The sequence below is a fragment of the Ziziphus jujuba genome, chromosome 5 (genome assembly GCF_031755915.1).
Source record: "Ziziphus jujuba cultivar Dongzao chromosome 5, ASM3175591v1".
Lineage (NCBI taxonomy): Eukaryota > Viridiplantae > Streptophyta > Magnoliopsida > Rosales > Rhamnaceae > Ziziphus > Ziziphus jujuba.
In genome coordinates, this window is record NC_083383.1 from 4,010,751 (window position 1) to 4,150,454 (window position 139,704).

The 139,704-nt window shown below is 33.6% G+C and overlaps 16 protein-coding genes and 2 long non-coding RNA genes across 37 annotated transcripts in view; 7 read left to right on the plus strand and 11 right to left on the minus strand.

Moving 5' to 3' along the window:
- The first annotated feature begins 518 nt into the window (after window positions 1-518).
- Window positions 519-5,148, plus strand: LOC107420624 (AP2-like ethylene-responsive transcription factor CRL5). Its single transcript, XM_016029619.4, has 9 exons — window positions 519-1,812; window positions 1,930-2,617; window positions 2,751-2,833; window positions 3,003-3,011; window positions 3,119-3,207; window positions 3,305-3,378; window positions 3,466-3,516; window positions 3,620-3,696; window positions 4,136-5,148. The coding sequence occupies exons 1-9, from the start codon at window positions 1,482-1,484 to the stop codon at window positions 4,810-4,812; spliced, it is 2,079 nt and encodes a 692-aa protein (XP_015885105.3). The 5' UTR covers window positions 519-1,481; the 3' UTR covers window positions 4,813-5,148.
- Window positions 5,149-14,421: 9,273 nt separating this feature from the next.
- Window positions 14,422-15,726, plus strand: LOC132803896 (uncharacterized). The gene is made up of 4 exons (XM_060817701.1): window positions 14,422-14,876; window positions 14,988-15,083; window positions 15,164-15,292; window positions 15,373-15,726. Exons 1-4 carry the CDS (start codon window positions 14,814-14,816, stop codon window positions 15,724-15,726), a joined length of 642 nt encoding a protein of 213 aa, XP_060673684.1. The 5' UTR covers window positions 14,422-14,813.
- Window positions 15,727-18,843: 3,117 nt separating this feature from the next.
- Window positions 18,844-21,063, minus strand: LOC107420612 (chaperone protein dnaJ 15-like). 2 transcript variants are annotated; one of them, XR_009639099.1, is made up of 5 exons: window positions 20,770-21,063; window positions 20,556-20,650; window positions 20,376-20,480; window positions 20,172-20,222; window positions 18,845-19,429 (listed from the first exon to the last, which is right to left on the minus strand). XR_009639099.1 is itself a non-coding variant. In XM_060817626.1 (4 exons), the coding sequence occupies exons 2-4, from the start codon at window positions 20,607-20,609 to the stop codon at window positions 19,418-19,420; spliced, it is 297 nt and encodes a 98-aa protein (XP_060673609.1). In that variant the 5' UTR covers window positions 20,610-20,650; window positions 20,770-21,062; the 3' UTR covers window positions 18,844-19,417. The 2 variants fall into 2 exon arrangements, 1 of the variants encoding a protein (XP_060673609.1); XM_060817626.1 differs by having other exon boundaries at window positions 18,844-19,429; window positions 20,376-20,650; window positions 20,770-21,062.
- Window positions 21,064-26,141: 5,078 nt separating this feature from the next.
- On the plus strand, window positions 26,142-30,409 carry LOC107420637 (transcription factor bHLH74). Of its 7 annotated transcripts, none has more exons than XM_048476268.2 (10): window positions 26,142-26,529; window positions 26,656-27,066; window positions 27,651-28,262; window positions 28,360-28,593; window positions 28,681-28,746; window positions 28,838-28,906; window positions 29,451-29,522; window positions 29,619-29,762; window positions 29,859-29,940; window positions 30,028-30,409. In XM_048476268.2, the coding sequence occupies exons 2-10, from the start codon at window positions 27,064-27,066 to the stop codon at window positions 30,051-30,053; spliced, it is 1,308 nt and encodes a 435-aa protein (XP_048332225.2). In that variant the 5' UTR covers window positions 26,142-26,529; window positions 26,656-27,063; the 3' UTR covers window positions 30,054-30,409. The 7 variants fall into 7 exon arrangements, with proteins under 7 accessions (XP_048332225.2, XP_048332226.2, XP_024930783.3 ...); XM_048476269.2 differs by having other exon boundaries at window positions 26,776-27,066; XM_025075015.3 differs by having other exon boundaries at window positions 26,142-27,066.
- Window positions 30,410-34,750: 4,341 nt separating this feature from the next.
- Window positions 34,751-38,649, minus strand: LOC107420618 (probable xyloglucan glycosyltransferase 12). Of its 2 annotated transcripts, XR_003056320.3 has the most exons (6): window positions 37,447-38,649; window positions 37,045-37,353; window positions 36,603-36,893; window positions 36,397-36,510; window positions 35,406-36,275; window positions 34,751-35,175 (listed from the first exon to the last, which is right to left on the minus strand). XR_003056320.3 is itself a non-coding variant. In XM_016029613.4 (5 exons), the coding sequence occupies exons 1-5, from the start codon at window positions 38,227-38,229 to the stop codon at window positions 35,649-35,651; spliced, it is 2,124 nt and encodes a 707-aa protein (XP_015885099.1). In that variant the 5' UTR covers window positions 38,230-38,649; the 3' UTR covers window positions 35,271-35,648. The 2 variants fall into 2 exon arrangements, 1 of the variants encoding a protein (XP_015885099.1); XM_016029613.4 differs by lacking the exon at window positions 34,751-35,175 and having other exon boundaries at window positions 35,271-36,275.
- Window positions 38,650-48,453: 9,804 nt separating this feature from the next.
- Window positions 48,454-52,416, minus strand: LOC107420633 (amino acid transporter AVT6A). The gene is made up of 5 exons (XM_016029635.4): window positions 51,640-52,416; window positions 51,225-51,377; window positions 50,282-50,485; window positions 49,514-49,979; window positions 48,454-48,951 (listed from the first exon to the last, which is right to left on the minus strand). Exons 1-5 carry the CDS (start codon window positions 52,043-52,045, stop codon window positions 48,813-48,815), a joined length of 1,368 nt encoding a protein of 455 aa, XP_015885121.1. The 5' UTR covers window positions 52,046-52,416; the 3' UTR covers window positions 48,454-48,812.
- Window positions 52,417-53,373: 957 nt separating this feature from the next.
- Window positions 53,374-58,322, minus strand: LOC107420604 (squalene monooxygenase SE1). Its single transcript, XM_016029604.4, has 8 exons — window positions 57,909-58,322; window positions 56,104-56,215; window positions 55,784-55,958; window positions 55,102-55,270; window positions 54,723-54,941; window positions 54,353-54,628; window positions 53,874-54,152; window positions 53,374-53,788 (listed from the first exon to the last, which is right to left on the minus strand). The coding sequence occupies exons 1-8, from the start codon at window positions 58,140-58,142 to the stop codon at window positions 53,684-53,686; spliced, it is 1,569 nt and encodes a 522-aa protein (XP_015885090.1). The 5' UTR covers window positions 58,143-58,322; the 3' UTR covers window positions 53,374-53,683.
- A 7,594-nt stretch (window positions 58,323-65,916) lies between these two features.
- LOC125421914 (uncharacterized) lies at window positions 65,917-69,925 on the minus strand. 3 transcript variants are annotated; one of them, XR_009638993.1, is made up of 9 exons: window positions 69,148-69,925; window positions 68,939-69,048; window positions 68,572-68,634; window positions 68,340-68,484; window positions 68,083-68,285; window positions 67,442-67,567; window positions 67,212-67,278; window positions 66,908-67,037; window positions 65,917-66,796 (listed from the first exon to the last, which is right to left on the minus strand). It is a non-coding gene; the product is annotated as an uncharacterized LOC125421914 (long non-coding RNA). The 3 variants fall into 3 exon arrangements; XR_009638992.1 differs by having other exon boundaries at window positions 68,083-68,484; window positions 69,148-69,924; XR_009638994.1 differs by lacking the exon at window positions 67,212-67,278 and having other exon boundaries at window positions 68,083-68,484.
- A 291-nt stretch (window positions 69,926-70,216) lies between these two features.
- Window positions 70,217-71,950, plus strand: LOC107420631 (uncharacterized). Its single transcript, XM_016029632.4, has 5 exons — window positions 70,217-70,529; window positions 70,644-70,839; window positions 70,973-71,059; window positions 71,171-71,354; window positions 71,595-71,950. The coding sequence occupies exons 1-4, from the start codon at window positions 70,312-70,314 to the stop codon at window positions 71,321-71,323; spliced, it is 654 nt and encodes a 217-aa protein (XP_015885118.3). The 5' UTR covers window positions 70,217-70,311; the 3' UTR covers window positions 71,324-71,354; window positions 71,595-71,950.
- A 174-nt stretch (window positions 71,951-72,124) lies between these two features.
- LOC107420630 (uncharacterized) lies at window positions 72,125-76,364 on the minus strand. Of its 2 annotated transcripts, XM_016029629.4 has the most exons (7): window positions 75,872-76,349; window positions 75,399-75,440; window positions 74,875-75,000; window positions 74,230-74,465; window positions 73,331-73,367; window positions 72,521-72,578; window positions 72,125-72,438 (listed from the first exon to the last, which is right to left on the minus strand). In XM_016029629.4, exons 1-7 carry the CDS (start codon window positions 76,013-76,015, stop codon window positions 72,362-72,364), a joined length of 720 nt encoding a protein of 239 aa, XP_015885115.3. In that variant the 5' UTR covers window positions 76,016-76,349; the 3' UTR covers window positions 72,125-72,361. The 2 variants fall into 2 exon arrangements, with proteins under 2 accessions (XP_015885115.3, XP_015885116.3); XM_016029630.4 differs by lacking the exon at window positions 75,399-75,440 and having other exon boundaries at window positions 75,872-76,364.
- Window positions 76,365-78,876: 2,512 nt separating this feature from the next.
- LOC107420602 (probable pectin methylesterase CGR3) lies at window positions 78,877-82,493 on the plus strand. Of its 2 annotated transcripts, none has more exons than XM_016029601.4 (7): window positions 78,877-79,121; window positions 79,257-79,505; window positions 79,618-79,660; window positions 79,923-79,964; window positions 80,481-80,855; window positions 81,542-81,594; window positions 82,070-82,493. In XM_016029601.4, exons 2-7 carry the CDS (start codon window positions 79,377-79,379, stop codon window positions 82,220-82,222), a joined length of 795 nt encoding a protein of 264 aa, XP_015885087.3. In that variant the 5' UTR covers window positions 78,877-79,121; window positions 79,257-79,376; the 3' UTR covers window positions 82,223-82,493. The 2 variants fall into 2 exon arrangements, with proteins under 2 accessions (XP_015885087.3, XP_015885086.3); XM_016029600.4 differs by having other exon boundaries at window positions 79,272-79,505.
- Window positions 82,494-91,469: 8,976 nt separating this feature from the next.
- LOC107420607 (1-aminocyclopropane-1-carboxylate synthase 3) lies at window positions 91,470-93,800 on the plus strand. Its single transcript, XM_016029605.4, has 4 exons — window positions 91,470-91,680; window positions 92,195-92,326; window positions 92,450-92,610; window positions 92,762-93,800. The coding sequence occupies exons 1-4, from the start codon at window positions 91,540-91,542 to the stop codon at window positions 93,741-93,743; spliced, it is 1,416 nt and encodes a 471-aa protein (XP_015885091.3). The 5' UTR covers window positions 91,470-91,539; the 3' UTR covers window positions 93,744-93,800.
- Window positions 93,801-102,690: 8,890 nt separating this feature from the next.
- Window positions 102,691-111,479, plus strand: LOC107420635 (CSC1-like protein RXW8). Of its 8 annotated transcripts, XM_060817415.1 has the most exons (13): window positions 102,700-102,933; window positions 103,062-103,288; window positions 104,240-104,542; window positions 105,523-105,669; window positions 106,020-106,083; window positions 106,203-106,412; window positions 107,549-107,728; window positions 108,377-108,675; window positions 108,768-109,044; window positions 109,560-109,838; window positions 110,490-110,723; window positions 110,813-110,987; window positions 111,074-111,475. In XM_060817415.1, the coding sequence occupies exons 3-13, from the start codon at window positions 104,262-104,264 to the stop codon at window positions 111,133-111,135; spliced, it is 2,208 nt and encodes a 735-aa protein (XP_060673398.1). In that variant the 5' UTR covers window positions 102,700-102,933; window positions 103,062-103,288; window positions 104,240-104,261; the 3' UTR covers window positions 111,136-111,475. The 8 variants fall into 8 exon arrangements, with proteins under 8 accessions (XP_060673399.1, XP_060673397.1, XP_060673396.1 ...); XM_060817416.1 differs by having other exon boundaries at window positions 102,691-102,933; window positions 108,437-108,675; window positions 110,813-111,479; XM_060817414.1 differs by having other exon boundaries at window positions 102,695-102,933; window positions 104,244-104,542; window positions 110,813-111,477.
- Window positions 111,480-114,154: 2,675 nt separating this feature from the next.
- Window positions 114,155-115,707, minus strand: LOC107420611 (uncharacterized). The gene is made up of 3 exons (XM_016029607.4): window positions 115,546-115,707; window positions 114,717-115,139; window positions 114,155-114,546 (listed from the first exon to the last, which is right to left on the minus strand). The coding sequence occupies exons 1-3, from the start codon at window positions 115,603-115,605 to the stop codon at window positions 114,343-114,345; spliced, it is 687 nt and encodes a 228-aa protein (XP_015885093.2). The 5' UTR covers window positions 115,606-115,707; the 3' UTR covers window positions 114,155-114,342.
- A 3,315-nt stretch (window positions 115,708-119,022) lies between these two features.
- LOC107420595 (transcription factor RAX3) lies at window positions 119,023-121,041 on the minus strand. Its single transcript, XM_025074590.3, has 3 exons — window positions 120,546-121,041; window positions 120,211-120,340; window positions 119,023-120,046 (listed from the first exon to the last, which is right to left on the minus strand). Exons 1-3 carry the CDS (start codon window positions 120,679-120,681, stop codon window positions 119,230-119,232), a joined length of 1,083 nt encoding a protein of 360 aa, XP_024930358.2. The 5' UTR covers window positions 120,682-121,041; the 3' UTR covers window positions 119,023-119,229.
- Window positions 121,042-127,155: 6,114 nt separating this feature from the next.
- On the minus strand, window positions 127,156-130,353 carry LOC107420627 (branched-chain amino acid aminotransferase 1, mitochondrial). The gene is made up of 10 exons (XM_016029623.4): window positions 130,061-130,353; window positions 129,384-129,457; window positions 128,962-129,133; window positions 128,628-128,804; window positions 128,386-128,517; window positions 128,192-128,290; window positions 127,987-128,103; window positions 127,804-127,899; window positions 127,611-127,723; window positions 127,156-127,513 (listed from the first exon to the last, which is right to left on the minus strand). Exons 1-10 carry the CDS (start codon window positions 130,127-130,129, stop codon window positions 127,399-127,401), a joined length of 1,164 nt encoding a protein of 387 aa, XP_015885109.3. The 5' UTR covers window positions 130,130-130,353; the 3' UTR covers window positions 127,156-127,398.
- Window positions 130,354-134,201: 3,848 nt separating this feature from the next.
- Window positions 134,202-136,209, minus strand: LOC132803895 (uncharacterized). The gene is made up of 4 exons (XR_009639148.1): window positions 135,126-136,209; window positions 134,905-134,978; window positions 134,670-134,782; window positions 134,202-134,531 (listed from the first exon to the last, which is right to left on the minus strand). It is a non-coding gene; the product is annotated as an uncharacterized LOC132803895 (long non-coding RNA).
- Window positions 136,210-138,880: 2,671 nt separating this feature from the next.
- The window catches only part of LOC107420601 (branched-chain amino acid aminotransferase 1, mitochondrial), a 3,680-nt gene continuing 2,856 nt past the window's right edge, over window positions 138,881-139,704 (minus strand). Inside the window, exons 8-10 of the mRNA XM_016029599.4 lie at window positions 139,615-139,704; window positions 139,380-139,492; window positions 138,881-139,248 (exon numbers count right to left, since the gene is read on the minus strand). The exon at window positions 139,615-139,704 is cut by the window's right edge and continues 6 nt beyond it. Coding sequence (XP_015885085.1) covers window positions 139,134-139,248; window positions 139,380-139,492; window positions 139,615-139,704 — 318 coding nt within the window. The 3' untranslated portion in view covers window positions 138,881-139,133. The remainder of the gene's footprint in view (window positions 139,249-139,379; window positions 139,493-139,614) is intronic.

The following is a 139,704-nucleotide window of genomic DNA, read 5'->3' on the forward strand; positions in this document are numbered from 1 at the left end:
TAATAAATTTAAAATGTTAAGCTGTTGAGCAATGTGACTATATCAAACATTTACCTTATATGGGTCTCTTTAGGAATGACCAGCAGTTTAATTGCAAGTCGAGCACTAGCTAGAAAACATTTCGAACCAGCTACTTCCTATAAACATAAAAACAATTATTCTTCAAACACTGTTCATTCTTGACTTAAATTTTTTTATTTAGATTAGCATTTTTCATTTTGACCCTTAAAGAATATTATATTATAATTTTATAAATCCAGTGGGCAGTGAGTGACTGCCCACTTCATGACTGTCAGAAATAAAGCTCAATGATAAGACTTGGGAGGAATCAGGTCAAATTTACCCACATCAGGGTGTCCAACATGTTATAAAGAAAAACCGACGGTGTTGATGGGCTCTGACCATTTTATGGTCACAGCTGTTAGTGACACAATAGTATATCCTAGTTAGATTTTGGTATGAAAGCTGTGAACCAAAACCAAAATTGGAGCCAGTCGTATTTAAGTAGAGAGAGAGAGAGAGAGAGAGAGAGAGAGAGAGAGAGAGAGATAGAAAAGAAAAGAAAATGAAAAAAAATTATTAAGATTTTTTTAAAAAATTAATAAGATCCCCTTTGGGGTTTTGCAGAATGGCTCAGTCTGCCACTGTATGAAGTGACTGGATGAGCAGATGTCCTGCTCGTCAAATCTATCTAAGACCCTCTGTATTTTATTAAAACCAAACTCGTTTTGGATATTTTGACTCCTCTCCTTCTCACTCGATTGTGCCGTTGTTCATCCGCTACATTCAACTTACTACTTTCACTGAACACAAAGAGAGCGAGAGAGAGAGAGAGAGAAACCGAAAAAAAAGAAAAAAAAAAGAGAGATGGGGAAAAAGTAGATAATAATTTCTAGGTTATCTGGGTAATGAAATGCTTTTGTATAACGGAGCAGGGTGTTTTTTTTTTTTTTGTTTGGGTCTTATATTGGATCTGGGTTTTTGTTAGGGTTTAAGGAAAAGGTGTGGTAAGGCAAGTGAGAGGAAAAACAAAAGTTGTGGTCTTTCTCATATACACAGATCCCTATGGAATGCTGGGGTGCTCTACAGCATTTTTCTTTTTCCTTTTCCTTTTCCTATTTTTTTTTTTTTTAAGCTAGTATTCATTCTTTTTGTTTAGTTTAAAGAGAGCACAGGTTTTTGTTTGTTTTTAGAGAGAGATTTTGTAAGTGCGTAGAATGGAGAATTTTTGGTAGTGGGTGTTTTTAATTTTTATTTTATTTTTTCTTCTTGCAAACAAGCTGTTTAGCTACACAACAAAAAAACTGAGTTCTCTCGCTCAGTTTGGAGGGAAAGGAAAGAAAGAGATATTTTTGATATGATTAGTTTATTTCGTTCCAATGATTGAGTTGCCTTGCAACCGGAGCAAACACTACTCTGATAAGTGAGAAAAAGAAAAGAAAAAAAAAAAAAAAAAAGGGAAGAAGAGAGAGAAAGAGAAGATGAAGCCCATGAATGATCATAATAATAACAATGGAAACAGCAGTAACTGGTTGGGTTTCTCTCTCTCACCCCACATGAAAATGGAGGTTACCACTTCTGATCCTTCTCATCATCATCATCATCAGTACTCTCAAGCTCAAGCTTCTTCAGCTTCTGCAACTAGCTTCTATTTGTCTCCATCTACTCAGCACCTCAACAACACCTCACCCATTTGTTATGGGGTCGGAGCAAATGGAAATGGCGGCTTTCACTCTCCTTTCTCTGTAATGCCACTCAAGTCTGATGGCTCTCTATGCATCATGGAAGCTCTCAGTAGATCACAAGCCGAAGGTATACAACATACATATATATATATATATATATATGATGCTTTATTATTATTATTTTTTTTTTTTCTCGTTCCAAAACCAGTTTTTAATTTGTGTTCGCCATTTGTTTGTTGAAAAGGCATGGTGCCAAGCTCGTCTCCAAAACTGGAAGACTTTCTAGGTGGTGCAAGCATGGGAAGCCATCAATACGGAAGCCATGAAAGAGAAGCAATGGCGCTGAGCTTAGACAGTATCTACTACAACAACCAAAATGCGGAGCCCGAAGCTAACAGGGACGAACATTCACTGGACCTTGTTCAACAACCTTACAGGCAACAAGAACAGCAGATTCATGTCCAATCACACCCATATTATTCTGGAATCCCTTGCCATGGAATTTATCAAACACCTCTGGAGGAAGAATCTAAGGAGGAGACCACCCCTCACATTTCAAACTGTGATCCCCAAATCTCTCAAATGCCGGAGGGAGGATTGCCTGCCCTGAAAAACTGGGTCAGCAGGCAGTACTCTGCTCATCATTCTCTGGAGCAGCAAATGAATGGCAACATGGTTGATGATAGTGGGGCTTCTGGGTCTGTCGGTGCAATGAATTGTGGGGATTTACAGTCTCTGAGTTTATCCATGAGCCCTGGCTCTCAGTCGAGCTGCGTTACTGCTCCAAGGCAAATCTCACCTACCGGAACAGAATGTGTGGCGGTGGAGACCAAGAAGAGAGGTCCAGGAATGGTGGGTCAGAAGCAGCCTGTACATAGGAAGTCCATTGACACTTTTGGACAGAGAACTTCACAGTACAGAGGTGTCACAAGGTTTGGTTTGGTCTAAATGCCCCCTTAATTCTTTTCCTATACTTGAATATGTTTTTTGAATTTTTTTTTTTTTTGGAAGTATAATTTTATTATTATTATTATTATTTGTGGATTTAAAATCCCACACCATCAGACATAGATGGACTGGTAGATATGAAGCCCATCTCTGGGACAATAGTTGCAAGAAAGAAGGACAAACCAGGAAAGGAAGGCAAGGTTGGTCAAGAAAACAAAACATACTCCTAGTATATGTTTGGAAGTATTTCTTTTTTACTGCAATTCTTGGTCCCTACCTTCTGCTGATCTGACTTGTGCCATTAATTTTTTACTTGTCATGTTCGTCCTACTTGTGGATGCCATTCAAATCAAAATGATGCATATGCAGTTTATCTTGGTGAGAGCCACTTTTCATATTAATGATGAATGAGCTTGTGTTAATCACTCTTTTTGTTTATTTTTAATTAATTTCTGATTATAATAATAATAATAATTAATATTTAGGTGGCTATGATATGGAGGAGAAAGCTGCCAGAGCTTATGATCTTGCGGCACTCAAGTACTGGGGGCCTTCTACCCACATAAACTTCCCCGTATGAATGAACAAATGAATAAACTCTAAAATTTGTTGGCAATTTTGAAACTTGTTCAGTCACTTAAATCCCATTTTCTTGCTTGGTGTTTACGCAGTTGGAAAATTATCAGGCAGAGCTTGAAGAAATGAAGAACATGACACGTCAGGAGTATGTTGCGCACTTGAGAAGGTAAGTTTGTTATCATTTACCTTTAATGTGAATCGTTCATTTCTTTCATATTTTATGGAACATTTTCTCGACTTGTTTGGTTTGCAGGAAAAGCAGTGGATTTTCAAGGGGAGCGTCAATGTACAGAGGAGTGACAAGGTTTTTGTTCATTTTACGTTCCCATTTTCAACCCCAAATTTCATGGTGCTAATTATTATTTCTGACTAATTCTGATGCTTTTTCTCAACTTGATTTTTGGTAGACATCACCAGCATGGAAGATGGCAAGCTCGGATTGGCAGGGTAGCAGGAAACAAGGACTTGTATCTTGGGACATTCAGTAAGTTCTCAACAATTATTGTTTTTCCCTGGCACATAGTTTTTTCATGATACTTGATTTGCTTTTCTCTATTTGCCATTATTTTCATTACTTGTAGCTCTTAACTGTACTTAAAAGAGCTTTTTTAAGGAACCAATTTTTATGACACCTCTGTTCTCATGTTTCCACCAAAGACATTGATGCTTTTATAAGGCTGATGATGTCTTGCTTTGGGACTGTAAGAATGATCTTTTTTAAGGCTGTTTTCTCAGTAGAGGTGGTATATTAAAAAAGAAAAAAAAGAAAAAGTAACAAAAGGACCTCAGTACCAAAAAAAGCCTGATTAAAAAGGCTAAAATTTTACCTCCCAAAACTTCGTCCTAAAAATTTCTCTGTAAAGCTTTTAGTTTAATGCAATTTCATTAAATATTTCTCTCTAAATCTAAATCCTACAATATAGGTACACAAGAGGAAGCAGCAGAAGCTTATGATATAGCTGCAATCAAATTCCGCGGTGTTAATGCCGTCACCAACTTTGACATAACCAGATATGATGTCGAAAAGATCATGGCCAGCAGCACCCTCCTTGCGGGAGAGCTTGCCAGGCGCAACAAGGAGATGGAACCGAGCAATGAGGCTGTTGATTATAACCGGTCGACACAGAGTGGGGAAACCAACCAACCCGACAATAGCAATGGGAATGGTTCAGATTGGAAGATGGTTCTGTACCCGTCCCAACAACAACAACAATCAAATACCTGTGGTGTTCAAACACTTGATCAGAAACCAATCAACTCGGGAAATTATCAAAATGCCTCATTCTCAATGGCTATACAGGACCTTATGGGAATCGATACGGTGAATTCTAATCAGCCATTGGTTGATGAATCAGGGAAGCTGGGGACTCATTTTTCAAACTCATCCTCGTTGGTGACCAGTTTGAGCAGCTCAAGAGAAGCTAGCCCTGATAAAAATGGCCCGGCAATGCTATTTGCAAGACCTCCGTTAGCATCAAAGTTTATTGGTACGCCAAATGGGGGCGTTAATACATGGTTTCCATCAGCAGCAGCCCAGTTGAGGCCTGCTGCAATCTCAATGGCTCACTTGCCTGTTTTTGCTGCTTGGAACGATACCTAACAAAAAAAAGAAAAAAAAAATACAAAAAGAAAAGCTTTATGTGTTGGTTTAAACATGTAAAGGTTTTGCATGCACAAGGGGGCCAAAAAAAAAAAAAAAGAGTGAAAAAAGAAAGAAAGCAAGAAATCGGTGGTGTTAGGGTGGGTGGGGAAAAAGGCGGGGGGAAGGTTGAATTAAGTTCTTTTTATTATGTTACTAAAAGGTGTTTAGTGGAGGAAATTGGTGTCTAATGACAGACAGAATGGGGGCCACTTCTCTCTTTCTATGCAAAGTGTTAGGAACTTTTTCCTGGACCAAAACTTTTTGGTTCATATCGAAATGAAAGATTTTGCAAAATGGAGGGAAGAGATTAAGAGCGCTGAGCCTAATGATTAAAATTGGCTTGCATAATTGAATTTGCTTTTCAACTTTTATACATACATATGAATTTTAAAAGAAAATTAATATATAGGTCCTCCTAAGTACAAAAAACCAGCTCAATGTTTCCCAATAATGCAAAAAGCTATTGCTTTGACCACATCATCTTGTTTCACCCTCCAATCTGTTCCTCAAATCTTGAATTTTCGCCATCATTGCAATTCTTTCCTTTCTTATCTTGAGCCTTTTTTTTTTTTTTTTTTTTCTTCTTCTCAAAGACAACAAACATTCCCACTGCATTATTCAAAAAAGCAGGTGGGAGAGAAAAAGAGAGAGAGATTCTGAGTGCAAGGACTTCAGTTTCGTGTATTTTATGGTTTAATGGGTCATCATTATATTGGTGGGACTTTGTCTGCTATTTTCGTGGAAAGCGTTTATGGGGCTAAAAATTTCTTTAGCTTTTTTTTTTTTTTTTTTTGGGTAATCACTCACTTTGCTGTAATCCCAAGCACGTAAAAGCTATTCCATGTCCTGGTGTGGATTAATATGCTTTTAAACAGTTTTTTGCGTAATTTCAAATGATTCCAACGTCTACACTATTGCTCTCTCTCCCCCATGACATGCACGTGTGAACTCGATTGTGATCTTCTCCATTACGTGTTTAATGATTCAGAGGACAACGAGGAATTGACGCCGGAAAAGCTGGAAAAACCTTAGACCAGATATAAAAGTTGGAAAGTGCTCCATTTCAGGGTCATCACTAAGAATTAATCCAATATTCAACATTATGAAAAAAAAAATTTAAAAAAAAAAAAAGGCAATTGGATAAGATATCTAGTAGACCTCTTGAAATCCAGACGAGTCTTAACTGGTTCCTACCACCACCACTACTACTATTACTATTCATGAAAATTTATAATACACCCTCAGACTTCTCTCCACGAATTACTCCACTTTGATTTTGATTTTCAAGCCAACAAAAAATTCGCGTTCTTCATGAACTAAATAGGTAGCCTAATACCCTCTTGACCATTGCACATGTATGAAGCTTTCTTCCATCAGAAGATCATGAGCACTGTGACTATACTTTCATGTTTATTTTTTCCTTTAATTTTTGTCCTTTTTTTTTATTTAAGGTTTTTTTTGGCTAAATCAAGGATCTGATACATGCTCTGCTTGTGACCAATATGTTATTTCAGTTTTGTCATATGTGTAATATATTATAAAATTGTTTTGTCACCAATTGAGTAGGAGATCAATACTATATTCTCCCTTGTAGAGAGGGAACAAAGCTATCCCATCTAAAGAAACATGTACAGCTAATATTTGAAAGCATAGTGACAATGACAAAAAGAGCACCAAAGTTTTTATACTCTTCCCCATTAATAAAGAAACGTATGTTGATATAAAAAATTAATTAAGAGACAGTAGGTAAAATATTTACTTCCAAGTTTCTAAGGCCATTGAAAAATGCCCTACAATATTCTAGTGGGAAAAAAAAGAAAACAAAAAAAAAAAAAAGGAAAAGAAAAAAACTGTTGTACACATCAATTGGAGAAATTTTGACTGAGAAAAAAAGAATAATAAAGTAGGCGCAAATGAATATATGAATGATAATGAAATTAAGGAGCTAGAGGCGCACCAAGAGGGAAACACCCCATCAACCATATAATAAGTCCATAAACATAAGAAATAAAAGTTAACAGGAAAGGGATGGAATGGTCAAAAAGAACGCAAGCCTTGGTGGAAAAAAGATTACAAAGCAAACAGCTACTTCTAATTTTTAACCAAAAGTAGACATCAACTTATCTGAATTTTTCTTCAAACATCATTCATTTTTAGTCAACAATTATGATTACAAACTTGCTGCCAACAGGTTGGATACCAAGAAGAAATTTTTTTGGAAGATATGTGTTCACCATCTTAGTTGTGCACGAGCTGGAATATGGTCGTGGATTATGATATGCATATAATTGCTAGGCAAATAAAATCATCAAAGTTAATGTCACAAAGACTTTCTGCTTTTGCATAAAGCTGGAGAGAACAATGCATAGGATATGATGGAAAACATACACGCAAGCATGTGATGCTGCATTGTAGGTAAATAAGGTTCACCAACGATCAATTAATATGGTTCTTCAATTAGGTTTCTGATTAATGTTTTATTTATTGGTTGAGATATTGACTAATATTCCAAACTTAATGACAGCCACCGTACAAACACCCATCATGTGACAGAGCCCATTGGGGAGGTCATATTGTCCCAAACATATATATAAATATATATATATATATATATAACAAATTGGTTAATAATTATCCCAAAAGTTAGGAGGAAAAATAATAACTAAATGGAGCACACACGCTTTTAACATTATAGGAAACATTAAATTAAGATGAAGTACGTAGGAATATGTGGACTGTTTTTATTTTATTTATTTATTTATTTTCTCAAGTTGAAGAATCAGAGTTCACACAAGTATGTGGTTCATTCTCAACTTCTGGCTCTGTTGATCTGTTCACGCCACGTTGAAATTATTCAAGCAGCTAACCACATCACATTTATGGGTTCAGATCTCTAACTTTGATCAGTTTTCACTGCCAATTTGTCAAATCAAAACTGAAAAAAAAAATGTAGAAATAAATTCTAACCTCAAAATTCCAATAGTAACGACATATAAACCACAAATTATTTGAAGTTTCTAATAAAAGAGGGTTCAAAACAAAAATAAAGAAACTGTGGTGTAGTGTAAAATGGTCCCAAAATGTGTAGGACATTGTTTTTGGCATGATATCTATATCATATAACAGCCAGAGGTCACAAGCTTATTCGAACAAATTTTGAAAAAAAAAAGAACAAAACAAAAAAACAAAAAGGGTAGAGAGAGAGAGAGAGAGAGCAGTGGAGTCCAGGTTCAGGGTGACCCATCTCTCTCAGGTGGTGTTACTATCGAAAGAAGGACCATGGAGGGGGCATCAGCCATAAGGACTTAGGAGGGTATCTGGGTAATAAAAACATGATAGGGAAAGGATACTGGATGCTCCCTGTAGAGGAGTCCTGTTTCTTCCGAGGAGACCTACCTCCCATTGATTTTTTCTTCCACCCTCATCTGCCTCTGCCTCCTGCATTTCGGACCACAACACCCCCCCCACCCCCCACCCCTTCTTCAAATTTTGTGGACCTTATATGGGGACTAATTTTCTTAAAATAGACCAAACAGTGTTTCCATTTTCCCATGTAAGACATCTTTGGAATTTTTTTTTTTTTTTTTTTACCCCTTTTAATTAATTGACCGTCAATCTTTCACTGTGTGTACTCTACTCTCTAGTACTTTGTAGCTCAACTTGGCCAGTGACCACAAACCATACCATACATGCTGAATCAAAATCCATCCCACTACGTTTTGAGAGAGACGATACTAGCTATCTGGATCGGGCTGTATAACACCTTTTTAATGTTTGATAAATAAAAATGTTTTTCACATTAAACTAGTCTATTGCCATTGAAGATATTGATCTAAAATTTTGCAGAAATAGGGTGTTTGGGTACATTTTATGTAAGGGAGAGTTTAATGCAGCCAATAACAAGCATGGAGACAGAGACAGAACAAGATGGCATTGTAAAAACAAAAATATAATACCAAAATTTTAATCCTATGTGAAAGAAAAAAAAAATATATATATATATATGTATATGTATATATATATGTATAGAAGGTAAGGCATTTTGCAAAGGATCGGGGTTCCATGTCAATGCTCAATATATGAAACACCAAATTACGTACACATGGTGAGGACCCCAAAGCCAAATTGCATTAATTATGTGATTTGTCATTATCATCACAATCATTTTCTTATTGTTTGCTGCTTGTTTTAATTGTTTTGTCTTTTGTTTTCTCTCTCTCTCTCTCTCTGCGTGTCTGTCTTTCAATCACTTCTGATGCATATTTGCAAAATTTTGCAAATTGCAAAGAAGGTGGTGAACCACGAATTGAATGGCTCTCTTTAAGCCTTCCAGGGACGCCAACAAAAAATTCGTCCTGTGTACACTGCACACTGGACCATACAGACACATTTATTTATTTAGTTTGCAGATGCACAATTAATAATTTTATTATTTATAAATCAATTAAAACTTTCCATGATAAATTTGTCGCTTTATAGAGACAGATTTGGTCTCTTTGCTAGGACGGTGGGGGGTTTATAAACTAGGAATAGGGGACTAAGGAGGAAATTAGGGGGGAGAGAGAGAGAGAGAGAGACGGTAGAAATGGTTTAGGGAGGTGTGAGTGACCTGAGAAGCTGACAAGACGAGAATAGAGGCAAGACTTTAAGAGACGTTCCCTACAAGAGGTGGAAGAAAGAAAGGATGGACGGCCTAGTACTAAGTAATAGTAGTAGCACATTGGGATTTTGGGGGTGGTGGTGCATGAGGCATTACGGTGGGGAGGCATATATTATACATAAGAAAAATAATAATAAGAAGAAGAAGAAGAAGAAGAAATGCAAACGGAAAGGAAAGCCGTGTGCTGTCAACGTCCCGTATCTTATTCAGAATCTTTGATCCCTGACTCTTTGCCCTCGTGATCCGTCTCTTTCTTGGTTGGTTCTTCTTATCTTACGTGGCCCCTCTCTCCCACTTTCTCTGCGTTTTCTTATTGGGCTCCAATACATTAAAATAAAATAGGTTCCGCCGAAGCGTCTCTTTAACAATGGGGGCCCAACATGTTGGTAGTCAGAATCCTCCTTCAATCAATCGTGGCTTAGTTGTCAAAGGCCCAAGCACAAATACAATCGGTAAATTAAAGGGGAATTTGGCCCAATACCCCTGTAGGACCGAGCTTCATGAATTTTTCCCTCTCAATTCATTTCTTTTTTTATCTACCCCTTAATATCCCTTATAACCCTCAAACAAAAAATAATTACTTACATATCCTTTTATTTTTAAAACCAAACAAAAATAAACTATTCCTTTTTTAAACGTCTTTACACTTTCACAAATATAAAAATACAAAAAAAGCAAACAAACGGCTTTATACACGAACACACAAATACAAACAACCAAACCGAAGCTGTCGTGGAAAAGGCAAACATTAGGATCTCATCTCAGCACAGGGAATAAGGTAATTGGTTGAATCTTTTTCTTTATTTGTTGCCGTGGGACCGGTGTGGGTTGTTTTTGTGTGGATTTGGCTTTATGTTTATTTCTTTCGTTGCCGTGGAGTGGGTTTTTATTTATAATTTTTGTGTTTATATTTTTTGAAGATTTAGGATAGATTTATATTGGGCATTAGTAGGAAATGAAGAGAGGAAAAAAATGGGACCGGTTTGGCCTTGATCAGTGGCCGGAGGTGGAAGAAATAACCCGATGAAGAATCGGGTCGGTAGTGGTTTAGGTAGGTTTATTTTTTGAAGATTTAGGATAAATTGATATTGGGCATTAGTAGGAAATGAAGAGAGGAAAAATATGGGACCGGTTTGGCCTTGATCGGTGGCCGGAGGTGGAAGAAATAAACGGGTCAAGAATCGGGTCGGTGCTGGTTTAGGCGGGTTCGGGTCGACCCGGACAAGGGTTGAAGATGGATTGAACGACATGTCGTCTGGGATGAATGACACCCAGACGACACGTCGTTTTTTTTTTTTTAAATTTTTATAAAAAATGTTTTTTTTTTGGGTATAGATATATATATAGAATTGAAGATAAGAGAGAGAGAGAGAGAGAGAGAGAGAGAGAGAGAGATTAATTAGAGAAAAAATGAGAGAAATACTTTATGATTATTTTTTTTGGGTATTTTTTGGGAAAGAATGAGAGAAAGAGAGAGAGAGAGAGAGAGAGAGAGAGAGAAATTAATAGTAATTCATAAAGGAATGTAATACCGTCAAGAATTCCCTATTAGATTTTTTTCCTTTTATTCATATACAAAATAATGAAATATATTATGAATTTTGTGTCACAAATATGTATGAAAACTAGGATGGCGTTTATTTGATCCAAAAAGCATAAAAGCATCCTGTCTAGATAAAGGTAATATGTTTTAACGGTTGTTGACTAAGACCAAAAGGACCCTTACAAGCAGCAACATCAACATACCCATCCTTTCCACAAATTCCAACACATGCTGAAACCCTTAAATTACCATAATATATATATATCAAAGAGAGAGAGAGAGAGAGCAAAAAGAAGTGAGGTCGCCGACTACTAGAAGACTGCACTTTGTTCTACAAATAAATAGAAAAGAAAAAATGCTTATACATGTCAAAACTCTCCAATGGGGAATAAACTGTATAGTATCAAAGTGCTCTTCCTCTGCTGGCTGATGCTATTGCTATGGATATGTTAAAACTAAAACCTCTCAAGTGTGCATATAATCACAAGAAGCACCCTTCTTGCAATGACCACTCTCATGATACTTGCAAACTCTCTGTCCCTTAAACGGAGGCCTTGAAGAACCTCCCCCTCCATTACCAAATGATGACTGCCTGTTCCAAGGTTTATTACCCCCACCATAACCAGAATCCCCACCGTGAGATCCTCTATCCCTCTGATTTGAGTATCTATCTGCATTATGATTCCGTTCGCTTCCCCATTTCCCTTGGTTCCCTGTTGGTGCGTCCCAACCCGGATTTGGATTTCCTGGTGGTGGCCCTTGACCAGGAGAAAAGAGAAAAATACTTTATGATTAATTAGAATTGAAGTTGAGAATTCCAGAGTTAGTACTTTCTAAAGGTATAGATATATATATATATATATAGAGAGAGAGAGAGAGAGAGAGAGAGAAAGAGAGAGAGAAGATCAATGCATAAAATTTTAGGTACATGGTTAGCTAGAAGCAAACACGCAAACACTTTATCCCCACAAAAGAAAAAAATAAAAAATTAAAGAAGAAGAAGAAAGAAATATTTAGATGGCATGCACACTGCTATACATTAAATGTTCAGTAAATGTTATGGCATGCACAATATCCTTAGGAAGAGAGCGTATGAAATTGAGGATTGCGGATATTTATACATGTATGTATACATAGTTGACAATGTTGTTAAAGGTAGATAAAAGTTTATTAATGTTGTCAATGTACATTTGTAGGTTGTACTTTATAATGGCACCAAAGAGGAACTTGCGACGTCAACCGAATAAGGGAGTTAAGAAGGTGGAAAGTAAGAGATGCGGTGGTAGCACAGCAGCAGCACCCGACTCTAAGCGTATACGTACTACTAGGAAGAAATCCAAATCTGAGACGGAAAGCACCAAACTTCGAGGGCACGTTCCACTTTCCTCTCCCCCATCTGATACGGTAAGTTTTATATTCATTTAGGTTGTTTTGTGCAGTAAATGATAAGACATGTGACAGTATTTATTCATGAATGTGAAAACTGAAGAAAAACTTCACCCGATGGCCATCGGTAATTGCCGATAGGCCATCGGGCTTTTTTTTTAGTTCATTGTAGGTTGATTACCGATGGTTTCATCGGTAATTACCACTTGTGCAAAAATGTGAACCCATATGTCTTAAGATTTAGTTGGAAATTATTATTATCAAGTTAGGGTGGAAAAATAGGGTATGATTAAATCGTTGATGTCAGTTCCATTTATGTAATTCATATTGCAGCCCATCGATGCTCCAAAGGAACGGATGTTGCAGGATGCCGATATAAATAAAGGTAGGGCACATTCATTCGGGAATCCAATAGGGGCGAACAAAGTAATTACAAGTGTCCTCACAAGTGAGCAGCTCAAAAAGTATAGACAAACATGTTTTGGACACTTACTTGACATGAAGAACCTCCGGTTCTCTGGTCAGTTAGTGCATCACCTGCTTTGCAGACAAGTTGAGTCCAACAATCCAGAAGTACTGGAGTTTAACTTCGGCGGATCTGCAGTGCGGTTTACGAAGTGGGAATTCGCACTCATTAGTGGGTTAAAGTTTTGTAGGTACCCTTCGATGTATGATTTGCAAATTTCCAAAGGAAATGAGCTGTGCACGAGGTTGCTAGATGACAGGAGTGACTTGAAACCGCCCGAACTGGAACAACTATTCAAGGATACACTTTTTGTGGATGATTGGGATGCTGTTAGAATTGCGTTACTATATTTCTTAGTTCAAGGTGTACTCGGAATGGATCCGAAGGTTCAAATAAAAAAAAAATTCATTGATTTTGTTGCTGATCTCGACGTATTTAATTCCTACCCTTGGGGCATTCTGAGCTACAAGGAGACGATCAACTCATTCCACAATGCATTCCAGCTACGAGGACGAGGACGTGCAGTAAAGAATATATCACAGTATTATGACCTAAAAGGTTTTCCATTGGTGTTTCAGGTACGGTAATATATTTAATACATGTAGCGTTTACTTAAAATTTATATTTAATAACCTATAATTTGTATTTTGTAGGTGTGGGGGTTTGAAGCAATCTCTGATTTTGGTAACCAATTTGCCGACCGGTTGGAAACCCGTTGTCTGAGGATCCTTGGATGGCATACTCCAAGGCAACCGAACCATTTTGCTGTCCATAATTGGTTCTCCTCCAATAGCAATGTAAGGCAAATTTTGTTTAGACTACATGGTACGACTACATTCAAGTTACATTACCATAGTCAGTTTCCAAATTTACTTTTTTTCCTTTCTTCATTGCATGTAGTATGTTGTGCACTGGACGTTAGATGCTACCGATGAGGAGAAGACTATGGATTACTGGCGAACAATAGCAGTTGACATACATGAAGTTCGCTACACGTCACCTCCAATTGTAGCACCAATAGTTGGCGCTAAAGATGTTAGCGCTAAAGATGCGTCCAAAGCTGGGGAGCATTCTAGTGGCCCTCCAGATTCTAATTTCAGGGTATGCAATTGTTACTTGCACGCAAATTTGTATTTCATATGTTGTACTAATATATGTTGACTTATGTTTTGGATATTGATATTGATTAGCTTGCTTGCTTGGAGGCAAAAGTTGATGAATTAAATAAAGAGATGGCAGCGTTAAGGAAGATGCTTAGTTCTGTTATTGACCAACAAAAGCATCAGGTATCATTTAGACAACTTAGTATACTTTACTTTAGTGCTTCAGCATTATTAAATTACATATTGTAATTCAACAATTATTTGTTGTTAGAGTTTGGGAACTGCAAAAATAATCATTGTGTTTTGCAGGCCGAGCATCATATGCATAGCCATTCACCGTCATCTTCGGTTAGACCATCATCCTCTGTGGCACCGTCTGTTGGAGAGGAAGCTGAAGAATTTGATGCACCCATAGACGGTTCCAATGGTAGGAAGGAGGATGATGATTGTACTACACCGTTTGAGCCTATCGTACCTGGAGGACCCTATGTGGAGGATTCCTGGGCTTTGGTGCCATATCGGCCTTTACATTTCGGGTGGGATATTGGTGCTTCAGCTGACAGTCCACATCATGACCAATCAGCTGAGATTGAGGTGGAAGATCGGAAGCATAACGTTGGTGATACAAGTCGATTCGGTCGAGTTTACCACCAGTCACATCACGTCATCTCTCCTTACACCGACCCGTGTAAAAAGAAGGTCAAATTTAATCTTACTCGACCTATTGATGCATCAAAGGAGAGGGCGTTCGATGAGTGGTATAGGGTGGCACCGAAGGAAGCAACCGTGTGTACATCTTATATGACGGTGGGAAAGGAATTTTTTGCTGAGCTACTGACCGATGAAGGATGGTTGAATTCCGATGTAAGTTATATGTTTTATGTTCATGCAAAATCATTGTGGTCCTATGTTTGGAATGATGTTTTATTTATCACCTCGCACTTGTTACTTATTTCCTTTAATGTGGTTTTGCAGCATATTGACACTATTTTGTATTTCATACGAAAAAGACGGTTTGATAATGAGAAGATGTTCACCAACACCTGTGCCATATTAGACGTGTTATTTTGGGTAAGATGATGGGATGCTACTGCATTGCTTAATGTTATATTGATGATATTTTATATTGTATATATTTCATTATTTGGCAGTCATCCATCAAAGGGCGTTATCCCATATGGAGTGCATCTCGTAGCACATATTCATGTGATGCGACCCTTTGTAACTATGTGCGTGGGAGGTCACCCAAACCTAGCGTGTCGTGGCGGATATGTGATTATGTAAGTCCATACATATATTGAAAAAAATTCTCACTAAGTTTCCCATTTTGTGGATAATGATGTTATGTTCTAATTTGCAGGTGTACATCCCTGTCAACAATGGAGGCGTGCATTGGTTGGCAGCATGTGTGGACTTGAAGGCCCGGCATATTGATTTATACGATCCAAATATGGGAAATAAATATGTCCAGAATAGAGAGTTGAAGAATGCGGAATGCCTTACGTATATGCTGCCTTACCTATTGAGGGATGGGGGATATTACGGGAAGAATCCGGACGTGTCTCCCACTTTAGATCCATTCACGATGACCATGATCAAAGATGCACCCCGCCAAGATAATGGGTATGAATGTGTTGTCATTTCAAACAACTTGTATTGCTGCTGTTTTTTATTGTGGTTACGTGTGAAAATACACGTAGTTGGTTTTCATTAATGCTAATCATTAATGCTATTCTGCAGGGGTGATTGTGGCGTCTATGCTCTGAAATTTATTAAGTACATGAGTAGTGAGGAGAACCCTTCATTTGGTCCGCAAGACATTATGTTTTTTAGAAAAAAATATGCTGTTGATTTGTACTTTAATAAACTTTCAATGTAGATCGTATGTTTAATGTTATGACGGTCTATACTAATGTTATACTAATGTTATCTTAATATGCTGAACCTATCTTTACTAATGACAACCGTTGAAAAAAAAAAGAAAAAAGATAAAAGATAAAAAAAAACCCTCGGTTGTGGTAAAAATTAAAGGAAAGATGATTATCAATGGTGCATCGATAATTCCCGATTCACCATCGGTAATTACAGAAACGCTTTTTCGTAACCAACAAATAAACCCTGGAAAAATTACCAACGGTTTCGTCGGTAATTTCCGAATGTGTACAGTCCATCAAGTTTTACTAATTTGTTGGGCCCCATAAGTTCCATAATGTGTGTTGAATGCAAAAACATGGCAAATAGGGATTCTAAAATTGTACTAAGGAGAGAAAATCCCAAAATTTCATAAAAGTATATCAAATTTTGCAAAACAATTGATGACTGTTCACCCTCGGTAATTCCTGAGGAAATCGTCGGTAACCACTAAATTCCTTCAGGAATAATTACCTACAGTTTCGTCGGTAATTCCCGAGAGTGTACAGTACATCATGTTTTGCCAATTTTTTGGACCCCACAAGGCCCCTAAGGTGTGTTGAATGAAAAAACATGCAAAACATGGATTCTATAATTGTACTAAGGAGAGAAAATCCCAAAATTTCATAAAAGTGTATCAAAGTTTGCAAAAAATAAGTATACTGTTCACCCTCGGGAAATTAACGACGAAACTGTCGGGAAAATTCAGATGCCCTCTGGAAAAATTACCGACATTTTCGTCGGTAATTTCCCGAGGGTGTACAGTAAGCATATTTTGCCAATTTTTTCTACCCCACAAGGCCCCTAAGGTGTGTTGAATGAAAAAACATGCAAAACATGGATTCTATAATTGTACTAAGGAGAGAAAATCCTAAAATTTCATAAAAGTGTATCAAAGTTTGCAAAAAATAAGTATACTGTTCACCCTCGGGAAATTACCGACGAAATTGTCGGGAAAATTCAAATGCCCTCTGGAAAAATTACCGACATTTTCGTCGGTAATTTCCCGAGGGTGTACAGTAAGCATATTTTGCCAATTTGTTTTACCCCACAAGCCCCTTAAGGTGTGTTGAATGAAAACACATGCAAAACATGTATTATATAATTGTACTAAAGAGAGAAAATCAAAAAATTTCATAAAAGTGTATCAAAGTTTGCAAAAAATAAGTATACTGTTCACCCTCGGGAAATTACCGACGAAACTGTCGGGAAAATTCAAATGCCATCTGGAAAAATTACCGACATTTTCGTCGGTAATTTCCCGATGGTGTACAGTAAGCATGTTTTGCCAATTTTTTTTACCCCACAAGCCCCTTAAGGTGTGTTGAATGAAAAAACATGCAAAACATGGATTATATAATTGTACTAAAGAGAGAAAATCAAAAAATTTCATAAAAGTGTATCAAAGTTTGCAAAAAATAAGTTTACTGTTCTCCTACGGGAAATTACCGACAAAACTGTCGGGAAACCAGAAATGCCCTCTGGAAAAATTACCGACAGTTTCGTCGGTAATTTCCCGAGGGAGAATAGTGTACATATTTTTTGCAAAATTTGATACACTTTTATGAAATTTTTTGATATTCTCTCCTTAGTACAATTATAGAATCCATGTTTTGCATGTTTTTTCATTCAACACACCTTAGAAGCCTTGTGGGGTAAAAAAAATTGGCAAAATATGCTTTTTTGTACACCCTCGGGAAATTACCGACGAAACTGTCGGTACTTTTTCCAGAGGGCATTTGTATTTTCCCGACAGTTTCGTCGGTAATTTCCCGAGGGTGAACAGTATACTTATTTTTTTGCAAACTTTGATACACTTTTATGAAATGTTGGGATTTTCTCTCCTTAGTACAATTATAGAATCCATGTTTTGCATGTTTTTTCATTCAACACACCTTAGAAGCCTTGTGGGGTAAAAACAATTGGCAAAATATGCTTTACTGTACACCCTCGGGAAATTACCGACGAAACTGTCGGTACATTTTCCAGAGGGCATTTGTATTTTCCCGACAGTTTCGTCGGTAATTTCCCGAGGGTGAACAGTATACTTATTTTTTGCAAACTTTGATACACTTTTATGAAATTTTGGGATTTTCTCTCCTTAGTACAATTATAGAATCCATGTTTTGCATGTTTTTTCATTCAACACACCTTACAAGCCTTGTGGGGTCCAAAAAATTGGCAAAATATGCTTTACTGTACACCCTCGGGAAATTACCGACGAAACTGTCGGTACATTTTCCAGAGGGCATTTGTATTTTCCCGACAGTTTCGTCGGTAATTTCCCTAGTATGAACAGTATACATATTTTTTGCAAACTTTGATACACTTTTATGAAATTTTTTGATTTTCTCTCTTTAGTACAATTATAGAATCCATGTTTTGCATGTTTTTTCATTCAACACACCTTAGAAGCCTTGTGGGGTAAAAAAAATTGGCAAAATATGCTTTACTGTACACCCTCGGGAAATTACCGACGAAACTGTCGGTACATTTTCCAGAGGGCATTTGTATTTTCCCGACAGTTTCGTCGGTAATTTCCCGAGGGTGAACAGTATACTTATTTTTTGCAAACTTTGATACACTTTTATGAAATTTTGGGATTTTCTTTCCTTAGTACAATTATAGAATCCATGTTTTGCATGTTTTTTCATTCAACACACCTTACAAGCCTTGTGGGGTCCAAAAAATTGGCAAAATATGCTTTACTGTACACCCTCAGGAAATTACCGACGAAACTGTCGGTACATTTTCCAGAGGGCATTTGTATTTTCCTGACAATTTCGTCGGTAATTTCCCTAGTGTGAACAATATACATATTTTTTGCAAACTTTGATACACTTTTATGAAATTTTTTGATTTTCTCTCCTTAGTACAATTATAGAATCCATGTTTTGCATGTTTTTTCATTCAACACACCTTAGGGGCCTTGTGGGGTAGAAAAAATTGGCAAAATATTCCGTATTGTACACCCTCGGGAATTACCGACGAAACTGTCGGTAATTTTTCCAGAGGGTATTTGTATTTTACCGATGATTTCTCCGGGAATTACCGATGGTGAACAGTCATCAATTTTTTTGAAAAATTGGATACACTTTTATGAAATTTTGGGATTTTCTCTCTGTAAGGATTCTTTTCACATATACCAGGTTAGGCCATCTGCCTCTGTGCTAATAAGCCTTTGCAATTCAAATTTTTTTATGATGCTGAAGAATGATGCCTAAAATTCACACAGCAGCAGCATGCATCTCTAGCCGTCTTCGTGCTAAGATTTTCAAATTTGTTCAGAATGCTTTGAAGCAACCTGTGTGTCCACCGTTCTTGTGTCATGCTTTCTCTTGCTTCGTCTCTTTGATCTAGATGTGCGGGTCTTTGTAGGATGCTTTACAGCATGCTCTTGGATGCCCAACACTACATTTTCATTGGTAGGGAGTTCAGGAGGGGCATCAGGCCATGGTGTGCGTTTTGATGGTACATTGACATCCAGAGGAGGATCAATTATCCATCTGTAAAGAGACCACACCAATGTCAAATGCATGTGCATAGGAAGAGATTCTGCTAAATGAATTTTAATTAAATAGGCAATTGACTGTCATGATTTTTGTGTGTCAATGATATATATTGAAATTTAGATGGCTTGATGAGGGGTGGGGGGAAAAAAGCATTTCCATATGACAAAATTATTGACTAAAGGTAAAGATTTGCTGAACCAAAGTAAAATAAAAAAAAGCATGCTACATAAAATCATAGTACAATTATATAAGTCAATTGTTTAAAGGATTGTAGTCAAATTGCAAGTAAGAAAGCCCTTGGGAATGAGGTCAGAGGACTAAACAGAAATACATTGAAATGCCACACCAATACCACTTGACCACTTGAAACAATGCAATGACATTCACTTGAAAAGAGAAGTTGAGCATCATTGTCACATTCACAGGTAGGTTACTAATTTTAAGTTCTACCCATGTGTGATATTCAAAATCACAATTTCACAGCCACAATTTTATGCTTTGAAAATAAATTAGAGACGCATAGTACTTAGAAATTGAAGGATATAACAGCAGAAAGTTTAACATGACAAGATTATTACAAAACATTTCTACCAATTGTATATGATCATTGGCACTGTTCACTCCATCTATGCTTCAAATTTTTTAAACAACCATGACAGCTTTCAGAATGCAAAAACCATATGCACTATAAAATGGAAAATGGATTGGAGACACAATAGGAAAGAAGATATGGTACCTGTAGGGCCAAACCATAACCGCCATTCACATCTTGCTCGAAATAAAGTAACTGGAAAATAAAGCAATTAGATTATAAATTTAATGTCACACCAGCAACACAAAAGAAAATGCAGATGCAGAGAGAGAGAGAGAGAGAGAGAGTTCATAGTCATCAAACATGGTATATAAACAATTTAAATGCAAAAATATGAAATATACATACCTTAAATTTGCCTTGTGCATTTGAAGTAACTCTTTCTACAATACCACACTCGGCTTGTTGCTCGTTGATCGTAACACCAAAGAAATGAGCATTTTGCTTATCCACCTGCAACAAAACAAAATCAACCAAACGGAAAATTCCAGAAAGAATGAAAGTCCATGATAACAAACATGAAAGCACCTTTCCACTAACTGATGACAGAATGGAATGTATCCCTAGTTGGCTGTACTCCATCCAGCATCATATCATCATACATATCTCTCAGCAAGAAATGCCTACCACCACCGTTATTAAAAAAAAAAAAAAAACCAGAACACAACTTTCACAATTTCTCCCAAAAAAAAAAAATTCCCAACACCACTAACAGAAAATCAAAATTAGAGCTGTTGCCTACCTGTTGCTTCTGCTTCTGCTCCTAGGGCTCTCTAAAATCCTGTAGTTTTCTCTCTGAGTCGCCTCTTCACCATCTCCTTCAAAACGCGCAGTCTCCACGCTTACAATCCGGCCGATTCATGAAAGGAAACAGAGGGCTCCTAAGATCTGGTTATGAATAAAGAGATGGAGGGGAAAAGTCGAAGAAAGGAAAGAAAAAAACATATAAAAAAAAAACACATAAGGGTATTTTGGGATTTTAAAAGATTGGAGGGGTAGATCAAAAAAGAAATGAATTGAGGGGGCAAAATTCATGAAGCTCGGTCCTATGGGGGTATTGGGCCAAATTCCCCTAAATTAAATGGACCATGACGATTCCACGGACCGACCACTCTAATTTATGGGCCTCCCATATTGGGTCCAAAAATTGGATTGCTTATTGGCCTTTACATGGGGGCCCAAGTTAGTTAAGAACTGCACCGACTACGGACTAATTATCCAATTGGATTTCTATTTTTCTTTTTTTTCTCGGCCGAATACACAACTGAACAATTATGTTGAAATGCTAATGATAGCGTATAATGTAGGAGAGTCCATGCTTTTCACCATTACCGAAAATTGAAGGATGGAAAATTGGTGAAGAATGATAGCTAGAGTGGTAATTAAGATGTAGAGATGGAACAACCATGTGTATTTTTCCTAGTAATTAATTAATTAACAAGGCGTTTGTCTCTTGGAAACAACAACAGATTTATGAATACGATGATGATGTCGTTATGGTTAGACATGCAACAAAAGTAGAAGAAGTTCTTTTTTTTTTTTTTATCGTTTTGGAATTGGGGAGAGTTGCCAGTATTGCTTCACCGCTCTGTTACGTTATAATTTTACACTCGACAGAAGACATTTGTTTGTTTGTCTTTTTTTTTTTTTTTTAATCAGAATTACAATATTTTCTAAATATAAAATAGAAAGCGGACCTATGCTATGCCCATGCCGAATTTGATTTTCCTTTTTCTTTTCAATATTAAATTTTCTTAGTTGAAAAGTAAAATTAAGAAAATAAAGATATTTATTTACCCCTCTTAATTAAAATGATTCATCACCGGCTTACCACGTGCATTTTCAACCTCTTTGATTGTAATTGATTAATTATTTATTTTTAATTAAATTGATTAATTATTCTAATTATTTGATCAATATAAAAAGCCAAATTATATTGCGTCCTTGAAGTTTAAGCTTTTCTCTTTTTTCATTTAAAAATAAATAAAAATCTTGAAGGGGTTGAAACTGTAACCCAGTTTACATTAAATTGTGTGGCAATATGTTAATGTACCGTAAAAGGGGAAGGAAAGGGAAGGCAGATATGTTCTGACAGTTGATTTGCTATGATGTTCGAAAATCGACATGGGAAATGGAAAGGTCAAAACCTAATGAGAATCTTGACCCTCAGAGACAATTAATGTACAACCAATTTTATGGGCATCACACAAAGTAGATGATCAAAAGGAGATCGATGGACCAAAGCTGGTTAAAATTTCAGCGACAATACTCATCGTACTACGTAACACAGTAAAAAAAGCTGCAATTTTTACATTGTCAGCATCATAGAATTATGTTTTGGTGGACTTGATATTTTTGCTGAAGCAGATGATTGACGTAGGTTTCAGTCGTATTATATTCTTCTCATGGTTTCTCAAAACCGCCTGGCCTTTTATAAACACTCTCACACTTGATACATTTTTTTCCTTTCCCATTGAAAATAGATACATAGAAGTTTTTTTGGTAATAAATAGATATATAGAAGTTAACCCATGATTAATTATTCTTCCGTATTAGTAACAATCCTAATTAAGCCGCGCTATAATGCCTGGACTTGTACTTGGAATTTAATTATATAAGCACAATTTTTTGGTGCTTTTGTGTACATAGAAATAGAAGAAACTTCTTTTTGCGGAAAACTTGAATGCCTGGAATGATTGATTTGGTCTCTGAGCCGTCTTGGGTTTTTATGAGCTGCAAGCATCATGGTTTTCAGTTTCACTAGCAGCAGCCTTTGTGCTTTAATTTTAAATAACATCAACATTATCATCATTGCTACTATTCTGCGCATGCATATTTTGATATATATATATATATATAATTTTTTTTCTCTAAAAAAAATTAGGATATTGTGGTTTAATTTGCGAAGGTGTTTTAGTTTCTAGTCTAACACCAATCATGGAAGGAATTTCACTAATTTATATCTATATTTTCTTTGTTTATTAATTGGTGTACTTTTTTTTTTTTTTTGTTAATGAGTTGTAATGTGCTCTCAGACTCAAACCGGCCACGAATATAATACAAGGAAAACTGGCAGTGTTTTGGGTTCTAAAACACTGACAGGATATATAGATAGCTTTTGTATAATTTGGAAAGGGAAAGGTGGCAACTTTGTGTAAAGAAGAGAAGGGGGAAAAAAGCTTCTTTAGAAGTAAAAATCTTCCTGTCCCGGAAAAAAGAAAGGTGAGCGCAAAGAGAGCATCAAGCGTGGGGTTGTGAAGTTTGTAAAAGCAAAAGAGAGTTTAAGCAGCTGTAGGAAATTAAATTAATTAATAATTAATCAGGGAAAATTGGGGGGTTTAGAAAATCTGATGGAGCAAAATCTTAAAAGATTCGTCCCTTAAGTATCATTTTCATCATTGCTAATCAAGGAAGGACCACAAGTGGATATATCACATATTCTGATATTCATATATATATATATATATATCTAATAGGGCCCCACATTAACATCAAAGCATGCCGCACGCGTGATCGTGGGACATCTCTTTTGGGTTGTGCTTTCATTTAACTTAATCATGTTGGTGTTGTTCATATTTTTATATAAACAACAATTTATCTGCTACACTTCATTGATGCTTAACACATGCACCCATTTTTCTTATGGACATATATATATATATATATATATAGCAAAAATAATAATGTACGCAACCTTTTCACACAATCTTAATCTGCATCTCTTGTGAGCTGATTGGTCCAGTGATCGATTAGCGGACCTTGTATTAAATATTTGGCTAGCTTATCATGATCAAAATTTTAATTAATATTTCATGATCAATATATATATATTTTATCTTCTTTAACTAATTTTATTTTAAGAAAAAATTCCCATTGTAAGGTTTTCAAAAGTGCTACAGGAGTACCTTTTTCTTTCATGTACATATTTTAATTGAAGATATATATATATATTATAGTAAAATATATCACCTTTAAAATTTAATATATGGTATAAGATATGATGATTTATTGTGACCTGGCTTATCTTTTAATGAAGGGAGCTGGACAAAATTAATTCAAATCTTTACACCTGTTCATCATATTGATTTTGTTTGAATGAGCTAAAGAACTGTGCCGAGACTTGTCAATTTGTTGAAAATAACACATCGTATTTTCCTGTCCTTTTGCTACCACTACCTTATTATTTTTTTTTTCTTCATGGACAACAGCACAGTATATAATAAGTTTTATTTAAAACTAATTTGAAAACAAACATTATTATGTTTGTTGAGAAAAAAAAAAAAAGTACTTTTATTTGGAAAAAGCTGACGTAATAACCACTGTATAAATACGAACCTATATCTTAATTCATAGAAGAATTAATGACAAACTTACTTGGCAGGATGGTCCTTCAATTAAATAAATACTACGCATATAATGCTGAAATTATATGTATGGAAAATTTTAGTTTTTGTTTCATAAAACTATGACAAAAAGTTTTGAAAATTACAAACTTAAACGATAACAAAATTATTTAAATTCTGTATAAGCTTTGATGGCATATTAATATCATTAGAATGATCAAATAATCCTCTTTAATTAAAATTCAGTAGCAAGTGACTTACTAAGACCAATTGAGGGAAACAAAATTTTGTTGTATTTTTGAGATCATATGGAAAGTAAATATGTATAATAATTTACCATCAAAAGTAAATGATAGGCAGTCTTATAGAATATAGCATTAAACTGTTTGATCGACCACATCACTAGATAAAATATGTAGTATTATTCATAAATTTTAAGACAAAAAAATATTTTGTAAAAACGTATAAATTCAGATTTTATCTCAATTACTACCTGAATCATGAGATGCAGTCATTCTTACATATTAGTGTTTATAATTTTCTTAAATTTAACATACGAGGTCCATTATTATTTTCTTTTAGGACGAAATACACGTAAGAATAACAAATATAAAAGGGAAAAAAAAAAAAAGATTAAACAAACTAGGTAGGCTCTGTATTTTTCCTGTATCTTGAATATTGTTGTTTTCCTTTCAAAATTCAGATTATTTGCCATATTCGTTTTTTATTTTTTTGCCATAAACTAAATATATTTGCATGGTCTTAGGTGTTAAACCAATGAATGTGATTATGAGAGCAATAATTCATTACTTTCTGACAAATGAAACCCCATTTGAACACCCACAATTGGCAATTGGTCGTTAAAAAAATAAATAAATAAAATTAAACACGAAAAGAACAAGGCCACACCTAATAATCGAAAAAAGTACTGAGAAGAATGATTTGGTGTGAGTACCCACACAGATAAGTTTGGTGTACCATCTCAGTCATCGTTTCTGTATAATTAATGATCCCTGCAGTACTTTTGATGGGTCCCATTATTCTATATCAAACTAAATCAGGTCCACTTAAATTTCCATAATTAGGAAAATTTAGAGGACCGATGACTCATTTCTACAGTGTGGTCCGTCACACCGGATCATGACCTGGCATCAAAATTAGCCGTTAATTCCGGAATAATTTCGTTTATCCAGTAAGATCCCAACCGGGCTAGAGGCTGACCAGATTATTTGGTTTGACTGGGGTTGGCTGGGTTTGGCTTTGGCTTTAGCTTTGGCTTGAGGCTTTGAATAGGGAAAACAGCTACTACAGCTGGAAACCGTACCAGGACAAGGAGGTAAATTGATGATTAGATTCCATTATTCCTTGTGTTCCTGAGACCCAATGCCCCTAAAGTGTAAAAAAATAAAATTAAAAAAGAAAAAGATTGCATGTACTGGACACTAATATAAAAACACATAAACAAAATGGGGAAGACTAATTAATTCTGCTATGCAACCACAGCGTTAGGGTATCTCATCAGAGCCATACACCTGTCAAGGGGTCCCACCGAACGCACATGATCAGGATCAAGATGGCTTCTTTTTTTTTTTTTTTTTACGCGGGGAACATATTTACCCTCAGACAGTCAGGTTGGATGGTTTGCAAGGAAAAATTAGATTGGGTCCCAGTGTATTACTTTGATGGCCAATGATGTTCATGGAGGATGATGGTGGTTAGGAACATAATGAAGCATCTCAAAAGAAATGAAAGAGGGTTAGTTGGCACTGAGAAAAATGAGTGTGTAACAGCAAAGAGAGGTCTGTTGGAATAGTTGGCAAATGTGTCAGTAAAAAAATAAAAAATAAAAAAAAAGCATGTCAAAGGAGGAAGCTAGCAGGCAAGCCTGGGCTTTACCCAAAAAAAAAAAAAGCAAGTAAGCTTGGGCTTGAAGTGAAGAACCCCTCCAATCTCCTCTTAAAAAAGAAATTTCTTTTTTATTTTAAAAGGACAAAGGAAATGCATAATATAAGTGTAAGAAATTAAAAAGATAGGCAAATTACCAGAGTAAGGTGTGGAAAGGGAAAGAGATTAGGTTCTGTAATAATTTTCCAACAAGAGCAGTTGCAGTAGTTAGCCAGTCTTTTAAAATCATACATGTCACCTGTTAACTTTGGCAGGTAAGCAAAGTCTCTCTCTTTCTCTCTCTTTGTGCTCGCTTTTCTCTCTCTAGGCTTGTATCTTTATTTATGGTCTGTGATCTATAAAAGTTGGAATTTGATACTTCTTTTTACTGTTTATGCAAGTGCCCAATTGGTGAAATTTGTTTTCCTTGTCGAATTTAAGCAAGCATTTGATTATTTGATGTCCTTGAAGTTAAAATCAAACTCTCAATTAAGGGACTGCTAAAACCCTGCCAATTTCAGTTCATGCATAATTCAAGTAGAATTTGATGCTTCTTGGTCTTTTTTTGGATACCCATCTGTGAGTATCTTAAAAGGGTTCCTGCAATATCCCTTTTCTTGGTTATCGGGGGTCTATTGGTGCTTGGCTCAGACCTTCGACGCTTAGTTATTCCTCACCGGGACTCCTCTCGGCACCATTTCTAAATCTACATTCACTACTTGAAGCTTCTAGTGATCCTCCTCAATTGGGTCGTAGTTGAAGAGATTCAAGCCTTTACATCAATCACATTGTGGTGTCTGATCGAGTAGATGGTATGAAAATCTAGTTCTCCTCTAAAACGAAAAAGAAAAAAGGGAATCTGCTTTCTTTTGTTAGTCTGGTGAGCTGTTACTAAGCTAATGTCATTGTTTGTCTATGTCTACTTTATTTATGCTCTGAAAGGTTCACTTTCTTGTCTGTGGGAAGCATTTTTCCTTTTTTCTCCTCTGCATTAGAGTAAGCTTGATCCTAGTGATTTCCTTTTTTTTTTCTTTTTTTTTTTTTTTTTTTTTTGGGGGCAAGGGAGAGGTAAGTAGCTGGTGCTATAGATTTTATGCCTGATATACAGGATTTATCCTTTCACTTTGTGTCTATGGGGATGCTGCAATAAGGGGCTTCTTTTACTTTAACACCCTATCAGTTCTATAAAGCTGCCAAGGTTACTTGTTCCTTGTTGAGTTGTGCAAGATATCACCAGTCAACTTTAGTCAAATTTACTTTGCCTTTAGATTCACGTTTTCCCTCTGTTAATTTCTAGTTGTGGCCCTCATATATAGTAACTCTTAAGTTCTGGTCTCCTTCTAATAATATATAGGTGGATTCCTTAGTTTTGGGAGGTTTGAACTTCTGAATTCAGGAAATGAGCGGTCATGAAAATGAGGATGTGGGGTTTCAACATAGAAGTGAGAGTATTCTCAATTGTCCATCTTCAGGGATGAGCACAACCCACCTGCCTGAAAAGGTTTCAGGAATGACAATGAGCTCATTGTCCATATTTAAACCTTCTAATGGCGCTGACCCTTTCTTTGCTTCTGCTTGGGATCCAATTGTATCGTTGAGTCAGAGTGAGAATTTTGGAGATTCTTCAATGGTTTCTCACGGTGAACTTTCCAATCCACCTTACCCTGTTGTGTTGGAAAATCAGGGAATGAACAGCACCTCCCACCTTGTTCAGTATCCATCCGATTCAAGTTTTGTTGAGATGGTGCCTAAACTTCCATGCTTTGGAAGTGGGAGTTTCTCGGAAATGGTGGGTTCTTTTGGCTTAGCCGAGTGTTCCGGCATTGCTAATACTGGTTGTCCTCCAAAGTATACCCTGCACAAGGAGAAAGCGACTGAGAGGGCTTCACCAATTGGTGCACAATCTCATGATGGTCGTGAAACTGAAGACGGTGGTATAGGTTCATCATCCAGTGGGAAGAGAAGAAAACGTGCGCTAGATTCCAGTTCTCCATTCAGTCCAAACAAGGTAATTGAGTTATACTGTAATTGTATCATTTAAGATCCTGATTTTGTTGCGCTTTTATTATTGCCCAATATATTGAATTGCTTTGTTTCTGTTCTAGAATGCGGAAGGAGAACAACACAAGGATCTATCTGGGGAGAGCTCTGATGTTATGAAAGATCATGAAGAAAAGAAACACAAAGCTGAAGAGAATACGAGTGGAAACATCCGCAATAAGCAGACAGGGAAACAATCCAAGGACAGTTCTCACAGTGAAGAAGCTCCCAAGGAAAATTACATTCATGTGAGAGCTCGGAGAGGTCAGGCTACAAATAGTCATAGCCTTGCAGAAAGGGTACTTTCCCATTCCAATATATCAGATCTCGAAAAATATTTTTGGTTTTATAAACATCTTAAAAGTAATGGAGTTATCTGCTTGCAGGTAAGAAGAGAAAAGATTAGTGAGCGGATGAGATTGCTTCAAGAACTTGTTCCGGGATGCAATAAGGTAATGAGAGATGGTCAATCCACTCCACTAAAGTTGTTCCTATTATTGATATAGAATACTAATTAGTTTTTTGTACCATTTACATTTCTAGATTACTGGGAAAGCAGTAATGCTTGATGAGATCATCAACTATGTGCAGTCGTTGCAACAGCAGGTTGAGGTATGCTATTTTTGCTTTCTCTGATGGAGAATTTAATCTCTTATGAAATGATAGTGATCTGCGGTTATCTTGAATAATATGAATGGCTCATGGTTAAAAATATCTAATTTAGCATTTCCAAGGATCTTGTTAGTATGAGCTTTGTGAACAGAAAAGGAAAACGTATTGCAACCATCAGTTTTACCTTTATTTGATTCTAATCTTCCTCTTTTGAAAATGGAAAATGATCTTTAACTATATTTTGAATGGAATAAAGGGAAAAACAAAAGTTGATCCTTGATCAACAAAGAGATTATTTTCTTGCGAGGACAGCATTTTTCTGGTCATGTTGTTGCCACTGAATTGGAACTCTTGCAAGCTGTTGTACAGTTTTTGGTTCTCATTAATGCTGCCAACTAATTTCTTTTAAATTTACTGAACTACTAGATCGTTATTACATTTGTGGTTATGTTGAAATTTTGGAAAAACAAATCTCTACCAAATGATGTATAACTCCTTATTTTGTATCAGTTATAAAAAGGTGTTTTTACCTCTCATGTTGCAGTTCTTGTCAATGAAACTTGCAACTGTCAATCCTGAACTGAACATTGATATAGAACGAATTCTATCCAAAGATGTAAGTCAAGCTCAACCTAATGTAGAAGCTTATTGAACATTTAAAGTTAAAATTGTGCTCAATAAAAGGGATCAAACTTCTCATTTTTGTTTACAGATTCTTAATTCACGAGGTGGCAACGGAGCTATTTTTGGATTTGGTCCTGGAATCAACTCTTCTCAACCTTACCAACATGGAATCTTTCAGGGAACATTGCCAACTGTACCCAGTACATCTCCACAGTATACTTCTTTGCCTCAGGCAAGTATAGGATCTTCTAGTTATTAGATTATTATTATCATATCCTATTTCTTGTCGAAAAATCAAAACACTCATGTAAGGTGTGTGTATATGCAGACTGTATTAGACAATGAGCTCCAAGGTCTTTTCCATATGGGATTTGATTCCAGTTCAGCTATTGACAATCTGGGGGCAAATGGTAAAACTTTTGTTTAAGTTCGTTTATGCCACTTCAAAATCTAGTTATATTCAGTTTATTCTAACTGTAGAATGCTATCATGTTCAGCAGGGCTCTTGAAACCAGAGCTATAATTTTGGAAGAGATAATGGTTTTTATTTCTACCAAACAGAGAATTTGAAATTTCCAGTTGACCGATTTGACTCAATCAGAAAGAAGGAAAAAAAAAAAAAAAAAAAAGTTAGCGGGGAAAAAAATATTTCTTCAGTTGTATAGACTCTCATTTCCTAACCGTTCTTCGAATTTTTAACAGAAGAAGATGACTTTTTAAAAATTACAAATCCTGTATATTCAGACAACAAATTGGAACTTTGATTGGTGAAGATGATTGTTTTTTATCTTATTTTATTGGTGTTGTAGATTCGGATTATGTATGAAAAGCTTTTGAGGGGTTTTTTTTGAGATCAATGAAGGAAATGATTTTTGTAAAGTGCATCGACGTAAAAAAATGGTGGATTAAAATATAATTGTTTTGATTTGCACATAATTCCTTCAGAAAAAAGCCTCCACAATAAAAATAATGCAATAAATAAATTTTGTTGTGTTTTTCCTCTAGCTACCTGTATCTCATACAATGTCATTTACAGTGCCGAATCTTATTAGTTTCAAACTTCATTCCTTATGAGGGTGAAGGAGTGGAACTGTCATGTAAACAAATAAGAAAAATAATTTTCATTAAATACAACATGTCTTGATATATAAATTCAATGTGTATGTGGATCAAGACATTTATATCCTTTGTGTAATGGGCTGTAACCTATAAATACACAAGGGATAATTTTTTTTGAAAATTTATGCATACTTTGAGTTTTCAAATAAGGAAAACATTGACAACTAAAAATACGTAATCCAAAATTATCTGGATTTTTACCAAAAAGTGCATATTATGGGGTTTCCTTACCAATTGAAGAGATAGTTCTCCACCTCCATCATTTTGAAAAATTTTGATTTTCCCGTCAAAATATTTCTCAACAAAAATTTGAAATTTGAGAAAACAACTATAAAAATCAGATTTATTTTTAAGTGGATATAGCCAAGTATAATGAGTGAAATCATCTATAAAAATAACATAATATTTAAATTTTTGGGAAGAAATAATTGGGGCAGACCCCTATAAATCACTATGAATCTTTTCTAAAGGGAAATTTGAAATAGAGCTATATTTATTAAAAGAAAGTTTATAACGTTTTCCAAGTTGGCAACTACTACTACATAAAAGTACTTTTTGTCATCCAATTGGAAACATTAATGACTTTCATTTTCTCTAAAGTTTGAAGGAATTTTAAATTTGGATGCCCCAATCGAGCATGCCAGATTGTAGAAGATGCTTCTTGAGATTTGACTGTAACAAGAGCTTCTAGATGTCCTTCCCTAAGTGCATATAAATCTCCTTTTCTATGTCCCTTGGCCAAAATCTATTGATTGTGATCCTTTATAACAAAACCAATAGAGTTAAATTCAAAGATACAAGAATTATCATTGATAAGTTGACTAACAGATAATAAATTCTTTTTGAGTTTTGGCACAACTAGTACATCATTCAGTTTAAGATGATACTTAGAGGTTTTAAGCAGTGCTTTACCTGTGTGAGTGATAGGTAAAGCTTGCCCATTATCTACTAAAATTGACTCTCTGCCAGAATAAGGTTTGAAGAAATCCAAGTTACCTCCTTGGTTTGTGATGTGAGCCGTTGCACCAGAATCGGCATAGAAATGTGGATCACCTTCACTGTTTATGTTCATGGCTGCCAAAGCTTTTTGAGTATTCTCTTCTGTGGCATAATCATACCGATAATAACATTTGTTGGCAAGACGATTTGTCAGACCACAAATTTGACAAGCATCGTGATAGTTATGCTTGGTGGATTGTTCTTGTCTTTTCCAACTATTATTGCTATTGTTGTATTTTGGCTGAGGTGGAAAATATGAGGACTGATTGGTAAATTGACGTTTGAGTGGAGGAACCTGAGCCTCTTCCTCTAGAATAGCTTCTTCCTCAACGGTGTCCTCTTCCTCTTCCTTTTTGACTCATAAAGGCTTGATTGTGATCAAGCTGCTGCTGCTGCTGCTGCTTTTCTTCCATAAAATAAACCTGTTCATAATTTTGTAAAGACACAATAAATTGGTTAAAAGTTGGATATGGAGACTTTGATAACATAGCAACTCGAAATTCTTTATATTTTTTTTCCAAATCCTCTTGAAACTTGAAACACATTATCAACATGGGAGAGAGGCTTGTCAATAACAGCCAATTTATCACAAATAATCTTAAACTTCCTGATGTATTCATCGAGAGTTAACGACCCCTTGCTTAGAGAGTAAAGGCTGTCTTTGAGCTGTGCTTCATTTTCCTTGGTGTTAGGCAACAATTGCTCCTCAAGAGATTTCCATATTTCATAAGCTGTATCCCCACCGATTGTTGTACCGAAGATTTCCTTAGTCATATTTGCTAGAAGCCCATCATTGTTAATCCAAGTATCTAAAATTGGATTTGTCACCATTTTGCCAGATTCTTCAATTTTTTTTTCTGGTGGTTTCTCTGAATTTTCAATGTGGTGTATAATTCCAAGACTACGAAAGAGTGGCATAATTTGGAATCTCCAGAGTAAAAAATTTGAATTAGTTAGTTTGATAGAAATCAAACTAACACATTGATGAAAAGATTGAATAGTGAGTTTTGGCTCTTGGTCGAAAGACATTGTTGAGAAACCAAACTCTGATACCATTAAGAAATTTCAAGTAAATAAAAACTGAAAATAAATTTTCTATTTGTCTTCTATGTTTCTATTAAAGCTATAAGTATATATATATATATATATATACACATACAAATTTCCAACGGTACTAAATAAATTAGGAAAGAATTGATTTCTTATAACGAAATCATTCCTAAACTGATGAAGACTTATTTGGAAATCTTTGATTGTTTTATCCCCTGTTATATCGCAGCTAGAGCAGAGCATATTGCCAAATTTGAATTTGAAGGATGAATATATTCCAACGGCTTTCCATTAATCAGTGCTGATAATCTGTTCTTCTTGATTAAGAGCTAGATTTGAGAAGAATTTATCATATAACGATACAATTGCTTTTTAAAATTTACCTGAAAAGCAAGGAATTTGCTGTTGTAAAGTTAAAAATTTTCTATCTTAATCTTTTGCGGTTAAACAGTTTTTAACTACAATGGTTATTTTTGGAGGTTTTTTCGATTCCTAGCAATTAAACTATGTAAAAATCGATTATTTTGCCACAAATAATCTGTATTTATCATTCCTATAAAAAAGAAAATTCTGTTTTTTTCCCCTTTTTTTTTCTCACCCAAATTTTTTTGAATAGATCTTTTGTAGATACGTAGCAAATAGCAATAATCAGTGTTTTTTAGTTTACTTTTGACTTTCTTTTGTATGTGTGTGTGTGTTTTTTTTATAAAAAAAAAAAAGAAAAAAGAATATATATATTTTTTAATAAAATTGATTAAAACCAAAGGAATGAGGCGATTGTTAACAGGGTGAATTAGAACAGATAAAGGAGGCTGCCGCAGGTTGATTCTATTTCGGACGACATTCGTCGAATATGGAATGGGGGGCAGGCAGGAAAGAACAAAATTCGAGAAGGTCAAACTCGTCAACCCGTATTGTAGTCCCCGGGTCAACAAATCTAAATTGAAGCCCGGCTGCCAAGATTGGCAACTCTTTAGCATCTGCTACGTGTCCATTCTAGAAGATGTATTGGTCCATTCAACAAGTTCAACTCAACGGTCAATGTATGCATAGTAGCATCCCCGCGTTGACCGTTGTTTTAAAATGGTTTAAGATTTCTTATATATCTCATTTATAGATTATCCAACTTGTGTTGCAATTTTGCCTTGCTGCGCAGTATTTAAATTTACTATGACAGGAATAAAGGGTCAGCAGTATCATTTGGCAATTTGCAAATATTAAGCACAAATAGAAAAAGGAAATATTGGGGAATCACATTAATATCCAATGGAACAATCATCCTTAAAAATAACTTGTCCAAACTTTCAAAAATGAACCAAAAGTATTTTGTAAATTTGAATATCTTATTAAATGGAAGATTCTGTTTTTGGAAAGTGTGCAGGACCCGAAATTTCAAAAAAAAAAAAAAAAAAAAAAAACTGCTAAAGCAATCGGAATATTGAATGTATATAAATTTAAAGATTGTAAAAACATTTGTAAATTTATTTTTATGAAGTATGGGATGCGTGAGATGTGATACAGAGAGGGCCGTGGTCCAAGTACATGGGTAACTAGCAAGCGGTGGTGCCGATGCCGTGCCGGTGATAAGGAATTTGTCCCTTTCACTAAATCCACAGATTTTAATTTTAGAGTAGCATGCGGTTGTCTTTTGGGTAGGGTCTATGGAATGGAAACTGTGTAAGTGTGTGTTGTGTTGTGGTGGCACTGTAAATTACAATTTCATCAGTAGACACCATAATTCAGTAGAGGAATGTATGTATGTATGTTCAATGCACCATGTCATGCGTAAAGGCCATTATTAGATCGTTAGTGGACAGTGGTCCAACTTTTTTCCAACCATATTTTTCGTGACTTTAGTCTTAAATGGACCACCATCTTCCTATTTTCAACAACTTTCCAGTTTCTCTGAAAGAAGGGAAAAATAAATAAATAGAACAGCACAAGTCCATAGGTCTAAAATCACAAAAGCAGAAGTTCAGATTCCACAAGGACTTGATTTTGTAGGATGGTGTAGCAAAGCAGTTTCAATGGAAACTCCACCATTTCGATGTATAATTGCTGTCAACAGCAGCAAATTTCAATCATCTTTGATTAACACATTAAACCTTCCAATTACAGTAACATATGTAATTGTTACACTGGCCATTCATTATATATATATATATATACATATATTTTACATGGTAAGACATATCTTACCAAAACATAGATATTAAAACTTGTGTGAAAATGATAGCATTTTTTTTTTTTTGGGTGAATGTATGAAAATGATAGCATGCTAAAATGAAGAAAGGTCTACAATAGTATGAAACTGGCATTTTCTTTTTTGTTTTATCTTTTTACCTTTTGATGTTCTAGACATACTACAGTAGATTTTAGACGCTGGTTCTCCTCGAAAGGCAACTCAAAACCTAAATGATAGGGGCTGCTGCTCTTATGCTCCAAGCACCCCAAAGTGCCGTGTGGGGGAACAGATTCTATTTTCCAAAGTCGAAGAAATTCACAATTAGTTTCTGAGATTCACACTTTAATAAAGTGACAGAGTAAAGCATCAAGAGGAATGCTCAAATCCTGCCTCAAATTGTAACTAAATTTCCTTGTTTGATGTTTGAACGACAATTTTTTCTTACAAAAGAATTGACACAAAAACAAAAGAATCAAAACAAAAACAAAAGAACAAAAAAACTAATAAATTGAAGAGCATCACCATTTCTGATTGGGCCTCTATGTCTTCAGACTGTCGAACTGCTTTCTGTTCATATATAGCACAACTGTTTTCATGTTGGGAGGAATAGATTTGGAGTCAAGAGGTTGGAGGCATGCAGGAATGTAAGCAATCTCGGCCCTCTACAACCTCCCCTTGGCAGATCTTTCTCAATGGACTTTGATATGATAACCACCGGTGTTCTATATCATTCACAAATCCCTACAATGTCCTATCATTTTCTGTTCAAGCAACCTGCTCACCAATCAAGTCGAGACCAACCAGCAGGAAGGATATTCCCTGAAACAGCAAGAAGTAAAAATGGATACCCTGAGCAGAAAGGAGGCTCCTTGCTGAAGCTGTTAGAAGAAGGAAAGCCAGTGCGAGCTCCTTTGTATATATCCTGTTATGCTTCTTCTTTCTAGAAGCCTTCTGTTCCTGCTGTCGAATTTCCTCCTTCATTTCCTCAAGATCAGGTACTGAGACCCCCCTTTGATGCTTTGGTTCTTTCTCAACCAAGGAAACAAGATCACCCTCAGATGATCGCCCGGACTTCTTAGTGACGACCCATTCGTATGCACTACCAAGCTGGAATAACCCAGAGATCATGGCATTAAACTTGGTCACCGACATGGTGTTCTCAAATAGAAGGTAAGGAACAATGAAAGGAAATGATTTGGGGGCTGGAAGGATATTGAGAAATGACATAGTTGCTGGGATATAACATACAACCCAGGCTGGGAGCTCAGCCTCAGGGATGAACATTGTCATTGGGAGAATAATGCAAAAAAGTGTAAAAGAATAGAAGGGCAAAATAAGTTTCCGGAGAAGAAAGAAGAGAAATATCATATTGAATTTCTTCCAGAAGCTGATCTGTAATAATCGAAAACATGGCAAAATTATCAGTATATGAGAATATAAAATGATTGCAAGAGCAAGCAAACAGGCAAAATCGAACACTTGGCAACCAAGAAAGGATTAGACAAGGATATACCTTGGACCGGATGATATCAGGCAAACAGAGGCGAAACAACTGCATGGGTCCAGAATGCCATCTGTGTTGTTGTTTCCTATAAGCTTCATAAGATTCTGGTAATTCACACTGGCACTGAAAGGTACAGACAGGGCTAGGCGTTAGTCTCACAAGAATCTACAATTTGAATCCTTTTACAAAGTAAGTATGGATGCGGGTTAAAATACCTCAACATCATTGAGGAAGATGAATTTCCATCCATGAAGGTGTGCTCGCACAGCAATGTCCATGTCCTCAACAGTGGTCCTTTCTAACCAACCACCAGCATCTTCCAAAGCCTTTATCCTCCACACACCGGCCGTCCCATTGAAACCAAAGAAATTAATGAAAACACCGTTCACTTGCTGTTCTACCTCGAAGTGAAATGCCAAATTAATATTCTGCAACCTCGTCAGTAGGTTCTCGTCCTTATTTACAAAGGACCACCTTGCCTGAACCAGCCCCAGTTCTTCGTTATCCTGTATGCGGTTAAAACCAATTCTAGTTAGGAAACAAGCCCTGAGTAATCTAACGGTTACAGCACAGAATTTTCTAGACAAATGTGGGTTTCAACCCTGGCAAAATCATAGCAACTAAAAAAGTGAAAACACAATAAACACTTTCAGGTACCTTGAAGTGTGGGACTGTTCTTTTAAGAAAATCAGAGTTGGGCTGAAAATCAGCGTCAAAAATGGCAACGAACTCGTAGTCTTTGACATAACTGCAATTCATCGCAGACTTGAGATTACCAGCCTTGTAACCATCTCTAAGAACCCGATGCCGATAGACAATGTTAGCACCTTCTTGCTGCCATTTGTGAACCTCCTCTTTGATCAGCAGCTGTGTTGTCGGGTCATCCGAATCATCAAGAATTTGAATTAACAATTTCGATTTAGGCCAGTCTAAATTGCAAACAGCAGCAATCGATTGCTGATAAACCTGGATTTTTCATACTGAATATCAGACACAAAATTCTCCCAACACTAAAAAAATCAAAGCACATCAAGAAGGGCATTTGAGTTTGAAAATTACCTCCTTTTCATTGCACATGGGGATCTGCACAAGAACCATGGGGAAGAAACCATCTTTTTCACCAGATTCAAGATCAACAACACCTTCCTTTGGAACTGGTTTGATCTTCTTAAATCGGATCCAGAAACAGCCCAAGCAAAGGATTAGCCTATCCACACTCTGAATAAGGAAGAGCACAATACAGGCATTGGCTAGGAATTGAAGAGGAGGAGCGAGGTACTCCACCCGAATGGAAACCCACTTCAAATAAACCCAATCGAAGAAACCCTTAACCCCAAATGGCGTAGCCCATAAGGACTGCAGTTGAAAATGCGGTGTACCAAAATGCCAACCCTTAAAATAAGCTGCCACTTCAAACCCTAACAAAAGCACAGAAAGCCAAAGAAACACTTTTATACAACCATAGAACCTGCTCTTCACTGTGGGGTTTTCATTTCCTCGGTCGCCACTGGTTTGGATGTCGTTATCGGCATCAGCGTCGGTATCTGTCCGACCGGAAGCGACACGGCGTCGTACTGCGGCGGCGAGACCGAACATTGCGGAGCCAATGGAGGTCAAGCAACCGGCGGCTCTGTGGGCTTTGAGAAGGAGGACCCAAGTGAGCTGCTTGGCGTTCTTTCCACGGCCTTTGTCTCGGGTACGACCCGGTGAATCGGTGATGAGGAAGTCATCCTCTGACGGACCCTCTAGCTCAACCATGGACCAGTTGGGGTTCTCCATTTTGACCACCACCGGCGTACCTCGATGGCTCTCCTTTGCCCACCAATCAAACGAGGGTGCCATTATTGGGGTCTGATCTCAAAAACCCACTTCGCAAAAATACAACTTTTTTTCTTTTTTTTATTTTTTATTTTTTATTTTGGCAGACCCAAACCCCCTCACCCCTAGGCTTAAGGCTGTCAAACCGCTTGAATATGAAAACCCAGAACAGAAAAAGGCTAGGAGTTCGATCTCATTGTCAGGAAAGATTGAGAAATTGGGAAATGGAGGAAACGCAGGCACGCGTGGAGGAGGAAGAAGAGCAAGGCGTCTCTAAATCATTACGACATTTGGAGACAACTTATACGGGAACTGTGTTTTTTGAGAGAGAGAGAGACAGAGACAGAGAGACAGAGGAAGGAGCTGAGAGAGACACGGTTAGCTATGACTTGGTGGGTCTGGGGTCCAAAATGAGCTCCCATTCAATTACAGCTTGCAAAAAGGTCTCGAACGTAATAACACAGAGAGAGAGAGAGAGAGAGAGAGAGAGAGAGAGAGAGAAGAGATTTGGGAAAGAGATGTTAACAGCTCAACACGTCTTTGTATTTGATTCGAAAATTTTTAATTTTTTAAATTAAAAAGAAACTGGAATTTTCAAATAAAAAATTTATACAGAGACAGAGAGACCACGTTCTCAGGTCAATATCACCAATCTTTTGTATTTTTATGGTTTCTATGATATTTTGTTACCAAAAAATTATACCACTAATTGCAGTAATTATAGAAACAGATCAATCATTGATTCTCATTTAATTAAAGTTTTTAAAAGACGCCGTAAATCAATTTGCATAATATCGCAAGCTGAATCCACAAATTTCCGACAATGACAGACAGTTTTTCTCTTTTCCTTTTTTTTTTTTTTTCCTTTTTTTTTTTCCTTCCTTCTCTTTTTTCCACCTACTCCTTTTTAAATAATTATATAAAATTCAAACAAAGACCAGCAACGTAAGCCCTAACCCAGAAAAAACTTCCTCGTATGTACAAAAAAACAAAAAACCAAAAAAAAGGAAAATAAAAAATAAAAAAATAAAATTTTCTATACAAGATGGTGAGAGAATTTACAAGGAATTTCCGCGTGCGCGAATAATCAGAGACTTCGATTGTCTTTCCTTCTGGGTGGGGTGGGTGTGGATGTTCTTCCCGTGTGAGATACTCAATGATAATATTGAACAATCTTTTTAACATTATTTATCTCTTTTTTTTTTTTTTTTTTCCTTTTTTTTTCACTTAGCTGTAAAAAGATAAAATAAATTAAAGACTCGCGAATAGCTCAGGTTATGAAAGTTAAAAGCCAAAGAGAAAGATGGGTGAGGAGACGATCTAATAATTAATCAAACGCGTCTCATTGCGGCACAAAGAATAAAGTTGTTTTTGGATTATGTTTTTGTTTTTAATTTTGTTGATGGTTTTTTTTTTTTTAAATTACTTTTGTTTTTTAATTACTAAATATTTTCGAATGGATGGTTTTAGAAATTTCTTAAGAGGTCAGAAAGAGCAAGGAACTCGTGGGTGTATCCATAGCCGTCCCATCTAAGGAGTTGTTGGAGATGACCAATTCCTCCCACTGTAAAAAATAGTTCCTTCAATTAAAAACTCCATTATCTTCCTGTTTTTTTGTTATGAACTTCATGCCGTTATCCACGCTCCTCTGGAGCGCGTGCACAACCCATCAACGCCTAAATCCTTTTCTTTTTTTTTCTTTTTTTGGGTAAAATTTTTTTATCATTTATTTTTGGCAATAAACAACACCTCAATCTAGTGGATAGGCAATAAACAACACCTCATTTATTGATTTTGGTCTCTACTTTTTCATTTTGCCATAAAAGGTTCTCGTATTCACTTTATATCATTCCATCAAAGCAATTAATATAAATGGATCCATTCACCAAAAAGTAATAATATAAATGCATCCAACTAAATCTGTTTTTGTTTTCATCTACTTTTTAAACAAGAAAAAAAAAATACAATTAATATAATTTCTTGTTGATTTACAAGTTATTCAAGTATAATTTAAAATTATAAAAGTGAATTCGGTCCATCAATGTTAGATCATTTGATATTTAAAACTTATCAAATAAATTTGATAATTCTAAATAAATGTATTTGATTTAATGGTATACTTAAATACATATAGAGAGCATTTTCAATGGATTTTTTAAAATAAATAATATATTTACAATAATAAAAAATATTTTTTAAAATAAATAATAAAATTTCAAAATGTATCCACATAACATTTTTTATTACTCTTTTTTTTTTCTTTTTACTATAAATATTTGTTGTTCTATTTATATTTTCTTTTTCTATCTTAAATTATGGTCTAACTTATATTTTATCTTTGCATTTATATTAAATTATCTTTCGAATATTAAATTGTGGTATGAAAATTTATGCTAAATTAAATTAAATTAATATAATATATAAATAAAAAAGTGGATTTAACTATTTATATGTGAAGAGCAAAGCTTTTTTTAAATTAAAATTTTTAAAAATAAAATTAACTTTTGAAAATAAAAAAGTTGGGAGTACCTTGGATGCTCCAAGCACAAACTCTTACATATTTACCACTAAAAAAAAAAAAATCACAAACGCTTAGATTATATGCTGTATGGTCGAAACAAAAGAGAACTGTGTAGTACGGTGTTTTCTTCTTTTTTGGGTTTTCATATCTCTTATCCATTAAGAGTAGTCACGCCAAGTGTACGCGCTGGAAATGCGATTTAATTTCCGGTGCCACTTAACTTGTCAAACAGAATAATAAAAAGAATATGCAATTAGACAAAATTGGCCTCTCCTCCTCGTTGTCCACCGACAATTTTCAGTCAAAGGGTGATGAACTTGAAAGGGGGGTAGTTTCGGAAAATTTTATGTAGCGGAAAAAAGATAAGGGAATTTTATATTGTGTGCTGTGCATCACCATGTTAGGGGACTAATACTATACTTATCCTTTCCACACACATGCCATCTCATCCCATGCCTTGACTTCCGTTTAATCATAACCCGGATCGCTGATGTGTGACCAGAGATCTAGTCCACAATGTGGAGATGGGATACAGAGTAACAGATCTCCTTGCGTAAAGGAACCTAATATTGTCGTAGTCACGCAGTGAAAGTGAGCCCGCTTGAAAATTCAAAAACTCTTTGTCACTAGACAACTACAACGTGGCGCGCACAGGATAAGGGGTAAAACTGATATTTTAGTCTGGAAGAAATTTAATGGGAAAATGTGTGGGCCGAAGGAGGACAGAAGAGGGATTTCGCGCCTGTTTCAAGTTCTAGAGTTCAGTGATATCGGATTCCTCGTAATTGTCCAATCGGCCGTAGATGCAAACACGTGTTTGATGTTGAGGTAATAAAGCAGCAGATCACAAAACGCACGATGGCCGGAGGCTTAGATACGAGGAATGACGGTGGTCGTCGGTCAGACACTTCTTCTTAATAAGCTTGCCTGCCCCTCGGGTTTAGGGATGGCAACGGGATGGCTCGAGGCCTGGCCTTCGGTATTTTTTATTTTTTTTATTTTTTTCTTTTACTGGGATTCGCAACGGAAAAACGGGACGGTAAGTTTCTCCATTGTTAAAAAAATAAAAAATATATATAAAATATTTTTAAAATATATTATATATTTATTAAAATTTATTCATAATTATTAATATAAGTATAATTAAGTATAAAAAATATATAAAATACAAATATAAGTTATATTTTATTAATAAAATATATCTTTATATATAAAAGTGGCAGAGATATAATCCCCTTCCAAGCCCAATCTCGATCCCAATATGGGATTTTTACTCATTTCAGTTCTGATTTCCCATTTAATTGAGGATTTTTTGTCCTATTAGAGGCGATCCCATCGATGAATGCGGAACAAATCGCCATCCCTATTCGGTGTATTTTTTATTTTTTATTTATTTATTTTTTTTTTGTGGCAATTGCCGAAATCCAGCCACGTCATCCTCCCACCCGCCTCTTGGTTTAATTTTTTATAAATAGAAAGAAAACGTCACTCCCTCTTTTTTTCTTTTTTAAATAAAATAATAATAATTAGCATGGTAGGTATGACAGTTTCATAAGACGGTAGCAAAGGATAAAGGACAGTACAAAACAAAATATGAGTACTTTATCAAAAAAAATAAAATAAAATAAAATATGAGTAAATTACATTTAAGTTTACACACTTATGCACCGCCAAAAAAAAAAAAAAAAGTGGTATGTTTTTAATTTATATTGGTGAGTCGTCACTTGTCTTTTTTATCCATTTTTGAGGTGAATGGTTAGCAATATAATATTACGGAGAAAAGATACTAAAATGTTAGATAATTTAATCGGACTCCTTTATTTATCAAACTTTTTTAGTGATATTATTTACCAAAAGAAAACTTTTTAGTGATATTTTATTGTTTTTGGTCTCCCTCATTTAATTTTTAAATGACTTGGCAACAATAGAACAAAAATTCGGTGGGTATAATATGCATTTCTTTTGTTAGCTACGGTCAATTGATTAATTTGGTTATTATTTTATTTTTTAAGCAAAAAAAAAATTAATATCTTAAATTGTTTCTAGAAATGAAATTGTAGTATTAAGGTCACTTTCATTTGGTCATATTTATGACAAAAAATTATTTGCTCACATTTTAAAATATGCAATGGTTACGACCTATCTCTTTGTATAAATTTTATTATATTAATAATATGATAAAAAAAAATAATTGTATGATAACAGTAGCAACATTATATGCAAATTAAAAATTTTGCTGATGTTATGTTATTAAAATACAAATATTGTGTATATATTTGTCAAATGAAGTTTAGTCAATTACTATGTTACTCGATACGTATATATTTTTATTTCAAAAACAAATGGAAAGGTAAAATTAATAACCGAACATAATTAGCTTTTACCAACAGAGGCTATAGCTTTTCGTGTTGCCAAAACCATAACATGGATACTCTACATTCCCTATTTACTATTTTTATTTTTATTTTTATTTTTTATTCCATCCTCTTTCACTGTCTAGCCAAATTATTTAATGACCAATACATCAGCACACGACTCCCCAGAAAAAAGAAAAAAAAAGAATGAATAAAGAAAGGAGCCCCATTCATCTAGTTGTCTCGTCTGAGGAACACTTTTTTTTTGTTTTGATAAATAGTATCGTCTGAGGAGCACTTGGAACCAAATAATCAGCCTAGTATTTTGAAATCATCAACATTGGTAGCAAATACATAAATCATTCAATATAATTATACTCAAATACTTTACAGAAGTTCAATTAGAATACATATATATAAATACACTTTTACAGAGGTTATTCAAATCACGGTAATTTTATATAGAGACTTAAATTCATAGGGTATATGCGCATTATTGGCATTTTTATGTCATAATTCTGTTTTTTTTTCTTTTTTTTTTTTTTGGGAAAGTCATAATCTGTTCTGTTGTTGTTTTTATAAAATCATATTCTGTTGTTGTTTTTATAAAATCATACACTTGAAAACAAAATTATAACAATTAAACTATTTGTCAAAAAAAAAAAAAAACAATTAAACTATTTTTTATTTTTGTTTAAACATAGAGCAAGTGAAGGCAAGTGTGTACCTAAATCTAATTAACCATTTGGCACTGCTTCTCTTTCATGTAAGAATACAACGGCGTGTTTGTCCATTATGCATAGAAGACGTTTTTGTTTCGCCCGGATATACAAATAATTTTGATTGAAGTATCCCCCAGGAAAATAAATAAATAAAGTTTCATATAATGAAGGATTTTTATATAGTACGCAGTGGTCAAGGAATAGAAATAATAACAAGATTCGTGGATGACAGCTCTCTCTCTTTTGATTGCTTTTGGGTTTTTTGTTTTCATTCATTTTATTTTTTGCCGGTGGAACATACAAAATTGTTGAAAGTTTCTTATGCAGCAATATAGAAAAGGAGATAAAGAAATAAAAAGTCGCAGGATATGTAGGTCCCTGTGGCTTCTTTATAATCTAATCAAGGGGTTAGGTGTGATTAAAGGACTTCTTTACCCATTAATAATAATCTCCCACCACTATTATGCTTGTTTATGTGGACAGCTAATTGTAATTTTAAATTTAAAATGTGGATAACTTAATCCATATAATTACTTATAACACAATTATATGCTGCTTGTGTCACTCAAAACTGTGGGTTTAGTCCACGTACCGACACCAGACTTTTGAATCTCTAATCATGGCGAAAGAAGAAAAACAAAAATTAATCATCATCATTCTTATAAATTTATTACTTAAAAAGGCTAAATTTCATATTTAACACTGTTAAAATTATATTAACTTTTATTTCAAAAGTGAATATTTGATTTGGAAATATAATATATATAATTTTATCATAAAACGTATACATACATGATTATATATAACTCTTTATGTTTTATATATAATCAAATAACAGAATATATATATTTATATAATCCAACGTATACGTTTTTTACAACAAAATTATGTAAATATATAAAATAATTTGTTACAATACGTTAGCACGTCCAAAATTAAAGTGAATGTAGGTGGGTAATTATATAAAATCGAATCATGTAAATCATTATAACAATAAATTAGATATAATTGACCGAATACATACATATTAAATTTGACCGTTGAAGTATTTACATATTGTTTGTTAAAACTTTAAATAAAATAGTCAAGAAAAACAAAACCGATTATGAAAAAATAATATTTACATATATATATATATATATATATAAATGTCAAATAGGTTGAGGGAAAAAGGAAGACAAAGGGAGAAATAAAAAAGGGAGTTTCTTTTTTTTTTTTTTTTTTTGGTAATAAAGAAAAAAGGGAGTTGTTATATGTCAATGTTAACATATATAGGAATATGTTTTTTTCAGAACGAAAATATATATCTTGAATTTGACAAATGCTGTAAGTTGTAATCGGGACTAAAACCTTGAAATAATTCGTTGTAAACGTGCAAACTGTCAGGCACTTAGTCATGTTATGTAATATTATGCTGTCCATGTTTTGCATTTCCATTTGGTTTCTTTTTACTACGCAATTCTTTTTTTTTTTTTCTCTCACTTCTGACTTTTAACTTTTCCATCAGAAAAATCCAATTGTATTTCGTCAAATTTTTGTTTTTGTTTTTGAAATCGATGCATTTGGAAGTAGTGGATGTACCTTGCATCTTCCAAAACAATATACAGTATTACGTAGAAGTTGCTAGCTAGCTAGCTTTGCCTTTGATTGCGGCATTCAAAGCGACAAAAACAACAACGGATTGAGTAATTTCTGGTGTCGTTTGCTAAATAGTTTTTTGATGTTCAATAAATATAAAAGAGACGGTGGGTAGACATCTCAATCGAACAAAGATCAAGTATTCAATAAATATAGCTGTGAAACTCAGAACGTTCATACATTGCATATGCATATGCCCCAGTTGCTTGTCTCATTTCTCTCTCACTTCGTGAGGACCATGACTCTTGGCCGGGTCCGCTTGTAATTATAACAAATATACATGTATACACGTACGTATGGGTTGGACCACTCACCAAACTATATATACATTTTTATTTTATGTGTCTTTAACATAACATTATATAGAAACTATATACATTTTCAATTTATATGTCTTTAACATAAAATTATATAGAAACCATCATGGGTTTGGTGGTATATGTTGGAAACCTATGACTAGTCATGGCATGGACAGTTAAATTTTTAGATTTAATTCATTAATTGATATATAACTTTTTATACCTGTCACATTAGTATAAATTCAATTTATGTTGGAAATTAAATACAATTTACATTATTAAGTAGCAAAAACAACCATCATAATCTAAAAATAACTTTAGGTTAGTTTTCTATATTTATCAAAAGGGACTTAATAATTAAAGAATAATTTACTTCTTGATGTTTAAGAAAATCTCCAAAGAACAAGTAAAATTTAAAAAAAAAAATGAAAAAGAAAAATTACCCATTTAGCTGCTAGCCTGATAGACTATTAATTTTTTAAATGCAACCGAATGGTACTTAATCGAGTTAAGAGAGCGGTGGGTGTGACTTTAGAGGGTGATTTAATTGTTGTGATAAATGCGTACTCAGGGATGATAAATTATTACCCATATCTCTATTCTATAATATCATATGAAAGTTAGAACATTGGAACACTGAAAGATTGTTTATGATTACAAATATCGTCTAACGTCATAAACAGATATTGACCAATTAATAAAACCACAATTAAATCACAATAATTGCTTTACTCTTTGAATTCTTTGAGGGAAAGATTGTGGAATCTTTCATTCAATTTAGTTCCAAGGAATAGACAAAGATTTAATCTCTAATAATAACACTTTGTTTTTATTTTTGTTTTTGTTTTGTTTTGTTCTGTGTTTTTTATTTATTTATTTATTATTATTATTTTTTGGTCTAGCTAGAAAGATATAAAAAGAGTATTCATATTTAATTTTAATATATTAGAATTGAAATGACCAAAAAAAAAAAAAAAAAACACCAATTAATATTGTTGTAGTGAGTAAATCATGCAATGTGTATGTGTGGGGTATTTGAATGAACCAAAATAGTTTCATCCAGAGGGTAACAAACAAGTAGGTGACGAGTAGGTGAGAGAGCTCAATATTCATGGTGATCTTCTCGACCTTTCCATAAACTGTTAAACACAAAGATGGTCGAATCACGTGCATATAGGGAAGACTTTAGTATTGCCTTCAACCGAATACAAGTTATGTCATGCATAAAGCAATGTTTTTCATCAACTTTATTCATTCACTTGTGAGAAAACAAACGACACGATTCATTAATTGATTCGAGATGTATAATTAAATCATCCATATGAAAAAAAGAATAAAAGAAAAAAAGGAGCCAAATTATTAAATGAACATGTCCACTTATTCAAGTTGAAAGACAATGATAATTGCTGTCCCTCTTTCATTTTCCAATCCACACATCGCTATAGATTCTCATTATGTTTAAACGAAAGAAAAATAATATATAATTATTTTGTGATCAATGACATTCCTTAAAACAACGAATCAATATTACAACTTTAAAAATATTCTATTTAATAGAAATTTGTTTCTAATTTTTTTTTTCTTTTACTAAAGTATGTTGATAAAAATATAAAGTTTTAACTTCAAACACGAATAGCAGATTTTTACTTTAATTTTACTGAATATTTTGACAGCAAGTTGAGTACAATTTTTAAGAAGAATTAGGTGTGTGAGTAAAGAGTCTTACCTATACATATATATATATATATATATATACGGAGTAGGTTGGAGATTTTAAGTTGGGCAATAAAATAACAATCTCGAAGAGATTTACTTTGGGCTTTTTTAATTTTAATTTTAATTTTTTTATACTCACTGTTTCATTTTCCGGTGCAGCAAAAATATATATATATATATATATTGGCCCATCAATGAACATAATATGGCATAACCGAAAATATACTTGACAATGGGATTAGCCAGGAAGGGTTTTTCCTAATTTCTACTTATAATTAAAGAGCTCATGATTTAAAAATTTCATATAAGAAAAGTTGGAACCGGTCAATATATAAACATTAAAAAAGGACTACGCATAGAGGGAAAGAAGGGCTTCAGAAAAAGGGAACAAGAAAAGGGGAACAACAAAGAAAGGAGGCCCATATGATTTAGTGAAGTTATCGGTCCGATGTTAAGTAATGGACAGATGGAGAGACGTCACACGACATACATACATTTAGTCCAAAATAACAAAACTAACCAAACAAAACAAATTTGCTTTGTAACAATTTGGAGAAAAGATTTATAGCCTGGACAAACCCCATCATCAATACAACGTGATGACGTCCACATAAATAAAAAATCTAATCGGATGGTACAGCTTCATGCAGGCACTATTTTCACTTATTACATACCAAAATCTAAATATGATTAATCCATCGATGAGCTTGTTGAGCTCAAAAGCTAGTGTTACTGTCTCTATGTATTACCAATGGACAAATAAATGCTCTGCCTCTATTAAAAAAAAAAAAAAAAGATTGGGTCATAAGAAAGAAATTTTTTTTTTTCCTGGTCAAAAAGGAAGGACTAGTAGATTTACCAATTTTCACATGTACATGGCTAGATAAAAAGAAAAGGAACCACAAAAAAAAAAAAAAAAAAGATGGTTTGGCCGGGCCATTAGTCCACGAACTCAAGTACTTGGGCATCCAAAAAAGGCCTGATATACATGATTCTAATGTTTGAAATATATATATATATATATATAGTAGGAAAAATTTTGATACATGGTTCTTTAAACTACTACATATACCTGTAACAAAAAATGAATGATATATCAATTTCCAAACATTTTTTCTGCTACTTTATACCCCATTTGGTTTATGTGCGATAGAAACTATGTTCTATTAACTTAACTGTTCACCCACTGGACAAGGAACTGGTGTGTATTGATTTACAAAAGTAAGGACTGCCAACTATCGATAAGGAACTGGTGTGGCACTCATGCTAGCAGCTCAGCATTCTTACAAAAAATTCATGTAGGCTGTGTTGTGAACCATCTGGAAGAGAGAATAGCCGGTTTTTTCTCCTCACAGTATTAGCTTCCAAGTTGTTTGTTACTACTGAAAATGCTGTAAATGTCACTAGAGATGGCTGCTGTGCTCGATGAGACAGCCAAAAGGATCATCACCCATGATACTAGTCTGTCTCTCTTTGTCGCTATTCCATGAGTGTCCCTGCGAAATAGCAGAGTTGTTCCCCGTTTGAGAATTTTACACATTAAGGAAAAGAGGAAAGTATGATGTCAAGTCAAAGAAAGAAGTAGGCCTCCTGAGGTCAATATAAACAGAAAATAGTATAATGCAACCATTGCATTGTCTTTTCATAAAAAATTTCGTGCTCAGTGGGATACATTTGAACAAAATGCATAGGCTTTACCAACTCTAAAAATTCAGACAGAAAGTTTGGAAGGAAAGAAACTGACATAGAAAAGCCTCATCTTAACCACTTGATATTAGCTCCATGAATTTTTTTTTTTTTTTTTTCTTTCCTTTCACAACAGGGTAAGGCATTAAATTGTCTCAAAGGCCAAACATTACAGCCTTGACCAGATTCTAATTGCATCTAGGAAACGAGCGCCACATATCAATTAACTACAATATTAAGCGTATAGAATGCCTCCTAATTATACTAGACACAACTTTGGATATATGTGACAGGAGATCAGGTGGTCTATCATAACGAAAAAGAAAAGAACAAGAATGATAGCACAAGATAACATTAGTCAGCGATATTTACCTGAGTGCAATTGCAGCTGGAAAGATGAAACCTACAGAGATAGCAGCAGTAGCACCAGTGAACTGGAATGCATCCCAGATGTTAGGCACAAAATTGGCCCCCACAAAAATAAAACCCATGAGAGCTGTAGTTACTGAGAAGAATCTTCGGTTGTCAAATGCAATTGGAATGGTGATGGGAAAGAGAAGTCCATCTAAATTTAGGCGAAGAGAGAAAAACACAAGTGGGAAAACAAGCATCAGGTGGATGCCATAGCTAACCCTAACAATGTCATTGAGCAATGAGCTACATGGAATTCCAAGATCGCCATCAAAATTTGCCAGTATATCCTCCAATGTATGATCCCCAAATAGTAGAAATCCAAAGAAGCTGGTAGCAATGTAAACAGATGAACATAGTGTAAGAGAAGTTCTGACTATTGACTTCATCATGCCAGGATCTTTTAGTTCATTCTCTATAGGGTTAACTGCAAAGTACATTAGAAAAATTAACAACGAAACCTAAATGTCATAAAAATAATATACTGATTGTAAAACTAAAGCGCTGGAAACATGAATTTCATAGCAACACAAAGGTATTTGTTCTCATGCATCATGGCTATTAGTATATATTAGAGATGTAGCAAGCTACTTTGTAATGAATTTGAGTCTTTAAAATTTTATGCATATAAATGCTTAAATATGAATATGCGGTCTGAACAATATTCCCTAACCATTCTCAAAGGCCCTATGAATCAATGTAAAACGCAGTCTGCATTTTGTAACTTACTATTATGGTGGCAGATGTAAGCAGTCACTAGAACTGGGATGGTTGTGAAAAGCTTCCAAAATGAGACCTGATCAACAATTTTAGGCATCAAGCGCGGCATCCCAATGCTTCCATTCATCAATTTAACTATTGCCACTCCTGCTGTGATCACCACAAATACAATGGCAAAACCCACTGACACTGCTGATGTGTATCTCAACGAATCTAAAATCACCAAGATGATAAAGTATAAAAATCAATCTCAACTCAACCATGTGGTAACAGATAACAATAAAGGCTAGTATTCAATTTGCATGCAAATACAGTTCTTAATGAAGAAAAAGACAGATTTTCCAATCAGAGATTGCTAACAAATAATACTTCAGAAGGTAGTGACAAGGACTGTCAAATAGCTTCTAAAAAGCTTTTTGTAAGACTTACATATATATATATATATCTAAACCAATCTCTAGCACCGCTTGTCTACTTCCACTACAGCAAAAATATCGCATTTGTACTCTCATTCACGTAGAGAAGGAATCAATACAATACCCCACACGTGTTTGCGAGTTAATAGTAAAAAAATACTTCAGATGGCGGTAACAAGGACTGTCAAATAGCTTCTAAAAAGCTTTTTATAAGATTTGCAAATATATATGTATATATACTCAAGCCAATCTCTAAATTGCATTAAGAAATGCTAGCGCTGTTTGTCTAGTGTTGCTACTGCAAAAATATTTTATTTGTACTCTCGTTCACGTAGAGAAGGAATCAATACAATACGACACCCCACACATGTTTGTGATCTAACAGAGAGTACACAAATATTGAAAAATTTGCTCGTTCCATGGGGTGTTATTATGCATTAAATATCGTGGTGAAGCAGAGAATAATAGCACAGAAAAGTTAGGCATGAACATGATAAAAAGAAATTGAGACTTGGTAGAGAATGAGATGGTTATACCCACGCGCTTGAATGAAATGAGAGGTGCAAAAACAAAAAGCGTGGTGAATAGTAGAACGGAGGAGCGTGTAGTCCACCAGCGTTGACCAAACCATTCTTCCATCAGACCCGAATGGTGAACTCCTTCCGACCATGTCCCCGATAACACATCCCCTGCACCACCAAATTGCATAATTTCGCCAAAATGTTTAACATCTCGTTCAAATTTAATCAAACGCTGCAAATTTGTTCCCAAGACGGTCCCTTTGACATGTTAATTAGCAATGCTCGACCAGACTAATTCAAAACCAATAAACTATTGAGCCCTAAAAACCACAAAATTGGAATCACATACTATTCAAAAAAAAATGTTGGAAACAAAATCAAAGTAATTTAGAAATTTCGATAAAATAAAAAGTGGAATGATTCTTCGTACCAATAATGATCATGTAGACGACAAGCATGCCTAAATTGTTAACAACAATGCAAGCCTGAAGGAGATTCCGGCCGGCAACACCGAATGAGTCGCCAACCACACCCGAATACGTCATGGTCTTGGAAGCTCGCGTGAACTTGAGGATCATATCGATGGAGGACTCCGTCAGCATCGCGCCCAGAACGATCAAAACGAGGCCCGGAATCATCCCCAACTGTTTAACGGCGGCAGGCAGAGCCATGATTCCGGCACCGACGACGGTGGTAGACAGGTTGAAGACAGCGCCTGAGAAGGACGCGCCGTCGAAGCCGCCGTCCAAAGGCTCGTAATCATCGTGCTTTTCGGGGAGGAATAGGAGTCTAGGGCTGCGGCGACACTTGCGGTCCGTGGAAGGCAAAATTGTCATTTTCTGGCCTGGTATTCGGGCGATTAAGGACCGTCTGGAAAGGAAAGAAGGAGCCAGGAGAAGAAGGAAAAGGGGATTGGATTTCGAAGAGGGACTTGTAGACGGGAGTTAACGCGATAGGGTGGTCACATAGCTATTCCCGCGGGAACCAACGTGGAAACGACTTTTTGGTGGTATTAGCGAATAAGATTCTTCCACGTATACCAACCAGCAAAACTCAAAAATATCCCGAAGTTCTTGTCCGTCTGCACGGACAATTACAAAAGGTCGACTACGAAATGTCCGTCGCATTCCCTCGCACAGGCACTGCCGGTTTATAAGACAAAAAGAGCAATCTCCTAACGTCACAGATATGTGGCTGAATGTACAAGGAAACCCAATTGGAATGGGACATCTACCCAACCACCTTGTTTTCTCAATGACCCAACACAAATTTAATAAAACATTATCAAAGGCTTTTTTTTTTTTTTTTTAAGCTCATTGCATTGTTTTCTTTAAACGGCACAGATCCAGCTGGTTGGAAAGCATTACCAAAGTTTATAGTTGAGCTTTCAAATTTTGGTTCGAAAGCATTTTGAAAGCTAATATAAATGTTACCGTTGTTTTCAAAATTTCAAATGTCAATCAGCACAACGGTACTGAATGTCTGTGGGTCCCCTTTACGACATATCAGTTTATGAAGTGCCAATTTTAGAAAGCACACCCATGGAATCTTCTACATTTTGCCCAATCTAGCTTCAAACTTGGGACGGAAGCCTCCTTGGCTCCTTATCCTCAATTCAACAAAAAGAAATTCTCCTTTATAAGTTGTAATAGAACTTGCTCAATTTTTTCCTCTTTTTTATTTTTATTTATTTTTAATTCTTATTTTCATTTTATTCTATTTTTCCTACATTTCCTAATGGTCACTTCTCAAACTTTTTCATATTTGGATGATCTTTTTCATGCTACTTGGAAAAACTCTACTCCTATTGGACTTTCCAATTCCTTAATGGGTTAATCCTTTCCAGAGATACAGACTTTGCAGGACTAGATCGTTTGGAGTACTCTTCAATTAATGGAAGAATGTGCCAAGAGGCTGCAATTTGGTGATTGTTTGGCAACGGATTTTTCCTGTTAATCTATCTTTTATTCTATAATTCAATGATAAAACAGTGTTTATTTATTTTTTTGAAAGATAAAACCATGTTTATTAGATGGGCGGTACTTTCACTTTTCCAATTCAGTTCAAATTACTCTTGCAATTAAGAAACCGGATAGCTCCTATTGTTGGGTAATTCTTAATCATTTTAATAATTTTTAGATTAAGCTTTAAACCACTCTGCATATCGTGGGCCACAAATAGATGCTAAATAAATGTCAAATAATAGAGAAATTACAACAGATAACCAATGAAATAACTCAGAGAGAGTACCAAACTTAGGATTAAAAAAATATGAATAAAAAATAAAGTTATGAACACACTACAGAAGAAAAATTCCTAGAAACCAAAATATCTATTAATGCACATTTTTCTATTGACGCATTCAGCTTTCCCTTGGACTTTGAACGAGGGATGGCTGATGGTACAAACCCAATCATGTCCTGCCAGCAGACCTTGATTTTTGGTTTTTCACATTTTGTCATCTATAATACAACTCACTCAACAGGTGCTGCCCTGTAATACGCTGGAACAGTTGCAGGGAAGAACATCTGTCTAACTCCTTCTGCCTTGATAATGGGAAAGATTATTCCTGATGCACCCTACAGGAGAGACATCTGGACCTTTAGAATTCAGGTAGATAAAGCTCCCTACTCTAACCTTTATAAGGAGGGGTGTTTTACTCACCGAAATCAATCTGGCTCCAATCCAGATGCGTTTAGGCGATGGGAATGGCAGCAACAGCCGACCAACACCATATATTGCAACAGCAAAGAAATGGAGAACCAAGCTCAATGGCCGAGGGTTCAATCCTGAAAGCAGAGAGACAGGTCCCGTTGAGAATATGCCTCCAAGACTTAAATAATCGAAGCAAGCCTGGCGCATTTCCTTCCTTGCTTGGTCAGGTGAAGCACAAAAGACCTTGTAAAGAGCTCCAGCCAATGTGTTGATGGTCGATGCCACAGGCTGCAAATAGAAGCATTAATGATACTGAGTTGATCAAAGAATTTCAACTTAGATCTTAAGATAAAGTCCAAAGATGCAGGGCTTTTACAAATGTGTAAACGACAGTACACGTGTTGAACTTGAACGGGCAAGAGCACAATTCTCACTGCTTAAGGCACAAAACTATTGTCAAATACCAGCATATTAATGAATATTATTACCTTACGCAAAGTGTAGAAGGATTCAAGATATTTGCAAAGTGTAGCTGCATCATTCAGGTCACCTAAAGGCTTGAGAAGGTCACGCAGCACAACAATATCAGAAAGTGCCACTGTCATTCCTCCCCCAGTTAGAGGATGGCGCATGTTGAATGCATCACCCATTAATAGCGCTCCAGGAGTAGGAAATGGAGAAGCAGGCATACTTCTGTTTGGCATTGTCCTTATGTTACCCTTGTCAACTGCAGCTATGAAGGCATCATATATTTGAGGGGGGATCTGCAAGAGAATGACACTTGGTCAGTCCAATTAAACAAAAAAAATTATGGCATAGAAATGCAATAGCAAAAGGAGATGAGGACCAAATATTTACCTGAGGAGCCACCACCGACTTCAAATATTTTGCCATTTCACCATTTGAAATAGACGGAACCTTCTGTCCAGGTACATCAACCAAACAGCGAACTTCTGTACTACTGATAGGATAAAACAAAATGGGGGAAGGATCTGCTAATATAACATGTCCATGGTTTGCATATGGAAGTTCACAATTTTCCAGAACTAAACCAACAAAACAAGATGGCACATCTACCTGCAGAATAAATAAAATACATGTGGGTAAAATTCTAAAATACATGGTTCTTAGGAGTAAAACTGCTTTACTCTCCCAGAAAAATAAGTTAAAGAAAAAAAAAAAAAGGAACTCCTCTGTTGAAATGTTATTATCTGACAAGATTGAGAATGACATCCACCTTAGGATTGCAAAGGGAACGACGCAAGTTTGAGAAACAGCCATCACAAACAATAGTTAGCGGTGCAAATGCTGTCAGTTCTTGGCCAGTTTTTGTCTTGTATTGCACACCTTTGATTGTCCCTTTTTCTTCAAGCAGTGAAGTAACTGTTCCTTGCTCCAATCGTACACTGGAAATTTTTTTTTTTAATATTTTTTTTAAATAAAAGGCATAAGTTTAGATGAATGAAAGCCATATACTTCAAAATAAGATATTAACAAATTTAACATAAATGATCTCTAAACATAGTGTTAGCCTAAATCTACCATTTGCAATTTTAAGGCATCAATGATATATGGGCATTAACTCAAAACAAATAAAACAAAAAGTCATGCATACTGGCAGTATATGCTTGATATATATATATATAATTAATATCTATAAGCATCTATTTAAACTAGTTCTCCGTTTGACATGACATCTCAATGACAACTTCAGTGGTTTAAAGATAAATCAAGTGAAGCACCTTAAACAATGTACTACATCCTAAAGTTAACATTCCATGTTGAAGCCAAATATATTAAGCATGGGAAACTTTTCAGCCAGTAAGCAACCATAAGGCATATGATAGAAGATAAACCAATACCAATGGACATCTAGAAAGGGAGATAAGATATGGCAATACAAAGGGAGTAAAAATTACTTTGGCAGAGATGCTGACTTCTCCCTCATCCTCTGTATGAAGCGTCCATTATGAAAGCTCCTTCCAGACACATCTGAATGAAATTTCTCCAAGGGATAAGAGAGTCGAGTGTCTTTCCCATCCTTGAAAAGAGCATAACCAAACACCCTCTGAGCATCAATTTCCTCCACACAATCTGCAGTCAGATGTAATGATAATCCATTTAATAACTAATTTCTGCCATGATTGAAGAAAAGAAAATAATATTTCAGTGGTAATTCCAGGTAACTTGTCACCAAAAACAAATTTCTACCAGAAATCTCCACCAAGGTACAACCTACCTTGAAGTCCTAACTCAATTAATTTGAGGTAGCCCCCTGGTTGTAATAATTCACCAACAATTCGGTCCGGCTCTGTTAAGTCTCTTTCGATCACATGCAATCGACGTCCATCCTGCACTCAATAGCACATAATATTTTCAATTAACTTGAATTATACTGAGACTAGGTAAAAGAGGTTAACAAACATTTGACTATTTGTTTAACATGAAGCAGTAGACCGTAAATTATCCTATTTGATTTTTAACACATCCATCAATTAAACTAATGGACAAATTTTAACCTACTAAGACGTACATAGAGAAAATTGGATCCTAATATTTGTGAGTTAAGGGTGCAAGAGCTTTCTGCAGTCAAAATAATTTAAATATTTACGCTACATGATAGAAAATGCTTAATTTCAACACATAACTTGCACTCTAAGCATTTAGGTAGTGATTTGTTCAAGTCAATATTTCACGTAATCCCTGGTTGTTGAAGACTTGGTCAAAATTGTGGCAGCCAAATTGGATGTTAAGTCAACTTTAGACTCGTGTGTGTGTATATATATATATATAGAAGATAAGATTATATTCTGAATTCTGGATACTTCAATAGAATGGCTAATTGGCTATATGCTCATTTTGTCCTAAATAAAGCCTCAATCCCAGCACTTGGACTAGTTCAGATGTTACCAATAATTCAAAATAAAAATAAAAATAAATAAATAAAAACTTTCCTGAGAATAAGTACAAACTATGAAATTTAAAAATTGCATATATACCACAATACTCAAAAATAATTTCTATTTTTATTTTTTATTTTTAAAAGGATAGTTGATTTATTTTCTTCAACACAGACAAATAATCAAATATTTATGGGCAATTAAAATCCTCTATTTGTCTGCAAATGTCCTTAAAAATTGACCAAAATTATTTTCTATGAATTATTGAATTTAAGGTAAATTATTAGGGGTTATTGTCGTACGTTTTAGAATAAAATAGCATATCGATCATATCGATCTTATCAGAAGTATCCAAGGCCGTCAATTATGCTTTAGACATAACATACTAGTACCTAAATCTGTGCTTAGGTCGCATCTCATGCCTTTCGAACTCCTTATTACGCATCATAGACCCCACCCACTAAAAAAATTGCTCCAACAATGTATATAAGTCCATAATATCTACACGATGCCAAAGTCAAGACTCAAAAAGCTTTTCGGAGACCCCAAAAACTGTTATAATTACCATATTTTCGAACATCACTTATCAACTATTATAAATCAACCACGGATTTCACATATGAAAGATAAACGAAACAAGCAAAATGTATGAAAATTTTCACTGGCAATTATGGACATGAAATTAAGATAGAACAACACAAAATTCAGCCTAATAAAATTTTTCAAAGATCTCGCAGAAACATGATGTACCTGTATTTCGTCAACCAACAAGTTAAATGTCTATCCTAAAAAATTACTAAGCTACAGCTATTACATCATAATATACTCATAACAGTTCTCTATTTTTTTCGTATATAAATAATTTTTTTGAGAGCATTCGAGAGAAAAAGGAAAAAAATAATAATAATAATAATAATCTTCACCATTTCATAAAGCGTTTTTTTATTTCTGCCTTTTTGCTTTTTTACTTAATGATAGATGAACTGTAGCCCGTGTGTCCTTTGTGAATGTCTAGCAATATTTCAAATTTTTACGAAGATTACCGAAAATCATGCCCCACTTCTTAGCGGCAGAGAAAATGCAGGAAAAAAGAAAGCAAGAAAAAATAATAATAAAAAACGAAAATCCAGGAAATAAAAATTACCTTGCCTAGAGTATGAGCAAGAGCGGAGCCGGCGACGCCGGCACCTACGATGATTACGTCGACGTCGTCACTTTTGGATCTGCATTCTCCATTTGTGGTGGCGATGCTCTTCACGCACTCGCTTCTCTTCTCCAGGGAAGCTTTGCTGTTCCTGTTCTTGACGATCAGATTGCAGAGCACGAAGAGGCCCAAAACCGAGGCCAAGATCCAGCCCAACGGGCACTGATCCAACATTTCCGAATACGAATCCAAGCAGCCTCAGAGACAACGAAACGCCGATACTACGACGACGACAACAACCACGAGCTCCTCGCCCGCTCGCCTTCTCTCTCTCTCTCTCTCTGCTTTTCTGTCTCTTTCTCTCACTTCGCTGGTACTGCCCTTTTACGAATGTTTTCTTTATTTAACAGACTACGAGAATTTTCAGGAACCAGTGCTCATTTTATAGGCCTACCAAGTCACAATGACAATTTTACAGCTCAGTTCCAACAGTTGTACACTAACTTACGCCAGCTCAGTGTACGGCCTTAACCTGCGCACGCCAAACTGCTTAATTTATTGACTGCTATAAATCCCTTTTATTCCGTTAACCCCTAATTAGCCAATGGTTCATCAATTAATATGCATTGACGTGGCCTCCGGTTTTCCACTTGTCGATCATGTTTTCTTTTTTTTGGTTCGTTGCTTTAGTCGGTACCATAAACTCTACCAAACAGGATCTAAATACTGCATCATCTCCTCCTACAACGAGGAAAACTAAATATTTTAATAAAAAAAATATTGTTGTTTTAAATAAAATAAACCATTAAAACTCCTTCAAAACCATTCAAAGCTTTCAATGCACACAACAAAATTTATAAGGATACAATAGATGTCCACAGAAGTTTATGAATATCAATTGTAATTTTTTATTTAGGAATTTCACTTGTAACAAAATGACTTATGAAAATAGTTACTGTTATTCCATCAATTATTCCAATTTTGAACAACATCAATTATTCCAACTTCTACAATCAAAGTTAAAACAATTGATGGACTATATATATGATATTGATGCTGTTTTTTAAGAAAATAAAATGAACAATAACTATAAAGTATCACTACTCAACAAACTATAAAATTACTTGACAAAAAAAAAATATATATATATATATATATATTAATGTGATCCGCATGGGTCTTTAAAATTGAAGCTAGATATGATATATATGTAAATATATGCAAACATTTGTAGCTATCTTTCTTAAAGAGGATACATTTACGAAATTAAATACTATTATTTAACATGTACATGTACTTGGACCATGTTGTTGTAAATCAACAAAAAAAAAATTATAAATTTATCATATATAATTAAACTCCCATGTGTCTGGTATTGAATTTTTCGAGAATTGATCATGAAAAATAAAGGATTCACTATCTTAAATATGCTAACTTCATAACGTGATTCCTCATATATTATATATTTTTAAAGAATACGAGTGATAATCAAATCAAATCTCACTAGTCACTTTATTTTTTATTATATTTAATGTTTTGTGGTGTCATTTAGACAGTATTTTCTAAACTCGTTATTTTTTATTAAATTATGGTTGGAACAAGTTACAAGCACTATGATTGGATTAGGCCAAATAATTCGGATACAAGATAGGTAAAAAATAAAATAAAATAAAAAATAAAAAAAAAATTGATTGATTGAAAATTATAACTTTTTATTTTTTAAAAAAAAATATATATATTATATTGATTATTTATCATCAATATATTGTTCTAATGTTCATTAATTTTATGGATTTAAAAATTTATATATAAATTATTTACATAACCAGTTTGATATATCTCTTATCCCACTCATCCTTCATAAAATATTCATGTTAATTAATGACAGTAATCTTTTGTAATATATTACATCCAATGCATAATGAAATTGTTAGATATTTAACATGGACTAGTTATAATTAGTGACTTATTTATAATATTTATTTGTGTCAATAATAGAATAGAACCCTTGGGTATATATTCTTTTTAATATTTTCATTGGCTTATTGAATCGGAGGAATATATTTTTAAAAAAAACTCAATTGGTTTATCTAATTTATTATAATTATTATTTTGTGTGTGTTAAAAATAATTGTTAAGCTCACATAATTTTAGTTTTTAAAAGGATGAAGTTTTATTGATGGTGTAAGTTAGTGAGAATAGGATACAGTATTTTCTATTAAGGTTTTGGAAACAATTTTATCATATATTAGAGAAACCTGTGAAAAAAAGGATTAGAAAACAGTATGTTTATTAGATACTACTATCATATTTATATTGTTTTTTATTTTACAGGATCATAAATTGAAATATCAATAACTGTTTTTCAAAGTTAATAATTCAATCTTTTTATTTAATTTTATTTATTCCAATTAAACTTGTTGTGCGTATGAACCATGGGAGTTTATGGTGCTTGAATAAACTGTTTGAATATTATTTTTCTTGGTAATGAACCGTTTGAATATTATTTTGTCCTGAAGTCAACCAGATTTTTTATTTAGAAAATTGACAACAATTAGATGCTTATTGATGAAGAAAAGAATAAAATAACGATCATGACCAAACCAAAGAGGTGTATTTGGTTGAAAATTTCAAACAACATAGTCAAATCTGAATAAATTTATATGAAAAAAAAATTTGCTTGATTAGCATTTAAAAAAAAAAAAGAAAAAAGAAAAATGACCATATCCACGAGAGAAAACAGTTAGTGGTATATGATCAATTTGCTACTTGCATGAGTTTAAGTCAAAGTAGTATATTTAATTGTTTAAAAAAAATATGAAATAAGGAGTACACTCAAGCAGTGGCTATTAATATGCACCCACCAATATAGAAGTTTGACGGCGGACGGAACAACGGCTGACCGAGAACAAGACCTACCTACCACTCGTACGTGCTACAGTTTTTTTGCTGTCGTTTTCACGCCGGGAATATATATTCGTTCAAAACCGCAAAACAGAGAAAAGAAAAAAAGGCCCAATTGCTTAGTAAACGGTTGAAATGTTCATCCCCACCTTGATGGTAATATGATACCCAGCTGGGCTATGCAAGACGTAGAGATCACAACGTAGTCACATAAAATGATAGGTTGAGAATAAAGCAGTATTTTTAATTTTTATTTTTTCCTTAAATATTCCTCTTCGTACCAGCTAGCCATTTTATAGTGTTTTTCGACAAGTGGAAAACAATGCCGCTGTATTTTTTATTTTTGGTAATGGTCCAACAATAATTGGACTTTTGTTTTTTTTTTTTTTTTTTTTTCTTTTTTTGGGTAATGTAAATGGCCTTTGTTATATATGCTTTTTTTGCGTAGAAACCTGTACCAGGCAGATAGTTGCTACAAACTGTTGCAGTGAGGGACAAAATGTCAGGTGAAGGTTAATGGAGAAGATATTGATTTTTCAGTTGAGGCCATCAATCAACTGCAGACAGTTGCCACGCAATAAAGTGTTATTTTCTTTTCCCCTCAGTATAATAATATATTCGTAAGATTCTTGATTAATGCCGTTGAGCATGCAACATGAATTGCAAGTCGTAACAGATACTTTATCAGTGCTTTAAATGTTGCAGCCTTTTCGGATTTTGGTCATTTGGATTTATTTTTTCCACACAAACAGAAAAATAAAAATATAAATAATTGCTGTAAATAAATATACCCAAATGTGATTTGAGAAATGAGACAAAAATACAGCGAAGATATAATAAATGCTGTTGGCCCAGCTTATAAGGATTAAGGATAACGATATAGAGCAAAAAAAAAAATAATAATAATAATTAAAAAAAAAAAGGATTTAGGGATAACGATTTGTATGGCCTGTGAGTTGACCACATCTGGATTGTCCTTTTTCTGAATTTTGTGGTAGATGTGCACCTATTCTGTTTCTTCTGTAAACGAATAGCTAGTTAACCATCCCCATTATTCTTTATATTGGCTCAGTCTACAAGCTAAACTCGAAACTTGCCCATCATTTTCTTGCATTTTATCCTGGTACAACTAATAAAATGGCACATTAATTGGCATCTTTAGCTAAGAAGATCGCTCATGAATTGGCACCTTTAGTATGACATTTATTGTGTCTAGTTAGGAAACTGTCCTATGTGGCTTCATTCACCTTTAGATGCCGATGTTATCTAATCTTAACATATTAATGCAAAAATACAGGTGTAAAGAAGATTGGGTCCCTGTCAACCGTCAAGTATTTATTTCCTTATTTTTCTAACTCTGCTACTTGGTGAGGAAAGTGAGTTTCCAGAGGAAAAGAATACATGTGCCCCTGCTTCCAGTTCACTCTCCTCCTCTTTTGCTTATTTTCTCTTCGCTTCAACACTTCTATGTTCTATTTTTTCCCCTCTAATTTTTAAATAACCAAACACAATAGAGAAACTTTTTTTTTTTTTTTCAACTCTTATTTTTTTTTTCTTTTTTCTTTTTCTTTTTTCTGACATCCAAACTAATCACACTGGCAGGAAACCGGTTTCTTATCAATTTGACAATTTCTTAGAAAAAAAATATATATATATATATATATATATATTTCTCATCAATTTCATATTATTAATATTAATAAGGATTTTTCCCATAAATAGCCACCTTACAACTTCATTTTAGAAAAATAGCAAAATTTTTTTTTTTTTTTTAAAACTAGCCACCTTGGGACAAAAATACCCTTGATAAAATTGAAAATTACACAAAAACTTTCCTTTCTTCTACACAGCCGTTCGTTCGTGGGGGTGGGGTTTATACAAAACTGTTCGTGGGGTTTCTCTAAACTCTTTGCATCTCATCGCCTCTCACTCTCATTTTTTTGTATTTTCTCATATCTCAAACTAAAATCAGGTAAAAATTTTATCTTTTTTCTTATTAGATGAAAGTAAGGAAATATGTATTTTTTTTGTTTTTTCTCTTTCTATTTTTTCTTGTAAGTTTTATTAGTTTAGGGTTTTTTAAGCTTTTTATTTGATATGGGTATGCAAGAAATTGATTTATGAGATGTTCTATGTGATTTTAAAGATACTTTAGATAGCATATGGTTTGAAAATGGAAGAAATTTTGTGTAAAACTGAAAAATCGCGGAAAACAGTAAAAACGGAGGAAATTTGGCGAAAAAGATGAATTTCCGCCAATTTCCTCCAGTTTGTCAGTTTTCGCAAATTTCCGCCAATTTTCCGCCAGTTTTCCGCCAGTAGGAAAAAGCTATATTTGGCCCCAAAAAAAAAACAGAATCAACTTTTTTAATACAGTTAATATGTTTGTTTAATATTATTCAAAATTTTATATATTTATTGATTTAGTTTAACGTTATTCATTTAATTTTGTAGTCAAATGGAAGATGATGATATTGTAATTGCGGTTTTATACAATGGAACATTGGTACAAAATGATAGTGGTGATTGGGAATATCGAAATGGTAAAAATGATAGTGGTGATTGGGAATATTAAGAGGTTTTACCCGTTACTTTGCTGAGGGGTATTTTGTGCCAATTCACATGTAAACTCGTCAACGGAGTCTACAAGATCCGGCCGCTGCTCATAAAAGGATGCAGACCGCAGTAAATATGGTAACATTATGCATAATTTCTGGAAATAAATTTGTCCATTGTATCGGTTACCAGCCTTATCTGAATCATATACAGTCATGCGACGCTCTTTTAAGTCCACGTGCCCTACCACCCAATGTATGTTGCGCTTGTTTAGTGGAATCAACAACTGTCAATACATTACAGAATTTCAGTTAGCACAATAAATAAAGGAAGGCACATGAATAAATGAATAGTTAACATTACACAATTTGGACATGTATATATTACATGATTTACGTATTTCCATGGCTTGGACTCCTTCATTCGAATCCCCAACACATATTCTTGCATTGCGTATGAGAATTGGAACTTAGATGGATTGTCGATGAACTTTCCATGACATTGCTCAATGTATACCTACAACAAAATAATTTATTAGTTATCTAAAATCACAATAGCCACATATAGGACACATGGCCGTTACTTACCCAAAATCCTCCATCTAGCACCTCAAAACTAGGATAAAAAATATCAGGAAATTGATTGGCACGTACACGAAATAGGTAAGGCAGGACTTCCATATGCTGCATTGAAAGACGAGTTAATTTTAAATTACATCCATGCAGTTGAACAACTATCTATGGAATTTATCAAATTATAAAATAAAAATCTTGATACTTACATCGTGATTCAGCCACTTCTCACTGTTTATAAGCAACTGGAAAAAGTCTTTACCCGCAGTCAAAATGTCCATATCAACCTTTGATGCCCAACCAGACTTCATAATATGCCGATATATGCATGCTCAACTTCAGTCACATTCATTAAGCCATGAACGGGATACTGCAAAAGACAAAAGGGATTATAATCAAGTGATTAGCAAGTAATACTAATATTCATACAAATGCCATGTTCGGCAACTTCTTTCCGAATGCTTGACCCAATGAAGGAATTGTCTCAAAACCCCAAATCTGTCAAACAATTAATTAGTAATCAATAAGTAACGAAATATACACCATACATACAAGTGGAACGAACTTTAAATAATAGTGTAACAAACTTACCATGAAAGCCAAAGGATCTAATGGTGGTAGTATACGATAAAATACCCCATGGATAGTTATTGAAGTACTCTAAATCGTCCACCATCTCCAAGTGATAATGAGGTGCGGTGGCCATGCTTTCTTTGCCTAGAAGAACCGTCTCTAGGAAATATAATAAAGCCAACTTCAATCTATCATCGTCGGCTTCATCATTGTCTTGACACTGTGCAGTCAGGAAAGCTTCGGTTATCTCCGAATTAGTGACCTTTTGCTTTCCGCCAAAATACGCGTCACTAATACGAGTAAAGATGTTAACCTGCCTATTGGGTTCGTAACCAAACCGTAGACCTGTAATTATGGTGAAGTCCCTCTGTGTAAATCTAGCACCACGCCCTCCAAAATTGAATACCATAGAGTCCTTGTCGTCGCAAACACATTGCCTATACAGCATGCTGTTGACGATGTGGCCACTAAATTGTATCTCGTTGGCCTTCAAAAAGTGGCCAAAACAGCTATCCTCAAACTTCTTTATTTGGGCTGGAGTCAGTTTGAACTTAATATCCGACACGGCTTTCCAGAAGTTCGATCTACAATTAACCTTTGCCCTCGATATCTCCGAGTCCCAAAACCTTCGTTGGTAATCTGAATCCATTTATCTGCAAATCAAATACAACAAAACATAACAGATGGAGGAAACGTTTTTTTCGACACGAGAAAAGCCTGAAGGACAATTTTTCTGCCTGGAGGAAAAAATTTTCCGCCTGAAGGAAAAGGTTTTCCGCCTGGAGGAAAACATTTCCTCCAGGAGGAAAAGGTTTTCCGCCTGGAGGAAAACATTTCCTCCAGGAGGAAAATGTTTTCCTCCTGGAGGAAATTCGCCTGGCGGAAAAAATTTCCTCCAGGAGGAAAACATTTTCCGCCTGGAGGAAATTTTTTCCTCCAGAAGTAAAAAAATTTCCGCCAGGAGGAAAACATGGTCCCTGTGTCAGTTTTGTTAGATATTTGCAGTACCATCTCAATTCTAGCAACCCTACATGTCATGAATTTGATTTATCTCAATTTAGCTTCACTATTTTATTAACTTATGGCCTTTATTTGGAGAAATATTTCAATAGCATTACCATGGTGCTATTTTCCTTTTAGTCTTTTATGAAGCTCCCCAATAATGAAAAGCATTATAAATCAAAGATACTTCAACAAATTTAATGATCTAATAGCAAAATTATAAATACTTAATTTGCTTTTGAACGCAGTTTAACACCATTTTAACGCTATTAGCTCTAAAATGCTTCCCAGATGAAGGGTTTTTTCCGGGTATGGAATAAAGCATCACCAAATCTACGAGACCAAGAAAAGCAAGATTCTAGATCACAGAACAAGATAGATCACCAAATGATTTAGAGGTCTTTTAAAAAATGTGGAAATATGAGCTTCTTCATTTTTTTATTGTTACACATTACAAGAAAAAGTAGTCCACAACAAAACCCCCTATAAGCGAATGCTATCCCTTTGTATAACATCAAGAAATATTACAAAGAATGCTCTATCAGTACTCACACTAATTCCTAGAAAATTATCTCCTCTCTGCATCTTGTTTCTGCTCCTAACACATTCATAAGCAGTTCTTTCATCTCTGCAATCCATCCATTCATCCAACAACAATTTGATCCCAAGTTTTGCCAAGCTGTAGCCGTATCTTCAAAATTGTATAACTCCAGATTTACAACAGATGGGTTAGCTGCTTTACAGTTGCAAATCCAATTGATTTCAAAGTCCTTTCACAGAGGGGAAGCTATGATGAAATATTTTCTATGTTAGCTGACTCCTGGCTGCAAAATGGGAAAGAAAGTCCAACCGTTGCCAGGCTTAGATTCCTTTCCAGCTACTTTTTCATTAGCCCACCACTCTGAGCCATTGGTAGGCTTATCTGAAAATTCTGACTTTGTGCTGTCAAAATTGAATTCCTTTATTGACCCAAGAGTGATGGATCGATGCTTTCGGTAGCACTGATCCTCCCATTCTCCATGATCCGAGACTCCAGCAGCTACCCCATCTTCTTTTCTGCAGTCAAATGAAATAAGGATATGAATGAGAGGGAATTTCAGCACAACCAATATCTGTTTTCTTCTTTAGCCAGTAAAAAGTCAAGCACATTATAAGAGAATAATCCTCATTAGATATATTAATTTGGTGTCTCAACTTGTAGGATAAGATAAGCCAATGTCTAGATTCATTTATAGAAGTTGTCATCTTCTTCTTGCAAACAAGAAAACCTTTATTCTCTCTCTGCAGCAAGAAAATTTATCCAAGCATTATAAACAAGAAAAAAAAAAAATTGCAGTCTAGCAGACAAAGTTGCAATTGGCAATGCACAATGGATATCTAAAATGAACTTACAATGTAACCTTGCCAGGGAAGTTTTCCTCCAAGAAGAAATATTAAAGTATAAGCAAGAGACTCAAGGTCATCTCTCCGGCTCCCTGTCCTGCCTAAATGAGCATGGACACTTGCATAGCGAACAGTTCCCCTATCAGAAAAACATAAAACATATCAAGCTATTCAACGATACTAGTATATTGAGTTGAAGAGGCAAAATAATAATATGCTAAAGAAATAAACTAATGTTAACAGAAAGAAGAACGATATATAAAGATTATTAGACAACATATTTTTTAATATAAGGACTTAAAGGAAAACATACTTCTGGAGGAAAACATAAAATGGATATTGCCTCCACTGCTATACAAGCAACCATCTCTTCAGATAGCCTTTAGATGAGCAAATAAATTATGAGATCCAACACCATAAGGGATGGGGAAAAAAAAACTATCTCATTTTCTGCGCCACACCCCCCAAACCCCCGGCCTCACAAAAGAATGATAATAATAGTATAAATAAAATATAAAAAAATAATAAATAAAAAAGAATGACCTCAAAGGCATCAGGCCCAGAGCAACCGCTGCCTCCAGTCAGCCTTCTTCCAACATATACTTGTCCAAAACCTCCTTTTCCCAGCTTCCGCTCCAACTTATACACTGGGGAGTTGCCAATCTGTATCTGCAAATGCAAATAATAGAACATGATTTATATTATATAAATATAAACTTAATCCACAAACTATGTGGAGATAAATATAATAACCAAGTTGTTAATAACTTGCAATAGACATAATAATACATGTGAAACAATACAGTTTAACTATAACAGTACGCATCAGGAAATGAGACTACACAAACCTCCTCTGGGAATTTTTTTAAGATTTGAGAAATTATCTCAGGAAACTATACAGTTCATACATTTTCTAATCAAATGGAATGAAAAGCAAATCAAATGTGGTAAAATAAAACAGACAATGTAAATAGAACACATTTCATGAGATTAAAAGGTTCAACAATTTAGTCTAAATCAACTTACAGGACCATGACCTCTTATAGAGTGGTCTAGAAAGCAAAGCATCTGAAAATTGGCAGACTGTCACCTCAATATATAAATGGACAAAACAGGACAAAACAAGAAGCAACAGAAATAAAATTTGCAATATGCAGATAAGAGCAGAAAGGCCAAAATAGTACCCTTTCAGGAAGTGGACTTGTGCTTCCCTCATCCTCAGCAGCAGCCAACTTTTCTGCACTTTTTTGAGCAACCAATTCATCACGAACAGCAACCAACTTTCCGATTGGCAAGTCCAATCCTGTGTGTCCCTGTCCACCAACTCCAGCACCAATTGGCTTGGCATTCTTACCTTGATTCATAGCTCTGGTCCCTCTTCCTCTACCTCTACCAATTGGCTTGGCATTCTTACCTTGATTCATAGCTCTGGTTCCTCTACCTCTACCAGTTGGCCCTGGCTAATACCAATGTATATCCCTGGAACCAGAATTTGTTGAAGTTCAGCACACAATTACCACTATAGCCAGTAAAAATGGCTCATCAATCTGAGAAACTGCATCAGTGAGAAGCGAAACCTCCTCCATCTGTCAATCAAAACAATATTCCAGGATTTACCTTAAAAATAAAGACATGTATATCTCATTCAGTGAATTATTGTATCTAAGACTTACTTGTACTGTTTCGTTCCAATAAAGGAAGCAAACAAAGTATCACCTGCTTCTGCCAACAAATACCTTCAACGGAAAAATAATTATAACAAAAATTTTTAATCATTGTAAAGAAGTTAAAAAGTAAGATCAAATAAGTCAAAATTCTCACAATATACTGTAGGTTAGCATTTGAATACAGCAATGAAACCTCCTACTTTCAAATATAAAATTTCGAACCATTCCGTAACTACAAATACTATTAAAACATAGAAGATATAAAACTTGGCAAAGAAATGTAATCAGCACCCAAAAAAGGAAAAAAAAAAAACAAAAAAAAAAAAGCAGCAAACGGAGACTAATGCAAATGTAATAGCAGAGAAGCGCATACCTGTGAGGAACATGATCTGAAGAAGGTTGGACACGCTCTAAAGAAACAATTTGTCCTCCAAAACCGGCCTTGAATTTGTTAACCGCTCGAACCAATTCGCTAGCAGGTTTCTAATAATTATTGAAACGATACGAATTTAATTAACATTATTACAAAGTTTAATAGATTTTTTTTTTTAATAAAAAAAAATGAAAAGAAGAAAAAAGTACCTTGTAAACGCATTCGGAGAGGACCATGCAGCAGAGGATGTCCTGCAAGTCGGAGAAAGAGTCGGCCTTGACGGCGAGGCAGAGATCGTGGAGTTGCTTCTTGCGGCGTTCATACTCCTGCTGAAGCTTCTTCCGCTGCTCTCTGTCGTCGCTGTTCCACGGCCACTTCATCCTCCACTGCAGTGGTCCCCACGACACCTTCAAGATCTTCGCTCTCTGCTCCCTGATCCACGATTCCACTCGGCTCTGTAACGCCTCCATTCTCTCTCTCTCTCTCCCTAACTGAATTTGGATCGACGAAAATCACGAAGCGCCTGGCGGAGTTGCCTCTGCAGTTTTTTTTTTTTAAATTTTTATTTTGTTTTTTCCTATTTTTCTTGAATCTTGACTGAGAAACTGCATCAGTGAGAAGCGAAACCTCCTCCATCTGTCAATCAAAACAATATTCCAGCATAGAATCCCACCACTTTCCCCCACTGGTCACTGTCATCTATCCATCCTATTCATTTTTTGTTACGGCGGCAAACGGTATGGAAGGCGTTGCCTTTTGTGTGTCTCCTCTGTCTCTGGTAGCTCTCAATCGAACGACTCTTGCCGACACAACAATGGACGAGGACGATGCCGGCGAATGGGAGACAAATGTCGGTGAAAATGGTGGCCGGGATGGTAAGATGTGCATATGCCCTAGCTGCGTTTTCAAACGTTTTCAAAGGGAAAGTAAAAAAACAAAACCGAAACCAAAAAAAATAAAAGGCTTTTTGATAGAGAAAAGAAAAAAAAAAAAAAAGAAAAAATATAGATAAGGATATTTTAGTCCAAATGGGTAAAATATTGGTTAGTTTTTAAAAAAATAAAAAAATTTGTTATTTTTCTAAAATGCAATTGTGAAGTGGTTAGTTATCGAAAAAACCCTATTAATAAAGCAATTCGGCACGGGCCTTGCCATGGCTTGGTTGGATTGTGGCCCATGGTTAACAGCATCAACAGTTCGAGTAGGCCTTTAGCCCAACAAAAAAATGGGCCATTGGGCCGCCACAAGTCTGAATTTTCTGACAAAACAACAACTCTCAATCTCACAGTTTCTAAGTCAGCGGCTCTTCCCGTATTGAAGAATGAAAAATTAGCGGGAATATTACCAGGAAACCAAAAACCTTGTTAGCAACAATGGAATTTGGCTGTTGTAATCTGAGTCTCTGGAAAGAAGCCGTCTCTGCTTACCAGTCCCGTATAGAAGCCCTAAATAAACCCAATTTGGCTTCCCTGGACGACTATTACCGCAACCATCTTCCTCCTCTTCTCCACCAACGAAACCCTAACTCCTACATCACCACCTCCGAGCTCTCCAAGCTCATGCAGTGGAAGCTCACACGTGGCAAATGGCGGTAATCTCTCTCTCTGTGTATATTTTTACCGCATGCGTGTATTTTAACTGTAGCTGCGTTATTATTATTATTATTATTATTGTGAATGTTACTGAAGGAATTTGTAGGATTTAGGCCGCGTCTGTTGGATTTCGTTTCGGGTTTGGACGAAGCCCTAGTAAAATCGGCCTCTGAAAAAGCATTTCGGTCTCTTCCAGATGTCTCTAAAGCCATCACCGAGCTTACTGTGCTTAAAGGTGTCGGTCCGGCCACTGCCTCTGCAGTTTTAGCCGCTTACGCGCCGGACATCGCACCCTTTATGTCTGACGAGGTGAGAATTGTGGGGGGTTTGCGTTTTGATTTAAAGTAGCTTCCCCAGTTATAATCCGAAATATTTTGTATTATGGTTTTCCTAATTGTTCATTTTGTTATAAATTTTTATGATGAATGCTCTGGTGAAAAAGGCTATGGAGGCAGCTCTTGGTAACTCAAAAGATTATACGCTTAAGCAGTATCTGATATTTGTAAATAAGTTACAGAAAAAAGCAAAGGTAAGCTAATAAATAAGTTACACTCTAATTTAAGTAGTCCAAGTTTTTTCACATAATTTTAGTTATTTGAATTATGGATGCCATTGAAATTGGGTGGAGGATGATCTGCAGGAATTGAGTTCAGAAGGAGACATTTTCACACCATCAGATGTGGAAAGGGCTCTGTGGAGTTCTGCTGTGGGGGCCAAGTTGTTATCTTCTAATCTAAATCCAGATTCCAAGTCTAACACAAGTAAGAATACAAAGAGGAAGAGAAAACGTTGATCTTGTGGGGTTGACTGAAAAATATTTGCCGGTATAAACTTTCTTCTATATCCTTAACATCATTTTATTTTCAATTCCTGGATCTTACCATTTAAAAAGAATATTTATGAGAAAAAGAAAAGAAAAAAAAAATGTTAAAAAGGCATACCATTCTATTGCCTATTTCTGTTGCTTCATTCATCCTCTGCCATCTGTAAAGCTTTAAAGGCAGTGTCTCCGGTTTGGTTTGACTTGTCATCTGATGGGATTTGTATAAACCTTTCTGGTGCAGGAATTCTTGGATCTTCAGACTCAAATATATGAGTAGAAGTAGAAGAACAATCTGCTATGGTCGTATATGCCTAGCTTTTGTATCATCTCTAATTCTCATGTTTCACAATTGTCTCCAACTTGTGAAATTTCACACGATAAAATATGTGCTCTTCCAGAGGCGGTGTTTCAGTGGCATTGGTGTCTATGGTCATGCCCATCGACAGGTGGCATTATTTTTATCGGTAGTACTTCACTTTGAGAGTTTCTTCCACTTTGTTATCACTTGGTTAATGTGATGTCCTTTTTACTTTGATTATTAGCTGGAAAACTGTTTTGCAATTCAAATATCACTGCAATTTGGGTTTGTTTGTTCAACACTATGAAAAATATCTCAATCCATTCTAAGTTTTCAGAAATTACATCACATACAACCAACCATATGTGGGGCTTTTAAGAAGCTCCTTTCACCTTTTATTGACCGTTTGGTCATATTGGAAAAAACCTATATATCTATATATTTTAAAATACTAAATTAGATCAAAAAGTATATGACCAAAAAAGGAATGAGCTTTTGAAATAAATCTGGAAGACATCGAGTGGTGAACCAAAGGAATCGTAAAGGGGGTGAGCATATATTTGATTTCTGCGTATGTCATGGTTGTAGAAGGTTCGCAAGCAAGACTGAAGTCTTCTCCTCTTTACTCAGCCTACGGTAGTTGTAGATTAAAACTTCCACACGTTCATTTTCTAGAATACATGTATGATTCTTAGGTTCTCCTAACGGGTTCAAATATTCATGCCATTCTCTCTCTTTATTGCCTCGTAGGATGTCATTACCTCTTTAAACTTTGCTTCAGCAGCCTCTGCAGCGAATCAACCAGCAATGAATTTCAAAAGCAATCAATTGGCACAAGGAGAATTTGGAAATAGCCCTCAATATTTTACCTTTATTGTCCTGGTTCTGATCTGGGTGAAACTCCTTTGCTTTGGCCCTAAATGCTGTCTGCGAGAAAAAAGTAGACCATACTCACTATTGTGGATACAAGATAAAACAAGAAACATAATGACAGCAAGAACCTACTCTATTAAGTTCTGTACTTAAGATATAATCTCGCTACCAGCTACAAGTTCAATTTAACAGGGATAACAAGAACTACACATTCTCATAACATGTTACCATAAGCCAGCTCCTCCTAACATTCTCAAAAAGTTTCAATAAAGAGATAATACGTGTTTTGGGTGATGATCACTATGTGCAAAAAATGCGAACCCAGCCAAATGAATAAAACGGAATAAATAACACTGGCATGTTGACTTCTCCTATTTCCAGCATATTATGTGTGAACATCAGCATTTTTATAGGCAAGATCCAGCATTCAAATATTTATAAAAAATTAGAAATCAGTACTGGAAAAAGTATTTTAGAATTGTCATATGCTATATGCAAAATTTGTCAAAAGGAGATTTCTAATCCTTTACATAAAAGTACATAGCACCATTTGCCAAATGTTTTCTACAAACTGTCTTTTCATAATCCCCAGAAGAAGAACACTTTCAGAAGAAACTTATTAACTTAAGATGAAGAGAAAAATTTATGGGTTTTGTGGATCAAGGATTTCAGAGTTAGGGCTTTTAGTTTTAGTATTCTTTTCAGAATTTAAGGACACACTCTTCAATAAATAAACACCAAATATCAAAAGGTTATCGTGGTCTAAGTATGCCAAAGAGAGAACTTCTGGTTTAATAAGAAAATACCTTAATCTGAGCTTCTGTGTAAGGTTTTTTTGGGAACCTGATCCAAAGAAAGAGAAGGTGTCAACTTTTATTAATATGGAAATAATTGCATAATTGTACAAATGGCAGACCAATACATTAGCTTTTCCAGAAAGCCATCAAATTCATCAAATGAGTCAAGCATAAAAAGCAAAAGCAAAGATTACATGCTAAAATAATAGAAACTCTACCTAACATCAAATAAAGAAACGGGATCATGATTTTCATCTACCCAAAATAATTCAACGTTTCAAAGTATAATATGCTGTCAAATGTGCATGTTTTGCTTAAAGGGCAAAACTAAAGGACTTGGTTCCAGAACATGAAACTTAATACTGCAAAAGACAATTCATTTCTGCACAGTTTTTCATTTCCATTTATAAAGGGTTTGCTATGATTTTAACATATTTTATGCCATGCCAGACAAAGGGAGACCAGATTGCATGCATATTATTAAAGTTGTAGAGTATTAAGGAAAAAAAAAAAAAAAAAAAAAAAATCAACATGGCCACTCTCCGGTGGATTGATTTTGCTTTTAACTCTCTAGTAACTTCAGTCATGCCAAGATTATACATCTAGTGCATGGTAAAAGATACAGAAGACAAAATGCCTACTAACTAACACAGAAACACAGAAATTTCATTCCTTTTCATTGCTTCCATGGCGAAGTTCCTTATGCTTTGAATGAAAGTGAGAAATACATTAAAATTTCAAGATTTCAATATCTTATATATCACAATAATATCTTTTTCTAATTATCGAAATTCCAACAGCTTAGAGAGGATTGTAAATCATTTAAACCATATCAAGAGATCATAGACAATATTATAAGATGGTGATGGTATTGCCTATTTCAAGAGTGCATATAACAATATTCTCACCTGTCAAGGCCCAAAACTAAGTAATGATGTGACAATGAGTAGCTGACATTCTCTCTAGGAGTTTCCCTGTAGTTAGATCTCTGGTTCCTATAGGATGTGTCTGTCTTCCAATACCAATCATCTCGCTGGAAATGTTGATGATATGCACCTTGTCCATTTTCCCTCCAGCTCTCATAGCTCCTTTTGTATTTGTTCCTCTCTCTGTTGAAGACACTTTGCATACGCCTTATACGCTCCTAAGATAATCACATGCAGTAAATTATACTGTCCCTCCTAGTGTAAATTAAGGATTGGTTCCTACAGAATGACTAAAAATTTTAAGGTGCTATGTTTAAAAGTTTACAAGGCTTTAGAAAATAATGAAGATGGAATTGCAGATTTTAGTTTTGTGCAGATAATTGAAATGCTGTTTTTCTGATATTGCAATTAGTTCAATAGAAAATTTGCAGTTACAGGTATGAATTGCAGTTATAATCACTGCTGTAGAGATACCACAAAGGCACTAAAAGATTTAAAAATAAAATCCAATGCTTATGCATAAAAAAGCCATTCCTAAAAGACAAAGCAATAACTAGCACTTCATTAAGAAGAAATGAAAAGACATAAAGGGAGAAATATATTATCAACTAAAGATACAGAACTTACCACCCTCTCCATTTCTTCTTCATATTCCTCTTGCATACGACGATTATATCTTTTCCATGCTTCCTCCTGAAAAGCTGTCCGGAATGAACTACCAGTTCTTCCATTTGACGATTGAGATCTGGCCAACTTTTTGGGGGTGAAATTACATAGGTTATCAGATTCAGTAGTAAACCAACCTGTATATTATTTCTTAATTCTTATAGACAAAAACAAATTGATCATAAATTTTATGATATGATTACAGAGTTTAGATGATGAAAATTTGTGGTGGTCTATAACAAAAACTAGGAAATACACGATCAGACAATCATTTCCAGAGAAGTTCATATTCCTAAACTGCGGAATTATAAGATGCCATTATAAAAATCAGCTCTTTATGTGTGCTTTGATTACACGTACGTGTGATAAGTTAAAATAGATAGTAACAAGGTAAAAACAACTACTCATCACAAGAAGCAGAAGGGATTTTGGATTACAGAAACCAAAGAATATTTTTAAAGAACTTTGAATTCTATTATGTCTACCTGAGTGTAGAACCAATCAACAGTCCTCCGCAAGTGACCAACCTGCCAAATCGGTACAAGCATCATACATGCAGGTTCTAAACGAAATGGGCCAACCAACTTTAATCCAATTGCAGGCAATACACATCCCATGGATGCCTCCATTATAACACTTTACAAAGTAATTAACTTGGAGCCGAAGAGAATTATAATTAATTTAGTTCTAGGACATTAAAAAAATAAATAAATAAATAAATAAAGCAGCATACTTGGTAATTATATGCAACAAAGTCTGAAGAAGGAAGTAGATAATGCAAAGCCATGAAAAATGGGAACTTTCCATGGATAAATTGTAAGGATTATTATCTTTAGCTAACGGAATAGGAAATGGTAGTTGTAAGCTAAAATGCAAAATTTACTCAATATATTTAAGCAAAATAAATTTGGAACAATAATAATAAAAATAAAAATAAAGGTGATATAATGAAACTTACGGCGAAAGTGGTGGCGGTGGCGCCAATTAAACCGAAGAGGAGAATTCCCCAAAGCTTCATGTCCTCCTCCTTTTCTTGATGAGGTCTGTTTGGTGGCCATCGACGATGCTTATTCCGATCACCGTCGTCTCCTCCTCCTCCCATTTTGGCCGCAATTTTAAAATTGAAAGATGGTAATCAGCGATTAATATTCCCAGATGCAAACTCAAGTCGAAACCATGTAAGCATGGCTAGGGTTTCACCTTTCTTTTCCTTTCTACCCTTTTTTTTTTTTTTTTTTTTTTTCTCTTAAACCGCCTTTGAATACGACTCTTTCTCTCTCCGTTTCTATGGAGTTCGGAGTTCTGGTGGAGCAATTTTGCCTGGCGCGTGACAATTTTCTGCGGTAAGATTTTTATTTTATCTTATTTTTTATATTATTATTATTGTTTTTTTTTTTTAATTACTAATTATCCTGCTCAACCACTGTGGTTGAAGCTATCTTCTTCGTTTTTTCATAACTTTGGAGCCGAGAAACTCTTCCTTGTGGGTTTTTTTTTTTTTTTTTTTGGGGAGATTTTCTTCCGTGTCCTTACTCGTATTTTATTTTACCTTTTATTTATTTATTTATTTGTTTTGTTTTGTTTTGATACTCGTACTTTTTTACAATGGCAATGTGTATCAAAATTTAAATATATAATGTTAAAAAACAAAATTTTATCATAATTTCCAATCTTAGAGTTTCTCAATTTTTTATTATAAAAAACTTATAATTTTGAAAATAATTTTATTTAATTAAAAATAATGAATTTGTTAAATTCTAAACAATTTTACCTAAGTAAAAATAATAATTTATTAATTTTTTATTATTATTTGATTTTTTTTTACTTTTACTTTAGTGCCTATTATGAGTCTTTAATTTATGTAGCTAATTGAATTTATATTTTTTAATTGTTTTATTCTTGTATCTTTATATATTTCTATTATGGGGTGTTTGGTAGAAGAAAAAATAGTGAAAAAAACTTATTTTTAGGATTCAATGTTTTGGAATTAAGTTTTTTGAGAATAAGTTTTCTTAAAGATTCTTGTTAAAGTGTTTGGTTAATTATAGAAAAAAATAAAACTTATAAGTAATTAAATAAATTTATATATTAAAATTAAAGGATAAAATTATATTTAAAAAAATACGTAATATCAGTTTCTCAGAAAATTTTAAAATGACACTTCTTTAGTAGAATTCACTTTTCTTGTCAGTTTCTCACACTAACGAAGTGTTTGGTAAATATCAAAGTTGAGAGAAAAATTAATTCTCTGGATTTAGTTTCCTGAGAATTATTTTTTCTTTTGATCTGTTTGGTGAGTAATGAAAAAGTTGAGATTGATAAGTAATTAAATTTAATATTGTATAATAAATTAAGGATAAATATGTATTTTAAAAAATATTTAAAACAATTTTCTGTGAGATTCTTAAAATGACACATATATAGATGTGAACAACTTTCTCATATATTTTTTTACATTTGTGGGAATCTAATTCTCTGCACCCATACTTTTTCATTTTACATTAAATATCCAAACAAAATAAATTATCACTTTACCAAAGAAATTAGATTCCCACTAACTTTATCTTTACCCAAACATGCCGTAAGAGATTTATTTTTCTCAGAAATCCACAAATTCTTTCTTTTAAAAATTATTTAAACAGAATAAAATTTTACTTTTCTAGAATATTTTAGATTCCCACTGACTTTACCACCACCCAAACACCCTATTAATTTTTATTGTTGGTGTAATAAGCAAATTTGTAAATAGTAGGCATATATAATGTGTCTGCATGTGGTTTTGATAAAAACTTATATATTCAGTATTAATTAATTAAAATACAATCAAAATACATATTTTTTTAAGAAAAAAGTTTAAAACAAATATTAAACGCATTATCATATTGTATCAAAAAAAAAAAGAAAAGAAAAGAAAAGCACATATTTAAAAAAAAATTAAGAATTTTAATTATTTTTCTCTTTTACAAAAACATAAAAAATATGTATAAAAAGATTTTTTAATTTTATTCTTTTAAATTTATTATTTATTTAATATATTAAACTATTATTATGTTAGTAGTAGTTATATTTTTATCACATATACATAAAAAATAATTAATTTTGATATATAATTAATACTTGTATTTTATATCTGTATTTTTAATTTTAATATATTATACACTTATATATTAAATTTATAAACTTATCGTTTACATTTTTTTGATCAACTTTTTTATTTTTTAAATAAATAAATAAATTTATACACGTATGTATCATTTATATATTTTTACCATTCTATATTTAATTAATTATGATTGTTGCCAATTAACATTATTTATAGGAGTAAAACGATTTATTTTTAATTAAAAATAAAAATAATATTATGTAAACGTTAAAAGCAAGTTTAGATATGGACAGAATCTGACTATATTTTTAATTCTAAACCATGGATGACATCCCAGTATGATTAATATCGTTGTTTATTTCTTTATTTTTTTTTGAAGAAATTAATATCTTCCATTTTCTTTTCTTTTTTTTCTAAGAATAATATCGTTCATTCAAAAAGAAGAAAGTGGTAAATTTTGAACGAAATTATGGTATGCATATTAGGCTAATTTTGAAACGCTAATCTAAACAAAATTTATATTTTCAACAATAAAATTGATTTGATGAATAAGATTAGTTTTAATGGTTGAATTTTTTATTTATATCTGAAAAAATATAAATTCAAATTATAAAAATAAAAAAAATTTAAATAAATTATTCAAAACAATAAAACTGACTTTATAATTACGATAAAATTACGATAATCCTTCGGAAAAAAAAAAAAAAAAGTAATGAAAACAGAGACTTTATAATTGTGTACCGTTCATTTTTACTTTTTGGCTTGTCTCATTGCCTCTCCTTTTCACCAAATCCGCACGTGGCAATTCGATTATTCTATTCTTCTACTATTCTCACAGCACCACTTAGAGAAAATCTACACCGTCGGATCTCACAACTGACCCTCTCAACAACTCAAAAACAAAAAACACAGGCAAGAAAATTACGACCGACAGAGATCCCAGCCTTCTCTCAACGTTCCATTCCATGTTTTTCAATTGAATCAACTAACAGACATTTTGAACAAAACCTTAAACACCAACACAAATCTATTTCTCTCAGAGCACGTGCAAAGCCGGATCTAGGCAATATACAGAAATGCGGGCTTTCTAACGGACCGTTTTCTGGTAATTTCTCGTTTCCTTCAACTGAACCATTTGTTGAATTTTTAATGTTAGTGGTTGAGTGGAGCTCCATTTTTTTTTTTTTTCTGTGAAAGAAAGAGGGTAGTAGTATGTTTATGATTATAAGTTCCTGGATAGGTTTGTTTGTTTCAGATTTTTATGTATTTGTGGAATGTTGGGAATTCCCTGCGAATTGTGATAGCAAAAGTGGCATAATATCATTTGGGCGGTTAGCTTCGTCAATTGAAATAGGGAGACATGTCGAGAAGACCAGTGAATCCCTCTCGGCGATTGGTAGAAAGCGGTGGTGCTCTGTTTTCAGGCCCATCTCACTCCAAGTCCAAGTCTTCCCCAATCTTATCCGTCGGCCTTCCTCTCCTCCTCGTGGTATCTTCCCAATATTTTATTTTTTTCTTTTTAGTTTTTCAAATTTGCTACATATGCTTCATTGCCCAGATTGGTAGTTATATATTTTTGTTTTTGGATTTCTTTTTGTTAGGGAGCATTGATTTTTCTTGTGTACTCCTACTCGGGCGGTGGAGGTTTGTATATAAATTATTAACTGAATTGGATTCGTAATTTCGTAGCAATGGATAGTAATTTTTATGGAAAACATTTGAATACTATTCAATAACGAATGGGTTTTATCATTTTCCTTTTGTCGCCTTAGTAACTGGCTTCTATACCATACGTGATAGAATTCTTACAATTTGTTTATCAATCGCGTTTTGGCTCAGAACTACTTTGCGGGATTTTTTTGTTATACTCGCTATGCTTGACCGCAATTCAGCTTTAATATGACAGGTGGATTTGTCAACATTAGGGAGGCTGTTGGCAAGGTTGAAGGTAAATCTTTTTTTTATTTTTGGGTCTTTTTTCTTGTTTGTTTGACATTTTTGTTTTCAATCTGTCTAACGATTGCCAGTGATTCGTATGTTGGTTGCTGCATATTTTTTGTTACTTGGAATTTATTCATGAATTTTGGATTTTGAAATCGAAGGGTGGAGTGATTATGGATGCTTAACTATGTATTTGATGATTTAGTCTCGGATGATATTTTTTTCCCCAGAGGTTTCCTTTAGCTATTCCTGTGTAGTAAGGCTTCTACCATGCTTACACCATATTTTCCATGAACAATGTAGCCTATGATCAATCAATTCATAATGTATTTCACTCTTGAGTAACTAACTGTAAAATGCATATTTGCTGCTCGCTTGTTTGAATATTGTAGAAGTGTCAACCCAATTGCAGAGTTATATAAAAGCTCATAGTAGATTAAGTTGAAATTGTTCCTTATGAAAAAGAGCTTAATTTTCCATGGTGTCACCTCTCTTGAAGATTTTAACTTCCTTTTATTTCCAGGTGATTTTTCATGCACGGTGGAGGTCCAACGAGCAATTCCCATTCTAGCAAAAGCATATGGTGACAGCATGCACAAAATTCTGCATGTTGGCCCTGATACTTGTTCAGTGGTTTCTAAATTGCGAAAGGAGAAAGAAACTGAAGCCTGGGGTGTGGAACCATATGACATAGAGGATGCTGATAGAAACTGCAAAGCTCTTGTGAAGAAAGGCATTGTGCGTGTTGCCGATATCAAGTTTCCACTTCCATACAGGCCAAAATCATTTTCTCTTGTAATTGTTTCAGATGCATTGGAATATTTGTCTCCTAGGTACCTTAACAAGACCCTCCCAGATCTGGCAAGGGTATCTATTGATGGGCTTGTGATCTTTACAGGTGAAAAGATCGTACAACTGTTAAATAGATTTTGTGAGCGTACAGAGGCTTTACCCTGTATTTTGTTTGTTAATTGCATTTCTATGTGGTTATCTGTTGCTGCTCTTCATGTTCTCTTTATTCTGAGTCTCTAGTAACTGTTTTTGTTGCATTAATTGGCAATCTGTGCCTCCTGAACATAAGATATATGGATCATTGGCACATAAGTATCTTTTAGTGAAGACCATGAAACCAAATTTTATATGAGATTATGATGTTATCTTCCAATCTTGGAGCATTTTTCTTAACCCCAAGTTTCACAACTATTAAATTAGAATGCTTTAAGATTTTTTCCTTAATGCCTTCCCACATGCCAACGAAAGCAAGAGGTGGTAGGATGTTTTTAAAATTTTCTTATAAATTATGTTGTAATATTATGAGATGCTTTAAACATTTAATAAATTAAAAGAAGGTTCTCTGATACTCACATTTCTATTTGACAGCAAATTTTGATTTTCCTTGTAGTGTTTGAATGTACTGGACAGTCATAGTATTTTAATGATATCAGTTCTTTGAGAAAACTGCTCTTTTATGATGTTCAAACTTCAAAGTAATCTTTGCTTGATACTTATGGTAGTGAAACTTCTATATTGGGATGAAAAATATATGTTTGTTTTCTAGTGACATCTTTTGAAATGTTCATTCAGGCTCTCCTGGTCATTGGAAAGCTAAAGTTTCAGAATCCAAATATGGAAGGGTGGTAAGAATATCTGCATTTGAAACTTATTTTTCATATGCTTTTCTTTTATTTCAAAAGTTGTTTAATCCATTGTCATAAGCTGTTACATTAACTGCTGACATTTTGTTATTGATCATTTTCATGATAATCTTCCTTTGCTTAAGATGGTGAGATTGGATGGAGAGGTTTAGGAATTCAAAGAAAATATAAGGAACTTTAAAAGCTTACCAAAGAAAAAAAACAACCTTTTTTGCTTTAGCAATGAAAGGTTTTCATTTGAAAGGCTGATTTATCTTAATATTTCAGCTCATATCTCTTAAATTGGTTAAAGGAAGCTATAAATATGTAACAGTTGCGGTTGTAGTATGTTGGAATATTGTTGTGCTGCAGATATTCCTGTATCTCGTGGCTGCTTTAGTCTGAATATCATCTTATAAACATTTAATTTTCTAAATAACCGACACATTGGCATTTTTATTTTTTTTCCTTTTTGAAGGCTAAGATGAGGAGTTCGTCGTGGTGGGTCAGGTATTTTGTTCAGACTAGCTTGGAGGAGAATGAAGCTACTATCAAGAAGTTTGAGCAAGCAGCGACAAAGATGTCATATGTCTCAAATTGCCAAATTTTTCACCTTATGCCATTCCATTAACATTTTGATTTTTTTTTTTTTTTAAATTTTTTATCAGTCTTGAAGCACTTGGAGATGCTATTTTTGATAATTCATCTCAGACGATTTTTTCCGTAGGAGACTATCAATCTTTCCCCCCAGTTGTATTGTTCACAAGAATATGAATTGTATTATTTTATTTGAAGTTATTATTTTGAAGTTAAAGCAAGAATGAGCGTGGTATGTGTTCAGAAGCGCCCTATATTGTTACCTGAGTACGCTGATTGTTATATAAACAGATACTTTGGTATGTGTCCGCTTGGTTTCTCAACTTGTGAATCAAATTTAATATTGCATCCATTCTTAATCTGAAAGGGGAGAGAGCATATAGAGACACTAGAAGGAAATAAAAACCAGCTGTTAATTTTTGGTTTTTTTGGAAGGGACTATATCTTAAGTGAAAGAAGTGCTAATATATCGGTTAGAAGGTACTTGAAGAGGTAATATTTTTTGGAGAGGTAATTTAGATTAGAATGTACTTGAAGAGGAAATTTTCTAAACCTGTGAGATTGCAGAGAGAAAAAAAAAAAAAAATGCGAACCATGCAAGAATGTATATATATTATACATGTTGGGGTAAGTACTCTTTTACTTATTTTTTCTTTTCTATTATGGAACAAAAAGAATGAAAGTGTCTCATTCGTTATATCTCTATGATGCTTGCTTTTATCATCTTCATTCTTTAGCCTTTCCAAAACAAAATAATTTTAATTTGATACAAGGACTTTTGCTTAGTTGTGGCATGGAATAGAAATGGTTCTCTGTACCCCAGCAACTGCTTAATTAAGGTGGGACCTCTGTTCTATGCCTTTTTTTTTTTTTTTTTTTTTTTTGGCATTACTAAGTTTCTATGAAGATCTAAACGAACTCTGCTCCTTCTGTAGACAGTCATTCTCCTTTAAACGCACAAAATCCAATTGTCATTTGTTGTAAGGGCCAGTTGGAGATAATTTATTGGGCCTGGATGACAAGGGCAGGTCTGTCCATTAACGTAGTCATGTTTCATAATCTTCTGCTATACTTGTTCCTACCCTTCGTTTGAACAAGCCACTTTTACCACCAGCGCAGCAGAAAAAGCCCGATTCAACCATGCTGTGTTTTGATTTACCATGCTATCGTCTCGTAAGGTCTTATACCTCTATAATGGCCATGTGGCATATGGGACCATTGATATAGTGTCTATAATACTAATGCCATAAGGAGGTATCTTTTTAATTCATAAAAAATAAAAATAAAAAAAGCCACTTTTAACGCTTAAATAGACCCCATACATATAACCATAGGCCGTTATGATATAAAATCTCAGAGCCCCATACTTAATCATACTCGTAGATGAAACATTAAAACTCCTGACAGGCCTAAGTAAGACAAGATGCATGTGGGTTGGGGGTGATAGTTATTCTGTTCATCATTAGCTTGGCCATGGCTTAAAAATCTTTGACTTTAGTGGGCCTAGGTTTTCTTATTCAGCGCCAAGCACTTGTCTGCTCGCTAGTAAATGAAGAACCAGGAAAATGTTGGGTTGGTCCTGATAGAAACAGAGGCATGGCCGATATAATTTTAGTGGGACCTTATAAAAACTTCAATGTTTCAATGTTGGACCTTGTAAAATTCGCCCTGAAGATCCTTTTTCTTATATAAAACCAGATATGGGATTTCGTTTACATGTGGTCGGTTACGACCAAATAAAGTTTTTGGTAAATTATCAAGATTTACAACAAACATACGAAAAAAGAAAAGAGAACAAAAAAATGTGTATGCTAGACAGTAGACAAGAAAAAGATCTGGTCAATTTAGGACTTATGATGATGAGCTTGCTAATATATTCTAAAGGGTGCTTAAACAACAAGCCGTTGAATAAGCAAATAATATTTGACCGAACGAATAGAGATTGCTGTTTACTCGTAATTTTGACTTTCTAATAACTAATAAGTGCATAACGAATAGGGATTGCCGTTTAGTGACTCACACTTTTAAATTTCTAATAATTAATAAGTGCATATACATATACATATATATATATATATGTGTGTGTGTGTGTGTTTCAATTTTTTTGGCTTAAATGTGTTTGTGTTTGCTTTTGTTTTTTTTTTTTTGATTGAAAAATGTGTTTGTGTTGATCTTGATTATCTCTCTCTCTCTCCCGAATTTCCACATAATGTAAGATGTATGCATCGCGTGGGGCGGTGGAGTTGAGTTGAATTAGGTGGCTTTTGGATTCCTATTCTCTCTCAATTCAATTCAATTCCCAAATTCAACTCTGTGCATGCTGGAATTTCCAACAAAAGCTGGGCCAGACTATGTTGGAACGTCAACACTGTGTCTGGTAACACAATTTAAGTTTTATCAGACAACTGAGACAACCATGATGGTAAATTTTCTCCCCTTTCGCAGTTTCGCTGAAACATATACTTTCCACATCACAACTTTTGGGCGGTCAAAAGTTACAATTTGAAACGGCTATTGACGTATTCACTCTCACAGAGGAATAAATTTCCATTAATGGCTTTCACCACTGTCACCTAGCTCCCTACCTAAGTGGGCCTTTCATGCTCTGTTAGTTTTGTTAATGTGGTTGAATCTAAGAGATTGACATCAATGATTTGGAAACTTTATAGAGAAGAAGATAAGAACAAGAATTGAATTATATACAGATTTAAAATATACTGATGTAGATATTAAAAATATGATTTATTTAATTCTATCTTTTAGAATAAATTAATATATAATTTTAAAGTTAAAGTTTAATAAATTCTAGACTTGAAAAATATATTTTCAATAATTTTAATTTTATCGCTAAATTAAACATATGAATATTATAAATATAAAAGTTAAAAGATAATAGAAAAAACTATAGATTAGAATTTGTCATAATCTAAAATTTTATAATGAATTATTTGGATTGTCTTATGAATGTTGGAGCCTAGCACACGAAGATTAAGATTGTGGTGAAGGTGGGTTAGTGTAGTACTAATGACTAAGTGTACAAAGAGTTCAATTGGATATCTCTCACTTTTTCCGTACGTGTACATTTGTCGTTTAGAGTTAATCCTATAGAGTCTTAAATTCTTGCTAGTGATCACCGAGGAAATTGAACTTTCTATTTGGGTTACGTCTATCTCCCCAAGTGGGTGGATGTAACTTTCGTGGACGTTTAAGGGGTCTGCGGGTGACTATGTCGTTTTATTCTCTTTTGTTAGGTATTTAGCTAGAGAAGTGAAAGAGAAAAGAGAGAAGAGGCCCATTAATATTAATTTTGTTGCGGAAATTGAGCAAACAAAATAGGCAAAGAGAGTCGAATGTCTTTGTCCAAGGGGGGATACTGGTCCATAAAAAAACCATGAGGCATGGCCTAACGTGAGCGCCATGCTGGTTGTCAGAAAGAGGTGGGGTCCATGGAATGATGTTTCGGGAGTGGCTAAGGAACCCCCTGGTTTTGGTTTCCACATGACCAATATCAAAACTTATACTACAGACCACGTGGCTTCTTTTCTCCAATTATTTACGTCCTCTACCTTCCCTGTTTCCTTTCTCATTTCACTTTCACTTCCAAATACACACATTAATTAATTAAGCATATGAAAAATTCCAAAACAAAATGCTACACAAAATTAACATAATTGAGCATATGTTACATATAGTTAAGTTGTTTGCTAGAATTAAAAACTAAAAATTTGTGGGAAAAATCATCTAAGCATAAACATTATAGTTCTGTTAATTCTGTTAACATTAGCTAAACGTTTATTAATTTGGATAAAGAAAAAAAAAAAAAGGGAAAAAAGAAAGAAAAATAGAGAAGAAAAAACAAGTGGCGCAAGTTCATGAATTGGGTTGGAAGGGGGGCGGTGCAAGGATGAGCCTGCTAGGACAGTCCTTCAACCACTTATAGTCAAGGTTCCAATTGAAGAAGACAGAAACCACGAGAAGAGTTCCCATAAACTGAAATATATTTGTTTCTCATGCTTCCTAGAGTTTTGCAGTATCAATATGGGCATTCTTATCCTTGAAGAATATTCTTCGATCGGTCCCTTATTATTTCCCAATTGATTAGTATAAAGAAATGATAATTATCTGAAAGGAAGTTGCATCAATAATTTTGGAACTTGGGGTTTCCCTCAACTCCCATATAAAGTAGTATAATCATTCAGATTAAAAAAAAAAAAAAAAATGCTTCTTAGCCAATAACATAGGCCATAGACGCAAGATTGGCTAATAATGGTTAACATTTCTTGGGGTGGTAGTTTGGTGAGAAAAGCCCAATATTTTTCCATTTTGTGGAAGATAAAACTCCTTAAAGAGTTAAGATAAGGGGTAATAATTCAAAATGCGAAAAAGACATAACTATCTGACACCCTCTTCCTTTGTCATCCAATGAAATATTAAAGGTAGAGGGATGTCCTAGACTCATAAATATCTAGGCCGGGAGGATAGGGGGCTGAGATTGACCCAGAAGACAAATACGGGTCCCACACTTCATAAATCATATGTAATATACCCTCTAATTAATTAATAACTAATACTACTCAAATTAACAATTATGAGAAACAAATTGCATGTCTAATTAATAAAATAAACTTGGTGGAAAATTGGATTTATATTACATATGCAAAAACGCGTTGTGTGGTTCATTTTCGGGCAGCTCATCTTGATGGTTACTACCAAAATAATACTACTATTTCTGCTTAACTTGTATTGTATATACCAGGAATTCAATATTAATACACAACTACCCGCTTTATCTCATCCTTTTGCACCAAATACGTATGAATTAGGTGCAGATTGAAAAATGACAAAGTAATCAACATCAGGGATCTTCATTTGAGCTGTAGTAGTTATGGATTTGCAACACCGCCTCTCTCTACACTCTTTTCTTTTCCTAGAAGCATCTCTTTCATGCATAATATTATTTTTTCTTAATTTTTAAACAAACTAAAGTTTACATTCAACTTATGATCAAGCTCAAAAAAAAAAAAAAAAAGATTTAGAGAGCTTTGATATCCATTAATTTAACTAATTAAGTACTCATTGACATATATAGGTATGTGAGTTTTCTTGTCATGTAAATAGAAAATTAGAAATTAACAGTCCGATATTGAATTTGTATTTTTATAATTTTAGCAGGATATATTTGGTTTTATTCTTCAATATTGTTAGTAAAGAGCTTGCTCCATAACGAGGTAGGGCCTTGAGCACTGCTCGATAAATACTAGAAAACGACTCCGAAAAATGCAACACGTTTAACTTTTTTGATATAGTTTCCTGCTCATGGCATTTTCTTTTAATATAGCATGGAAGAATTACATATCACATTTAAAATAGAAAGAAAAAAATGAAGAAGGAATTATTGTCATTTAAAATTGAAAGAAAAAATGAAGAAGGAATTATTGTCAATGAATTATGAATTTGGTACATTTGGTTTTCTAAATATGGTGAAAGATTAGTTACATTTAGTACCAAAAAAAAAAAAAAAAAATCCTTTGTTTTACGTGCATTGATTGTACGGGAAAATAGACATATTAATTAATTGAAGCAAGTATACGTATAATATTGTGGTTTTGGAGTAATTAAACTAATAGGGAACATCAAGATCAAGGAATAAAAAAATACAAAATTTGTTACACAAACTTCTTCAGTCGTTAGTCACGCACTCCTGCTCGAAGTCAAGTTTTGAGACTCTCCGTCTTAATTAAAATAATCAGTCGGCATCTGCATTAATCTCAATCAAAGTTGACTCTTATGAAGCTCGGTTGGTTCCAAGAAAAATAACGAGAAAACGAAAGGCAGACTTTAAATATTAATACTATTTCCTAAAATTTCATTTTAAAATTTAGCAAATTCTTTTTTAATATATTAATTATTTTTTTTTATTTTTTATTTTTTTATTTTTTGTGTGTGTGTGTTGGTTCTTTCTAGATAGTATACATTGAGAGAGGGGCAAGTCTTGCAGATTCGTTTCCGGAAAAGAAACGGAAGGCCAATTATAGAGCTCTACTTTTATTTTGTTTTGTTTTGTTTTTTTTTTTTTTTAATCCAAAAAAATAAATAAATAAAACACAAACAAAGAAACAATAAAGTGGCACTGAATTGTCATTTTGTGATTGGTGAAAAATAACGAGATGATTGTAGATAAAAACAAGCAAATATTGGATTAGTCGGAGAGGGAGACAAAGAGAAGATGGCCGACAGGACTTGAGAGTTAGGTGGGACCCGTTTTAAATGACTCGAAGTCGAACTGGGCTGGCATAGGCGCCCCTGGGTCCGAAAACCCTGCTGCGCTTTCCAAGGAATCTTAATGCTCAACATAAGTAATAAGGAGATCCATGGACCACCATGGTTCTCATTTGACATCGGGACATGTGGCCAACGAGTCCATGATCAAAACTTTTCCCAAATTGCATTTTTGACTCCTCCGTATGAAAATGATTATGTATGTGGCAAATGATTATGTATGTGGCAAAATTTTGATGGTGAATGGGTCACCATTGAATTTTTTTCAGGTTTTCGAGTAGAATTTAAATGCAAACCAGAAGTAATTTCTCATAGGCACTTGAATTAGCATACATACTTTTATCAAAAAGCTCAACAGTCGTAAATGTTTGAGAGTCCTTGGTCACATTATTGGAGTGGAGACAATGTAGACATACAGCTTTTTGTGGTCTAATTATCTTTTTTACTTTTTCTTTGGGAAATAAATAAAAACTTCTTGTTTAATATTTGAGTTTAACGTTTATATATAAATATATATGTTTGAACATGAAAACTGAAGAATATTTAGATACATGCATGGTTTCATTATAACCAATGATAAGTTTAAAATTGCTTAGCGTTTGTGTGTTACTGTAATTAGCTAGATGACTAAGATGACACAATACAGACATATTGATCATGGTTACCATAAATATCTTTTTACTACCTAATATGTCAAAAAAGACAACATACAAAAAATGTGGTCTATATTCATAAACACCATGATAGTTCATCCATAATAACATTTTGACAGTTTTTATTTTATTTTAATTTTTTACTTTTTATGTTTATTTATATTTTTATAAAATGGGGGTTGTCGCCTGGTAAACTAAGTTTTTTTTTTTTTTTTTTTGGGTAATATGGTTGATTTTTTGTTATTATTATTATTATTCTTTTTAAAAATTTTCTATATAATTATGTATAATATGTTTACATTAAATGTTGCTTTATGGTAATTATAATTTATTAAATATCTTAAGCATTTACAAATTCAACAAAATAAAAATAAAAATAAAAATTCAACTACATTATCAGACGACACCTAGCTAAGTATTAATTTTTTGAATGTTTAGACACTCGTTAGAGGTAACAAACCCAGAGAATGGTAAAAATTTTGATTTTAAACTCTAAATAAGCTTTTGAAACTATTGATTAAACATTTGTTATTTGAAAAATAAAAATCTTTAATGCAATCTATATAAACTGGTGGAGAATATCTTTCACTTTAAACATATACAGGTACAACATCAAGGTATGATTATCTTTTTTCAAACATATATATGCAGAGAATAGAAAAAATCTAAAAAGAAAAATATATAGATAGCTTTTTAACAGTCAACTACGAATATGATAGGGGTATAAAAAAAAGAAAAAAAAAACCACAAATATAAAAGAAAATTACCTGTAGATATTATCTTTCGGGTTCCTTTTTTTTTTTTTTTTTTTTTGATAAATACACTGCATTAATAGACCCCAAAAAAAAAAAAGAAAAAAAAAAAAAAGACCATTCAAAAGAGGATTACAAGGATTCTAAATCCTTAACTAAACATCTGAGCACAAATATAGGGGAAGATCCCTAAAAGAAGATACATCAAAATGAATCACAGAATTACAGCAACGAAGAGAGCACTTGACAACCTCATCAGCTAAAGCATTAGTCTCACGAGGTTCCCATTCTATTTTGTTGTATATATGAATAATTCACTTTTCAGATAATCCATTTCTCAATGTTAAAATTCACATTGCTCCCAATTCCATATTTTTTTCATACTGCAAAATATCCAAAGACATAATTTTAATTTTAAATATCCAATTTAACATAAACGAAGCAGAAGTTTAAAGTTAAAATTCTTTAACCCATACAAATAACAAACATTTAAAAATAAAAGTCAAACACAATTGATATGGAACACGATACACACCAAAATTAATGAAAAAATAAATTTTAATGCTTACAGTACAGCGAGATGGCTTCTGCAGTGATGTCAGCATGTCGGTGCTCTCAGTGTTCTTCTTTAAATCCAATATCCTCTATTTTCACACTGTACTACATTCAACATTTTTTTTTTTTGTTTTTGGGTGAAAGTACCACATCAAACTTTCTATAAGGATTGACGTCAAAATGCAAATACAAACCCAAGTATTTCTTGGGCAAAAAAGAAATTAATAATAATAGTAAAAATTTTCTTGTAATTTTTTGTGAGCTATGAATTCCTATGATAAAGTTGAGTTTCTTGTTTGTACTTGTACCTTTCTTTTGCCAAAAAGAAGAAAAAGGAAAATATTGTTTCCATTCATCAATGAGATATATAAAATAATTAGGTTGAATTAAATTCTGAATGACCTGTCTATACTTGTAGGAAATTTTTTATTTTTAGTTTTTTTGGTAATAATATTGTAAATTTTTAGGATCATCAATCAACAGCCACAAATGGTTTTATCTTAATTATTATCATTTACTAAATTTCAGATTCATTGAGGAGATTAATTGAACTAGCTAATTAATTGTTCATCGATAGTCTTAAATTAATTCTTTTGTTTGTAATTTTGTACACTACTGAGGTTGAGGATTGACAATACTTGCTACCTTTCTACGCTTCTAAGTATATACTTATTATAATTAGATTGACGTGTGATCGCATAAGTAAAAAAAATAAAAAATGATAAAAAGTATTAACTTACTATTCATCTTAAAATCTTAAACTGGTAAAATATAAGTCTATTATTTATGTCAAAATTGTGTTTAACAAAAACAAGCAACTGCTAAATTCAACAAAGAGGAAAGCTCCAACAGCTGGCGATTTTAGTCAAAGAATCAGCACCGTCAATTCGCGTTTGATGATGTCGGATTATTATCTGGTGAGCTCCTATAAGTAGCGTCCCGCACACGTCAATCCCTCCCAAGTCCCCAACAAAGTCCCACTCTCTCACTTGCTCTCTCTCTCGATCTCTCTTCCACCCCCCCCCCCCCCCCCCCCCCCGGTGTCTGTGAAAAGCTAGCTTATTAGAAGTTATTTCATCATAAGGCTAAATATATAGCAGGAATATACGAAAATGTTGTCCAGAAAAATTAGTTGTGATTCACATGGTCAAGACTCTTCCTATTTTCTAGGGTGGCAAGAATACGAGAAAAATCCCTATGATAGAGTTCAAAATCCAAACGGAATAATTCAGATGGGACTTGCAGAGAATCAGGTGAGCAAACCCACAACCGGTTTAATATTTTCTTGAAAAATTCATTTTATTTATTTATTTTTTATATATCCGAAAAGTTTATAGAATATATATACATATGAATATATATATATATATATTAATAAGAATATATACACATATATATATAATATATATATGAATACTCATAGGAAAATAGTGGATATGCTACCTAATTATTTTCACCCACTCTATCATGGAAAATATTCTAATTTTGTCCGTTATGTTATGGTTTAAGTAATCCCCATACGTCAACGCTGCATTCCCAAACACAGCCCAATAGTTTTCAACACTTTTGCCAATTCAGAAACTCACTAAATTGGTTGGTCATAAACCACTTTAACATGAAAACCACTGTTTCTAGATAATGACTTGTGTTTAAATCCTTTATCCTTAATAAAATAATAATAAAAACAACAATGCGTATGTAGCCTTACAAATAATTTATTATTATTTGAGGCTTAGTTTCTCATTCGTGTTTTTAATGTTTTTGCAGCTTTCCTTCGACCTTCTTGAGTCATGGATTGCTAGCAACCCGGACGCAGTAGGGTTGATGAAAAATGGGGAATCTGTATTCAAAGAGCTGGCTCTTTTCCAAGACTATCACGGCTTGTCTGCATTCAAGAAAGTCAGCCCCATTTCTGATTACAATATCTTTCTCCGTTAGAGAAAACATATATATATATATATATATATATATTATATTATATTTTGATGGTCTTTAATCTAATTTGAACTTTACTCGATTTAGGAATTGGTAGAGTTCATGGCTAAGATAAGAGGAAACAAGGTAAAGTTCGATCCCAATAAGCTGGTTCTCACTGCTGGTGCAACTTCAGCAAATGAGACTCTCATGTTTTGCCTTGCTGACCCTGGCGATGCTTTTCTCCTCCCTGTTCCGTACTATCCTGGGTGCGTATATATATATATATATATATATATATGTATTCACAACACGTGAAATCCCTTATCATCTTTTCAAGTATTTTCGTTTTTCTAATGTCTGGAAAAACAATCTTATAAGTTCGTTCTCCGTCTCTCACTCTCTGTCTCTATTTGGCAGGTTCGATAGGGATCTTAAATGGAGGACGGGCGTTGAAATTGTCCCAATAAAGTGCTCAAGTTCAAATGGTTTTAAAATCACATCCTCTGCTTTAGAAGAAGCTTATGATCAAGCACAAAAACTTGGCTTAAAAGTTAAAGGTGTACTGATTACTAATCCTTCGAACCCTCTAGGCACTAGCACCACTCGTGACGAGCTTAACAGCCTTATTGATTTTATCATCGCAAAAAACATCCATATAGTCAGCGATGAAATTTATTCCGGAACGGTTTTTGACTCTCCGAGCTTTGTGAGTATTACAGAAGCTGTAGGGAGTAGAAAACTCGAAGATACCCAAGTGTGGAACAGAATTCATATCGTCTATAGTCTCTCAAAAGATCTCGGTGTGCCCGGTTTTCGGGTCGGCATGATTTACTCTAACAATGAAACAGTTGTCTCAGCAGCGACAAAGATGTCAAGCTTCGGGCTAGTTTCGTCCCAGACTCAGTATTTACTCTCCCAAATTCTGTCCGACAAGAAATTCACTAGCAAATACATAAAAACTAACCGAAAAAGACTCCAAAAGAGGAAGCAACTTATGGTTTCGGGGCTTAAGAATGCAGGGATTAAGTGTTTGAAAAGTAATGCCGGTTTGTTTTGCTGGGTGGATATGAGGCATCTTTTAAAGTCCGGGAGTTTTGAAGCAGAGAAAGAGCTGTGGAAGAGGATACTTTGCGACGTCGGTTTGAATGTCTCACCTGGGTCTTCTTGCCACTGCCCTGAACCTGGGTGGTTTAGAATGTGCTTTGCCAATATGTCTGTGGAAACGCTAAAGGTCGCAATGCAACGTGTCAAGGCCTTCACGGACTCGGTCACGTCTGCCAATCTTGCTAGTGGCAGATGGAATAAGCACCAACCTTTGCTACGCAATTCAAAGACAAAGTCGATGCTCACCAGATGGGTTTGCCAATTGGCGTCGTCTGATTGTGAAACAGACCGTTAGGATTTGTTTCGGGTGGAAAATTAATAATTGACAAATAATAATAATAATATTTCTTTAGTGTAGAAAAATGCACGTGCTACTTTTAGCAAGAGATGTTATTTGATGCACCAGCGACCAAGTCCGTTTTGGTGTGTGCTTGTACGTGTGCTGTGTATGATCCATCTTCAGTGACTGTCTCCTGGCCCCAATCTTTTTTGTTCCGAACAATTTCTTTGATTCATCTACATTTTATGACGTCAATTAATATACTGTATTTTTCTTTTGTCAAAAAATATATGGAGTCTAACAAAATTAATCCCTATTGAATATTTTACATTGTAATTTTATTGCTATTATAAATTATATTATTTTCTTCTTTACTTTTGTATTTGAATAGAATTAGATTTTCTGTCTCTTTTTTTTTTTATCTTTATTTTTATTTTTTAATAATATAATCTTATTTTATTTAAAAATTATTCTTTTGTATTTTTTTTTTAAATTTCTTTATCTATGTTTTCAAACAATGCTACACATACTAATGAAGAGAGAAGATATTAAATCTATTTGTTATTGCTATAGCTAGTCGTTGTCTTTTCCCTTTTAGTTTTTCGTATCTTCTCCATATTGTCTCCTCTTTTCTTTTCTTTTTTTTTTTTTTTTTTTTTATAAAAATATTTCCACCAAATATCGAACATGAAGGCCACTAACTGGTTAGATGTTGCGAAAAGAGAGGTTTAGGAAAAGAAAAGGATGGTGATAAACTGATAATCGATAACAAGCTATACAGATGGGGTAAATTACGTTAACTTCCTCTTTTATTTTTAAGCTTTTTCATATCCGCACTCGATTTGTTAAAATTGCACAAATTTTCCTTCAAAATCAATATCTTCTAACATAGTCCCACCCGATTAGCCAAACTTTAAAATTTGATGGTCAAAAAGGTTTAATTTTTTACAAAGACAAGAATAAAATCAATATATAGAGTATTAAAGTAAAAAATAAAAAATAAAAAATGAGTTTGTATAATTTACTCTTAAGTTAACATATATACAAATAACTACATTGTCAAAATAAAAAAATTTGTCAAAGGTGGCATTTATTGACAAATAAACTTATCGTAAAAATAATTTCTAAAGAGATGGAATAATTATTTTCTATTTTACTTGGAGGATATTTTTATCATTGCAAATAATAAAAAAAAATTGGTCACTATATTTTAAAGTTTGACTAAGAAAATAAAATTATGTAAAAGAAAATTAAACCACAAAGGATGCACATGAAATTAAAAAAGAAATAATAATAATAAATTGAAAGGTATATATGAAAAAACTTGAGAAGAATTTGTGCAATTTACTAATAAATATTTGCCAAATTTGAATTATAATTTTATTTTATTTTTTTAAAAAAGGGCTGTTCTTTTTACACGATCCAAATCCTTCTTCACACTTCATTTTAACATATAATTACAAAAATATCCTTCTTAACTTTCAGTTTTCCTTTTAAATTATTAACCTACCGTTGTTTTTTTTTTTTTTTTTTGGGTGCATTGTGTGTGGTGCAGTGGTTATACTTTCCATTTTACTTGATTATTTTATATTTTATGGAAAAAATGCGTTTCCATAGTAGTTAAATAAATGAAAAAAAAAACATTTTTCCACAAAATAAATGTTTTCTTTTTTGCCTCTTTGAATTATCTTCGATTCATTAAATTTATTTTTTAATGTTTCTTTTTCCAGGTCTCTGGAAAGGTTGTATCAGATAAATGGAAATTGGCCAACGACCACTTTCGGCAAGGACAAAAAGAGCTCCTCTAGGAAATCCATCATCGGCAAATGTTCCGCCGGAAACTCGTTGGTAGCTACACTTACAGCCCATCGAACTCCAGCGAGGACCTTGGGTCGGTGGAGAAGGCTACTATGGTCGAGGTGGCTACTATGGTCGAGGTGGCTGTTTTACTGGACGAGAACGAGAATCTGAAGAAGGACAACGAGAATCAATCTTCGAAGTTGACCCAGATGAAAAACAATGCGATAAGCTGATTTGATAAGTGCACTCCACGAAACTCTGAAGAGAAAATAAAATTTGTTAAAGGTTTGAAAAGAGAATTAAACAAAATAAAAAAGGTTTTTTTGGTAATTTTATGTGAATAACTATGAAAGTAGAAGTTTCAGTCGTGTAAAAACGAACGACCCAAAACAAAAATTGAGCATGTTTATTCAAAGCTTGGCTGATCTACAAAGCTTGCATAAGTGACCCAGGCTGGGCCCAGTCGGCTTCCAACCAAAAATTTTAGGCCCAACTAATCTACGGTTCGTTGTTTAACTACTTTGAATTAATAGTTTTTTGCTATGCCCCTGGCATCCCCTTCCCCCCAAGATTCGAACTCAGACTTCCACTGGCCGGGCTGTAGTGTGTTAACCACTGAGCTCCCACGTGAGTGTACTTTAAGTTAATAGTTGATCAAATATAATTAGGCTCCTAACCTCCAAAAATATATATATAATTAGGCCCTTACTTTAAATGCTTACATATACAAATCATTCATTTCCTCGTGTATGGCCTGGACTTTCATGGCAATTTATATGTGCTTGGCATTTAAATTTACTACCGTATTTATAGTCTCTACTAAATTGGTTTTTTTCTTTGTAATTGGTTCTAGTATCTAGGCTTTTAAAAGCAAGAATGGGCATGGAGGTTTATGCCAAAGTTAGTTGCATAGAAATCAAGTTGGAATAATTCACCAAAAAAAAAATAAAAACAAGTTGGAATAGTTTCATGTGTCTGTTACATTTTCTAGAGGCTAGAAGGCTCGAAGCTCTCTCTCTTTTTTCTTTTTCCTTTTCTTTTTATTTTTATTTTTTTTGGATAATAAATCAAAAAGCTCTTGGTAGAGTGTTAAAAGAAAGGTCGAATGCCTCTGTGACTATTTTTTTAATAATTATATATTTATTTTTATGACATATTAAGTTAATATTATAATTTATTAATATTGTATTGTATTCTATTTTTTTTTTTTCAATAATACATAGAGTGACCGAATTAATCTATAGTGATATCCAATACAGCAAGAGATGTTTCTATTCTCGTGTGTGCTTGTATGGATGCTGTGTATGGTCCATCTTCAGCGATGGCCCTGGTCTCAATCTTTTCCGTTCCGAACAATTTCTTTGATTCATCTACATTTTATAACGTCAATTTATATACTATGTATTTTTTATTTTTGTCAATAAATATATAAAGTACTGACAAAACTAATCTTTAATAATATTCTATATGTTTTTATTGCTATTAAGTATTATATTAATTTTTTTTTTTGAATGGATGAAAATTTTTGTCCTTTCTTCTTAATCTTTATTTTTATTCAATATTAATAAATATGTAAATATATATATATATATATATAGAATATTTTTAATTTTCTTTTAAATATTCATATATAAATGGGATGAAAAGTATAATCATTGTCTCAGCCTCCATTCGTCCCAGCTTCCATCCCATATCTGGATCAAAGAAGCTTGTACTGGTCCTCGTCCTCCCTTTGAAGATTGAATTACATGGATTGTTTTGCCATCTCAATCAAGGACTCGTCACATCTGCTAGCGATAAAAGTTATTCTAAGACAAGATCGACGCTAACCAGATGGGTTTGCCAATTAGCGTCCGTCTAATGGTGTAACAGACCGTTACGGTTTGTTTGGAATGAAATTTAATAAGGAAAAAAAAAATAATAATAATAATAATTTATAATTTCTTTATGATGTAGAAAAGGCACGTGCTATTTTTACCAAGAGATGTTTTTGGGTGCACCAGCGACCAAATCTGTTCGATGTGGCTTGTACGTGTACTGTGTATAATCCATCTTCGGTGATGGTCCAGGTCCCAATCTTTTTCGGTCCAAACTATTTCTTTGATCCATCTGAGCTAAACTCAAGAAAGTAAGCTGGGCTTTGTAAACAAAACAGAGCGGGAAAATGAGAGAGAAAATAGCTAATGTGTGTAATTCCCCGAAGATAAAGGTTGCTTACAATGAAAGCTGATAATTTCAGCTTATACACAGAGCTAACGGTCTCATTACAATGACAAAGTAACCAATACAAACGAGACACTTGTCAAAAAGGAATAACAACCCAAACTAACACAACCAACACAACTAAACTGAGCACATGACAAAAGAAAAACTACTCACGTGACAACAAACCAATTTACTCCGATAATCTACATTTTACAGTATGACATTAATTAATACACTGACATTAATTAATACACTGTGTATTGTTTTTTAAAATAAATAAATATACAGAGTAAACAAATTAACCTTTAATGATATTCTATAATGTCTTTATTGCTAATAAAGTGTATTAGATGTACTATATATATAATTACAATATATTATTTTAATAATAAATTAAAAAATTATAATCTAATCAATTAAAAATCACCATAAAAATAATATTGAATTAAAAATTTTTAATTTTGAATTTAAAAAAAAAAAAACCATTGGATTGGTGATTCTCCATCTTTATCATAATTAACAATCATCTCCTATTGATATTTTAATATCTATTATTTATTTTTGTACTTTTCTTTCCCGAAAAGAAGGGAAAAAGAAAAGAAAAGAAGGAAAGTATTATTGCCATTCATCAAAGATATATCAAACAATTAGGCTGAATTTATTTCTGAATGACCTATGTATACATATTGTATACTTCTAAGAAATTTTAAACTTCCATTTTAATAATGCAGCAAACTTTAAAGATCCAAGGTTGGTTTTTCTTGATTATTATCATTTATTAAATTCCAGGTTCAATTAAGGAGATTAATTGAACTAATTAATTGTTCATTGTCTTAAATTTTTTAGTCTGTTCGAAATTTTGTACACTAACTGACATTGAAGTTTCACAAATACTTCCTCCCTTTCGACGAAAAAAGACAAATACTTCCTATGCAGTCATTTAAATCAGATTAATATTTGTGAGCAATTAACAAGTACTTACAATTCGATGAAAAAAACAGACTTTAATTCTCAATTACAACATCTACATTGTATTTCATGGTCTTAATTATGCAAGCTAATTTCTTCGTTTAGTAAAATTTGATCCATCTTTGTTTGTTTTATTTACTTGGCAGGTTCAATAGAGATCTTAAATGGTAGGCTACTATCAAAATTACCCCAGTACACTGCTCAAGTTTGCTTTAGAAGAAAGCCTATAGCCAAGCATAAAACCATGACTTAAAGGTTAAAGGTGTATTGATCATTAATACCCATTAGACACTAGAACATTTCGAGAACGAGCTTAACACAACCTTATTGACTTTATAGTTGCAAAAAGAAAGAAAAACTCATATAGTCAGCGATGAGATTTATTCTTCAACAGTTTTTTGACTCTGTTTTCAAAACCTCAAATAGAGCAACAGTAAAATCAACAAATGACGGTTTTTTTCCAATATGTTTTATGTGCTAATCTCAGTTTATCACAATTTTCCCCTAAAAAATGCATAAAACATCAAAACAACAAATCACATGAGCTCCTAGCAGAATGTTTGCTATAAGCTCCTATCTAATACTGAGACTCCAACTACCTATTGATTCTCAGTCAGTTTGCCTTACCCTCAGTTCGGAAGTTTCTTCAAAATGGTGAGATAGCTGAACTTGGTTAAGAGGTACCTCACCAAATCTAGATCTTCTCGAAGTGTAACTTCAACAAAACCAAAGCCCATCCATACATTCATTGTAGCTGGTAGAAAGGCAACTACGATTTCCACACGCAGGAGTTGTTCTAGTTGACTGATCAAATTTGTAAAGAACCGGTCTTTGATATTTTGGTAAAGCAACGGCAAAACCAATAAATGCAAAATCTTTGCCAAAATTCCTAATCGTATATGATTTTCTGTTTAAGGACCAAGCATGCTTCATAAACGAACATATAATCTTCTCCCTCCGTATTCTTATTTCCAATTGTTAAGATATTTTGGTATATGACATATAATTTCAGCTGAAGTAGAAATTATAAAAATAAGAAGTTTGTGTGTAAAAATATTCAAATAAAATACACATAAAATAATTAACAATTTTAAAATAATTTTATTATAACAAAAGAATATGATAATTTTTTTTCTAAAAATAAAGAAAACACAATGAATAATACCCTATCTCTTATATTAGAAAAAAAGACATAAATATTTAGGAGAAATTTTTTTTAATTCTCTACTTTCCTTCTTTCTCTTTGCTTCTAAGTATGTCTCTCACCAAGAATGGGGCTTATATGAGAATGGAATAGGATTAAGGTATAAAGATATGTACATATGGGTGAATGATGGCAGTTAAAATAAAGAGGCGGTGGAGTTGTTTTAATTGAAGTTGTACTTTATCATGATGGTTTAATGCTTGCCATCATTCTATCCTTTTAGTTTAAAAAAAAAAAAATAATATAATTGATAAGGATAAAATGGCTTTACCATTATATATCTCCTATTTAAAATCACTTTTATTATAATATTCTATCATTTTTACATGCCATTTTATTGTATGTTGCTTATATTTTTGTTAGACTAATAGAAAATTTATACCATATAAACTTGTTAGTACTAATTGACTTTTGTGATAACTCAGTATTATTGCTAAAACTTGTCTATCGTGACATATTATTTTATCAACCGCAAAACTTAATAAATGCAGTGATAGCAAAAATTGTTATAGATACATGTTTTGCAATGACTTTTCATCAATGGCTTTTTTTTTTTTTTATCATATGGAAGATAAAGGCAGAGGCACCTGTATATCAAAATAACTTAAAATTAGAAACTAATACTGGATAACTATATCACAATCAATAAAGTAACGTATTTTATTAAATTATTGGATACGAAAATACCTTAAAGGAAGATGATCTACATGGCGCACGATCCAAGGATTAGGAACAAACCCAAATGGTGCTGCGGAAGTAGCCTTGCAATCTTTCATATCATAAACCTGCTTGACTATCCTTTTTTCTTTTTCTTTCAAGTCGTAGATTCCAATATTACACGTAACGCTTAAATCTCATTCTTCATTTATGAAGTATATTCAATTTTCTCTCAGTTCTGGTAAATCCATTGTGAACATTGAAATATATCCATTTTTTCTCATAAAAAGAGTATGATTAGGTAACGTTTCCATAGATTCGCATCTTTTTCCACCATAATCCAGCTTATAAACAACAAATCCAATTGAATTCAGTGATTCTCCTAGCAACGGCAAAACTAACAAAAGCTCTCCCATTGATTCCACAGGAGAAGCTTGTGCTTCTGCAGCTAAAGCATTTGACTTTAGCAATTGACGTATTGTTGGAGAAAAATCGAGTCTCGTAACATATTTTGCAAAACGGACACGAAAATCCCAAACTTGAACCTAGCCTCGAAAGGCTAATACAAAGGGTGGACCATTACGCAAAGCAAAAAATACAATTTTCTATACAAGATATAAATGCATTTATCAAATTGAACCCCTCTACAGTTAAATTGAAGAAGAGACTTCACACTTAAAAGGTAAATAATGAATTTTTAAACTCCAAAAGTTTATGAAAATTTTCCATTGAAATATTTTATATAAAATGATATTATTAAGTAATATCAAATAAGTAAAAATACTTAATAGATATAATATATATTATTTAAATTAAATTGATTCAGTTGGTATACTAACTAAATTAATATAACATTGACATTTACATATTTACAATCATTTATGATATTGTAAATGATAAAAAAATTATAACATAAAAAAGATAAACTATACTTAATTAACGTTTTAAAAGATCTGATGTAAAATGAATAGCAAAAGAAAAATGAATCAAATGAAAAAAAAATCTTTATTATATATTCTCACTTTTGGCGGGGATTAATTCCACCACGAATCTCTGACATTCACCAAATAAACAGAGAACACTACGTTGGCTATTATTGCTCCATAACAGCGAGAATCTTGTAAATGAAATTGGGCCTAAATCTGAACTTAGATGCAGTAATTGTGTGTGTGTTTTTATTTTATTTTTTTTGGTATTTGTTTGTTTTATTTTATTTTTTTAATTTTTTGGGTATTTGTTTGTTTTATTTGTTTTTATTTTTATTTTTTATTTTTTCCTTCCTGTCAGCGTTTACTTTACTAGGGGACATGCGATCAAATAATAAAACAAGAAAATCTTATTAGTATTCACCAAAAAAATATTAAAAAAATAAAAAGGAAATCTAATTCGTTGTCGGTTATGTTGACCCAGAAAAAGGCTTCTTTTACTTTTGCATTTTCCTATCCATTCTCCTTTATTTATTTTGTCTCATCATCTTAAATTTATACCAAACCAGCAGCTGCTGCTGACTAATTAGTTCTTGAGACAAAAAGGTTTGGGTAAAGAAAAAAGATGGTTGACAAACTGAGCATGGATAACAATTAATTAAGAAGAAATAAATATTTGCTAAATTTAAATTAATATAACATAATTGTAAATATGTTATAAAGTAACTAAACAAACATAAACTAAAACAAAAATTACATATGTTACCAGTGTAATAAGTCTATGTATAAATAAAAATCAATCAATACGGGAAATAATATTAGACATTTTAATAGAATTCACAACAAGAGCTGATATACGAAACTGTAAGACCAGTCTGGCCCAGTTGCTTAATTTAGGGCCCAACTGGAATGGCATATGCCACTACCACTAGCCAGTTGCCAGTTCAATATAACTGGATTTCCGGGCTTGCGTCTGTCATAAGCAACTACAACAACCGTTGTTTAAGGAAAGAGGTCTCTCTCTCTCTCTCTCTCTCTCTCTCTCTCTCTCTCATGTGCATCTAATCTCTGATGAATGGGTTGGAATAATCTAGTAGTAATCTATGATTGAGAACATCAACGAGTGAATATTAATACGACAGACCGTGATGTATCAACACAAACCATAACCAAACAAAATAAATAAATAAATAAATAAGGAAAAAAGGAACCGGCAACGGTTATGGTGGTTTGAACATCTTGTATATTTGGACTGTCGCCTCGATGGCAGCCACGTGGGCATTTCCTCTATTGCAGCAAAAATCCCGCGATTGTGAAATGATACAAAATTACGTGGCATTCGCTCTCGCATCTTTGCGCCTTTGCCTATACAAATTGCGTGTTGATCTTGACAGAAACTGTGAAAAGTGGTTCTCTTTGCTTCTCTTCCTGTGGGATTTCTGAGGTTTTCTTATTGTCTCTCTTCGCGGTTAATTTTTTTTTTTTTTATTCTATTCCATTGTTTTTTTTTTTTTAGTTTTAAAAAAAAATCTTTCTCTTCCTTCTAATCAATCATTTTTCACTTCTGTGAAGTCGAAGCAAAGTACGGCAATGGCGTATAAGATTTGGCCTCAGTCACGTTCTTAGATATTCGATCGTTTTCGCTTCTCGCATAAGATCACTTGTTTGTTTCCCGTGGAGTTTTCGACCAGTTTATAGATATTGAAGGTGTTCCGTATTGAGTTTTCGTCGACTTGAGGATTCTAACAGGAATTCCCTGTTGAATTTGAATTTCGACGACGAGGTGCAGATTTTTACAGGTACTGAGCGTTTCTTTCTCTCTTTCTTTTTCTTTTCTTTTCTTTTTTTTTTTTTAATTAATTCTGCACTGCGATTCCATTTTTCTTATTGCATATAATTATTTATAATGTATGGTTTTTGCCTTGTGGTTTGATTTTGATTCGTTTTCCTTTTATGCTAATTATCATTGATGATTTAATTTACTTTTGCTAGATGTGAATTTCAACGAGTTTTAGCCAAAAATAGTTTAGCAATTGGGATTCTATATATATATATATATATAAAATCTCGCAAGACTAATGCTCGTCACGTTTCAATTGTATTGGTAGTAGGAGGAATGAGGTTAATTAGGGAAACTAGATTATTAGCAGGTCAGTTTTTGGGAGAACCACGAACTATTTTCCCCATTTGTAATCCATCTAGAGGAGTAATTTAGGAAAATAAAATAGATTGTTGCATAGAAAAAAAGATGCATAATTATTAGTTTTTATGAAGATAAGCAAAGCTAAGAAGTGGTGAATCTGATTAAACAAGTTTTGCACTTTTGAAATAGGAAGCTATATCATTCGGAAACTTTCAAATTGCTTTCCTGTATAACTGTATTATTGCTTAACACAACAAAACACAGAGACTGTGTGGAGTTTGAAAATATAGATATAATAGGATCATCACAATATCTGAAGTACTTCTGGCATGTATTGGTTATCTTAATGTGGAAATTTTTGTGAATACGGCTGTTTTTTCATGCGTGCTATTATGCTCATTTTCTTTTTGAGAACTCTGTTTAAATATAATATTTGTACCATAAGGATCTAATCATAGCTAAGTCATACATTATGCTTATGAACCCTAGTAAATGGATAAAGCTGTTTGTCCCTCCAATATTGGTTTTAAAACAAAATTATGCATTCAGCTCACAGATATAACCTGGATGTCTTATGTCTTTCTTCTTGGTAATGAGATACATGAAGCTAGCAGATATAGCGGCTGGAGATGGAACTTTCTGCTCTTTTGACTTCTGCTGGAATTAATACAGCCATATGTACGATACTTTTGTCACTATATTCCATATTGAGAAAACAACCAAGCAATGTAAGTGTGTACTTTGGGCGGAGGCTTGCTTCTGGTCGTTATAGACAGAAAGATCCTTTTAGCTTGGAGAGATTTGTGCCTTCTCCTAGTTGGATTCTGAAAGCTTGGGAAACGACTGAGGAAGAATTACTGACTATTGGTGGCTTGGATGCCGTGGCTTTTCTCAGGATAATTGTTTTTAGGTAATGAAACACTATACCTTCTCTAAAGTTATAAGCAATGGACAATTATAGCTCTGTGTCTTATATTTTGTTTGGTGAAAGTTATGCCAACTCTATATTAGTGCTTGTTGTTAGGCAGGTGTCTAAATTCCAGTTTAAGTTTCGGTCCAAGTTGAAAATCTCCTTGATTAGATTTCGTGCAGTAAGTTTGTGATATTGATTATGAATTTTGGGCTACCTGGAATTCCATAAACTTTTTGAAATATGTTCCTTATTTATTGAGTGATGACTACCTGATAATTGAGAGTATAAAATATTTTTGAACACGCTAGTGAAGAAGTTAAAACCATAACATATCCAGTTAACCAGATAATAGATTTTAAATCCATTAAGAAAATACTCAAACGAAGCAGCATTAATTTCTGAAGGTTTGAAACATAAAAGGCAAACAATAAGGTCATGGATTGGAAATTTGGAATCTATTGTTCTTGACTTGGGAGCATATTGAGTAATTGAGAAAGCTAAAAAAAGCAAAAGGTTATGGTTGGACATGCTACTTTATTGCATTTAAATTAACTATATACATTTTTAATTGTATAATGGTTTCAGAATGTAATCAGAATCTATTTTTGGAAGAAATAATCGTCTCAAACTGAATGGCTATACAGGGGTATGGATAGTGAAGTAGATAATTAGAGGTGTAGTCTAATAGACACTATCATAAAACACTGAGATAAACCTACGAGGCAGTGATAAGATTGTCTATATTTCACATTAAATCGTTTATGTAATGTTCATAATGTTCAAATGTTATTTGTGAAAAGAAGAAAAGAAAAGAAAAGAAAAAATGCAGTGTCTAATTGTCATTTACCAGTTCGTAGTAGGTGTTTTACATGTTCGCCTTCTGTCTAATTATTTATTTGTAAACTACATTTCTATCTATTTGGTTTATAATTTCTCATTTCAGGTGCTAATCTTCTTGTTTTTGTTATCCTCTACAGTATTCGGATTTTTTCCATTTCTGCAGTTGTTTGTTGTTTTATAGTGCTTCCTGTGAATTATTATGGGAAAATGATTCATCACCAGCATATCCCTAGAGAATCTCTGGAAGCATTTACCATCTTAAATGTCCCAGAAGGCTCAAAATGGTATGCTTTACACTGTTAATCAAATAAAGAGCTCTTTCATTTTTATAAATTTATAAGTATAAAAGAAAACTATAATTGATGTATGTTTATTAATACATTTTTACTTTTCCAACTTGCAACATGCAAATAAGTTCTCTGGATATTGGTCTCAATTTTTTGTCTTTTCATGTGGGAAATATAAAACTATAATAGAAGCATAATGATTTACAAATCTGAACTTACTATTACTCTTTTCTCATGGTATAAAAAAAAAAGGCAGCAGTGCACTTGCTGATTTTATTTGCTTGAGTTATTTGCATCTAAAAGCCTGTCACTTATCGGTTATTTCTTTTCATTTCAATATATCTCAGGCTTTGGTGTCACTGCCTCGCATTATATATCATAACCTGTGCAGCTTGTATTCTCCTTTACTTGGTAAGGATGTAAAAACCCTATTTTCTGTTCTACAATTGTCATTTATTTATTTATTCTAAAAGATTCATTTTGTACTAATCCAAAGTTTTAAATTATTTGTTAATCGCTTCAATTTACAGGAATATAAGAGCATCGCTAAAATGAGACTAGATCATATTGATGGATCTCCACCAAAGCCAAGTCATTTTACAGTTCTTGTTCGTGCTATTCCCTGGAACCCTGATGAATCATACAGTGATTCAGTAGAAAAGTTCTTTACAGATTATCATGCATCAGGATACTTGTCACACCAAATGGTGCAGCGATCTGGTACAGTTCAGAAACTGATGGTGCGCATCTGCCTTAAATTGTTTATGATAGAAATGTAAATTTGTGAGCTACGCCACTGTTTTAATACTTGTTACTTGTTTTATACATTGTTTATTTTGCATTCCCATAATTGTTTTCCTCTGGACTAAGGTTATAATGTTTTCAATATTTGAAATACCAGCTAACAATTTCATATTTTACTGATGGAATCAAACACCTTGTCGTTTCAGTTGGACAAGGTAAATCACATGCTGGGTTCTTATGAAAATTCATAGCAAAGTCTGCACTTATTCCTATTTCTACTGGATATTTTTCACCTTGTCGATCATGTCAAGTATGACTTTGTTTGATTAAATTATTCCCTTGTATCCTTGTTCAAACTAATTTAGTGTCCATGGCAAGTTTAATTGCTATTTTATTTATTTGTAGAAGCACACTAATGTTAGAGACTTGAGGATAATATTGGAGCATTTAATGTTAGTATGCTGAACTTTTGTTATTAATCATTATATATGATCAAACTTATTGCTCTGAGATTTCATAACACCTGCAATAATGAGGAACTGAGAGGATGGATTTTGGGTAGAATGTACAATAATCTATTTTTGCTGGTGGTTTTGCTGGTGAATCAAAAAGTAGAATATGCCATATCTACTGATAAAATTTATGAATGTAAAGGAAATCAAATTGTTTAAAACATAAAGAAACAGCAATGATTGGTTTTAGCATATTTCAAATTTTACTGATTTGACTGCCAACATTTTAATACAATGAAGCATGTTTGGCTGTCTTACATAACTCCAGGTTCCATGTGCTGATAGCATTTTATGGCTGATGGTTGTTTTCATATGTTATCTGAATTTTCTTGGGGTTAGACATTTAAATTATTTGGGATGAGACTTGGATGATGGTGCTAATGTCAAACTGTTCTTTAGTTAATTTATTCAACTAGACAGATATGTCAACCACTGTGAGGTTCTTCATAATCATTTATGATGCAATGAACTTTATATATAAATTCCATCTTCAGTGTGGATGGAAGCTTTGTTGAACTTGATTAAGGTTGCAAGGTGCAAAATACTAAATTCTTTTCATTTTAAAATAGAAATCTATACCTTTTCTATTTCATATATTCATGGTATGTTCAACTTTGCAGAGTGATGCAGAGAAAATGTGCAGGATTTTTAAGGCTGCTACTGGGGAACATAGTTGTAGACAAGGTTTAATGCGATGTGGTTTTTGTGGAGGACCACCAAATTCTTTTAAGATCCTATCTTCTGAGCCGGACAGTGTTAGAGGGAAAAGCTTGGGTGACTTGGATTTGGCTAGAAGAAAGGTAAGATTTTGGTTGTTTTTGTATAACTAACTTGGTTTTCGGGTTATTCATGCATCCACATCCAGTTGTTATTAACTGGCTTTATTTTCACTTGATCTGACAATTGTGTTTGTTTTACTTGTAGGTAACTGTTCAATTCATGATAAATTATTAAAAGAGGGATGTTTTGTGAGTCCCTAAAGAAAAGCTATGTTGTTTTAGTTTATTGCATCTTCAAAGCAGTTCTGCCTCCATGAGTTCTACGAAATTATTATGTGTTCTTGTTATGTTGCTTTGTTCTAGCAGCCTTTCTAGCTTTTTCTTAAATAATGAGGTATTTTTGTGGGTGATAGTCTCTCCAATATTATTTTAGACAATTATTTAAAATTCATGTGAGAAGCCTCCACCAGTAGGTGTAAACAAGTGGCTTGGAGCCTTCGGTGCTTTGTGAAATCCTTATCTGCAGTGTATTTAAAAATTCATTTTATTTCAGAATGCAATTGCTCTTCTCAAGGTTTTTGCTGTTTCAGAATTTACCTTATGTATTAGTGTTTTTTTTTTTTTTTTTTTTTCTCCGGGTGAATGTGTTAGTGTTTGAGTTCAATGTGAGTTATAAAAGAAATTATGTGAAAAACAGTGTGACCTAATTATATGGCTTGTTTCATGCAGGAATGTGCTGCTGCTTTTGTCTTTTTTAAGACTCGCTATGCTGCTGTTGTTGCTTCTCAGGTTCTTCAGTCGTCAAATCCCATGTCATGGGTGACAGACATGGCTCCAGATCCACATGATGTTTATTGGTCCAACCTTTGGATACCATATGGTCAACTGTGGATCCGCAAGATAGCAACGCTTATGGCTGCAATTGCTTTCATGCTAGTGTTTCTTATTCCTGTCACTGTTGTACAAGGCCTGACTCAACTCGAGCAGCTTCAGCAAACATTTCCTTTCCTTAGAGGAATTTTGAAGAAGTAAATATTGCCTAGATGACCAGTTATCATGTTTATTATCTAAGCTATTCTATAATGCTCTGAACTGAACTATCACTATTCTTATCGTGCAGGAAATATTTTAGCCAGTTGGTAACAGGTTACCTACCAAGTGTGATTTTGATTTTAGCATTTTATGCGGTTCCACCAACCATGATGCTATTTTCAGCAGCGGAGGGGTGCATCTCCCGCAGTGGGAGGAAAAAGAGTGCATGCTGCAAAGTCTTGTACTTCACAATCTGGAATGTCTTTTTTGTTAATGTCTTTACAGGGTCTGTTATCCGACAATTGCGTGTATTTTCTAGTGTGAAAGACATACCTGCCCAACTTGCCAATGCAATTCCATTACAGGTGATATGTCTTTCTTCTAAAATATATTTAATTAAATATATATAAGGATTCCCTGATTATGGATTTCAATTTTATTTTTTTATCTATGATTATGATTTTGCTAGTTTATGTGCATTTTTAAAGTGCTCATTATTTTATTCTACTGTGATCTGATTTGGATATAGTATCCAACATAAATGATCAATCCTTCTATTATGGATGTTAAAAATTTATGTTTCTGTAATTGTTGCCCCTTAATATGAATTTAAAGGGTTATTGATTACTGAATGTAAGGCTCCATAAAGTGTCTTTTTATTATAAAAGAATCCTAATGGTAATATAATTCATTGGTAGGTTTAGTTTATGGTTGGCAGAGGGATACTTCCACCATAGTTTATTTGCGTATTGACTAGGCCAAAAATACAAGAGAGAAGATTCTTGCGAAAATAATTGTATTTTGATCTTTATGTTTCCTTAAGGAAGCTTAGAATTTCATTATTAGCTATTAATTATGCTTGTGTATTTGAAATTTTCAGACTAGCTTCTTCATGACCTATGTTTTATCATCTGGTTGGGCAAGCTTGTCATGCGAAGTAATGCAACTATTTCCTCTTCTTTGCAATGTGATTAAAAAGTGGATACTTAGAATCAAGGATGATTCACCTGAGGGCACAATGTCTTTTCCTTACCATACTGAAATGCCAAGAGTCCTACTGTTTGGATTCCTTGGCTTCACCTGTTCCATCTTGGTGCCCCTAATGTTGCCCTTCTTGCTGGTTTACTTTGTACTTGCTTACTTTGTATATCGAAACCAGGTGAGCACTTCCCTCTTAACCTTTTTTTTTTTTTTTTTGGGTCCTGTTTTCTTATACGTTCTTATGCCAGTAAATAGAATTTATGCATCTTGTACTTGATCTAAATTTTTTGGTCATGCATCAACTGTCTTGTTTACAACATTTTCAATCTTTGTGCATAAGCAAGTGTTAATAGTAAAAATTCTTTTATTAGCCCATGTTTTGAGACGGATCCATCCCACTAAATAACCAATATACATGTATATATAGAAGTTAAATAAATAGAAAAACCATAAATAAGTCAAGGCTTGCGTTGGACACATTGACCTTAAGACGAATTACGGCCCATAAAGGTGTTTATGTATAGATGGCGCCCATCTCTTAGGATATAATGATTTCAATCATGTGAAAGTAGCACTCTAAGGCTTCCTATGTTCATAAGTAGGTGTTCCTAGTAACAATTCTTTCACAATGCAACTGTTGACAAATGTTTTCCATCCTATTTTTTCAACTGATTGCTTATTTGATGGTTACTTCTGTTTTTCTCTTTTCTAATAATTTCTTTTCCTTTCAGTGCTTACTATTATCTTTAGGTGGGGGACAATAATTTGCCATTTTTCTTATTGTTGTTTTTTCTTTTTTTCTTTTTTATTTTCCTTGGGGTAATTTCAGATACTCAATGTTTATGTTTCAAAATATGAAAGTGGAGGACAGTTTTGGCCCATTGTCCACAATACAACAATCTTCTCATTGGTTTTCATGCAAGTAATTGCTCTTGGGGTTTTTGGACTAAGAAAATCGCCAGTGGCTTCAGGCTTCACCATTCCACTGTTTATTGGTACTCTTCTATTTTATGAGTATTGCCGGCAGCGATTTCTCCCAATATTTAGGAACCATGCTGCAGAGGTAATGATTTAAAATGGGGACTTCAGATTTGTTTGTTTTTGTTTATATCCATGCAGTGCTAGTATGTTTGATGAGTGGCCTTTTTACAGATTCTTATTAAGATGGATCGACGAGATGAGCAGTCAGGGAAGATGGAAGAGATTTATCAACAGTTGCGTTCAGCTTATACCCATACAGAAACTTGTAATGACTCACGTAGATCCGAAATATCTAATCATCACGAGAAAGCAGACAGCATTCCAGATCCAGAACATGTGAAGCCAGGTTTGATTCATCCAACGCTTGGGAGAGTTCCTGTATCTGGAATAAGAGATGTAATTGCCTGGTTGTCTTTGCTTTTCACTTTTCAGGGAAAAAACTTGGCCAAATAATTGGAATTGGATCATGGGCTGTCCATCACAGTTTAGAATAGCAGAATTTTACAAGAAGTAAATTGAGCATCTCTTATTTGTACATACTCAACATGTTAATGTGCAAATTCTCATACGCCCGCCATCATGCCGATGGCACTTGAAGAAGGACTGGAGAAAATGTACAGGTAGGTAGTAGGACAAATTAGCAGAAAAATGCAGTGTTGCTTAGGCATACGGATGAGGAACTCTTTCCTATTCAAAAATTCCCAGATTTTTTTTTTTTTTTTTTTTTTTTTTAAACCGTGTGAAGGCAGAACTGGTAGCAGAAATTTTGTACGATACAGACAAAAAACATTGATATTTCATGTAGTGAGCGCGATGAATGATGTTATTAAAACCATTTTTGCACAAGTGATAAGCGTGACAAGAGATACTCTGTTTAAGCAAGAGGCAAGCAGTAGCAAATTCTGCAGAAACCGTATGAGGTGTCTATCCGAGAATAAATAGAGCCAACAATGAGTGGATTATCTAGACGGATTTGTGTCTTAAGAGTCAGCCTAAAACCTTAAAATAATAATCTTTCTTAAATGCAACATACCACAATAATGACCATAGTTCAAAAATAATACTAATAACATGTGACGATAATGTCCACAGTTCAAAATAATAATAATAGTTGAATGTTCTTTTGATATATAAATGGCATCTGTACGTGTGATGAGCTCCCGGCTGGAGGAAAAGTCTGCTGATTCATAACCGAGAGGAGAAGATGTGTATACATCAGCAAACGGTGAAAGATCGAGATCCGAAAAGCTAGAACTTTCCGGCACTAATATAAGTTTCCTAAAAATTTACTGTAGTGACATTATTTTATCAGCCAAAAAATTTAATGTACACAGTTAGAGATACATGTTTGGCAATGACTTTTCATTCATGGCTCGAATGCTTACTATTTTTATCAGATGTAAGAAATGGGTAGGGGCACCTGCAAATCAAAATAACTTAATTAGCAACCGATAATCAACATTAAATAGGATAATATAATTTGTAAAATTTTTGGATACGAAATTAAATATCTTAACGATCCAAGGATTAGGAACAAAACCAAAATGGTGCCGAAGTAGTTTTCATATCGTAAACTTGGTTGATTATCTTTTTTTTTTTATTTCAAGTCGTAGATTGTAGATTCCAATACTATAAGTAACAGTCAAATCCGGATTTTGAATTTTTATTTATAAAGTAGATTGAATTATCCCTCAAATCTGGTAAATCCGAAGTATTGATTTCCAAAATTCTCTGATTCCATAACAAACAAAAGCTCTCCCATTGATTCCACAAGAAAAGACATTTCACCTACCGGAAAAACATGGGAGCTTAGCGACCAACGCACTGTAGGAGAAAATACACGTCCCATGACAAATTTTGGAAAACGACCACGAAATCCCAAACATGAACCAAGCCTCTAAGGTTAATGCAAACAGTAAAGCATTATGGGAAGATTATATCCACGTAGACGTGATATAGATGTGTATCATATAATTTAGTCCAAGTTTCATCTGTACCCTTTATGAATGCAAGTCTATCCCAAAATAATCCATATATGACAACCACCAAAAAGCTTCTCATATTACTGTAGAAATGAGGGGGGATTATGGCTTTACAAATACAATCCTCCTTACTTCTTGTCCTTCTTGTCCTTCTTGTCCTTCTTGTTTTGTTATTGGACTTAATGGACGTGGTGATGATGGTGGGAAGAGGGATTGTACATGGTGAAAATGGATAAACAATAAATGGCTTTCTTGATAACTTGCTTACGATCACCAACCATCCCTCTAATGATCCCACGACCTTATAATCAGAAGGGTGGTGGTGTGGATGCACGTTGATATTGTAAAACTTATTCTCTGTAAGATTGAAGAAGGGCGGGAGTCCATGAGTATTGGTTTTGGCCCCTTGAGGCCTTTGAGGAAGCATGAGCCATGGAGACTGGGGTAATGGAACAAAAGTTGGAGAAGCATTGAAGGATCTCGCTGCCTTATTCCATGAAGATACATGATATTACCAAGTTCTTTTACTATCAAATCCACCATTTCCTCTGGAAGCTCAGACCATGGCCTCCACCACGAAGATACATGATATTACCAAGTATTTTTACTATCAACTCCACCATTTCCTCTGGAAGCTCAGACCATGGCCTCCACCGTGAATAAGAGCTTATACGCAACCGAAGCTTTTTGTGCTGCATATATAGCAAAATAAAAAAAATAAAAAAATAAAAAAAAAATCTCCAAATTAAAAGCTGAAAATGATTTGGCCTATGTCTTACGTTTATATAGAGAAACGAGAAGCGGAAATCACCCAGCAGAATCCCTGTGACCTAAGGAAATAGAAACCAGATTGATATGTGTTATTATTTTATTAGTTTATATTTAGTTGTATTTTTTAAATATTTACTTATCTATATTAATTTTTAAATTAATTTTACTTATCTTACTTTTAAAGATTTATATTTATCTACATTTTAGGTTATACCATTTACAATAGTTTTAATACAGGTTAGAGTTACAAATAATATCTTTCAAAAAAACTTTTAAAAAAAATTGCCATTCGTTCAAAAAAAAAAAAAAAGAAAAGAAAAGAAAAAAAAAGAGTTACTAATAATATAGTATTACAAATTAATATATCTTAAAAATATAAAAAGTGAATCTAATAAAATAATACTTTATTAATTGTTTGAGAAATTAAGCATGCTTAAATGATAAAAGATTACCATCTATAAAATTTTTAAAATGAAGTTTTTTGTTTCTTAATCAAACTTATAGGCTTTAGCTGGATGAGAAACCACCAAAACCTTAACACCAAAAAAAAAAAATAATAATAATAATAATAATGTCCTTACTAAAAGAGCTCTAAACCCACTATAATAAGATTGAGAGCTTTTAAAAAGCTAAGGAAAAGAAAATGCTAAGCATCCTCCCTGTCGAGACACAACAACACCATAAATGCCAGTGGGCTTCACCCAAAGAAAAATAAAAATAAAAATAAATAAATTAAATTAAATTTGCAGACAACTTCATCTTGAAAAATAAAAGTGATACATAAATTTTAAGCTTAATAGAATACACATTAAGAAAGCAACGTCTCAAAAGAAAAGGAACCGTGTTCATCTGAATAGGCTATGAAAAAAATATACAAGTTCATTGCATCTTAAGGTTATGCAGTTCAATGTACAGAGAGCAAAATCAATCTTTTACATCAATTTCTTGTTAGGTATCTTGTACCGATGCAGAGTTTTCTCCATTGTCAATATGTTTCAATAAACTTTTCCACAGCCACACTATTTGCATCAACCCACCGTTGGCAACATGCAAAAAAAATACCTGTCCTCGTATCCCCAAATATGTTGACATGAACTTAACAACAACAAACAAACAACTTATACCTATAAAATGCCAATCCAACTCCTTTTCCTGTCAACAAAAACATACCATTAAAATGTTACTCATATTGTGGTTTAAAAAAAAAAAAAAGAAAAAAAAAAAGAGGAACAAATCACAAAAATAGTTCACAACTCATTAATTCAAATGAAATATGATATTCATTAAACACAGGAGAAGATGGTGATAAGTATAAAACATACCTCTGAGGGGTTGAACTTGAACACTTGTTGACATGTTTCGTTCAAAAGGTCGGCTATCAAGCAGCCAACAAAGAGACCAAAGGGTATCATCAATTCCTGGTTTCTGGAGATGGAAAATAAGAAATCCGATAACGAGCTAGTAATCAAATATACCATCAGAGACCATTTCAATGCTTTCTGTCCGAGGAAAAGCAGTCGACCCACCAGAATATCCACTGCCTTCTTCCGATCAAGATCCTTAACTGAATTGGGAATGGCTTCCCACAACTTCTCCTTTACAGTACCAATTTGCAATTTGACCTTACTTGGCTCGCCAAACTCTGACATTGAAACTTTCATACAACATGTGGACAAGGCCTCCTTATGGATGCATGGCCGTTGGTACCTTTGGAATTGCCATGGTTTCTGTTTAAAAACTTTAATCTGTTCCCCCAAACAAACAAACAAAAAATTGACTTATGTACAAGTTCAAATTCAACATCTCTTTATAATTATTTGTTTCAAATAGTTACTTCAATATCATATTAAATAGCTACCAAACATTTTATGCATTCCTGAATTTCCTAATTGTTCTTATCAATATTTGAAATTTGAAATCATATAAAGACTGAACCAAAAGCCACAGTTTTATTCGAGTCTTCATTTACAACGTTACCAATTCAACTTCAGCTCAAGTTTCACATACAGAACCGTAAAAAAAATCGATATTTATCATATCTTTTAACTTTTGACTTCAACGAATAAAGCACTAACAATGATTCTTATCTCCAATTCCACAGAAAATAAAATAATACTAACAATAATAATAATAATAAGTAAGAAATGGTACTGGAAATTTCGGAGCCGGCGAAGGAGGCAATGAAACGGAAGCTGGTATTGAAAGCGCCATTCGCACTGTGCTACTTCTTCTTCACTTGCGCTTTCTCGTCATTGTCTGTCTAGGGTTCAAACTTCTAACCGATTGCCGCTTCTGCAAACCTTAACTTTCCTCTTGGCTCGGTGTATATCAGGGTAGCGTTGGGCCACCCTATTTGGATCGAAAGTACTTGAAATTGTCCTCAATCATTTTCGGCCTCTCTCTTTGGAACTTGAAAACATAAGCCCAACCCATTAATAAACAAGCCCTCTATACAATCTCCTAAAGCCCAATGAAAAAGGCCTGGATGAATTTAGACAACCCAGACCAAACAAATGTACTACAAAACTCAAGCCGCAGGCCGTCCCCGCAGTATATTTTTAATAAAACAATAATTAATAAAGAATGGGTACATTCTTTGATTAAAATATTATAATTTACAATCAGTAATTAAAAGTTATTTTTTATAATCTAGAAGCTAACAAATTTTTTAAGTTTTAATTTTTGTTTTTGGAATGTATAGAGATATAAAAGAATGTATTTAGAACACGCACTTTTGCTGGGCAGAGCTCAGAAAATATATACCAGTAGTATTAGTTTGATTAGATATACAAGATATATTTGAGCGAGCTTGCTGTTTATGTCCTCAGAAGGAATAAATAAATTCCTTATAGCTATCAGCAGATGAAATTAGACAAATTAATAAGATAAGCAATGGAATATATATAGAACAAGATATTATATACATAGGAAGAAGTAAGAACTATCATCATCTTAAATTCTTTATCCTAGTTTGGAAAACCAATAGAAAAGTTGAAAGAGCTAGCCACAACCCATTGTCCCAAAAAAAACAAGAAACCCACGGCAATCTCTTTTTGTTCGTCTCGTAACTGCCATTTGTAAATAATTCATATTTATTTTATTCATGTTATTGGGGACGATGATGGTCAGCTTGCAATCCTTAATTCATATTTATTAATATAACAAAAAGTAGGTTGTCAGGTCTAAAGCAGCATAATTAAAATTTTATAAATAATTTTTTTATGTTATGCTAGCGAGTGAGTGTCATTATCACTGCATAAAAAAAAAAAAAAAAACAAAAACAGAAATAGAGAGAAATGGCACTGGGGATTGGTTTTAGAAATTAATATTATTAGAGAATGGAAAAAGCAGACAAAGGAAATCGTCGTCTGGCTGTTGTCAAGGCTATATTTGGCCTCAATCACGGTTGTTATTTTGTGTTTAATTAACAATATAATCCACCACGTCACCCTCAAGTTGACGGGAATGTGCAGCCTCCTCCAATTAATAAAAGTCAAATTCCAAATCTTGGTGTTTTCTTCTGGGTTTTTTCTCTTCTCCAAGGATATTCCTTCTAACTTTACAGGGAGGATTTAGTCATACATATAGTCCTTGTTTTTAATTATTTCACATAATTATATATTAATTCTTAAAAATATCAACTAATTTGTGTTTCCTAGTTTTTTTTTTTTTTTTTCCTCATAAATGGAAATGTTCCATAGTTTGGATGGAATATTTTATGTGGTGTTCACTAGAATAATATATATATATATATATAAATAAACATCGTTAAGTTACATGTATATGTGTGCAACATGAGCTAGCTTAGAGTTAATTGGTTTTTTATATATACCTATACAAGTGCCAGAAAAAGCAATAGGCTCAGAATAACTAGCTAGTTCTGAATTCTAGCAACTCTGTAGAATAACTATTAGGAAATCTATTCTTTAACATATAATATTTTTACTTTTCCCAACAAAAAAAAAAAAAGAAAAGAAAAGAAAACCTTACAGATCTCTTTTTTTTGAGATTGATGAGGTTCAAAAAGCGATAGTACTGAGTGCCTTCAAAAAACTATCAATTAACCTCAAACTTTAAAATAATGAACTTTTATTTTATATACAAAATCTACTGTATGCATCGTGTGAATGGGTGAGGTTAGACTCAAGAAAGCAATGATGCCAAAGTCATGATTTCACTTATATTAATCACTCGTTTAAAATGAGATTTGGTATGGCTTATGGGTCCTATATTTTGAATTGCTTGCTGAAAAAACAGCTATCAATTTCAATGTATGTCAACCGATTCAAACGAATCATGACCATGACATTACCAAACATTGCATTGTCAACACAAAGACAATATTTTGATCCAAAATATTTTAGACCTAATCAATTATTGTACTCGTGCATAGTCAGCCCTTTCCTTTAATTTATGCCGACGGGAGAGGTTTTCAGACTTCTAATATTATCTTAATTTCATCTTAAAACTGGGGTTAGCTAGGTATATAACTAATTTGAGTAATAAACACAGAAAAAGGATGCATGGTTCGTTAGGATGGTCAAAGTTGTTACCTAGCCATTTTTCATGTATCTACTTATATATATGAAATAACTGACTGCAATTATGTTGTTACTATCAGGGAACATTGCTCTAATATATTTCTCTTGTAGCTAGGGTTTTGGTCCATAGTCTTAGTCTTAGGGGGCTACTATGTCTTTCATAAGTGTGACAAGAAATGAATACAAGTTGCTGAAATGAAATCCAAAACTGGAAAAATTTGACTTGACAACTCCACAACAGATCTCCCCCCTTTCTTTTTGGTTCGAGAGAACTGCATGCAACATCAACAGCTATAGATTCTATCAACACACATTTGAAATCTTTAGACGAAACTTGATTTATGATTTAGGAAAGAAAAAGAGGGATATATGATATGGTACATTTATCCTCCATAAGGATTAAAAAATTAATGAATAAAACCCCGCAAACTCTTACATGAAAACAGCTATCAAAACAGCTAAGCAAATTAGTTGTTAGGTGTAAGTTTTTCTTACGCATGACATTTTATTTCCAGCTCTCAATTGTGGTCATATAACTAGACAGCTAGTTTTCTGGACTTGACCTATCTTAAGCAGTTGATTTCAAAACCTATAAAAAAAAAAATGGAATTTTTCGCCATCAACAGTAAATGTCCGTATTTATAATTAATGCATGCGTTGAAGATATATCAGAAGAGCATGTGTATTTATTGACCATTATTCTTCTCTATCTTTTTGGTACAATAGTAGTATAGTAAAATTAGTTACTAACGTTATAACGGATTAAAAACTGTAACTTAATAACCAACAGACTAGATGGGTAGGCGCATTTCTTTATGTGTTACCCAAAATGAACTTTGCAAGTCGATCAATATTTATAATATAAGAAATGTGTTCAAGAAAACACCTACCACTCTACTTTGTAAACTTTATTTCTAGAATTAACGATAAGCATGCATATATTTCTTCAGTCAAGTTATCCAGCTTCGATCGCTCCAATTTTCGACCAATTGCATACATTGCTTCACAAACACTGTCTAATTCAACATCAATATGAGAAAATTTTAGCCTGGAAAATATGTATGCATTCCACAAGAGAAGTAGCTCATTTTACACACAAACAATTTTGATCATAAATTATTATACATTAGTCACAATCGGTGGAGCATAAGCATGGAATTAAAAAAGGCAAATAGTAGTACTACTGAATGAGTTGAATAATAATAATCGTTAGGGTTTGATCTTCCAAAAGAAAATTCATAAACTTTCCTTCCCTTTCTAGCTACAGATCTACATTACCATGTACACAGAATCTTTAGTGCGACCTCTGATAACTCAACTCATTGAAAAGTGATTCTTGTGGCATTATCTCTTGCTGTAAACCTTCATAGTCTGAGTTAGCTACAGGTTGATAAACCAAGGAACCCATCTCACCCCAAGTTCCTCCATTTCTATCAACATTATGCATTAAAGTAGCTTCATCCCCATACAAGAACTCCAGCCCATCTAATGTCCTCTGAGGGTTGTTGTACATTACCATTTCCTCAAGCTCAGCCGAATAACAACTACTACTGTTATTATCTCCTTGCAACATCTCAGCATATGTATTGTACGGATGATCAAGTAGCGGTGCAAATTGAGTACTGCTGGTAGTGTTGCTCGCTAAGACCGTAGGACCTGAAGATATAATAGATGGAATATTACTGGCCGCGGAGTCCTTCTCATAAACTTGTTTAGAGGAAGAGATACTCTCAATTGGGAATAGTTGATCACAACTGGATATTGTTCCATCATCATGGCTGATTGGTTGATGAGAAAATCTTCCTCCGAGCTTGATAAGCAACTTTCTGAGAGATGCATGGTCATTGAAGGATGGTTCTTGGTTTGAATATTGGACTGCTGATGCTAGCAAAGGCAGCTCTGGCCAGTAAGGGTTTGGGCTGTTATTAATAATATTATTATTATCGGAAACCATGGAGTTTGATCCGGCCGTCCCTTTTTGCTTACTTCCTTTCCGAGCCTGTTGATCCTTACGCTGTTTACCAAGAAGCTTCTTCTTAAGCCTTGTGTTCCAGTAGTTCTTTATATCATTGTCAGTTCTCCCTGGTAATTGTGCTGCAATTATAGACCACCTATAATAAACAACCCCCCCCCCCCCCCCCCCCCCCCAAAAAAAAAAAAAAGAAAAAAGAAAAAGAAAAAACAAGGTTGATTAATTTCAAAGCTAATGAATATATATTATGATCAGTAAACGAAAAATATCGGAACACACACACAGACACAAATATATATATACCTGCTTCCAATACTGATATAGAGGCTGCAAATTATGTTATCTTCTTCTTCGGAGAAACCTCCATGCTTAATATTAGGGCGAAGATAGTTTAACCATCTAAGGCGACAGCTTTTCCCACATCTCTTAAGGCCTAATTAATTCAAAATCGAAACAAGAAAAGTTCATTTTAATCTCTAAATGTGTAAGATATGTTAAATTCACTGGTAAAGTTTATATGATTTGCTTCTAGCTATATATTACTAATTAAAAGAAGAATTTAGCAAAGCAAAATGAAAGAATTAGATCATTATTTAGCTATATATATATATATATATATGTCAAAATCAAACACATACCGATCTTCTGGGGCAAAGCAATCCAGTTACCGCCGGTACCATGCTGTTCAATATATGACTTGAGCTTAGCATCTTCTTCAGGAGACCATGGTCCTTTCTTCACGTTGGCTTTGTCACAGCAAGGAGCTCTCCCCATGTTCTTCAATTTTTTTTTTTTTTAAATTCTTTTTTGAATCTTGTGTTTTCTTTGAGCTTGATGATGTAGCTTTCTCTCTCTACAATGTAAAAGAAGAATTATAAGAGAGAGAGAGAGAGAGAGAGAGAGAGAGAGAGAGAGAGAGATTAATATTATAATATCTGTAAAGGGATAGAATTTAAAAGGGAGGGTGTTGATTAAAGAAGTGTCTATGAATAGAAAATTCCAGAAAAATGAGTGTGCCAGGGTAAGAAAACAAGGATTTTCTCCTTGTCTTTCTTAGTCCAGAATCAATTTGTACATCAAGGCTGCTGATTTTCTTGGAACCGTAAGTCCAATAACCTTTACCATCAATCAAATGGGACATACATTAAGACGTTATACCATTATAAGCTTATATACATATAAATTAGATAATATATAATGCCACAAATATTATTTATTTGCCGCATCTCAAATTATTGTTGCTGTGATATTATGACATTGATCATGCTATTAGCTGTTATAAGATTAGGACTAGTTGATGTTGAGACCTAGCTATATTGATGGATCCACAGTTGCCACAAAGCCTCCAAGTCAATGGATTTATTTTGAACTATAATATATATTTAAGCAAAATCTCATGCCAAACCAAACTTTATTGGTTGAATAAATGGGTGAATAAAAATTAAAATATTATTAATTGTTGAAAAGAAGAAGAAAATGAAGGTCAAATTGATCATGGATCCGATGTGGCCGTAGCATGTCCAAAGGTCTAAAACTATATGGAAGAGGGTCTAGAAACAATCTTACAATATATAACCGATGTTGAAATAATGTGGAATTTAGTGGGGGAGGGGGGGGTTTTCCTTTTTGGTAGGTGACCAAATGACCAACAATGAGAAGAAGAACGCCACCGGATTTGTAAGGGGACATAAATATTTTGTATATAGAATATAGTGATGGCTAGCTCGTTTCTCGAAGCTCTCTTTATCCCTCTAGTCTTTTTGTATTTGTGTGGCAATTAAATCGAGTGGAAAGCTTCACTTGCCACTATCCACTGCGTACGACCACATGGCCCCTACATGTTGCGCCACGTGTCGAATAGGAATTGATTAATGTATATGAAATGAACAAATTTGTTACGTTTTCTCTTGCACTCTATCGATTCACAATGTATTGTATACGAATAAATAATAAAAATCCAGATCACGGAAAACAAACATGAATCAAAAGTTTATTTTGTATATATATATATATATACGCATATTTGTTTTTTTTTTTTTTTTGGGTGAATATATATTCATATTTGTTGCAACAGAATTAATAAGAGAATTGCATTGTGACTTGTAAAAAGGGTAAAAGGGGATTCAAAAGTGGGCTACTAGCTAGCTAGTTGTAACAATTGTTATAAGGAAGGAGAAATCAAAAGGAGATAGGGATTCTATGTGCAACGTATGTGGGTGGGTAGAGACCAACAAATGTCACATCAGAGGCCTTCCAGCCTTTGACCTTTTGTAGTTGGTCTCTCTGCTCTCTGCTTCTCTTCCGGTTTGGATAGTGCGTGACAGATATACACATAATCTTATATATGTTCCTGCAACAACGCAGTCATTCTAAGCATATTTTTAAAAATATATCCAATATCTGACTGTTATTTCAAAATAATAATAATCATCATTTTCACAGCAAAAAAAAATAATAATAATAATAATCATCATCATCATAAAAGTTATATCTGATTGCACCATGACCAAAGCCTCCGCTCAACACCACTCCATGTCATCAATATACTTCAGTTATTTACTCTTTCGCTTTGAGACTTGCTCTCAGAGTTTTATTTTTCTTTTCTGAAAACTGTGATTTCAGTCGTTGAGTAATGTCTGAATAGTTTCGAATTTGCGAGGAAAAAATAATAAAAATACGTAAAATATTTTCGTTTCATTATTTGCCAAAAAACTATAAAAAATATATATATAAATTCATACATATAAATTGAGAATTTGAGAATAAAAGATGCATTATAATTTTATTTGGAGGTATTGCGAGGATTTTAGCTTCTTTGTTATTCAAATAAAGGATAAAGATAAAACACATGTGCTTGAGCTCGCATGAGGGTGGTTTGAATTGAAAAAAAAAAAAAATTGTTGCCAATTATTTAATTTAAAAAAACAAATTGCAGGAAGAAAACGTTCAACACCTCCACCTGCAGAAATGTTAAAAATCCTGACATGGAAAACAAAACTCAGAGCATTTATAAGGGATATGGTTTAGTTGGTCAAAGACCACTTTTTTTCTCAACCCTCTAATATCCCCACCAAGCTATGTCTCTTTTCCCTCTCTCGTAATTAGAGATATAATTCCAATTTTAAAGGGCCTACATGTTTGAAAATTTGATGTTTTTGACAAAATCTTGGTTTTACAGTACAGCTAATACAAGCCCCATTCCAAGATTTACTATAATTTTCTTCATTTGACGGAAGCAAAAGCATTTTTGTTTTTTTAAATGATGCGCAAACAAAATTAACCATAGCTACTTCTCCACGCAATACATTACCTTTTTTCCTGACCATATCTTTTTAGTTGGATATATTTTCGCTCCATCATTAATAATTAAACTTGGCACTATTATATATGCTTTCTGCATTCAACAGTGACTACCCAAAACCTGAATATTGCATATATATAATTAATATCCGAAGAACGAAAATTCTCTTACATGGAAAATTGGCCTACAGATATCATACAAATCAATGGTTATATGCATTGAACAGATATATTGGACTTAAAACTTAAAGGCGACATTCAAAATATACCCACGAAGGATTTGAGCAGTCAACATCTTTTAATGAGCTTTATTGGCCGAGTTTGTGTCTGCGTTTTCTTTAGCAAATTCAATTTTCTTCTCTGGCTGCGAGTAACATATATGCATGTATCTGGTGACATAATCCAATATTAGTTTGCCTAATTAAGTTACTCCATGACTGTAATCTTTATATCTGGGAGTGTACCATGTCATTAATTTTATTTCCCTCTAATATTGTCTGAGTTGGACTGAATGAAAAAAATAAACAAATAAATAAATATTGCCTACCAGACTAATGTTTTTTTTATGGTTTTATCGTGAACCACGTTTCTATTCCTTCTTTTGTTAGAAATATCTTATGTTACATTCACTTAAAAATAAAAAATAAAAATAAAAATATACATTAGTTGTGGTTTTTGACCACAACAAATAGTTTTTAGCCACAACAATTAGTTCTAGCAACGAAAATAATTGTAATTAAAACTTTTAATGTTTTGAGCACAACATAGTAATAGACATTTATTATGGCTAATGCCCTCTTTTTTTTACGTCGTTAATTTTTCACATATGAGTTCTTCTATGTAATTATAAATGTTAGGTTCACATTGTTGACTCTTATTTTGCTGACCAGCTATATTTCTAACTGACTTGATACAAATCATTCGAAATTCATGAATGTAATTAATATGCATATTGACAATTTGATATTTATTTATCATGGACCGCTTGTTTTTTCTCTACTTCATTGTTATCGTGTCGGAGGTTCTGTTGCAAATTTATCCCTAGCTTTTACGTATTTTTCGCATCAAGGATCCGCCTAGTCTTGACTGGTTTTATTATCCAAGAATTGGGCTATGTTGCTTGTCTCCTATTTTTAACTTTCATTAATCATAAATTCCACATTCTTTTTATACAATTTTATCGTATTCAAAGTATGTTACAAGGATTCTCTCAAAAAAAAAAAAAAAAATGTATGCCACAAGGATAATAAATTCATATCAGCTAAACATGCAAAACAATGACTTTATATCAATCCTTTAACAAAGTCAAAACCAATTATATCCTAGTCACAATCAAAAATTATATCCTAGTCTAACGTGAAGGACTAAATTGTTGTAAAGCCTGTTTTGGACCAAGATTAAATAGGCCGAAGCCCAAACTATCTTCGACAGGCCCAGTATTTAGTTTGCAACCAAAAGTCCAACCTCTTATGAAACATCCACCAAGGTAACTTCATCAACTCTGACCTCGTATCCATTGGCGTAGGTCAAATAACATTATCATTCTTACAAAAACTCCGTAACCCGAAAAATACTGTTAATTCAAAAGAAGTACCCAAACATCCAAAATTCATCTCGACGTACAATATTAACTTCTGAATCCATCTTTGCAATTCGTCAAAAGAAATTCAACAAAAACATATGCTAAAAAGCTCCTTACGGCTAAAACATTCATATTTCATACATCAAAATGGAACGTCGTGGCCATATATACAAAGCCAAGAACAAACGAGCAGCTAAGAAATCCTTATTGTGTGCACCTGAAATCACTGGCAAAACCTCTTGTAAAGAGGCATTGGTGTTGAAGGGCCTGAAGCCTCCATGGGTGAGTTTCCAATAACAGAGTGCCCTGTAATAGGAAATACAGCGTCCAGGAACTCCTCGTCTTCATGTGACAACTCTAAATTCTCACTAGTAAGCAAGAAATCCACTTCGTTTTCCTCAAATTCGAACATAAAGTCCATTGATATTGCCTTACTCAAATAATATGTTGCTGTTGCATCGGGTCTAACATGTGGTAGCAAGCAACCTTTGAGAATTTTTGTCCGAGAAAACCATCTTTCTTGACTCCACTTGCAGGCGTCTACTCTCTGATCGCAGCAAACGAAAACATATTTGTAGCGGTTTACTCACATATACAGAGGGATGAAGCAAGGATTTTGTGGCCATGTGCCTCTAATTCAACGACATGTTTACGCGAAAGCCAGAAAGAAAACCCAACACTAATTTTGCAAAATTCTTCGAAATCAGCCGGTGTCTTGGATTGGCTATCTTCAGATGCTCCAATGACTGCATATTACGCACAAGGCACACAACGGACTTTGAAAGGTTTTGAACTCCAAGCGATTCCTAAACCTCAAAAAGTTTCCTAGGAGAAACAGATGATAAGCTGCCGCTCTTAGAGACCCACACAGACACAGGTAACTGTTACAGAATCCAAGAATACCTTCTTCAGTTGTAAGTTACCTGGAATGACTAGCTCCTCTTTGCACACAATATATATTTTTCCAGACATAACAGCAGGTAATTTGGTCAACTTTTGTTTGAGAATATCTTCCACATCTGAATTCCAGTTTTCTATCACACGCCTCCAAAAAGAGCAAAATTCTTCAACAGTCAATCCATAGTAACATTTTAAAGCCCAGCTGTTCCACAGCTCCAAGTAATTATTTAAGCATGGACCTTCTACAACTCCATAGGCTGAAAAGAAAAAGGGGAGTAATTCTTCATCATAATATTTGTCAAGAGAATATAAGCGTGAACCAAACAGATTGTCCCTATCATGAAGTACACAAAGCCGAGAATTCTCCCATTTTCCACCATCAGTACCATTACAGTCAGAAATCCAAACCTGGGAGTTACATTTATTTAGCACATCTACTCCCTAGAACTTGTTGAGAAAGTTTCTCTTAATTGACGTTGTCTCTGTCAGTGAAAATTAAATCCCAGAAAGAAGAGAACAAACATCAATGGGATCTACCTTCACCCCTATCGCTCTTAACCGATCCTTGTATACAAATATGTCAGTGCCAAAAACTTTGCATCAATGGCTGGTACATCTGACTGCTTCAGAAAATTTTCCCAGGATGAATCAAACATAACACATTCTTGTGGAGCTACATAGCCACTCGTGATCTTCAAAAACCTGCTTTTTGCAATGTTCTCAAGAAAGTTGTCAGGCAAGCATCGGTCAAATGGCTTCAACATAACATATTTAATGCACTCTAATAAAGAGATCGTGCCCTCAACAATTATGAGTTCAGATTGGATAGGGCTGTTTAGACCTTTCACGACGAAAAGAGCACCTGTCTCTCAAAGCCAGTGATGACTCCAAACATTTGTAGTTCGTCCATGAACTTATACATGCCAACAATACCATAAAATCCACCATCAATAGGGGGAAGGTCAACAAAAGTTGAGATCAGTGCCCATTTAGAACTGAAAATAATTGATTCCTTTGGAGCCTTGTAACTGTGACGTGTTTTTAACCACTTTTCGGTCAACAGCCACTCCAGTTCCCAGCATTCTAATGACATGTTTTGACTCAGTTCTCTAAGGCAAGGTAACAATGATATCACATTGGCAGGAGCCAATTTGGAATAACGAACTAAAGACTTGAAATGTGCAACAATTATCTCAACTGTCTTGGCATTATCAACTGCCACCCCAGCAGCCTCCAGTTCATTCTTAAAATGCCTAATTTCATTCCCATAGAAAGACTCATCAATGGAAGGAACCTTCAGAGAACTTAGTAAAGAATCCCATCTTGAATCAGGAAGAATAGTCTCGGAAGGACCATTGAAGCCAGAATTCGTCTTTCAGAGCTTCTAAACTTTCTTTTAGACATGGTTTTCAGCCATCGGCTTTTCATTTTCATGTAGAATTTTATACAGTGCATAATTTTTCAGCTTTGTTTATATCTAAGGTTCTATATATTTCAATAGGTAATCAGCATAATTGCATACAAGGCTTTTTTTTTTTTTCCCTTCTTGGGGAGCCTTCCTATAGCGGAAAGGAAGATTTAAAAGTACAGGGATTGAAACACACCTAATCTTATATAGTTCTAGAAACTGATTAGAAGAGTAATTAATATATGGATGATACATCTTTCTGTACAGTTTACATGGTATTGGTTGATTAAGATAAATAATCTCAATCAATTTCAACAATCCAGCCCTTCTTATCCTCCGACAAGCCCTTTTGAATCCCAACCAAATCTGAGTATAGTTCTGCGCTCACTGTCTTAGCACCAGTTCTGAATTCAACCCTGCATGCATACACAAATTATGTACATTAGCTAATATTTCTGTTTCTTACTGCCCGTTATTATATTATAACATGATCATCAAGTGATAATGATATACTTTGTGTTATGGTATGTAATGCTGCCTACAGAGGCAACGCCTACAGCAGTTCCAGTGCAGAACACTTCATCAGCGTCCATCAATTCATCCACCGCTACTCGGCGTTCCTCAACCTGCAGCAATCAATGCACCATAAGACTGCATCCAAAACCAGTCCACATGTTAAAAGGATTATGTGATTTCACAAACAAACCTGATAACCATGATCACCAGCAATCTCAATGATGCTTCTTCTAGTTACTCCTGCAAGTATAGTCCCATTTGTAGCAGGTGTTGCAATCATATTGCCCTTTAAATAAAAATAGAAGTCAGGTTATTTTTAAAATAGTCACAAGGAAATTAATAGGAGTAATTGAAATTCAAAAAATATATGCACCTTCACAATGAAAATGTTACAACAAGAGACCTCCTCTACATATCTCTTATTCACCGTGTCCAGATATAAAACATCTGAAAATCCTCTGTTCTTTGCTCTGATTTGTGCTTTCAACACCTGCTCACCGATGACGAGGAAAATCTAAGATGGGGGTTCTCAATTAGATTTTAATACTTTCACCAAAATAAAAGAATGGTACACTTACAGGGGCATAATTCGAAATCGCTTTGACACCTCCAGTTCCACCAGGAGAGGCACGGTCGAACTCATCCTCCACATATAAATTCAACGGCGCAAAGCCCTCCTGTTTGCACATCCAGTGGAATGCATATAAAACCTCCTACCAGGTTAACGTTAATGGAGCTGTAATAAGATTCAAAATTGAAAAAGAGTATCCACCTTGAAATAGTTGCATACAGGGGAAGCATATACAAGGAAAGTATGTTCTGGAGATGGTGCTAAACCCAATACAGGACCACTTCCCATCAGCAAAGGCCTAACGTACAGAGACCCTTTTCCAGGGGGTGGAACCTGTTCATAAATCATAATTTAAAAAAAAAGAAAAAAACACATGTTTAAGATTGAAAAATTAATAAATTTTGATTATATATTTTATTCAACATTTAGAAACATTATATTACCCAACGCTTATTAGCCAGGACGGTTTGTTTGACAGCATCGACAAATTGGTCAACCGAGGGTGAAGGCATGCACATTCTTTCAGCACCAATCTTCATTCGAATTGCATTCTGATCTGGACGAAAGAGAAGAAGTCGTCCATCTTCTTTTCTACATGCTTTTATACCTTCAAACAATCCCTGTGACGATTTTCACCAAGTCATATGATCTAAATTTGACTTTGACTGAATTTTAATGCTTAACCGATCCCGTCTGGAATCTTATAACTTTATGTGGTTCTAGTTTTTCAATATGAATTTCAAAACAGAAGCGGCAAAATCAATGGAATTTTTTTACCTGCCCATAATTGAGAACCCCTGCAGAAGGGCTGAGCTCAACTTTTCCATAGCGATTAAGTTGACCCTGCTCGAAATTCCCTTCTTTGGCACATTTCATGATGTACATGTAATCAGTTGGCACTAGACCAAATCCAAGATTATCCCAGTCCACATCAGCACTTTCATCGTCGCTGAAAATTAATAATTCCGATTTCAGATTTGCAGGAAAACAAAAAATCAAAATAAAAATGAATTACAATTACTACCACAAACATTTGAAATGGCAGAGCATTAAAGTAGATAACGTGGTATAGGCAGAGCATTGCAGAATGTGTATATTACTTACCAAATATTAGACAACATACTTTGGACCCCCCCTAAAATATAACAAGGTTGTACAGATGTTGCCATTTTCACATGACCATTACTGTAAGTGATTACCTATAAACAAATTGTTCACGTGCTTGTGGCAGAGAAGATGATGACAGAAATGCTAAGTTATAGCGACATCCGAGCTGTAAAATTGCACAAAAAGGAAAAATAATGTAATCTGTTTTCTTACAAATTAAATTCACACTCAGACAAGGAGTAAATAATTGAATAACTGATATAACTTCTCAGTACACACTCTACTTCTTTGGAATAGGTTTCCCTGAGCAGGGGAACAGTAGCAAAATGCATATAAATAGAATACCTAATATAAAAGTGATTCTGTATAATATGTTTCTTCTTTTAAAAACAATCAGAAAATTTACGAAGAGCGAAATTGAAATGTTTTGGAAGAAAATATTATTCAATGATCGCAGTTCAGTCTGCAAGCTGCAGCCCACAGAAGTTGATGTTAAATTTTTAACAAATTCAACTCATTAAATAGAAAAAAGTAAGTTAAGTAGAGATTATATCTATTATATAATATTTTCCTAACATTAATACATAGTGAAGAGGGAAATAACAGATTTATAAATACAGTCATTTTACAATAATCCAGTTGATGTTTTTAAATGTTAAAATAAAATCCTTCATCTACACCAAAAAAGAAAAAAACAACTCATATAGCAATAGAAACATCTATATATAAAAGAGAGAGACGTCCGAGACTGAAAAATGAAATTAACCACCTTGGACATTGAAGAACCAAGTCTAAAAGATTCAACCAAATTGCGCAAGCATAATCTCCTCGTAATCATGGTTACTAATCTTCTCGATATCTCTGATAATCAAGCAGTTCTGTGAAGATAATTATCGGAGGATAAAAGGGCATATAGAACCAGTAATAGAGGCAGAGGCAGGGGCAGAGGCTGAAACAAAAAATGCAGAGGCAGTGGCATGGAAAGGCAGAGGAGGAAGCCAAAACTATATACAGAAAGCGGTTGAGCCACCCAACCCCGTTTTCCCATTGTGGGTTTGTGTTTTCAAAAAAGTTAATTTTAGTATTTTTTATGGGATGGGACAGAGTGGCAATACACATCCAATAGTGTCATGAATGAATGGATTTTTAGCAGCCCACTGTGCCACGTCATATTAAATGTTTTTGACACTTATATGGACATATCCGTCGGCCCATGGGCCCATTGTTAGTACAAAGCCGCCGAATATTAGGCGTTACGTACCCTTCCTGTCATGGTCACGCTGTCATGGTAGTGTACCGCATTACGGTACATGCGGTGCGTGTTTGTGTGTTTATAAATACACTTACGTGCTTTTCAGCAAAAAGTAAAATAAAAATAAAAAATAAATAAAAAGACACTTACATTATTTTTTTATTTTTTGCTAAGTATCACATTTTTATTCTGTATCACATTTTTTTTGCTTACTAATCTGTAACGCATTTGAATTAATGAAATATTTTCTGTTTTCAACGCCATATGCTAAACACACACAAAAAAATAAAATAAAAACTGTACTCGGACGTCTCCAAAAGCATGTGATCTGATTGGTAAGTATACGGATCAGAAAAATAAAATAGAGTTATTGTTAATGCATTTTATATACGTAGAATAGAATTGATTAGATTCATTTCGTTTATTATTTATAATATACTCTCCATGCTACTCATATTTTCTTCTTTATTTTATATTATATGCTAAGCAAAAGGAAACAATAAATTGCGTACATGAAATTTTCCTATTACTGGATCAGGATGGCTGGTTGGTACAATTTTATCGGTTTGGATCAACTTTTTTATTTTATTTTTTTCCGGATAAACTTGAATCAACTAGCAAATGCAAATCCGTTTAGAATAATTTTATTTTTTCTCCCACTTTAAAAGTAAGTTAAAAGTAGTGGAAATCTATTTTTTTTTTTAAAAAAAGATAGAAATAATTAAGGCATCAACTTCCACTAAGAAAAAAAAAACAAAAAGTACGAGATTTGTCTCGCTCCAAAGAGTTCCAAAGTATAAGATAAAACTGGCCCAAACTTTTGAACGATTTGCCATAGTCCAAATAATTAATTAATTTTATTTGTCTTTGAGAACGATGTTTTAGCCATCTTTCATTTTCCACCAACTTTAAGAGTTTGTGGTTCATACGTATCCTTTATAATCTTTTACATTATTAATGTTTTACTTATTGGACGATTCCTACTCATCATATAATGATTGGACTGCCAATGGGCTAAAAAAATTTTCCAACTGTTTTTCTGCAGAGCTGATTTCTCTGAGGATGATAGTTAAAATATGTTAGCAAAAGGAAAAGAAAAAGTATGATAGTTAAAACTAATATCGTTATTGGCTTTTTTTTTTCTTTTTTTAGAAATAAGATATTATTAATGGCTTTGGTTTGATATTTTCTTACTGATAAGAATCTTGGGTTTATTATATTATCTTATTATTGTTATTATTATTATTATTTTTTTTTCTTGTGAATTAGGAATTTTGGGTATGATCATGCCATGTGACATGCTGGCTTAGGAAATTAAATCAGATTACAAAACTTTCAAACCAAACTAGAAATTGATATAAAAAGAAATTTAGGCAATTAATAATTTTTTTATTTATATATTTTTGTTCGGACCAAAGGCAATTCATACATTTGACATTGTTCATATGACAAATTTATATAAATAGTTTAAGTGGTGGTATCTTATATAATAGTGACATTACACCATGTGTATTTTTTCTAACAATAAAATAAAACAAATGAATGTTAACGAGTGAAATATAACATATGTCATCCATATACTAATCAAATGAAAATTGTTTTCATTGTTGATTATTAATTTAATTGATGTAATTATATGCTCCGATGGATTTTCTTGAATTTGGGTAGAGAAAAAAAAAATAAAAAATTGATGACCTACTTACCATAAATTTAAGCTTTTGATAAAAATAATAATTTAATTTAGTATTAAAGTTAAAAATTCTTTAGATCTCAGTGCAAAACTATCTCCATCTAAAAATTTAAAAAAAATATATATATATATATATATATATATATTCGAAATAAGTTCAAAGAAGACTGTTGAGCCTACAAGTTAGAAGAAATATGGGAGAAAAATATATTAAAAAAAAATTATGATCCACCATCTATTAAATTAATCTTTTTGAAAAAAAATGATAATTCAACTTAATTAAACATGTTAAAAAATTTTAATATTATCACTTTGTTTAATCAAATTTTGTTAAAAGTCTATATTCATATTTTAAACTCACGTCAGAAAAATTTTTCTGTTCTGAGTACAATATTAATATCTATTTTGTTTAAATTGGATTGTCATGCCCACAAAAAAAGAAAAAAAAAAAAGGTTTAAATTGACGAAAAACCAATCAAATCAAAACCCATGAAAATAACATATTCAATATGATTTCAGTTAAATTTGATTTTCAGATGATACATTTTTTCCCATATATGTTCAATGGTCTGGTCGAGAATATATCGGGTCAATAGGTTATAGATTTGAATATGGTGGATCTGCATGAAATGCATTGAACACATCTTTGAGGCTTTGAATTAATTGATAGCCTGAACCAACCGCCACTTTGCCTTCTTTCTTAATGAGGGTGTATACGCATTGAACATATCTTTGAGATTTTGAATTAATTGATGGCCTGAACCACCCGCCACCTTGCCTTCTTTATTAATGAGGGTGTGTATATTTTGAGGCTTTGAATCAATTGATAGCCTGAACCAACCGCCACGTTGCCTTCTTTCTTAATGAGGGTGTACATATATATATATATATATATTTGCCAAAAAAAAAAAAGTTATTTGTCACCCCATTTAGTGAAGTGTGAGTAATCCACTATTATTTTATTTTATTTTATTTTTTGTTGATCAAGAACATGAAGGAATATTTTCAAAAGAATTATATAGTTACAGTTAAATATTAAAATTGGTGTTGGAACGAAGTAGTTTTTATTTTAACTAAACTTAAGCAGACGCATTATATTTGTTTAGCATGTGCAGTACACAGGGGCGAAGCCAGAATTTTTAATTTGAGGGGGCAAAATTGTTAATTGTTTTATTCATATATATATATATATATACATATTATTTTTGAAAGAGTATTACAAATACTATTAATATTTCATCTGAAACAACATGTATAATTTCTAAAAAAACATTCACATAAGTTCAATGTATTTACATTTAGGTCTTCATGGTTTGTTCTCACTAAACCTTTAAACTCACTTGATGATCTTTTCAGTTTTTAAGCGCCCATTACTAATAAATAGTGGACACACTAACTTAGCTGAATCAATCATAATTCATTTGAATTAGTCTTAGCTGTAACAATGAAGCAAAGCAAAGTTTTAAATCTAAATTCATTTTTCATAAAATGGGTGATTTAGAAAAGCATGATCAACCACATTTTACATCTTATGTTTATATATTTTAAAAATGCATAAAAAAAATTCCAGAAATGTTTTGTATCATTTACCTTATTTATTTTGGAGGTGTTTATTATTTATTTATTTTTTGTTCAATTGTCTTTTTTGTAAATTGTAATGAATAAATAAATAAGGGAAGTAACAAAAATAATATTCCTTTAAATCAAATCAAATTTGTTTCTAATTATGATTGAGTGAAACTTGATATAAAAATAAAAATTGAAGAAGATGGAAGGGTTTGAGTGAGAAACTGGGTAAGTGAAAAGAGTGTATGGGAATTGGAAAAAGCAGAAATTCAGTAGTATTTTTAACAAAATAAGAGAAGAAATCGGACAAGTGGGAGTAAAAATTGAATATGAAAACTTTTGCACCAAAGTTACTATTTTAGCCTTACTTGTTTCCAATAACAATGTTTACATATGGGGGCAAATTGAATATGAAAAGTTTTGTACCAAAGTTTGTCTTCATTTGACAAACTGATGGAATGGTGTATATTTATGTTTTAAGTGTGTATAACCAAGTAATTTTGTAACAAATTTTTTTTATGTGGGGCACGAGGACAGTTCAGTCTTTGTGGCAGTGAAGATAGGAAAGATAATCTCTCAGTAAAGAGTTTTGGTTGATTAAGTAAGTTTTAACGAGCTCAATCAATCTCAATAATCCAGGCATTCTTATCCTCAATGATGCCTCTTTGCATCCCAAGCAGGGTTGTGTAGAGTTCTGTGCACACAGCCTGCGCACATGTTCTGAATTCAACTCTGCATATACACAATTATATGAGCTAATAATTCTCACAAATTTGCTTGATTCGTAATTACGTTTACTATCTTTCCTTAACTCTCAAATTTTTTGAGTTATAATCCTAATTAAGCATGCTGAACGGCAGCATAAATTACCTTTTCGTTGTGGTATGTAATGCTGCCTACACATCAACACCTACAGCAGGTCCTGTGCAAAATACTTCATACGTATCCATCAATTCATCCAACGTTATATGACGTTCCTGAACCTGGATTTAACACACCAATCCCACCATTAGAGCTAGCAAAATTAAAACATTGCATAGTATGCGAAGTTGAAGAAGTGGGGAATCAACAAAGCAACAAGATTATCTGACATACTAACACTCACCCGGTACCCATGGCGATGAGCAATCTCAACGATGCTTCTTCGAGACACCTTAAAGTATGGTCCCATTTTGTGCCCTACATAAAAAATAAAAATGGAACGAAACTATAAGTCATTTTATTCCTTAGTTGGAAAAACTTGGTAGTCTTCAAATTCAATTTCACTTAATTTTGTCTACTTTTCACTTTAAGGCAATTCAAAGGAGGCTGTAATTCAAAAGATACCTTTACAGTGAAAATATTACAAGCAGAGAACCTTCTTTGTGTATCTCTTATTCACCAAGTCCAGGTACAGGACATCTGAAAATCCTCTGTTTTTTGCTCTGTTTTGGGTTTTCATCGCCCTCACACCAAAGGCAAGTAAATTTCAATATATGAGGCCGACACTTAATCTCACGCTCCATATCCATTTTTTCTAATACTATCCGAATGGTTCACCTACAGGTGCAAAATTCGAAATCATTTTGACAACGCCAGTTCCACCATGAGAGGCACGATCAAACTCAAACTCAACGTACAAGTTCAAAGGCGCAAAACCCTCCTGTTTACATTACACATCCAGAAGGCATAAAAACCCACCTTTCAATTTAAATATTTTAAATGGACTAGATCAAATAAACCACATTTGAGAAAGTCCCCTACCTTGATAGTTGCAGAAAGGGGAAGCATATATAATAGTATTGGACCACTCAAGAGGCCTAATGTAGAGAGACCCTTGTTCAGGCGGAGTAACAGTTTATAATTATTCATGCCAAAAAAGTGTCATTAAGAGAATTATTTAAATTTTCAGATTTTTCAAATGCAATGCACAGCAGCATTTTGTTCATACTATATTATTACCCAACGCTTATTAGCTAGGACAGTTGGATTCAGGGCGTGGACAAGTTGATCAATGAAGGGACAGGGCATGCACATCCTATCAGCACCAATCTTCATGCTCATCGCATTCTGGTCCGGACGTGATACAAGAAGCCGGCCATCTTCTTTCCTATATGCTTTTGTACCTTCTGACAATCCCTGCAGTTATTTGATTTCCGATTTTCCATCCAGTCATATATTTAAGGTTGCTCAAATATATTTTAGAAGTTTGGATCTTTTATCGGGGCATTTCAAGAATGAAGGGGAAAAAAAATCAACCGCAACCTTACGTGACCATATATTCAGGACGCCTGAATGCATGAGGGCTTAACTCAATGTTTCCATAGGGATTTAGTTGTCCCTGTTCGAAATTCCCTTCTTTGGGACATTTCATTGTGTACATGTAATAGTAATCAGTTGGCATTGCATTGAATCCAAGATTATTCCAGTCCACATCAGCGCATTCAGCGTTACTGAAATATTATTAAAATTTTCAAGAAACCAAAAATAAAACAATGGAGAAAAATTAAAATGATTTACATCCCGTTCTATTACCACCAAGAACATTAGAAAATGGAAGACGCATAGCGTACTGCTAAAAAAGAGTGGTCTATGACTCTATGCGGGCAAAAGAACGAAAAGCAAAAAGGTCTAAGACCGTGCGTCATGGTAACAGATGGACCACACTATTTTTTTTTTTTGGTTAAATCAGATAGACCACGATATAAGACGTAATAATGGTTTGTTGGCATTTTTACATGCAAATATTACCTCCAATTTTATAAGCATCATAATTAAAAATAGAATAAATTTCATTTTCACTTAGATTTTATGATTTCTTTTTTTTTTTTTAAAAGAATATTTCATTTATATGCCCGATGTTAGGATAAATACAAAAACATTTTTCAAGTGCATAATAAATCATTCAGACCTCTTCTGACAACTTTAATCAACCTTAAAACATTTGTTTAAATTAATTTAATTTTAGATGTTCTATTCTTCTTTTTTAAGCAATTTTTTTTTTCAGTTTTGTAAAAAATCAATTTAAAGGTTTGAAAATTGTATTGATCTATATTTTTAACTAATTTTGTTTCAATTATGTGATAGTTTTTCATTTAAAAAGATATATATTATGAATTTAATGTAAGCTTTTTTAGCTAAATGATAATTTATCAAATATATTTAACCAAATATATTACAGTGTAATTTAATTTGTCAAATACATTTAATTAAATGTATTTGTCAAATATATAAATTATTTAGAAAAAGCTTTTGTAATTAAAAATATTATGTAGTTTTTTTTAAGGAAAAAGGAAAAATTAAGACATGGTTTAAATCAAATTTAATTAAAAATATGGGAAAAAAAAACTTTGAAGCCTTCAAATTAATCATTGCAAAAAAAAAAAAAAAAGAATAAAGCTTTCAGAGGAAGTAATTTAAATTACCTTAAGTGGGTGTAAATAATTTATTTAAACATAAAAAATATTTTTGTATTTATCCCAAATTTCAAAAGGTATAAAATAAATATTCTCTTTAAAAAACCGTCGTTAACTTCGATTTAATTTTCTATATTAATCTATATAGATGTTATTTAACAATTTTATAGCTAATTTTAACAATTAAAATAAATAAAAAAGTAAAAAATTATATGGTGTGATTGAATAATATTATAAAAATATAATTTTAATCTTTAATTATTAAAATTAACTAATACAAATTTAATAAATTAATTTTTTTGATAATTTTAAAAATTAAAGGTATATAAGTAATAATTTTTTTAAATATATAAATTTAAATAAAAATATAATAAAATTAAAAAAAATGTAAATGAAATCTTTTCTTAAAAATAATAATGAGAATGGTAATTACCTACAGCGACATCCAGCCACATCCACATGCAAATGTGTACAAAAGTCAAAACATTTGTATCTGTTTTTCGTACAAAATTCACGTGGCACATACTAGAAAACAAAAGAGTTTAAATAATTACCTTAATGAGTGACCTCGATACAATGTAGCCAGCGATGGTGAGGCTTGGCACTTCCATTTATAAAATTAGTTTCCATCGTGATGTCTATTATTTCTTGTAAACAAAATATTATAAAAATATAATATATGTGTATATACATGAGGATGTACAAGTCGTAAATAAAATCTATAAAATATTAATAAAATAAAATTAAAAATATAAACTTATCCTTTCAAATGTAAACGGCCAAATATAACCCTAGAGACACGGTTTCCACTTTAAAAATTGTTGTTTTTTAAAGCATGTATCATAATCCATACATGGAGAATAATTTCCTTTTCTAAAGAGTATCTTTTAATGAAAGAAAACAAAGACATTTTTTTTTTTTTTTTTCAGTGAGATGCTGCTAATGGGAAAAAATTTACCATACAACTATAAATAGATTTTATACAAGAAACAATAAAACTATAAATATATTTACCTTGCAAATAGATTCATTGGTAAGGAATTTAGAAGGTAAATCAAGTCGCACAACTATAAATATAGATATTGGCAAATTATTTTTGTTGATGCAGATGGAGTTTACCACTCAGCAATGTAAGTTCTCTTTTTTTCCAAACTTTTCTTTCATTTAAAAAAAAAAAAAAAGGGTTTAATTTTCAGCTATGCAATAAAATATAATTGCTTGGTTGGTCACACGAAATTTTTACTTTTACCAATCAATCATGCTTGCTTAGTTATTGCTATTGCTTAAAAAATAAATAAATAAATAAAAACAAAAAAAGAAAAAAAAAATGGGTGCTTTGGAGGTCATGATCCACTAACAAACAAAAACTGGGAAAAAAATAAAATTATTTTTTTGTCCCCCATTCTGAAAGAAAAATACTAGTTAAAGAAAAGAAAAAGGAAAAAAAGACAACACAACAATTATTAAGAGAAAAGAAAAAATTAGAGGAAACGACGATGTCATGGATGAGGTGGATTGCAGTTGTTTTTTTGTTTTTGTTTTTGTTTTGTTTTGTTTTTTTTTTTTTAAACTAACTGTAAGCATACGCAACAATTTTATCTTTTTCGCATGCGCAGTGCTTGTCTTCATTTGACAAATTGATGGAATATTATCTACTTGTGGGGAGCATATAGAGAAGAGAGAGAGTAATTAGAGATTTTTTTTTTTTTTTTTTTTTTTAATGTGGGGTAAAAGTACAAGGACAGTTCATCCTCTATGGCAGTGGAAGATAAGATGGATAAGGCACACCCAAAAAGTAAAATGCCAGAAAATGATTGGAGGATTATTATTATTATTATTATTAACTTTTTTTTTTGGGGTACATGATTGGAAGATTATTTGTATGCACGATACAACTCTCAGGAAAATGGTTTTGGCTGATTAAGTAGGGATAACGAGCTCAGTCAATATCAACATTCCAGCCATTCTTATCCTCCAGGATACCCCTTTGAATCCCAACCAAGGTTGTGTTGAGTTCTGCGCACACCGCCTGAGCACCTGTTCTGAATTCAACTCTGCATATATATGCACAATTATATATATGAGCTAATAATTATCACATGTTTGCTTGCTTAGTAATTACATTCAGTTATTATTCTAAATTCCTTGGATCTCAAATAATTAAGCACGCGCCAACATAAATTACCTTTTGTTGCGGTATGTAATGCTGCCTACAGAAGCAACACCAACAGCAGTTCCAGTGCAAAATACTTCATCGGCATCCATCAATTCATCCACTGGAATGCTACGTTCCTCAACCTGGATTCAACACCCCAATCCAGCGATTAGAGCTAGCAAAATTAAAACATTGCATGGTATGTGAAGTTGAAGAAGTGGTGAATCTACAAAACAACAGGATTATGTCACATGCTAACACTCACGTGGTAACCATGGTCCTGAGCAATCTCAATGATGCATCTTCGCGTAACTCCTGCTAGTATGGTCCCATTTATGGCAGGCGTTGCAATCAT

Coding starts and splice junctions, on each gene's coding strand:
- LOC107420624 (XM_016029619.4), top strand. CDS start 1,482: ATGAAGCCCATGAATGATCATAATAATAACAATGGAAACAGCAGTAAC. Junction 3,517..3,619: donor ATGTACAGAGGAGTGACAAG/GTTTTTGTTCAT, acceptor GATTTTTGGTAG/ACATCACCAGCATGGAAGAT. Junction 3,697..4,135: donor CTTGTATCTTGGGACATTCA/GTAAGTTCTCAA, acceptor CCTACAATATAG/GTACACAAGAGGAAGCAGCA.
- LOC132803896 (XM_060817701.1), top strand. CDS start 14,814: ATGACGGTGGGAAAGGAATTTTTTGCTGAGCTACTGACCGATGAAGGA. Junction 14,877..14,987: donor AAGGATGGTTGAATTCCGAT/GTAAGTTATATG, acceptor GTGGTTTTGCAG/CATATTGACACTATTTTGTA. Junction 15,084..15,163: donor TATTAGACGTGTTATTTTGG/GTAAGATGATGG, acceptor ATTATTTGGCAG/TCATCCATCAAAGGGCGTTA.
- LOC107420612 (XM_060817626.1), bottom strand. CDS start 20,609: ATGGAGTACAGCCAACTAGGGATACATTCCATTCTGTCATCAGTTAGT. Junction 20,223..20,375: donor ATGCACAAGGCAAATTTAAG/GTATGTATATTT, acceptor TTTATTTTCCAG/TTACTTTATTTCGAGCAAGA.
- LOC107420637 (XM_025075015.3), top strand. Junction 29,763..29,858: donor AGTATACTTCTTTGCCTCAG/GCAAGTATAGGA, acceptor GTGTATATGCAG/ACTGTATTAGACAATGAGCT. Junction 29,941..30,027: donor TGACAATCTGGGGGCAAATG/GTAAAACTTTTG, acceptor TATCATGTTCAG/CAGGGCTCTTGAAACCAGAG.
- LOC107420618 (XM_016029613.4), bottom strand. CDS start 38,229: ATGGCACCCTCGTTTGATTGGTGGGCAAAGGAGAGCCATCGAGGTACG. Junction 37,354..37,446: donor CCATGTGCAATGAAAAGGAG/GTAATTTTCAAA, acceptor TGAAAAATCCAG/GTTTATCAGCAATCGATTGC. Junction 36,276..36,396: donor CTGATATCATCCGGTCCAAG/GTATATCCTTGT, acceptor CGATTATTACAG/ATCAGCTTCTGGAAGAAATT.
- LOC107420633 (XM_016029635.4), bottom strand. CDS start 52,045: ATGACAATTTTGCCTTCCACGGACCGCAAGTGTCGCCGCAGCCCTAGA. Junction 51,378..51,639: donor CGTCTACATGATCATTATTG/GTACGAAGAATC, acceptor TTGGTGGTGCAG/GGGATGTGTTATCGGGGACA. Junction 50,486..51,224: donor CATTTCATTCAAGCGCGTGG/GTATAACCATCT, acceptor TGGTGATTTTAG/ATTCGTTGAGATACACATCA.
- LOC107420604 (XM_016029604.4), bottom strand. CDS start 58,142: ATGTTGGATCAGTGCCCGTTGGGCTGGATCTTGGCCTCGGTTTTGGGC. Junction 56,216..57,908: donor TTGCTCATACTCTAGGCAAG/GTAATTTTTATT, acceptor TATTGAGTGCAG/GATGGACGTCGATTGCATGT. Junction 53,789..53,873: donor TTGGAGCCAGATTGATTTCG/GTGAGTAAAACA, acceptor TCTCTCCTGTAG/GGTGCATCAGGAATAATCTT.
- LOC107420631 (XM_016029632.4), top strand. CDS start 70,312: ATGGAATTTGGCTGTTGTAATCTGAGTCTCTGGAAAGAAGCCGTCTCT. Junction 70,840..70,972: donor CACCCTTTATGTCTGACGAG/GTGAGAATTGTG, acceptor CTGGTGAAAAAG/GCTATGGAGGCAGCTCTTGG. Junction 71,060..71,170: donor AGTTACAGAAAAAAGCAAAG/GTAAGCTAATAA, acceptor GATGATCTGCAG/GAATTGAGTTCAGAAGGAGA.
- LOC107420630 (XM_016029629.4), bottom strand. CDS start 76,015: ATGGGAGGAGGAGGAGACGACGGTGATCGGAATAAGCATCGTCGATGG. Junction 75,441..75,871: donor CCACCGCCACCACTTTCGCC/GTAAGTTTCATT, acceptor CCGATTTGGCAG/GTTGGTCACTTGCGGAGGAC. Junction 73,368..74,229: donor TTAGTTTTGGGCCTTGACAG/GTGAGAATATTG, acceptor TCTTTGGATCAG/GTTCCCAAAAAAACCTTACA.
- LOC107420602 (XM_016029601.4), top strand. CDS start 79,377: ATGTCGAGAAGACCAGTGAATCCCTCTCGGCGATTGGTAGAAAGCGGT. Junction 79,506..79,617: donor GCCTTCCTCTCCTCCTCGTG/GTATCTTCCCAA, acceptor TCTTTTTGTTAG/GGAGCATTGATTTTTCTTGT. Junction 79,965..80,480: donor GGCTGTTGGCAAGGTTGAAG/GTAAATCTTTTT, acceptor TTTTATTTCCAG/GTGATTTTTCATGCACGGTG.
- LOC107420607 (XM_016029605.4), top strand. CDS start 91,540: ATGTTGTCCAGAAAAATTAGTTGTGATTCACATGGTCAAGACTCTTCC. Junction 91,681..92,194: donor TGGGACTTGCAGAGAATCAG/GTGAGCAAACCC, acceptor ATGTTTTTGCAG/CTTTCCTTCGACCTTCTTGA. Junction 92,327..92,449: donor GCTTGTCTGCATTCAAGAAA/GTCAGCCCCATT, acceptor TACTCGATTTAG/GAATTGGTAGAGTTCATGGC.
- LOC107420635 (XM_060817414.1), top strand. CDS start 104,262: ATGGAACTTTCTGCTCTTTTGACTTCTGCTGGAATTAATACAGCCATA. Junction 109,045..109,559: donor CCAATGCAATTCCATTACAG/GTGATATGTCTT, acceptor TGAAATTTTCAG/ACTAGCTTCTTCATGACCTA. Junction 109,839..110,489: donor ACTTTGTATATCGAAACCAG/GTGAGCACTTCC, acceptor GGGTAATTTCAG/ATACTCAATGTTTATGTTTC.
- LOC107420611 (XM_016029607.4), bottom strand. CDS start 115,605: ATGGCGCTTTCAATACCAGCTTCCGTTTCATTGCCTCCTTCGCCGGCT. Junction 115,140..115,545: donor CGCCGGCTCCGAAATTTCCA/GTACCATTTCTT, acceptor TTGGGGGAACAG/ATTAAAGTTTTTAAACAGAA. Junction 114,547..114,716: donor TCAAGTTCAACCCCTCAGAG/GTATGTTTTATA, acceptor TTTTGTTGACAG/GAAAAGGAGTTGGATTGGCA.
- LOC107420595 (XM_025074590.3), bottom strand. CDS start 120,681: ATGGGGAGAGCTCCTTGCTGTGACAAAGCCAACGTGAAGAAAGGACCA. Junction 120,341..120,545: donor TGCTTTGCCCCAGAAGATCG/GTATGTGTTTGA, acceptor TGAATTAATTAG/GCCTTAAGAGATGTGGGAAA. Junction 120,047..120,210: donor TATATCAGTATTGGAAGCAG/GTATATATATAT, acceptor TGTTTATTATAG/GTGGTCTATAATTGCAGCAC.
- LOC107420627 (XM_016029623.4), bottom strand. CDS start 130,129: ATGATTACGAGGAGATTATGCTTGCGCAATTTGGTTGAATCTTTTAGA. Junction 129,134..129,383: donor CGTGAACAATTTGTTTATAG/GTAATCACTTAC, acceptor ATTAATTTTCAG/CGACGATGAAAGTGCTGATG. Junction 128,291..128,385: donor CTGTATGCAACTATTTCAAG/GTGGATACTCTT, acceptor ATGTGCAAACAG/GAGGGCTTTGCGCCGTTGAA.